General features: G+C 43.5%; 1 protein-coding gene across 1 annotated transcript; it reads left to right on the top strand.

Moving 5' to 3' along the window:
* Positions 1–41,654: 41,654 nt before the first annotated feature.
* Positions 41,655–132,548, top strand: LOC149336137 (glycine receptor subunit alpha-2-like). The gene is made up of 9 exons (XM_089554666.1): positions 41,655–42,030; positions 103,633–103,795; positions 107,273–107,358; positions 108,613–108,680; positions 118,886–119,112; positions 120,116–120,198; positions 123,683–123,817; positions 127,003–127,355; positions 129,472–132,548. Exons 4-9 carry the CDS (start codon positions 108,648–108,650, stop codon positions 129,616–129,618), a joined length of 978 nt encoding a protein of 325 aa, XP_089410792.1. The 5' UTR covers positions 41,655–42,030; positions 103,633–103,795; positions 107,273–107,358; positions 108,613–108,647; the 3' UTR covers positions 129,619–132,548.
* The last annotated feature ends 11,631 nt before the right edge of the window (positions 132,549–144,179 follow it).

The following is a 144,179-nucleotide window of genomic DNA, read 5'->3' as shown; positions in this document are numbered from 1 at the left end:
ATGGTTGGTTGGTTGGCCTCAAGTAGAATGGCACATACCCACTAGGGGGGAGTGGCCAAGACACAAGCGGTGAACATATACGGTCACGAGGAAGACGAAGCTGGCGCTGGATGGAGCACTGTATGTGCCATGTTTACCGAGGAGAAGAAGAAGACTGAGCACTCGCACTAGGCCGGCGCCCATTAATTCATCTCGTTGCCAACGTTCATCGCGTTCAATTCTGAACAAAATACTTTCTGGAAGGGAAAGAGTTTATGACGCAGTTTTTTCATATATTATAAGAGTTCACCATAACAACCAATATCTCCGCGGATCTCCCTTCAGTAGGCTTGCATTTGTTTGCCGTTGACGTTTCTGCTATTGTCAATAGCTTTCCCCATTGGTTTGTTATGACAATCTTGGAAAAGCGATGGAAGCGACGCAAAAGTTTCAATGAAATATTTTGCTACGCATCCGTAGAATATATCATTATTTTATTATTTCTGTAACAGTACCATAAGATTCGCCAATATTCAAAATTTGCGTCAAAGAGCGTTGGATACGATATTATCAAAGAAGGATATTTGTTAGTGATTTTGGGATCAGACTCAATTTGTTTTAAGAAATCCTACGAAACATCTGGAACAAAAACTTGATTGCAAAACCCCTGGTGTTTTATTTGGTTGTTATAAGAGCCATACATTGTGCGGTCTCTGAGTGGCCTGCGTTGGGTTCGTAGTAGTGCTTATTGGACCGTGTTCTTTTTTTCTTGTGAGTTACTTGTGTGGGAAGAAGAAAATTCTATGACATCGACGCTTTGAATAGGACAGGCACGGCTTGTTTGGCCCTAGCAATACTTTTACAAGTGCTACCCGAATTTTTATGCTGAAAAAACAGTAGTAGAACGCAGTGAATGACGTTTCAAATATTGCAAACATCAAGCAAATCACGCTCAAAATGCTGTGTTTGCAGTACTTGTGTGCGTGTAGTATTCCACGAGTTTTTCGGAAAGGTGACTATAAATTCAATGACTGGTGTTCTCCATGCGACTTGAAAATTCTTCGGCCAAACTACCTGTATGGCAGCTACAGACAAGAAATACTCACTACAGTATACATATACCATAAATAAACAAGAAATCAAGCATTCTGAGCTTCTTAAATATTTTGCTGTCACAATTACAGATAATTTATGGTGGGAAGAAAAGATAAGGAACATTTGTGCGTCTGTCCAGCGTAAGCTTGGTTTCCTAAAAAGGAGAGAGCGGAATGCCTCTCCCAATGTCACACTCGCGGCATATCAAAATGCAGTTCAGGAGAGCAAGCTGCCGGGCTAGTTGGTGAAGCATGTTAAATAGAATTCAGCGCAAAAAAAACAGACAAGGGACGAAGAAAGAGACACAGAGAGAGACACAGAGACGAAATATCAAAACGCAGTATGACCAACACTTGAATACGCAGAAGAAAGATGGATAGCTAGGCGAGTTTGTAATAATTCATCCTGGGAGGCCCAGCGCGAACCACCCGAGGGATGAACCAAGAGGACTACACAGACGAGCGCTGACTCGTCACTCTTTTCTACTCGAGACTCCTTTCAATAAAAAAAAAATTCAGTTTCGAGTCAGCGCTCGTCTGTGTAGTCCTCTTGGTTCATCCTTCGTCTTGTTCGCGCTGTACCCCCCCCCCCCCCCCCCCGATGTTAAATATGCAGCTATTGTTTGCGAACCTCAGAGTCAAACCGAAATGAACAAATTAAAAAAAAGGATTCAGAAATTAGCAGATCGGTTCATTTTTTCGAGCTACGACAGGAGCAATCGGTGGCCACGCTTACTAACAGGGCCGGTCTACCACCCTTGTCCCTACGAATAAAAATAGTTCGGATGAAGTCCCTTTTCCAGGTTTATAGTAAGAACTAAAAGTTAGATCTTGATTTGTAGTTACGAAGTCCACTCCGGTTATCTGCCCGTACAAATCACCCCCATTCCATTCAGGTGACCATAAATTCGATGACTGGGTTTTTTTTTCATGACTGCTATACGCCATGTGGTAATATATTAAAAATTTTATATCTTGTTCGAACCATTGATTTGCTGGAACAGACTCGAAACCAGTGTGTTCACAGGGTGCGACTCAGCTATCTATTTCCGCATAGGCTGTAAATGCTTTTGCATAAACGTATTTAAAAATGTCGTTTCTTTTCTCCCTCTCTCTAACAGCCCGTAAGGCCTCGACAGTGCTGTAAATAAATAAAAATAAATAAATAATTCTGAAGTGATCTTTCATCTGTATGCGGGAAGGATGTAGCTTACACAACCCAAGAGTACATGTGAAATAATAGTAATTGAAAGGCACCCGTACGCCCGAAAAATTAGGATGCCAGGTGGAAGTCTGTCCTTGAAACACGAAAAATATGCCGGAATTTAGGAAAAAAATGAGGGTAATAACTTTCGTGTACGTAATTGATTTCAGCCGTGATTTCTGTGATACACTTGCACAAGTTTAGTCTCAAATACATGTAAGAGTATTTCTGCAGGCTTCTGATGCTGCGGCGAAATTTCAAGTAAATAACTTGCGTCTAACCAAAACGAAGTTCGATTAAATGCCTCCTGTTGGTTTCTTGTCAGCTTCTTCCTTTTGCAATTATAATATCGCGGAGGTAGAGAGATATGTGCTGACCGCATAGTTGAACGCAACAGAGACGAAAGTTAGGCGCATTTTTAGAGCCAAGACGAGCAAGAAATTTGAAATCAGTCTCTATTGCTAATCCCGCCTTAATGAAGCAATCAAAGGTTTAAAATCTGTGTACAACATAGTAGGGGATATTTTGAATGGAAACCGGTTATAAAAGTTCCTAGGTCAAGTCAAAGCTTCTGATATCAAAGAAGGTGTACTGTAGGTGGTAGAGAATAAATATTTTGCATGAATACTGCTGACGTCAATTTTCCGACACAGTTCATAAGCTATATTACGGAACTCCTTCTTGGCAGTTTGGCAGTTTCAGGAAGTTGCCGGATATGAGAAAACATGCACAGCACCGTTGTTTGGCGGGTAGGTGTATCTTCCGTTCGAGCCTGCGAGGAACACAAAGCAGCACAACTGTAACAATCAGTAGATAGTCCTGCCTTGCTGCATAGATGGTTCAGGCAGGCAACATCAGTTAAGAAAACCTTTTCAGCGTTTCTGTCTGTACTCTGTTTATTAAGCATAGCAAATTGCTTCAGCTTCACAAACAGGAAAGAAGTTGTCATTGCAGCGTCAATAGAAGTCTTATTGTGGCGGGCCTTCTGTCAAATTTACTGAGCAACTTAGCAAGCAAATCATACAGTATTTCAACTCTTCCTTGCAACAGAATAAATATTTCAGAGTTTCTTTAAATCTGAGTTTTATATGTTCGTGCATAGTTTCTGTATTCTTTGTTGCTTTGAAATCGCCGTAAGAAATTAGAACAACCGTTCGCTTTTTTTGCAACAGCATTTGTCGCCCTGACAGAATACTAAGAAACTCAGGCGTTCAATATTTTATTTCACCATTGATAGCCTTATATGAATATGAATTAAGTTCGCTGCCAATGTATCGACCCATAGAAGTGGTTGTGCAAGGGACATATTTGCTACCGCTGTCGCTATTCAATATTTAATGATGGCGCTTTATGTCGCTCTTTTATTGTTTCCTATGTTCAGGGGAATATCCAGTCCCTTGTACGTAAAGGCACGGGCGGAATACAAGTGAGCCTCCTGGGTACTGCGCGTGGCGGCGGCAAAGACTGCCAATACTTTTTTCACGGTGCAGCATTTCTGCGTGTGTACTTTCTTTCCCTTTAACCGCTATCCATTTCTGGCTACTTCCGGAGACTTCGTCCTGACCACATTTTATGTCTAGTAGGGGCTCGCGGCGAACAGTGAGACTCTGCGTGAATAGCGCCATTAACAGCTTGAGCTGTATATGTAGCAACAAATTTATGCCTACGTTTCGACCTATGAGCTGCATTCGAATTTTCCTTCCTGCGGTTTTAGTAAAAATACAGACAGACGCAGAACCTTCAAGAATTATAGATGCGGGTGATTTACAATGAACGCTTTAACTTTAAAAACGGCAGCTATCCAGGATGAAAGCAAAAACGAAAATCTGCGAAAAAAGTATATTCATTACACAGTGATAAGCATGAAGGCTAAACACAACTATGTTATGTAATCTTAAACTGTGCATTTTTCGTATGATATGACTGAACCTGAGAAAGAGTACATAGAAGTACGCCAGAAGATTACGCACTCATAAAGCTAAAATCGGCATTTGAATGACCTCTTCTTGAACTGTCCTGTTCAACCGATTATTCAGCATTTAGTCTAGCACTACCGATATAAGGTGACTGTTAAGAGCACAGTATATTTATCCTGGTTTTTCAAAGAGCACAGTTATAGCTACACTGCGCAAAATTAAAATGCAGATGGTTGTAACGGCACTCATCAGTTTCATTGTGCCGCCATGCGATCATCGTCTCGGTGAATCTTGATACAGTACATATTTTCTTATTTATTTATTGGGGTTTTAGCGTCCCGAAGCAACCTGGGGTTCTTTAACGTGCACTGACATCGCACAGTACACGGGCCTCTAGAATTTTTCCTCCATCAAAAATTCAGCCGCAGCGGCCGGGATCGAACCCGCGTCTTTCGGGTCAGCAGCCGAGCGCCGTAACCAGTGAGCCACCGCGGCGGCGCGCATATTTGTTCCATAAACGTTTAGCTTGTGTTACTTTGAATGGTACTCATTGCTCATGGTAATTTTTGCTTTTGCTTCTCGCAAAAAAAGAAGTTATTATAAGAAAGAACTTACGGTTTGACGCTATACACCTTTTCAATGGGCAAAAACACATCGCCGAACATTCGGACTGCCTCAGACATCAATAGAAATTGGCCGTCACCACCACTGTCCTACTGACACACGCACACAACATTTATAGTTTGAAGGGTTTATATTTAAAGTCTGTAGGCTGCCACGTCGACCCAAATATCCGAATCTTGACAGAACAGTTGTTCCTTCTATGTCAAATTTTGACTGAGGCTAAATTAACATGCTTCAACTCAGACGAGGTGTGGAGCTAGAAAGTATGGTACCCTCTGCGATGACTCTTACTTAAGCTTTCGGTTCCGGAGTACAAGTTAACGAGCTTGATCCCGGCACGATGGCTTGAAATAGAACTGTGCTGAATGTAATGAAATCAATAAATCGAGATTTACGTGCGTGTAGGGAAACTATGCGAACTGGGATAAAGCTGACAACTCCATGCCAGTACTTCGCAGCGAATAATCCTGCTACAAATATGGAACCTGGAGGAAGTTTCCACTGCCCAGGATGGCAGTAGCCGAACAGTGTTTTTGCTCAGGAACACCCTCCCACGTGGGAACGAATTCGGACAGCACACTCATTAGCGTCAGATACGCAGAAGCCCTGCCAGAGCCGCATTGGAGTTTGCAGGGAGGATTAAACGAGGGCGCCCGGCATTGGTTCCGACGGCAGGAAGATTGAATTCGTTGGAGCCCCTTTGAGCGTGATAATTATCGCCCAGCATTCTACCTTTGAGGATTTCCGGCGCCGTCGATAAATTGTTGTGACGCGTTCTAGCGTAACCAATCGAGGAAGTTGTTTACGTAATTACGCAGTCCGTCGCATTCAGGCTCTGCAGTGCTGAGGGCGTGGGCGTAAGACGACCTGGAGTTGTACAGTTTAACTCCTTCCTCTGCATACGTTTCGTTTCTGATTAGGTGCTCCAAGATAAATTTCCCGGTAAGACAGAAAAAGGTTTGATTGCGGCATTTACGAAGAGGGATAATTTTTAACTATTCTTATAAGTTTGCTTTTATATATGTGATTATCTTTGCATAGGGACCCACAATTTTGTGGCATTGTTGTTTAAGTTTTACAGATTTGCACAATGTTAACAATCTGCTCGTTAGGAAATCCAGTTAGGTCGGCTCCAAATGCTCAGCGAAGACATACAGTGGGGACATATTGAAGCAGAGGGCAGGTAACGCTATGTTAATAAATCTAGATGGGCAATCACGCTAACAAGGTTAACAGGAGTTGGTGTAATTGTACTTTACTCATACGTCTGGTGGCTTTACGTTGAGAATAACTGAACCCAGAATAAAAACAGACGACAGAGCAATTAAAAGAAAAGTAACGTGAAGGGAGTAAGGCACAGATAATGAAAGAAGCTTTACTGGAACACTGATGTGAGCAATCTTTATGTTTTTGCTGCTTCATATACTCTTTTTTTCATCTGCGGCGCTTTTTTTGATGTGATAGCATTCGGAGAACCATGAAAGAGAAAACTCTGCGGCGCTGGCGTCTATGTGAAGCCACCACCTGTGAACCGTCGCATGTGGCCCTATAGTGTTTAACGTTTACATGGCGTTTAGATAGTGTTTGGGATGCACATGAGACCGAAAACTACCCGGCGGCGGCGTCTCCATTTAGTTAATGGTGCATGAGTTGACCACCGCATGTGTAAACTTGTACAACGAGAACCTTTCTTTCAGTACCATTAACTTGAGCATGCCAACTGTATTTTGTTATTACTTTTTATTCGCTGAGTCATATCTGAGTCATACCTTCAAAGACCGAATACTTTCTGCATTCGCTTGGTGGCACCTCCTAAATGCCAAATGTGTCGCTACGAAAGACATCCCCCTATGCTCGTATTTACGTTCATATTATGTGATGGTGCGGGTCACAGTACCTTGCACAGGACATGTATTTAAGATGCAAGCATACGATGGTTTTCGCATTTCCTGACGATAGATATCTTTATGAGCAGTTAGTTGGAGCTCATTCAGAGGAAAGAACACAGGAAAAAATGTTTGTATCTTTTTACGTTTTCTCAATTACAAATATCTTTCTGGAGGAATAGCTTTTACTTTTGTTGGGAGACAACGTTTGAAGGAAGTAAAGCACAAGAAGAAGCCACCCCCGGGATCCTTGCGAACGACATTTATATGTCGCGTTGGCGCATGCACATATACTTCTATATGTCTACATAGCCAATTAGGCTCATCGGCGAAATTGCGAAACTTAACTGTAGCAAAAAAAGGCACTCCGAACACAAACTCAGGCTGCCATCTTTGTCGTGCTTGCCTTTCGAATAAAAGAAGCATGGCCAAAGAGCGCTATTACGTAAGTACGCTTGCTCACAAACTTAGACTTTTTGCTGCTAGTTGCTTCGCGCTTCGCAAGAAACTCATATCTGCACGGATGTAGTCTGTGCTTCCAATTTGCCCTTCTTACCATATTCTGCCATCCTGCTTAGCTCTCCTGCGGCTTCAGTCTGCGAGAAGGAAAAAAAAACCTCATTATTCTGATCCGAAGTGCATAGAGCATGGATGATTCTTAGTAGCACTGCCTCCACTTATTCGTAGTCTTTCTTTCTGTGTGTTCTTCAAAAACACTATTTTATGGACTTTTTTACTATATTCCTTTTTCACTCTTCGAATAAGGGCATCTTTCGCGGTGTATTCAATAAAGGGGGAGGGAGAGGCATGATCCATGCCGTCATTTCGAAAATATAGGCCGAAGAGACGATGCACAGCGTCTTTTTAGAAGTACGCTTCGCAACCAATGCTGTGTACAAATGCTTGTTTCTCTACCTTGAATGCAAGAGCTCTTAGAATGGATTTCGCAATATTGATTTTGCGGCTCGCGGCACAAGCTAACAATTTCCTCATATAGTTTGAGCAGTGTCTCAATGCTGTGCGCAGTGACGTAGGCTTGGGATGAAAACTTACATTATTCGATATGCGTGCTCTGTGAACAGAGGGCTTTCAGTGTCAGCCAGAGCCGGGTGAGTACGCAAAAGACCACTTAGCAATTTAATATATTTTCACAATAAATCCAGGTGCCCGAGTCTAGTCACAGCGTTGCAGGACTGGAAGAAAGATCCCTTCAACGCAGTGACATTCGTTTCTAGGAGTTGCGGAGGTTTCGTCTTCTTTCAGGCTGCCAACATTTTTACTGCAACTATACGGGCATGGGGACTATGGCTGTTGAAATTTATGTTCTTAAAATTCTAACCACTGTGATGTCGACATTCAATGCAGCTCCATTTATTCAAATTCCAGAAGCACACCTGAGCGGAACAGCAACGACATTTGTTAGCAACATCGCGCACTAGACATTCAGAGAGAGAAAGAGAATGATGAACGGAATGATCGTTAGGTCAACTGAATTAATTAATCTTTAACTACTAATTTAATTTTTAACTACTGTGAACAAAAAAATTATTGTTACTCGACGGCTAGCCCGATGAAGACAGGGCTACATGACATATGGCGATGGAATGAGTTATGGCGGCGGGCTTAGCGCGAGCGCTCCGTACCGCGCCACTGCCCACTTTGTCGCCTTTTAGCCCGTGATAATGTACTTTTTCCCTCACTTCTTCATTTTACAAATCCCGTTCCTAGCATCGAGTCCGCACTGCATTGCTCTACGCGTGCAATTTTTATAAGCGGAGCAGAGAACAAAGGATGTCCGGCATTGTATTTAGAGGCAGCACAGATTACAAAGCCAAACCAAATCCAAGACTGCTAGCGCGTGTAGCTACTGCAAGAAAGCCATTATGTGGTGCTAGTGCATTTAGCAGGACAGCCAGGGCCACGATCTAATAATGCCTAAGTTTTCCGGCCATGGCTGAGTTAGTAAAATACCCTCTTCTTCGCAATTTTGTGGTGGAAGTTCAGTTCCTGCAAATTGTAAAATGGCGCGAATGAAAGCCTATATTGAGCGATAGCGTTAAAGGTCCCGTTATATAGAAAATACGGCAACAACGTTTGCGGCGTTGCGAGTGAATTATAGGGTGGATTAGGGTGGCAGAGGTGGCCACCCCAGGACTAGCAACCTATGTGGGCAACTCGCAGGCAACACGACTTTGTGGCGTTGTCATGTGGCGTCTTCACAACCTGCCCACCGTATAGTCAGACAAATGGCCACCGTGGCAGGTGGCGGCTAAATTAATGATTCATTACGGTAGCTTGCTCGGGAAGAGCAAAATTGGTGGCACAAGAACTAGCGGTGGCAGCGCCTGCCTTCGCTGGATAGTGCCGCATAGGTTGACCGCTGCGCAGTTGAGCAAAGTTTGTTTATTTATTGTGCTTAACAGAAGTAGTACCAAGGGGCACAAACAGCACACGCATAGGAATGACTGCAAATAAAGCAAACTTACACATGACCTGAGGCAATCTGTCCATTACAAAGGAAATTAAAAAGAGCAGGATAGAAGCCAGCACTAAGTAGTCAAATTATACAATTGTGTAACCTAAGCACAAAATAAATTGACCGAATGAGTTGAATAATAAAATACAGAACCAATCAGTGGGCATAAACTCACGCAGTTGAAAATAATAAAATCACAGGCCAACACTGGATTATGATAAGCTATTCGCAAGCAGCGTCATTGACCAAATCCTGTAGATATGCTTACAAATTATACAGAAAGTAAATTTTCCCTTTTTTTTCTGAAGGAAATCAGGAAAGTAAATTTTCCCTTTTTTTCTGAAGGAAATCAGGGAAGAACAACAATTAATGATTTCGATTAAAGGCAGGAAAAGATTCAAGCACTTAGGAATTCGCCAGTTGAGCAGTTGCATACCATAATTCGTTCTAATGAAAGGTTCAAAAAGGAGTGGTGTCTGAACGTGCAATAAGGTAAATTCTTAGTGTAAGTAGATTTTATCTCATAGTCGTTCGATTCTTGCTTTTTCGCCTTCATCACGCGTTTCATAATTTGTTAGTGTGGACTTGTCATGCCCCAGTGCCTTGTTTCTTTTTTCTTTTTGTCTTGGTTGATGTTGTTATTGTTTCTTCTGGCCAGAAAAGAAGTTGGCTTCCCAAGCTCTGTTTAGATTAGATTCTGTAGTGATCAGCGTTACTTTGTTGCCAGTGTTCGCATGAATTGCCGTTTGATATGTACAACGTTTACGCATTTGTTGATATGGCTTGGTTGTGGTACAAAAGGCAGGCTTGGTGCAATAAACCCCAGTTGCAAGTTGGCGTCAGTCCTGTCTTTTGTGTGCCTTATGTGTCCCCGTTTCTTGCGCCATACCAGTTTTTCTTTCAGAAAAGAAAAGTTCGCTTTTTGCTTTCACCTCTAGATCGATAGCGGCGGAAAGCCGCTGGTAATACAAGGCTTCAAGTTTCAATATATCATGTTTTACAAAAACTTTAGTCACGTGTTCATGAGACGATAGGCCATGAATAAATCTTAAACCTTTGTTTTGCATCAGATATAATTTATTACGGTTAGATTTTGAAGTTACACCCCATACAAGTAGATAGTAACTAAACCGGGAATGAATTAAAGCGAAATATAGCTGGCGTTTTAAATTCTTTGGAAGGTAAGCTTGTATTCTGTTTAGCATCCCCAGCATTTGAGCAATACTGCTTTTTACTGAATTCGCATGGTCGGACCAGTGAAGGTTTTCATAAAATTGGACTCCTGAGAATTTATGCACGTTAAATTTCACTGTATAGTCAAGATTAGACCGCTGATTTTTAGGATCGAATAAAATGCGTTTTGTTGTTTTCACGTTTAAATTAAGTTGATTAGCCAGGAGCCTCTGAGACAAATTCTGAAGCCACAAATTTGCGGTTACGCAGAGAGATGTTATATCATCAGAAGAAAAGAAAACATTCGTATCATCCGCATAGAGGATAATATCTTGGGATTTGGGAACTGAGACAATGTCATTTACATACAAGAGAAAAATTACCGGACCAAGAATGGAGCCTTGCAGGACACCGAATTTTATTGCTCCGGTGTATGAGACGATACTGTTTATTGTGACATATTGTTTACGATTTGTTAGGTAACTGCGGATCATTTGAGCGGAATGCCTCTTATGCCATAATGAGGTAATTTGGTATACAGAATGTCATGTTTTATGCAATCAAATGCTTTCCTAAAGTCTAAAAATTTACCTATGGTGTACAGCTGTTGCTCAATATTATTGACAATTTTATCTCGGATTTTTAGCAGTGCTGACTCAGTGGATTTTCCTTTCTGGAATCCATATTGACACTGAGATAGTAAGCTGTGTGTATTTAGATGATTAATCAATTTAATGTTAATGGCTTTCTCTACTACCTTTGAGATCAGTGGCAAAATTAACATAGGCTATAATATACCTATATCGTTCAGAGCTCCTTCTTTGTGTACAACAGAGACTTGCGATTTTCATTTTTTCAGGAAAAACACTTGTCGCAAACACCAGATTAATCAATCGACACAGCACATCGCATATCAGATCTGCCACAGCCTTAATTGGCAACACACTGATCCCGTCGAAACCAGACGCGGAGCTGTTCTTAATATCATTGATTATGCTGAAAATTTCCACGGGAGTAACAGGTTTTAAAAACATGGTGTTCTGGAAAGTATGTTTAATATATGTGGTAGCTTGTAGAGAGGATGTTAAGTTCGTGGCACCAAAATCTAGGAATTGTCGATTGAATTCATTTGCAAGGCTTACGCCACTGAAAAATTGCTCACCTAACTTCATTTCATTAGGCATACCGTTAGCGGGTTGTCTCAACAAGCTCTTTATTGTGCGCCATGTTTTTTGCGGATCGAAGTGAATAGTGGCAAATTTATCATTATAGTAGCGCATACGGGACTTCTTTAAATCGGCCTCTAACTTATTTCTCAATTTCCTAAACTTTTTTAATATCTCTATGTCTCTCGATGATACGAACCTTTCAAAGAGTTCATTACGGGCTTTTATTCTGCGCAGCAGGTCTTCAGATATCCACGGCTTTTGTCCTTTCTTGCTCTTTTTGTGTATTACCAAAGGAAAAGCAGTGTCATAATGTTTAATCATTCGTTCAAGAAACTGGTTATAAAACGAATTCGGATCTTCCAAACATATAACTGCGCTCCAGTCTACTGATGCTACTAACTGGTGGAAATAAGCAATGTTGTTTTTCGTAATATTCCGCCTCAAAATAACTGGATCGGTTTTCCGGTTTCGGCATGAGTAAAAATTCGGGAGAAAGCAAAACTGCGCCATATGTTCACTGATATCACTCATTAAAACGCCCGCTTCTATTTGATTTTTTTCATATGAAAGTTCACATAAGTCAATCAACGTTTCAGTAGAATCTGTAATTCTAGTGTGGGCCTCAATAATGTTAACAAAACCACAAGATGCTTAAAGATCCGTGAATTCCCGGGCACGATCAGACACTTGAAAAAGATTGATATTAAAGTCTCCCATGATTACAACAGGCATGTTCAGCATTGCCATCTGATCCAACATAAGTTCAAAAAGACGACAGAAATCATCAAACTGACCAGATGGGCGGCGATAGATTACACCAAATATGAAAGAATGGCACTTGATGAAAAGGGATTCAAAGCAAGGGTGTATAAAGCAGTGTTCCGACATGACCTTATAAGATAAGTTATGCTTAACGAAAAGGGCAACACCTCCTCATTTTTTGTTTGTTCTGCAAACTGCTTCACAGGAATACCCGTTAAAATCTACTGTGTGGCGACTGATGCAAGAACTCCCAAGTATCTGCGAATGTAACGATTAGAATGACCAATTGCGCATATACGGCCATCAACTATTTAAAGCTATCACGTAATAGCCTTGAGACTGAGCTTAGGTTTCCCCTCCAATTTTTTGCGACTTTTTCACGTGCTGTTAGACAAGAGCTTAATGACGGGCACAACTCTTTACTCGCAAGCAAAATCGCTCGATGCACACTGGTCTGTGCTCGCTAGCTGAATGTTTCAGAAAGCTGCAACAGCCGCCTGCGTACCGGCGAGTCAGCGACCACTGGCCGCGGTAGCACGACTGGGCCACAGTGCACCGTTCATAACAAGTAAGCTTTTTTTCTTTATGGTCAGCTGTATGAGAGTTGTGATAACTACGCTCTTGGGGCAAATTTCCAAGCAGCGTTCACACAATATTTGCAATGAAAGAAGAGAAGTGGTTTAATTACATCGTCTGAGGACATTGGAAAAGCGATCTTGGTAGGATGCAAGCCCTGGTTAGTTTGAGCATTAGTGGTAAGGTGCATCGCTCAGTAATCACAACCGAAAGCCTAGACGACCTCATTAGAAACTCTAACTCTCCTGTCTTATTGCAGTGAGAAATGTGCACATTTTTATGCGGTCTAAAGAAAAACAGAATTCAGTAGCCTAAAAGAATTAGAAAAGAGAACGGTCGTCGCAAGCCCTAGCGTTCGAAACCTGCATTTGGATTGGAAAACTTTTATTATCGGCTTAGAGTAACAAGTTTAATTAGTTTATCTTGCTAAATGGCCGGCAGTGGAGACTGGTGGCGACCTCTTGGGCTCTTGTCACGACTTGTGCTTGTGTTTTCAGGTCGAAGCTGAGCAGTAAGGTCTCCCAAGGGCGCGGATGCGCGAGACTATGAAGCAATATTGGTTGGAGATCAGTCTTACGGTCCCAGCAGATGTGGTCTACGGTGGCCTCGCCGGCGGATTGGCTGCACTCTCTTTTTATATCTATCCGGTTACACGTGGCTTAAGCTACAGCATGGTTAGGGAGAGTTTCAGTTAGGAGTTATCTCCACAGTCCCTCCTGCTCTTTGGTTCGGTTTTTATGCGGAAGTGGGAAGATTAGCCTTTCTAGCATGTAATGCTGAGTGATCTCGCAATAGGTATTAAGGCCGTTTCTTATCATTCCGACGTCCCAGTTAGCATCCACAGCTCGGCCGATAAATCCTCGAGCTTTGTCGAGGGTTGCCCCAATTACCGGTTTTGATTAGTGACCTGGTATTGAAACTTATTCCATGTCTTTCCTGTCTTTCGGGTAATTCTTGAGAATTCCCAAGGAGATGGGAGATTTTCTGCCGTTTGAAAAATTTTCAATAGCTGCTTTTGAATCACTGACAATCACTTCCGCTCGCGGGTTTGTCAGCGCCAAGGCAATTGCCGCTTCTTCGGCTACTTCTGAATAGTTTGTTTGAGTCGCGTCTGCTACGAGTTGGCCTTCCTCGGTCACCGCGGCTATCGCGTACGCTTTCTTGGGTGTTGGTTAAGCGGCGGCCGCGTCTACGTAGATTACGTCCGGTCGGCGCTCGAATTTATTGGCTAGAGTATGTGCTCTGACCTTGCGTCTTCCTTCATGGTGAACGGGGTGCACGCTTTTCGGTAATGGTTTTACCGTGATTACATTTTCGATGATGGACGGGATTTCGCGGGAGTCCGCGTTGAGAGTTTCCGCTTTTATTCCAAGCCTTCCTTGGATCGCTCTACCCGCACAGGTGCGAATGAGCCTGAGCTCTTACATTGTCAAACGGGCCTCAGTCAACTTGTCTAGCGTGTTGTGTACGCCACGTTGCAGTAGCTTGTCGGTGGAGGAGTTGATGGGTAGACCTACGGCTGCCTTGTAGGCCTGCCTGGTGGGTCAATCTCGGATACCATTCATATGCGGTGTCGGGGGACTCCGCAAGGCTCGGTACTCCCGCCGTTCCTATTTAGCTTGCTACTCGTAGAATTACCGAAATAACTCGAGGCCATCCCAGGTCTCAGACACACTTTCTATGCCAAGGATTTAACCCTCTCGAAAATGACGTTAAAAAATGATGATAAAAAAGAAAATGATGGGAAGATAGAAGAAAGCATGCAAAAGGCAGTCGATACCATAGAAGGCTATGTCGAAACGTTAGGACCTGAATGTTCTCATTCAAAATCTAAGCTTATATTCAAAGAGAAATTCCGAGGAGACAGAGATCCAACCTCCAGGCAACCAGCATAAACGTACAAGCCCAAGGCAAAGTCATCAGAGAGTCAATTTTATTTGGATCCTTGGCCTGATCATCCAGGGGCACCGCAAAAACACCGAAACCATCGAAAAGCTAAAGGTCTCCGTACACCAGACCATTAGACTGATCCGACGCATAGCAAGCAGGAGAAGAGGGGTTAAGAAAAATTATCTATTCTAAATGGTGCTAGCCTTTGTCACCAGTAGGATGGCCTACACCCTTTAGGTACCATTCAATGGGAGCTCGTTGAGAAACACAGGATGAGCCAAGAGAAGTTTTGCATTGATTGCTCATATTTCGAATTGACATTGTGTCTGGAGACTGGAGGCTAGCAGCTCCCAGTCAGTGAAAAATGGCCATGGGAACGGCATGATACGGAAACATTGAAGGAAAGGACAGCCAGCCAACTCCGACTGCAGGACTGGCGAAGCAGTTTTTGGAATTACAGCACTTAATGGCTGCCGTCCGAGTGCTTTTCAGAGCATGAGCACTAAAAAGAAAACTCATGAGCACGACAGTAGCTTTAATCGCAGTCTCTACGCTTTCTATTGTCCCACTCGTCAAGGTCGTAAAAGCGAAGACCGGAAAATACGCATTTCACTGTTGTGCAGATTGTCTCAAAGAGAAACGTAATAACACTGAATATTTTTGCTTTTCGTTTTGCGCTCTAAAATCGATATTGCTCCCATTTATGAGAGTGCACTCATTTTTTTCTAGACGTAATAATTTCCCATCCTATCATTTTACAATAAAGAAGTATGGTCGTGCTGAAGTTTAGTCTTCAGCGTTCTCTGTGGTCAAGAGCCATCTGCAAAATACATGATTTTTTTTACTTCGAAGTTCAAGGCAAAAGATCGGAGGATGTGCAAAATTGCCATGCTTATTACACGACGACCCGCGTTTCGATATTTCTTTGAAAAAAAAAGTTGAAAATTTAGTTAGTGCTTTTTCTTTCGTGCATGTCTCACCATTTCGTCATCATCTGTTCTGTCCTTCCTTACCTCCAATCTAAGGCCAACTTTGACCATTAGAACCTTAATGACTATAAGAATAAAAACAATCATATTCTGAATAAGATCTGCATGTGCGATAAAGTTGAAACAGATGTGACACGGAAGAACGCTATCTCATTATGCCGCTCATTAAAGCAGCTGCATCGTCATCTTTCTTGCACTCCATAAGCAAGAAAGAGATGATGATGCATAAGCTCTTCATAAGGCGCCACTGTGCTTGTTCTGCATCTTGGTTGATTCGTTAAGCTCAGCCGACACCAGTCTACCGCTTCCTGATTTCCCCTCGTGCTTTCGCAGCACTCAAGTCCTTGTTTTCCAGCTTTCATATTTACATAATTAATGAAATACGGCATCCCACTCCGTATCGGGGTTTAGGATAACTGCGACGGAGAGGCAACTGAGTCAGAGGCTTAACTACGCTAATAATGCTAATACATTAACTCGCAACCCCCCCCCCCCCCCCAAAGGTGCTGGCTTTCCTGAAATCACAGTATCAAATGACAGGACTGCATTTTTTGATTACATACATCGACCACTGGCTGCTATTTTTTATAGCTGCAGTAATTGGGCCAAATATTCTCAAATCGTCGCAACTAATCCCCACCTACTCCCCAAATCTCCTCGTAAGCTGGACTCGGACCTTTGCAGCGTTTGCCTAATTTCAACATATTTCACTAATCTCATCTATAGCTTTTCTTCCCATTTTTGTCTCTGATTTACATTCGTCGATTGCCTAACGCGTCTAGTTGCGCTGTAAATCATTATCAGTTGTCTTCTAACATTGCTGCCCTGTATAATCGGTGCGAGTTTAGTAAACGGTTTTGTCTGCCTAAAAGAATGTTCATATCAATGTCTACTCATTAAGAAAATAATGTGTTGGTTAAAATAAGGTAACACCTCTATTAAATGAAGAAAAGGTATTCAATGAACGGTATGTTTCATATGGGATCTCGAGCCTTCTTTCTGAATATTTTTACCAGAAAAACAATTAAACCCACAACTATCACATATTATCAAAAATAAAATAGTAGTTGTGCGTGTGCGGCTTTCTATATATAAAAAAACATCGCTTGATTCCTAAAAGAAGCGTTGGAGAAACGTAATAAATCCTCCGGGTACATCCACGTAAGCCTTTCAACCTTCGCTTAGCTGGTTGTTTTCTTATAACGAGGCAGTGAAATATATGTAATTCCCAAAATGATAAATAGTAAGACATGTGCTCGATGTACGCGGCGTCGTACATGCACGCTATCTCTACATACGCTTTCTTTGGCGACTTTCTTCTATTCTGACATGTCTTTATGCATACGCGTAAACATTTCTTTTTTTTCATTTTTGTTGAAGATACACTCGCCTTGAAAGCTCTTTCGCGCGTCTGGGTTCACAGTCTCCAGAAGCAAAGCAGATGGCGTTAAGAAATGCGGAAACCCGCCTCCCTATATGTTCCCGATGGGACTAACTGGAACTTGCGCTAATGCTGATTGGAGTTAACCCTTTTTTTTCCTTTCTTAAAGAAGCGTCTTTGTCTCGTTTCTTTCTCCTTCCTGCGCCCATAAAGCGCTCGAAACATGGTAGGGACATTGTTAACCGAATTAGTTAGCGCATCCGCAAGTAATACTGTATCATGTTCCAATTAACGACTGACTTCCGTACTGGTAACTGCGTCAGTGCCTTCGTTGATACGGCTGCTAATTGGCGTTACGGCGGTCGGTTCTGCAAGCTCACTGTTTTGCTCACAGGCGGTAGAGATCATTGCAAAGAAAGAAATAAAGGCGCAAGGTGGAGCGTCCATTTATTCTCACCTTTCCATTGCTCCGGTTGCAGCTCGCTTATATACGCAGTGCAAACTCCAGGCTCGATCCCAACATTCACCTTCTAAGATGGCCAAAATTATGGTTTTCAGCAAAACCACAACTTTTGCGACGTTCAGATATTGTAAAACGACTTTTAGTTTCTGGTTAAATAACCGATCGTCCACATGCAGGAAACAAGCAAGTCAGTCAATATGAAGAAAGAAGCTCGAAATCGCCTTGCGAAATGTGCATGACTAGGATAAAAAGAACAGTACTGCTTCATCACGTACAGGTGCCGTCAAAAGTAAATGGAAGGTAATATTAACGAAAAAATTTAATCATTGCCCGCTCAATGCATGCATCCTTGAATACATATGTGCAGACTAATTGTGATTGTGCGAATTGCACTCTGCACTAACAAGCATTAACCATTATGCTTTAGATTTAAAGAAATTATTTTTGTTGACAAAGTCGCCTTCCGTTTACTTTTGATGGCGATTGTATCTCTAATACACAACAGTATCTTCATATACCACCAGCTTTGAAATGCTTTACATTTCGGCGTCACTAAAATGATATGTGCAGTTAATGGTCAAACTGCCCAAGCTTGGTCTTTAAATTTTCAAAGGCCAATGTGAAAAAAAGCTGTAAATGGCACTGTCACTTGCTGCGAAGAAGGCAGGCAGATACTGTCACCATGTTCCTTGAGGGGGAAGCGTGGGAAATACGTCATTTCTGCGATGCTCCAAAATGAAGGAAGTGGATCGGGACAAATTGATAATGAGCTATGTTGCTAACGTTAGCTTAATGATACGCTGTAAACAACAATAACATGTTGTCTTTCCTACGACACTGTAAAAGCTCTAGAGGGGAAGGGAAAGAAATACGTAACACCTTCCTTTGGCGCCCAAACACAATCCCGAAGAATTACAGCCGCAAATTTCCAAAAGACGGGAGTCGTGATGCAATTATTCTGGAAGTGAATACGCAGATATTACCACGCAAACTCTCTCTGACAGTAAACTATAAAGGCAAGTGCTCTTTTTACCTTGATCTAGAGTCATGCATGCATCTATGGAGATAGGAATCATGCAGGCTCCTACAAAGCTGGAAGGGTTGCTTGGGCTGACGCGGGACTCTTTTGCTCACGTACTGACGCTTTCTTTTGCACTAACTTCTGGCAGGAGTATCGCTGATCTTGCCGAATACACCCATTGACTTCAGCTATGTGAGCCTCTCTGGAAGAACTGACGCTCACGGCTGCTGTGAATTTGCCCCAAGAATACGTTTTTATACGCCGTCAATAACTTCAAGAAAACTCGCGCGAAAAATCCTCGCAATTAGAAATTCTCAGAAGCACTTTCCCGCCAAAATTCACGCCAGTGGTTGTTTGTTCTTCTGCTTTTCTAATCAATTAGCTTTAAACGATAACATATTCAGTAATATTATAAACTGATCACCACAAAATAAATAAATAAATTAAAATTCCCCTAGGCCCCTTGGTTTCTGTGGCTGTTGGCTTCTCTCATATTTATAACGAGCCCCTCATTCCCCTTTCCCTGTCTGCTTAATTGCTTAACTAGGGCCTCGGTTCTGGCAGCCTTGATGCCTTAGGAAGCATAAGAGGGTTCTCACACAGCTTCCACCCTCGCCGTTCGATGACGTTCTACGTCACATCAGCGGTAACTCAGGACGTGCTACGTCCGCCGCTTAAGAACGTGGGTGGCGCTGGTGAGCACTCCCAAGGTTCGGTTGTTTGTAAACATAAATACCCTCGAAAGCAGATGATTTGGCAGCCGTGGCCGTAGCTCAGAGGTGGAGCACCGGACGCGTAATTCGGAGGTCGTGGGTTCGGATCCCACCGGCGGCATGTGGTTGTTTTTTCTTCTGCTTTTCTAGTCAATTAGCTCTAAGCGATAACATATTCAGTAATATTATAAATTGATCACCACAAAATAAATAAATTGAAATTCCCCTGTGCTCCTTGGTTTCTGTGGCTGTTGGCTTCTCTCATATTTAAAACGAGCCCCTCATTCCCCTTTCCCTGTCTGCTTAAAAACTTAAAAGGTCCTTTTCACTCATATACCCATCCGAAGAGAAGATGTGAGTACAAGATGTAAAATACCAAACAGAGGGGAGTTGCGCAAAGGACAAAATTCGATAATTATGAACACCCGCATTGCTTTTTTTCTTTCGTGCATATAAATCTCCGAATGCGTGCCTAGGCTGTCGTCGGCCCTGTCTCGGACTAACATGCAGTCAGTGTCTGGGCCACCAACTAATAATTTTTTATTTCGCGTTCAAATAAATTATTCATGCCTTATTAACTTGTGCATCGCTCGGGTGTATGCGTCATCGACACATCGGGTGTATGCGTCAGGTAGCGCGTTGTTTGTTTTAGAGTGCATCTAGTCCATACGCATAATTATGCGATGTATTTCGACTGAATTTTTTTCAAAACCATTCAGCAGACAAAAAAGCTCTACCATCTAGATGCATGGCTGCTAAAGTGCAGCATAGGCTCCAAATATAGAGAATAGGATGAGGAATAAGACCAATTTTTTTATATATATATATATATATAAAAAATTCTGCGCGGCTTTCTGTGTGCTCTCGCATATGAGAGCACACAGAAAGCCGCGCTCATATTTGGGCGCTGCTTTCCTTGACGCACTTTTCTTGGTTTTCGGAATCCTGATACGAAAGCTGCATTTCAAAGGGAGCCTGAAAGTTTCCTTCAGGGGTCCAACTGGGCTTATATGAAAATTCTGTTCGAATATTAGTGCCGCATCGATAGATGGCATCCGTTAGAACGAACGACTCCCCTGAACACTTCGAGTGAAACTAAAAGCCTATTATTTCCCACTTGCACATGGCACGGCGCCAAGTGCGTCATTTGCGGTAGCGTTTGGCTGCTGCGCCAAAGGTTGTAGTTGCCAGCTTACTGAGGCTCCCCTGCGGCTCTCGCTGACTTTGGTTTTTGTTTTAAAGAATGTCATTTTCATGTGTTCTGGCTAGGGTGCTGAAAATGGGGAATCCGAGCACGATAGCAGATTTATCTTGACAGATTGCACGAGTGACTGTGCAATAGTTAGTTTATTGGGTGCGTACGAACCTGAGGTAGTGATAACAACTCATGAAACAAACTGCAACATGCCTGAAAATCCACATCACCGCCCAAGTAATTGAAGAGGCATACGTGATAGATTATGTTTAATCACCCTCACTCCTTCACTGCAGTATTTAGCGGATACAAAACTTTAGCTAAAAGAACCTGCGCCTCTGGTGGATATCAATTCGGACAACACTCCCGTTTTCGTCAAACTCGTGCCAGATTTTTCAGTGCCCGGTGTTTAATTTTCGAGGAAGCTGAGCACGAAGGAGTCGGATATCGATCGCGACCGCCGGACACTCAATTAAACGGAGATGCTTTGAGCAAACTAATTAGCGACGCTGCGCTTCTTGGTCATTAATAGCACGCACTTTAAATTAATTGCTCCGAGGCTCTTCTGCGAGAATTAGCTTGGAAGCGGTAGAAGAAATTTTAAAAAGGGTGTTCACCTAAGACTTTACACGTGTTTTTTAAAATGGGCTTTTTGATTTAGATGAGCGCTTTTTTCGGCATAGCGCTGTGCTCGGTGTAGTACATCATAATACATCTAAGGCGTGCTAAGTAGTAGGCTGGTTAACTAGTATTTAATAGTTAACTTCTTTACTATTGCAGTTACGCTGCTTAATTACCGTGAGGAGTGCAACACAACGTAAGTGATATCCATATCTGTCTTTAGAATTTCAAAAACGCGGTTACCCTCGGCGCTGTGGCCCAAAAAATTAGGCTACAGTGCGCCAAAATACATGCTCTTTCGAGACGCTTGCAGGCAAAGCAGCCTCTCTAGTGCACGTAATTCGTCGAACTAGCCAAACTTTGTTAGGCCAGAGCGCCAAAGGTAACCGCATTTCGAAAATCTAAAGACTGATATGGATGTTACCAACGGGGGGCTACACTCCTTTCAAGAATAAGGAGCCTAGCAGTAATAGCTGTCTTAGGTGAAACACTGTTTGCACTGTCACCCTAAATGAATACCGTATTGAGGACGCTGCCGTATATTATTCAGGGACTTCGTTCACGAATCTATTTGCACGAACGATTCCTTTATTATCAAGTAGTGCCTCATTGACTATCACATACAGGATTTAAACAGAAACATTACGGCAAACAGCTCCAGAGGATTCCGAACACTTTTTATTCCTTCCACTGTGTTTGTATGTCGGTTCTGGGTGAATGGGCACCAGGTCTTGCTTTGAGAAAGCGGCGAAGGTTGGATGAGTTGCTATATCGGTAGACGCACTTTACGCCTCAAGGAATCACCTTAATCTAATTAATGAACTTTGATGAAGCAATAGCAGAGAGCGCAACGCGTAGAATGTTGTCTCTCCCTAACGTGTCCCACCCTATATATAGCGTTCATTGATTACGAGAAAGAATTTGACTCAGTCGAAACCTCAGCTGTCATGCAGGCATTGCGGAATCAGGGTGTGGAAGAATGTTACGTGAAAATATTGGAAGATATTTATAACGATTGCACAGCTACTATAGTTCTCCATAAAGTCAGCAATAAAATTCCAATACGGAGAGGTGTCAGGCAGGGAGTCACGATCTCGCCAATGCTCTTCACTGCCTGCTTACAGGAGGTATTCCGGGGCGTGAAATGGGAAGAGTTGGGGATCAGAGTTAATGGAGAATGCCTGAGTAATTTGCGATTCGCAGATCACATTGCCTTGTTAAGCCACTGAGGACAAGAACTGCTAAGCATGATCAATCAGTTAGACTGGAATGCTAATCAAAAACTGGAATGCTAGCGGACTTTCTCAACCATCTAAGGTACTAGTATGAAGTGTTCAGCGCCTTTCTACTTATCATAATGTCTGAGAAGTAAATATTGCAGGAGCCTCCAATGCTGCAGCGTGCGGCAGAGTTTTTCTTCGCCGGTTCTTAAGCGGGGCTTCACACGGGGAAGTTTTCTTTATTTCGAGCCAATAAACATTCGTCCCGTCTGCTTGGCTGCACGGAAAAATAAGAGAACACTGAATATGATGTCCTGTGAACCGTCTGCTAGTGTACCGTAATGGTGTTCCTTCGTAGCACTGAGGAACGCAGACCACCTATTAAGCGGCACTTACTTTTTTACTCCTTCTTTATTATCACATTTAATGCTTTAAATCCTGCCGAAAGGCTTCCTACTTAGACTTAATGATGCCATCGCTAAGAGCGATTAGCTATAAAATTTTACCTGTGATAATCAGTGAGAGAAAGCTGGTAGCAAGGTTTACGTCTCTCAAGACTCCATGGTAGTCTTAAAACCCTTAGTCTTAAAAGCACATTTATTGCTTTATTCCTCTAGAAGAGGAGCGAGAGCAAGCCTATGTAACAACTTCACTGCGACGGTAATGCTGTTCGAAACATCTGCGCCTCAGTTTTTCACCTTAGTTAAGTCCGTCAACAAGCCTCCTCCCTCCTCACCACCACCCCACCCGGCCCATGTTTCGAAACCTTCTTTCTTTTCCATTAAACCTTAGGCAAACAATAGATGCCTCGCTCGACAACTATAAAGTAAATTGTGAGCCAACTCCGTCTGTACAGCGCCGACATAAAGACAGCTGAAATGAACACCTCCTTGCTCGAGGCTCATGCGTTGCTGATCGATAGAAAACGAAACGCATGAATGGTTCTGTAAAGAATGCACGATGAGATTTATTCTAGGACTCCTGAAACAGGAGCCTCCTTCTCAAATGTATTGCCCTCTTGCAACAAAACTCTCTTTCCATCAGTTGCACCGGATATATTTTCTTTTCTGCAGGAAACATCGAAGCGCTCCAAAGGATCGCTATCGAGGTGATGTGTGAACAATTCCGCCACATTACACGGCTTCGTACCGCCAAATGTAATGTCGATAGAATTTTTCTTTTGGTGGATGTCACTAGGTGCGTGCTTACCGACGGAGTGAGAAATCGAAGAGAAAAGTATAGATACGAGGTTTGAAGCCCCGTAGCAACAGTGCCGATCATGTCGGTGGCTGCTGAGAACGACATTGTTGTTACTTGTGTTATTTCTGACTCTGCTAACGAAGTCTTGAGGAAGGCGCACCAAAAAGCAAATTGAGCAAGACGGGGTCGGGGAATGTGCTGAATATAAGCTGTATTTTTTATTCAAAATAAGGCTTAAATAACCACCCAGCAGCGCTTGCGCTCATGAGCACTTGCCCAAGAAGGAAATCGCAATAGCGAGTCCGTAAAATTGGGTTAGGTAAAGAAAGTTCGGTCGATTTATGTGCATGTTAAACGGATGGATGCTGCTGGCAAAAAACGGAGTCTTTCCGGATGCTATAGTCATTCGCTTTATTTGGCATGCTGCATGCATATATCGAAGCTTTATCGAGTCATAAACATACTGTATCCAGTATCGCCAGTAAAGTTGCAGTTGGTAGGCATTACAGAGACCATGTCTTGATGCTTCTACCCCCCTCCCCCCCCCCCTTCCTTTGGCTGTCACGTGCGATGTGAAGCAGGGCTGGAAATAAACAAGAAAATGCGCACTATCGCCGCTGCTGCCAAAGGCAAGGCTGCTCAGAAGTGGAGACGCAGAGGTATGAATTGAGCGAAAGCTCTATGAAAATATTGACCCCTCGGACTTCGTGGAATAGTTTGCTCTCGACTTTTCGCTGAGCCTCCGACGCGAGTTAGTGTTATGAGAATGCACAGGGGATGTCAGTTTTTCAGTTATCGCATATAGCTATGTATGGAATGTTTCCATTCAACATGCGAACATATTGAATGGTAATCCATTTATAGAGGGGTAGCTATACTCAGCACAAAAGTCGGTCACCATTCCGTGCTTGGTTTGGCCTTGGTTTAGCCTTGAGAAATACTGGATAGCAACAGACTGACTTTGACACATTGACCTTGGCCGATTTGGGCCTTAAATCGCCATCCAACAATAATTGGGCATGTCCGACAAGATGGTGGCCTCCGAATTTAACCCTAGCAATTGCCAAAATGCTATCGCTGACCTTTGGGTATAGCAGTGGTTAAACCATGCCCAACTTTTTTTTACTACATATCCTGCTTAAATTTTCACAGTTTAGTCCTTGTTTTTAATCGGTTTATATAGCAAGAAATTTTGAACAATGCGAGTTTTTTATCACATTGAAGGCCTTACTACGTTCTTGTTGCATGTGTTGATCATCGGCTTAACAGCAGTTCTTTATGTAAAGTCTATCGCAGGAAGTGTCGCTAATATCCTGGCTCGATTCCTTGTTGATAACCATGTCATTGATGTTGATAAACCTGTGATGTTAGCTTTCGCTTTAGGCAGCGTTTTCGGTCATCTCAAATTAGAATCGCTTGTTTTCTTTCCCAAATCCAACCGACAAAGAAGAAAACGGCTTTCTGTATTTATAAAATATTATCTTAGATTTTTTCGCCGTTCGTCACAAACGCATTTAAGAAATTACCTAAGGACCAATCAAATATTGCCAGAACGGTCAATGTGGGAGCTTAAATCCTGCGCTGATGTAGTATGGGGGACAAAATTTTGAGGAGCATTGGTTTTTGGAGGAACATTTATTGCAGCTCCACCTAGCTACCCACTCGCGTGATATTGTATGAAGGTGTTAAAAGTCCTAAACTCTCCTCCCTCTGGGAACAATATCAGACAACTGGGTAGCGACGTGCAGCTACAGTAGACGCTTTTCCAAGAACTTACGTCCCGCTAACTTTTGTCCCCGATAATAACCCGAACCAGAGGGTAAATATTTACATATGAGATAGAACAGCTTAATGAGTATTAATCTTTAATATCCGGAGGATAGAGAGAGAATTTTAAGCCTAGGTACCTTTAGAATTAACTTTTTGAAAATTAGTGCTCAAAAACAATTTTCTTCTGACAAAGGAATAGATCTTCATTCATCGCAAGGAAAGTTTTGAAAATTACAGCCCAATTTTCTTGTTTGCTTAGCTTCCTTGCCCTGCTGGAATAGGATATGTATCGTTTTCATGACCGACCCAGGCTGAATCCTACCACCAAAATTTTGTGGTTCGGTAATGGCCGCAATCCGTCCAGTTGGGCTGGAGCAAAAAAGAAGGAAGAGGAGGAGGTAGAAGAGGAAAAGTAGGGAAAAAATGAACGAAAGATCTTAAGCTACCATACTGATGATTACTTCTTGCTCTTACTTTGCGACCCATCGGCGAGAAAATTAACTAGAGAAGTGCTTGTTCTTTTTGTGGTTGTAGCGGTTACTGATCTGCGGTTTTCGAATCAATTGTGCGCCGTCATCGTCGTAGTGTCGTTCTTTTCTTTTGTAAGTATTCCTTTTGTTCCATTTGTTGTTCTGAACTTAATGCTTCATTTCTGTTAAAGAAACACAAACGCTTACTACAATGAAAATGCTCAAGGAAGTTTGTTTTTGCGTTCCTCTGCTAATCGCAGCGCCTCGTGATTGATCCCGGCCACAGCTGCCGTCTTTCAATGCAGACAAAATACCAAAAAAGGTTCACGTTTCCTGTGATGCCATAGTACTTTCGAGAACCCCTTGCGGTCTTAATTAATCTGCATCTCTCCAGTACACCGCCCATTATAAGAGAGAAACGTTGGAATTTTCAGGATAACTGCTTTCTATTTGTATTTGTTCACTAAGCATGTGTGAATGTTTTTACAAGAACCCTTTGTTATAAAGGGGTCGACGGCGGCCTGCCCGTTGAATCTCCTTTCGCCTTCCTTTTTGCCAAGTCATACACAGTAATGTACGGAATTCCAAAACTAGCACAAATAATAAAAATACAGATAATATATTTTTTTATGCGCCGCAACCTCCATGAGCAGAAAGGGAAGCTTCCTACACTACAATTAAAGATATAATTCTGCTCTAGAAGATGAATTATGACCATGTGCTCACGTTCCGCCAAGGTAGTCGGACAATGTTGGTACCACCTGCCGGTCACTTCAGGCGTCCCACAGGGAAGCGTCCTCGGACCTCTCCTCTTTTTGATATATATCAATGACATTATTAACGTTATAACTACCCCTGTTCAAATTAGATTATTTGCAGATGACTGCGTTTTATTTCACCAAATTACTTGCCAAGATGATCAAGTTTTACTAAACTCCAATCTTCAGAACATACATACATGGTGTAATAAATGGGACATGAAGCTAAATTTAGAGAAAACAGTATACATGACGATAACTAACAAAAAGGCTTCCTTCTCATTTCCTTACAATATTTCATCTCACCTTCTGACCGAAGTCAGCGAGTACAAGTATCTAGGAGTTACAATAACGAAAAACCTTAGCTGGAATAAACATGTATCAAACGTATGCTCCTCAGCCTTTCGTAAACTCTGCTTTCTTAGACATAAACTAAAACTTGCCCCACCTGAACTTAAAAAATTAACCTACTTTTCGATAATAAGACCATCACTAGAATATGCGTGCACCATCTGGGATCCCTACACTAAACGTAACATCGAGGCCCTTGAAATGATTCAACGCAAAGCCGTCCGTTTTATTTTTTTAAAGTATCGTGTAACTGACTCACCAACGACCCTCATGCAAACTCACGGTATTGAAACATTACAGCTGCGGCGGAAAATTCAAAGACTGAAACTACTTTTCTTACTAAAAAACCATAAACTGTCTATGAATGCAGACCCCTTCCTCAATCCTAACACTACGCGCCAAACACGAAATCATCATACACAATCATTAACCCTTTACAGTGCTAGGATTAACGCCTTCAAATACTCATTTTTTCCACGCGCCATTGAGGAGTGGAACAGGTGTCCGCCAGATCACTTAACCAGAGCTGATTCTTTTGACTCTATGTTTTCTTCACAGCATTTAATTTGAGAGCCATTTATTTCTACGTTTACTTTTTGTATTTTGCATCTGAGCCTTGTATTTATTGCTGTATTTTGTGTTACAACTTGTATTTAACATTTTTCAATTTTGCTAAACCTGTTCTTTTTTGCATATATTATGTATTCGCCCCTCCTGCTTGGGCCTACTGTAGGCCTGCAGTATGTTCTAAATAAATAAAATAAATAAATTACATAACAGCTCACTACCCATCGGCTGTCACGTTAAAGACCAAGGAAAGAAGTTTAGATCAACGCGTAAGTAAATATCAGCAAATTCCGTAGACAAAAGCGGAAGAAACAAAAAATTTGTGCTCAGGAAAATGCCAGGCTCTTTTCCGGGCCATAGTTACAATAATCCGCACATATTTTCTTCAACTCCTCTGGCATAACGAGTGAATTGAATGTTATTACACTCGGCACTTCCATTATGGTGTTTAATTGTTCTTTTCATGACGAAAAATATCTTCCTGTTTTTGATTTTATAATAATTTTTCTTTTAGTTGAAAATTCTTTAAAAAATTCCGCATGAAGAAAAGAGCCCTCTGTCTGTGAAGCGGCAAAGAAAATACATAGAGTGAAGGGCAGCGCTCTCTGTATATATGCGCACAGTATATTATATCTGCCAGTATTCTTTCCCTTCATCAATTCCATTGGTTTTTCGTTCCTGTTTATGCACTTTGAAACGGAGAAGTTAAAGCGGCCCACTGATTGCCAAAGTTACTTTATGATTCAGCAAGGACGCAGTTTATACCTAGATTTAAGCCATGTGTAAATTCAGAGATCAAGCAGGTAATTAGCATGCATGAAGACCTCTTCATTATCTTGGGAGTTGCTAAGCCTGGATTACCCAGCAGTGCCGATAGCTCCAAACGTTTCCAATGATTTTACAACCACAGCGTGAAACCAGCATGCCTCCACACGAATCCTGCGTGGCTTTTTGAAATCCTGTACACCAAGCTCGTTGAATATGCAATTAGCAGGAAAGGAAGGGCATCTCGCTAGTCTCACCCCTCTGTCGAAGCGTTTTATGGTCTCGCCGAGATCGGATGCGAACGCAGCGTTAGAACGAAGCACTTTTATCGCTTACATTTAAAAAAAAATTGCTGTTGTGCTCTAATTTATGGAAATACTTGAGAAAGTTGACGGCATCCCTAGCCTGCCTGTACTGCGCAAAAAATGTATTTCCCAAGCGTATACAGATGCACGCTTCACCCTCTACGCAGTTTGTTCGCAGTGGCGAAAAAAGGATTTTATTTGTGCTTAAGAGCATGAGGGAGTTTTGTCTAATCCAACTGATTATAGAGCTTTTGTCAATTCGCCCTCCTCCCCAAATATGAGATGTAGATAGGAAAGTCTAGCAATATGTGCTGTGGGGCTAGTTGCTTCGTGCTCAGAATTCTTTTTTTTTTTGCACACACAAAGACGACAAAATAAGAAAAGGGAGACAAGACAGAGAGCAAACTTTCAACTGTCTTTCCACTGTGTTTCAACAGTTCAAAGTTTGCCCTCTGTCCTGTCTCCCTTGTCTTAATGTGTCGTCTTTGTGTGCTCAACAAATATTTCTGAGGAAAATTTAGATTCAGTATAAAACTAAATATCAGCCCGACGACATAGTAACGTGGAATATTCGCAGAGATACTCAGAGGCACACATACGGGCATAACACTCAAGCACGCTTTGCAAGGCGGACAAGAGAATCGCGAAGAGATGAAAAAATGAGCCTCCAGAGCGTCAGATGTCCAGCCACCCACGGACGATAGTATATTAAACAATTCGATGTTGGCTCCGGTATGCTCCAGGGCAGATCGGTTGCTAGGCAACTGTTTGCGATAGTTCGATCGAAATCCCGGAGCCATGCCAACAGCCACGCTTTCTTGAAATATCCAGCCTGAACCGTGAGAGGCGGCCTGGAGCAGGTAAGAGGGATGGACTGCGTGCAGTAGAAGATCGAAACACTAAGAACAGAAAGACAGACGTGCTGTTACAGGGAAAACATAGATCTTCTGACAGAGTCACGAAAAATTAGGGTGCTATCGTATACGAATCACAGAAACATTGGAGAAAGAAATCATTCAGTGCATGCTTTTCCTCATCTATTAGTTTTGTGATTGTATTTCTGTTATCATGTGTACTTTCGGCCAAATGAGCAGAGGTTATTGTGTTTCCCCCCTTCAATAATGCCATCGGGCGCTGCAGGTATCTGTAATAAATAAATAAATAAATAAATAAATAAATAAATAAATAAATAAATAAATAAATAAATAAATAAAAATGCTTTGGTTTATGGTTTATGAAAGTTTAACGCCCCGAAGCGACTCAGACTATGAGGGACGCTGTATTGAAGTTCTTCAAAAATTTCGACTACCTGGGCTTCTTGAACGTGCACTGGCATTCGACCGCCGCGGCCGGGGTTGAACCCAAAACGATTCCCAAAAGAAATTCTTGGTGACCGCAGTGGCGGTTTAGTGATTAGAGCTTCCGCCTCGCATGCGGGAGGAGTGAGGTTCGATCCCACCTGTGATGCCCACCTGTGATACAATGGTTACAAGCTTTCCCCTGCCTGGAGCTCGCCCTCTTTAGGCTGAAATTATTGGGAAATCGGTCTCCGACTCCACCTTGAGTAGAGGAAAATGCCTTGTGCCACGGCACTCTTTGGTCACAGACACCCTTTCGCCATAAAAATTCCTTCTCATCATCAATTTTTGGTAGATTTTGGAGCGCATATCGAAGTAGCGTAATAAAAGCCTTGTAATGCACTACCCAAATTTTCACACGTTTGAAGATTGGGGGTAGCTCTTACGCCATCTATTCAGCATTTTGTTGCACCTGTGGAAGTCGCAAGTTTTAAAAGGTCTATGACGGTAGTTTCTCTCATTATGCAATCGATATTGAACGATGGCGATGCGCAACCACTCGAGAAGCTTGACTCAGAATGAAACCCTCTGGGGTGACTGGTTTTAACAATGATTGCACGTTTCACACCGTGGGCGTTTTCGAGATGCAAACTGAACGACAGCAGTCGGCAACTAAAAGCACAGAGTTATAGTCTAGACAGTTATTTACCGCTGCAGAGTAACATGACTTTGACGAAGTGATGAGCTCCCACCATCGTGCAGCTTAGTGTAATAGGAAAGTTTTAATTCTCTTCTCACAGAAAGAGTTCGCTTCCATGGGCCCTAAAAATGCAGGCCAAGTACCGAAGGTGTTGCGGCTCCGCCTGTTTCAAGCTGGCTATTTATGCTAATGATGTATCTTGTTTGCTGTACTTCATATACCAGTAGAAAGCAGGTAATGGTGGTCCAAATAAGCTGTAAGTCGAGTCCTCTATCGGCGGCAATATTGTCCCGCAGCCAGATATTTCTCTCATAAGGAACGCTACTCGCTCAGTGTTGCTTCCTTTCTTTGGAGGCTTGGTGAAAACTAAGAAAAAAGATTTACAGACAATTACGATAGTCGGCAATTCCAAATCTGAGCGCAGCTCTGTACAAGCTACCTGCCTTCGCTGGCGGGTGAGGTATTACGTGGTTCTGGGTCCTCCCGTGGCAGCTACTTTCCTATACACACTGTGGCTGTCTAGAAAGTCAATATTTCTTTTGTGACAACTTTCATAAACACATATGTAGTACAACAATATAGCAGAGGAAATGAAAAAAAAATTTCTCGTAAATAAAAAGACGACAGAGGAAATGGGGCTCAAGATGCCAGCCGTTTATACAATGGTAGGTGTAGTAGTCAGCTTTAGTTAGTTCGCTAAATATTGGCAAAAATTATGACGCAATGCATACAGGGCATGGTCATGCTTACTGCTGTGCTGGTATCATAGTTATCAATGAAATGACGCAAATGTGTATCACTGCATGCGGTCCTTGTGTTTGTTGCCTTCTTGTGTTTTCCGCTCCTTTCAGGCTAATTAAACGAATGCGTTACTGGGACGAAAATGCATGCTTCTCAGCATACTCACGTGTGCACTGAGCGGCCGGGTGAACTAACAAATCGCTGTTTGTTTTTCATGGTGTTCTCCACTCCACTGGAAAATTTCGAGAGGTCCCTTGAAGAAACGGTGTGACCGAATTGCTTTCGCTTGATGACATCGACGTTAAAATCAGGATAAAAGAAGATTGCTTAATAGCGATGAGAACATGTGAGGGTGAACATTAATTTCAGCATGCTTTCAGGAGACGCGCGTTGACGTGCTTGACGGCGCCTTGTTGCGAGCGCGCGTGCTCTGTCTGATGGCGACGACGGCGGCTCAAGGAGCGAGGTGAACACGACGACAGCGACGACCACGCAACACTAAGCGAACGCAGCTGAGACCGCTAGCGCTGTTATATTAGGGTGGAAAATTGGAGTGGGATCTCTGCACACTGCCGTTAATAACTCTAGTGACTTTAAATTTATGCCATTCATGTCTTGCCGACCTTTAGAACACATAGTATCACGTTTGGCTTTTTGTGTCTCTGAATTGGTTTGTGCGTTCGAACAATTCATGTGCATCGCGTGCTACTAGTCTCGGAGTGCAATAAATTTCCTTCGCCTTTTAAATGGTTGCCTTGGAAAGACAATTAAATATACATTGCAAAGCACCGAGCCTTTTCAGATATATCCAAAATGTTTCTAAGTGATATACGGCGCTCAATACAAGAGTAAGATCATTGGATAAGCAGCTGCTCCTATGAACTAAGCACCAAGTGGAGAATAAGAAGTCATAAGAACGGTCACGCAATAGCTGAACTATAACGTAATTGCTGACGGCCACACGTTTGGGGGCTTGATTACAGTTCTTAAGCACTAAAATTTATCCAATCTTCGCAAAAAACGTTGCATGTGACGCATTCAAACTCAACGCAGTTTTCACAACGTACAACGTAATCAGATTGCAACATGTAAATCTGCTCAGTGAGAGCACATGTAAGCGTTAAGCAGATCCAACAGTGTACCTGCAACCACAAAAATTCACAACGAATTTAGGTGCAGGCTCAGAGCCAGAATTACCACTGCTTCTGAAGAAGAGGACAAAATAACTCAGCGGCATGAGATAAGCACTTGTGAGCGCCCAGAATCGAGCAAAATCAGATTGCAACATGTAAATCTGCTCAGTGAGAGCACATGTAAGCGTTAAGCAGATCCAACAGTCTACCTGCAACCACAAAAATTCACAACGAATTTAGGTGCAGGCTCAGAGCCAGAATTACCACTGCTTCTGAAGAAGAGGACAAAATAACTCAGCGGCATGAGATAAGCACTCGTGAGCGCCCAGAATCGAGCAACTAACACAGCTCAGAGAATAAGGAACGTTAATGGCTCCTACGTGCACATGGCCACGCACATCTCTTTCGGTAGTAAAGTAGGAAAAACACAGGTCATCTCCGCCAGGGTTGCTGTCTACGAACAAATCCAATATGCAATAAAGAGAAGAGAACAAAGATCATTGCAGTCCCCGAAAATAAGTAGCACGACTGTTCCGGCGGCAGTGTGCTGTATGTTGTCTCCTGCTCAATATTTAGAACGAAACACAAACGACATTATCACCAGATGTGCATTCTCTTCGCGTCTACAAAGCGAAACCTATTACAGTAATGCCTTTGTTGCGCCGACGCTGCGCTGCGGAATCTCCGTAGCGCCCATAACCTCCATAAGGGAAGAGATAAAAGCCAAGGCAGCTGTCACAGATCGCAAAAGAAAAGTGAGCCATAACAGGGTTTCGCTGATTTGTAGGAGCCCCTGTCTTAATGGTGCTGGAGAAAACAGTGGGCGAAAAATGTAGCTCCAGCGAAACGAAGACTAGCAAAAAAAAATAAGCAGCTCCTGCTTGTGGTCCTTTCCTGCTTATTTTTCCCTTTACGCGCGATTACCATCAGACGCCTCACCGGGTCTCCTTTTATCTACTTCAACTTTCTTCTTTTCAGGTTCAGCTCCTTTGTTCCTAGAGTGGCCTGTTGGTTGTATAGAGCCTTTCTCGGTAGCTCTTTTTTATCTTATTTTAATGGATTAATGATGAAAGGGGATTTAAGGCAGGACCTGTGTGCCTTTCTGACTTTTATAAAAAAAATGGCAGGGGGTAAGAACTAAGCAGTGAACGAAAATTCAAACACATTTAATAACATTCTTCTGCTTCCATGTCACAATATTCCTGCAATCTGCGATTTCTTTCTTACACAGTTCCGTAAAAAAAAAAACTACACGACAACATACAATACAAGATTTCTTGCACATAGAGGAAAAGTACAGTACCTTCTCAGCTTTTTATACAGATGGTTCAAAAATAGATCTTTATGTTTGAAGCGCAATGTTACAAGAGAATTGCGATCAAATAGTAAGGCTGCCGCAGTGTGCGTCCATCTTCATTGCCGATTGTCACGCCATCTCTGTAGCCGTACAAAAAATAGTAAACGAGAACCTCGCAGACCATATTATATTCAAAGACTCTACACATCTACTTCCAGCCCTTCACTCTGGAAATGCAATCACTCCGCTACTTGGTGACGTCATACACAAAATAACAACAGCCATAGCTCACGGACAAACATAAATCTCTGCTGGGTACCAAGTCATGTAGGAATTAAAGGCAAGGAGACAGCAGACATGTGTGCTGCTCAAGCCCGTTGCAAGCAAATAAACAAATTAAACATACCCTTTATTGATTGCATGCACTTAGTACACCGTAAATTAAGGAAAAATTGGCAGTTAGCTTGGAAAAATGAAGTAAGTACTGTGGGTTTCTACGTGGACACAGGCCACCACCCACCGCGGGTTCGAGCTTCGCGCGAGCCAAGGGCCCCGATCAGCCGTCACCACACACACACTGGGACACCGATGCGGTGCACTCAACCTCCGCTGGGAGGAGAGCGATTCGCCGCACAGAAATAGACCTCAAAGTTCACCAAGGAGACGTTTATTCACGTCGTCCTTCAGCAGTGCACACACACTCAATCGTCACCCTGTCCCGGGGGCGCGCGAGGTGCAAGGCACTGCTGCGCGCACGAAGCGACTCGAGCAATGCGCGCCGCTAGCACGCCGCTGCAGGAGAATGTCCCCGCGGCAGTGCTGTGATCTCTCTCTCGTGTCGACCGTTGGGCCGGTTGCGAGAGAGAGTGGGCAATCAACGCAAGGTACGCCTGTCTGAGGTCGCTGGACCCCGATGGACAGGCTCGAGCCGCTGCAGGTTAGAGGACACGTGCGGGCGAGCTCGAGTAAGCACTGGTCCGAACGGCAAAGGCCGGCACGGACAAACAGTAGCGTACGCACCTTACGCTGTCTCGGAGGGATCTCTCTCTGGGCCCCGCTCGGACGGTCGCGCGGTGCGCGTCCGCCAAAGCGGGTCCCGACATCCCGCCAAAAGGCACCAATGGCAAAGGCCGTTTGGGAGCCGGGGCGGAGCTATGGCCAAATGACAGTGATTAGTCACCTAGCCGCCTCTCCACCGCCTGAGGCGGGAGCAAGGGAAAGAGGAGAAACAACGCGGGAAGCCGGCACAGCCGCGCAAAGGCAACGGCGGAAAGCCGGATTCCCACAGTACTAACTACACTTGATCAAGCCAGTTTTAAATGAATGGAAGTCTTGCACCCACCAGGAACGTTTCAAGGAAGTTATTCTCTGCCGTCTTCGCATAGTACATACACACTTCACTCATAACTTTCTATTGGCAAAACAATAAAATCCTTTTTGTGCAACGTGTGCAGAATAGTTAACAGTAAATCCCATTTTCCTGTCATGCACGGATGTCGAAAAACTAAGGAAAACGTATTTTACGCAGTTTTATAAAGACTGCATTCCTTCGCACGTGATGTTATCGTTCGGAGATAGAAATGCTGACATGCCTTTTGTGTTTGGCTTTTTAACGGAAGCAGGTTTGCTCGACAAACTCTTAATTTTTGGCCACTGCCTCGCTTTGTTCTTAGATGCACTGCATCGACCTTCTCATTCCTGAGAAAAGGACTGATGTTTTATTTGGTTCATTGGGAGGCTCAGCATCCTTGCCCAGCCAAGGATCGCCGCTCTGGCCATTTATATATTTTTTTCCTCTGTCATCACTAGGCAACACATTCCAAGTAGTCTCTCTACACCGACGATGATTTTAATATTTTTATAAAACTCTCCACACGACGACTTTCTTAAACCACGAACCTGGCGCATGATGGCCTTAGTTGCCTATGTGCCATAAAGCTCAACAAACAAACAAACAAAAATAATAACGTTCTTTCAGCGACTAACCCTAGTAATGTTTGTGACATCCATTTGATCAAAATAACATGGGTTCTTGTAGGAAGTACGCGCTTTCGCATTTTCCTGCACTTTATGGTACCCACACGATGAATGTGACAAAAATCAACTTTGCTGACTGGGTCACGTGAGCTGGGTTCATGATATTCAGCTAGGATTTAAACTGTGGGATGTTAAAACAGTTACCTGCTCTAAAGACAAAACTTGGGTCATTTACTTTTTCTTTTCTCGTGTCTTATTCTGCTGTGTTCTTTGTTGAGCTGCTTTAAAGTAAGGGTGTTCTGGGCTCTAACCGTTTCCTTGACGAAGCAAAAAGACGAACATTGTTTTCTTCCTAATTCATACAGATAGAAAAGTGGTGCTTTCGAGTCCGAAGAGCGAGAAATATTTTTCGATTCTTAAGTGCTCTCTACTTTATTTCACACACGAGTGGAAGGTAATGAATTAATTCAAAACTCCCTGCTCCTTTCAGGAACGCATAGGAGCTGAACTGCATCAGTGCTAGCTACAGTGTGCACAGCACCACCTGGAAGGTAAATAAAACGCCTACGACGCGGCTAAAGTTCTCTACTTCGCTTTACTGGCTCACGCACGGCATGTAAATCGAGTGAGAGTGCGCAGTCTACCTCGTAGTACAGAAGAGGTGTAAGCATGAAATTCATTGCTGAAAAAGAATAGCACATTTTAGGACACCTAATAGACGATGGCTGCCCCAGTGAATTTGCGACCAGGTCTTTCAGCTACTAGACCAGCTGCCATTCTTTCGCGCTTCTGTTCTTTGGGCAGGGCCGCGCCGCGCCATTGCGGTATTCTGGGCTTGAGCAGCCGCCGTTATCAAAACTTTTTCTTTTAGTTTAAAAGCGCGCTCAACCTATCTCTCCTCTTTTGCTGCTTCATGAGCCATAGCTATACAAAGCTCCTTTTGAGTATTAGTGGGGCGTTCAGACAATTTGGCGCCTTTTCGCAACGTAGATCAGCCTTTCCGCCTATTGACACATCTGGCGCTACGGCACGGTCGAGACTGCAGAGCTGAATCCACCGAGTGCTAGGAAGCGAAGAATGAAGTGATGAGTAATAACGACGACGGTTGAGCCCCTAGACGGCTTCTAGCTAGCTTTCTGAGGCACCACTTTTAGTCGGGAAGCAACTGTGCAATATTATACGCCATAGTTATGAGCATACTGATTTGAATCGTCTAGCCTTGCGATGTGTAGCAAAATCTTAGTTTTAAACGTAGTCCAGCGCTCGCACCGAAGGGTTAAGACTGGCATAGTAAAGCAACGGGGCGCATATTAGGCACTAAAGAGAAGAAAGCCATAAACAGCGCGAGAAAGGTTCCAGCGGATATATTGATTGTTATCATGGAACTACCGCATGCAAAAACGTTTCTTTCATAACCAGCTTACTGTTAGAAAAGCACGGTGGTCCGAAATTTCTGGGTCTGTAATTCTAAACAGAAGTCATAGCGCTAGGCGTGTCTCGTAAGTTTGCAGTTCCTTGTTGACGTGTGCAGCTTGTGTTAATGGTGACACCAAGTCTGTGATACTTGAGGTATTCACAAGGCCAGTGCCATGCCCGGTGGTAATAGCCGGTAGTGATTTGTTTATTATACAATTAGCCCTACACAGCACGGGAGAACACACTGCTCTTACTCAGAGTCTTGTTATTATCTTTGCCTTAAGCAGTTTAGATCATAACCAATCAAAAGAACCAATCAAAAGCAAGGCGCCCAGTCTTTCAGTCTGCCGCCCTAGAAAACTGAAGACACCGATGATCAAACCTCAACCCACCTGATTAGGTGCACTCGCTTTGAACGGAGTGGCAGAGGCTTTGAAAGCGGTTCGTGCATAAAAGAATAGCGCCACTTGCGCCGTGGTAGCATGGCCCTTTACATCCAGGTTGGTTCCATGGCGGCGCAGATATTCGAACGCATTACATGTCAGTTATGAGAGTGATTGTGTAGCAGTGAAGTATAAGTTGTTTTCTTTTTCATTTTAGTCTTTACTAGGCCATCGTTTCTGTGCCGATACTGAGAGACGTTATTGAAGGTGGTGAAGGCGCATTTGGTTCGAGGTGGCCAGTGGGAAATAGCTCTATAGCAATAATTCTATTTGTAAAATGGGCCAACATTTCACTATCGTCCTGACGCAAGCTGCATGCAAAATGTGAAGATGAAAAAAAAATGTTTTTTTTTTAATATGCTTTCATAATACATATTAGGGTTGCGAAAAGCACTGCATTCAAATCAAGGAACTCTCAGCTTAAGGTCGGTTACAGAAGGGTAATCTAAGTGAAAAATGATCACTTACGGTTCCGTCATTATTTTTATTGTAGTTGTAAGAGGCCCTAAGGATTTTCGAGTAAGACTTCTTGAAGATTGCGATAGTTATGGAAATCACTCCGCGGTGTCGTGTTCTACCCGGCTGCTTGAGAGACGGCACCAAAATCCGCAGTGCTTTCGTATATTTTCCCACTTCCAGATTCACATCTGCTCTCGCTGCTCATAGCGCACTATAAGAACGTTATCGTACTCTCGGAAGTTCCCTTGCAGAGCCCACCTTTATTAGGCCGCTCTGACCTCAATATACATTTTCCTTAGCTTTTCCTACTCTGCTCCGTCTAGCTTCTTTCTGAAGGAGGAAGCCGCGCCCGAAAGGGTGGTCGATTATTGAGGCTGTCACCTCATCCCAAATAGGAAGCCACGATGCCCGCAGGCAACAGTGGGCTTGCACAGCCAGCAAACTGACCTTACCCGCTTCTGTGTGTTTGGCCTCCTGGTAATGGTTTTCCGCGACCCGTGCTTGTACAGGCTCAATAGGTCACACAAAATAGGAAAATAGGGCGATAGGTCCGAGAAAATAGGGCTTTGCTTGCTTGCTCACCGAACAAAACGAGCATGTTTTCGTGTTAGGAAGCATTCACGTGGGGTCCTTGGTGCAATATTGGCTTTTGGTTTTATTCTTTATTCATTCGCACAATACCTACAAGACGATTCGATCGACTGCCACAATGGCCAGGAAAGTGTCTTACCGCGAAAAACTATAATTCATGGTCAACATAGTAGCAAGATTAGTGAGCTAATTAAGTGATAAACTGGGTAATCAAGCAATATGACATGCGCTAAGCGAAGTAAACATTATCGTTTTATTCCAAGAGCAAGCGCACACAAATTTTAACAAAGTATGCCTTCTTGAACGTCTTTTGTTAAACTCAGGAAATAGAAGACTGTCTGCAGCGTCGTATAAAAGAAGAAGTGCTTCCCGTACACGCTTATTGAATATTTATTACTAATGCCAAATAATGGCATAGGTGGGCGTGAAAGAAACACGAAACCAAGTATTTTTACTTTATACCGACTAGACTCGTTAATATCGACTCCCACATCTGCATACGTGGGAGTTTCGAGAACTGCTCGAGCAGCATCGAAAGTAAAAATAATGAGTAATTGTTGCCAAGAAAGAAAAGAAAAAAATACTTTTTCCTTCAAGAAGGTTTCTTGCGCTACGTTAGGGACCTCTTGACAGTGCTGCCGAGTAAGCCGCTCTAAGTGCATTTTGCTGATCTTAGGATTTTACGAAACGTTAAAGCTGGCCTTTGTACTACTGCTTTGTTGACCGAACAACTGCGGCGCGTTCAATAGATGGATGTACATATCAATTACAAAACTAACAATTCTGGACAAAAGAAATTTTGAGCAGGAGACCGTTTATGAACGCAATTTTTTCATATGATGTAGGATTTCGCTATAGCAATCAATATGTCATCAGTTCACCTGACGCTAGTCTTGTATATTTTTCTAAATTAATGTTTTTGCTACCACGGAAAGCGTTCACCATTAGTTTCCTATGGCAGTCTTAACTGTTAGATGCGGTCGACGGAAATACTTTAAAAATATATTTTGCTACATGTCAGAAGAATGGACCATTACCTTCGTTATTTCTATAACAGTGTGCTACAATTTTCCAATCTTCAAAATGTTTGCCCTAGAATTTTGGACATGAGCACTGATAGGAGGGGGCTTATCGCTTATCTCTGTCATGTAGCACATGTCCCTGTGCGTAGGTCACCGATGGCAGGCTTGATTGCTTTTCTATAGGGCACTAGCGAACAAAACTGCAAAACTTGTGTGTAAACCATGGGTGGAATTTGTGAGGTAACAAGTTATTTCGACAATATAATTTTATTTACGCGCATCATCCTTGACTATGCTAAGTTAACGTTTCTTGATGATAATAGAATAATGGCGGTCTTCAGTGACATCTCAATATCCATTGGCTACGCCAAGGAGCCATCTGGAATGATGCTGGCTTATTACCCTCTTTTCGGAAATGGCGCCCCTTGTAGTAGCTGGTCCGGCGCATACAAGAAATTTGCCGTGATTACGTGACTAAGGCAAAAAAAAAAACAAGGATCCTAGGTTAATTTTACTTTTCAGTTCAGCCACACATTTCTCTTTTCTACTTGCATAATCAATATCACTGCTCCATCTTACGGCCGTCAAATTGCTCCTGGTTTATTAAATTTCTCTTCACGATAGAGGAATCGTAAGTAGTATAGAAAGCGCTAAAGCGCACTGGGAAAACAAGCACAATAGCATAAAAAAGGCAAGAGACGTGCGCTTGTTGCAAGGCCTTCTTCTGCGTACCTTATAATGCACTACACTTTACTACACTACACTACACTACACTACACTACACTGCACTACACTACACTACACTACACTACACTACACTACACTACACTAAACTACACTGCACTACACTACACCACAGTGACAGGATTTTGCGACAGAGCCGTGGGAGACATTGAGAATAAGATAGTTTTTGTGTGCGTCGCACCTCACAGCAAGGAAGTATTCTCGCTGTGACTGCCGTGCCGTAATTTTTGTCTTCTAATTAAGCTATCTTTTGCTTTTTGTTTCTTCTAACTAGACCAACGCCGGTGCCACGTGTGCATCCTACTCCCACCAAGTTAGACGTCTGTGCACATTTTCAGGTTAATAATTTGTTAACTTCAAACATACCTCCTGAGTTCACTTTTCGGAAATGCTTCGGTAAAGTGCTCTCGTTTTAGAATTACTGCCACAGCTTCTCCGGGCGTGTGAATCTCAAAAGGAAATGTCTCGTTCCGGAGAGTTCGTACTTCTTTGCCTCACCATCGGTTTTGAAGTTGGCTCCTTCCAACTACACAAATCCAGAGCGCAAAGCCTGCTTTACAAAAAGCTCCAGGTGAGTAGCTTTTCTTTCTCTTTTTATTTTTCAGTGCTGTCATGAGCGTGTAGCGTGCCTCCTCCCCTCTGTCATTTTTGTCCATGATTGCTTTCCGTCACGACTGCTTTTTTTTTACCGACTGGAAAAAAAATGTAATTAGGTGGTCTTGTTTTCCTGCGAAACATTGGAACTTGTGCAATTGGAATTACTTATTCAACCAGGTGTACGTTCTCCACTATAGCTCATTTTTCAGAGAAGGCCGACCGAAGATATGAAACGAGCTGTCTTTTCGTTTCTCTGACGTTCAGTGGCACTTTTATTGCATAACATACGATAACGAATTAGAAATTAAAGTTGGCTCTTTCCCACTACAGAGGAGCGGAGCTCAAAATCTTCCTGAGAGAAAACTCCGGAGGTGTAAAAATTTACAGGTCGTGTTCGGCTACGGCAAAAAGAGATCACTGTCTTGTTATTTGACTCGATATCTCGAAATTTATACTCCCGCATACATACAGGTTGCAGTTCTAGTAAGCATATTGTGCGCTCAGAACTTACACACAAGCGGCGCTGCTCCCAAACTCAGCGGCGATGCTGGCGGGCGAGCGGCCCCGCGGTACCCAACTGCTTCCCTCGAGTTCCGCATGGCGGCGGTGGAGTCTCACGCGCATGCATTGGTGCGCATCGCGAGACAGTGGGGAGGGCGGGCTCCCTTCATCCTTTCGTTCCCTCAGTCAGTGCTGCTCTCAGCAGGAGCAGCCGATAACCTCCGAGGAGAAAGCATAGAGCTGACAGACCGCTCTCCGCTCGCTCTGGATGTCACGCGAACGACGTGCTCCGCAGCCGTCAGCTGGGAAGTGAGGCGCCGCCTCTGCGTCAGCGGATAACACAGTTGGCGGGCTGCCGCTTTCGACGCTGGCATAACACGCGGCTGCTAAGGAAGCTGTATAGTAACGCCCGCTGCGCGTCTTCTGCAAGGAACTTGGAATATTACCGCTGTGGTCGGCAGCAACATCAGGAAGGCGACGAAAGATCCTGGTGTCAGCCTTGCGGCTGTTTTTTGCAGACCTCTTGCGCCGACGTTCACAGGAGGATCATCTCTTAAAGCATTAGCAAAAACGGTAAGACACCGTTTTCTTTCCCATATACTCAAGAAACGTATTGTGGAAGAAAATAAGCTGTTGTGCTTTTTTCCAGGATGGTTTCTGAGAAGTACTTTTATGCATTCGTAACTGGCTTGTTTAGCCGTCACGCGTTGACCTGGTGTTCATGGTTTGTTTTGAATACGAGATTTGTGTACGGTATGTGCGTACGTCTCGTGATCGTAAATTCGCGTTCTTCTAGTATAAATATCTCGGAAAAACGCTACTTGTGTAATATTTTCGAGGTCTGGCTGAAGTTTTTTGTTCTGAAAGTATGACGAGCAATCAGCAGTGTTTTTTTAAGATATTTAAAATCGAAATAGCGCTTTTAAATATGTTCCCAGGAAAGTTAAAGGAAGAAAAAGAAATTATAATATCGACAGAGAAAAGAGGAGTTTTTGGGGCTCTGAATTTTAGCACTTACTTGTATGGTTCCTAAGGAAATAATCTTATTTGCATTAGAACTGGAAAATATGACAGTTATCTTTCACCTAGAACTGCACTTGGGAGATATTATTTTGAGTTTTTAGGCGCTTTCATCTAAAGAACCCAGCCTTCTATTTTATACAAATGTAATGTGTGTATTTGCTTGTACATGAAGGGATAAAAAGATGGCATAGAGCTGCGTAATAAAATTCTTCCGTAACACACCATATCAGTGCGGAGAATGCTCTCAAACAATAAAAGATTTTGGTACGCTCGTAACAGCCCGAAGCCTGTCGCCGAAAAAGGCTGCAAACCTGAATGGTTTCTGACGACTCAGAAAACAAAATGGGAAAAGCTATTTCCTCTTTGAAAAGGATTTGAATACCTGACCTTGTAGGTTGAAACGCGCCTATGCAGAAATGTTTCTGTGTTCGAACGCTGAATGCATGGAGCCATGTTACACCTCTGTGATACACTTTTTATAGCTTTTTAAAGGAAGGGCTTTCAAGCACAAAAAATGAAACTACCAACAAGTTCTCATGAAATGCTAAGCTTTGAAAGAAAATACTGAAGTGGACTGCGAAAGTTTCGTAACGACGACACCTACTGCTCTTGTGTTCAAAAGCCCTCGGTAACAGCGGTGGGGAGACTAGATAGCATTGCATGCATAAAAAGATGACTTCGTTGCGAAAGGGCTGAGAAATCGAAATCGCACGCGGAGCTGTCTTCTCAATAAAATAAATAAATAGTGCGAAATAAATCATTCTGCGTAAAAGGGCTCGGTTATTTACGGTACCGTGCTGTTCAGATTCATTCGCGGTACTCCTTCCAACCAGTTATCTCGCTGAAAAAAAAAGCAAAGAACGTTCCGTCGGCTGAGATGAAGCCACCTTTCTCCGATCTTTAGCGGCTGAATTTTGGCATGCAATCATGCATTTAACAAGCTTTTTTTAAATTGTTGTTAGCCTGTTGTGAAAAAGAGGGTCAGAAGACAAATACAGAGTACGCATTACGGTGAATACTTTTTGACGCTATCCTTATAACAAAGCTGGACAGTGCGTACGGAAAATATATGTGAAGTTTGCGCAAGAACTACCGCCACTGAATGAAAAGCAAATAATTCCTGCACCCAGGTCTGACGCCTCTTGGGAATTCCTATATTTGCATTGGTGAAATCTGTAACAAAAAGAAAAAGTGATTTTCTTGTGGGCCTTGTTCTCGTAAGAAAATGCATGCCAGATCAAAATTAATTCTTCGATGCTCATTTTGTGAAGAAGCACTGCTCTCTCCGAAGAACGACACCAAAAATTCTCGCTTACACTCAACGTTCCTGAAGTTAGGTATATTTGTGCATTGTTTCTGAATGGTGCTCAGTTTCAAACGCTTGTCAGTCCTTAAAAATATGTACATATAAAGGCATAAATTAAATACGCATGAAGTAATTACCTTTAGGGGCATAACAGTGAGATATTTTTCGCACAATAAACTGCAAACGTTGGCGCATATTTCCCTTCAGAGCGAGGTTCTAATGTTGGCCTTAGTGCAGGACGCCAATGAAACAATTAAAAGACACTTTGTTTCTTTACCCTGTCATGTGTTTTTAAGCAGCAAACCGTATTTTATGCTTTGAAACGTTGTGAGCCCATATGCACCATCCCCTTCTGAATCCTTTGGTCACTTGTAAGATACCATTCTTTCTTGTCAGTTGCACCCTTTCTTATCACAAGCCACCTTTCGAATAGATACAACCACCTAGAAAACGTAAGTAGCTTTCTTTCAGTTTTCGGAAAACTTGCAGTCTCTAGATTGAAGCGGCACCAGTGATTATTGGCTGGTTGCATGGCCTATGCTTCGAGCGACTTGCGGAAAACTTTTCAGAGTAGCCCTCAAGATAATTTAGATTTTAGCGTAGAGGGCTGGCAGAGAATTGCGCTTTCTGTCGGATGTGTCCCTACATACGTAAAGTCGGGCAAAAATATAGGTGACCCCCCTCTAAGTTCCCAAACCTGCCACGGTGCATCTGCCCTCCACCCGATGATATAGACCTGGTGTTGGAACTGGCGCACTGCGCCAATCTCTATACCAGGAATCCATCGTCGTCAGGTGGGGCCAGCATGCCGTGAGGCATTGTTTGGAACTTGGAGGAGGCGGTGGAGGAAGGGGGGGGGGGGGGGGCGGGTGCGGGTTCAGTTAATTTTTCTCTTGCAGTAACAGTGAGTCATGGTGCCTTAAAATTACAAGGGGGCCTAATTATCTACGTGCAATGACAATGCGTTAGCACGAGGTCTTCTCATTGCTTTAAGAGATAAGGTAACCGGCTTAGCGGATTAATCAGCGGAAGCTCAGTGGTCTTGCCGAACTGACCTCCTATCTTCCACAACAGCCACTCGCTGGCTAGCTTCCGTGGCAACCTCCTTGAGCTCGTGAATTCCTCCGCTCATTTCAGAACGTACTTCGACCGCGATAGCCACCCTCTCTATTTTCCCGTGGCCGCCACCATCCCTCCCCTCTCTTTTTTTGCGTAAATTTCTATAGGGTAGAGATTTTTGTCCCTCCGCAGGAAATTTTTGTGCAATGCTTCCCAGTCGTTTTCATTTTTACTGAGTCATTCTCAGTCATGTTCATTTCTGCTGAGCCATTCATGGTTGTTTTAAATTTTTGCTCGGTCAGTCTTAGCCGCTTTCGGTTTTGGGCTCTTACCACGGCAACCACATTCCGGCTTTTCCATATTCTTTCTTGAAGTAGAGAGAGGGTTGTCTCCCTTACTTTCTCACCATCTAGCCGTGGCAGGTAGCAGGCGCTGTACAAAACATTACGCCAGACGACACCGGCCACTCTTTCCGCCCTGCAATGCTTCTAACGCTAAATCGTTCAAAATCGCGGTGTTATGAAAGCAATATGCCAATGGTGGCCATTTTTGTGCGCTGTGCGGTTTGTTCGAAGGAGCAAACAACAATAAGACAGGTAGTTTTCATGAATTTTTTGCCATTCGCGGTGTTCCTGACAAACTCATATTGGTTCCCGATGTAGGAGTATGGACCTACATCCGAACTCCAGTAAAACGGCGAGTTGAGCAAGTTGGTACATCTTGAGGAAAACAGCGCCTGTCCCGTCGTCTTCTTTTTTCTTGTTCCTGTTCCTGCGCTGTTTTCCTCAAGACTTACATCCGAGGATGCCAGTGAGTACACTTTCTTGCTGAAAAGGAACTCCATATTGGGGGATTCAGGTGAACACATTGAACGAACGATTAAAAAAAATTTTAGAATGACACGGAGTCCATCGAAATGTGCACGCCAGCACAATCACCAGCTCATTAGCCCCTTTGATAAGAGATTACAAAGATAAGGCGAATGTATTGGGGGGAGAGTCGCTGAAATGTTTACAGGGCAAGACTGCTTGTATTTGAGCTACGTGCTACCATGAGCGCTTTCAGCGAAATTACGTCCCTAAATCCGCCTGAATGTAACGAGGATATCGGCGAGGAGCTCGTGACTGCGCTGGAGAGCTTGAAATGAGCTGTAATAGGGTCTATTTTGAATTAGCGTGGATGTAGGCCTTAAAGGTCTCACTTTTGATTACGGCCGTAACATGGGAAGCCCACTTACTGCGAACCTCGGCTATTTTCAATCCTCACCTAAACTATTGTAATCTTGTATGGGGAACTACATCACTAACGAACATCAACAAAGTCCTTCTTTTACAAAAAAGAGCTCTCCGTCACATAGCAGATGTTCCATACGACGCTCACACAAGTGACCTGTTCCCCTTACTTGGTGTTGTTCCTGTGACACATATGTACGAGCTGAATGCCCTATTAAAATACAAATATTCCCTGAAATTTAATCGGATGCCTTTTCTACGATTATGCAATTTAACAAAACCACCCGAGGTGCCGTACAATATAAGAACAAGAGAAGTATGGTTGGTGCCGTTTTTCCGCACGAATCATGGTCACAACAGACTACAATACATTATGCCTACTTAACAACTATCATAATTCAAACACGGACATCCACACACTATCGAAACAACACCTTAAGTGTTTGTTCACTCACAATTTAGGGAGGTAACGTCAATGTTTTGAAATCTTGTTTTATTATTGCAGCCTTTTGTGCACGTATTTTTAATGGTGGCTGCATTACACTGTGTGTGGTAAAACTGTGGTCTGTGCTTCTATGCCTGCAAATGTAGCAGGAAATGTTTTTAGTCCTGTATAGCCATATATCAATTTCGCCGTTAGATGTTCTTCAGTGTGCAAAATATTGGTGATTAAGTATTAGTATTCGTCTTATTGAATCCATGTCTATCAGTTACATTGAACCGGTATTATTACTTTTTCCTAATATGCAGCATTTTGTGTTTGGAATTACTATGTATATTATGTATTTTGTGTTTACTATATATTTTGTGTTTACAGTTTCTATGTATACTGCATGCTCTTATCTTCGTACAATTTTAATCGCAGCTTTGTATTATTTCTGCTGTTATCCGTTGCCAAGAGAAAACAAAGGGTAAGAACCGTTGTCAAGCTGCTCGAGAAGCAGCTTTTTGTTCTTATCCTTGCATTTATTTCTGTATTGAAAGAAATGCTAAATAAAATTGATTTGATTGATTTGATTTGAGTTGAAAACGAACGCAATTCACGTGACCGTTAGGTTCGTTTTATGTGGCCTCGACTGTATTAGCCCTTTTAGTGAACAGCTTTTAGAGATAATATTTGTATATTTGCTTACAAGGCTTTCATTCACTTCGCTATGGCTAATATGTATGTGTTATGATCAGCTGCAGTATCTCGTAGCTTCGATGTTCCAGGATGTGACGCAGGTTTGCACGCAATTCACGGTTATCTTCAGCTCTACCAACCAAAGAGGTTTTTCCAAATCACAAAACTACAATAGTGAACAACTAGCGATCATTTTTCACTATTTTCAGCCTTGTGTAACCCTAATATTCGGCACTTAAATTCACAGGATGAGATTGTCTGTCCTGAATTTCCTTCTGTGAATTTAGAAAAACGCCTCGAACAAGACACAGAACGAAAAAAAAAAAGAAACGAAATTAACAGTTTTGTTGGGCATACCTTCTCAAGCTGAGAAGTACTTTACAGGGATTTCCTGGGCACCAAAGGTCCCCCTTTTAAAATGTCCACCTCTCAAAGCAATAAATGCCTTTTATATGGACATAGTCGGTTGCCATGGGTCCGAGTAGAATAAAAAGTGGCCGCCAAATACTCAGAGACAGACTGCAGCTACTGAACCAATAAATTCTGGCTGCTTTTCTCCAACTCTTGGCATCCTGTCACCGTAAACATATCGTAAACATACCTGTCACCGTTAACATATCGTAGCGTGTTCTGTCTAATGCTCCTTTTTATTATGTTTTCAATACACCGGGGAGCCTGTTTTTACCTACGTTTGAGCAAACTGCACCTTTGATCAAACGTCTCTACTATATAGGGCGTAAGATAGATTAAAAAAAAAAACACGACAGGATGATTTCTAGGTTCTTAGTTTTTATCGAAAATGTGGGGCGTTTTGACGCTTACTAAGGAAAACTAGAGTTCCGCTCTGTCGCATGCGGCGACAGACTTTGATCTAACAAGTTAAGCGCACAAGGAAGAAGAAACTAAGAAACTGTCAGCGCTGAAGTCCGCGAAAGAGAACTAAGGTTATGTCTTCTTTGCGACGGCTTTCTTTTCTGCCTCTAGATCAAAAGCACTGAGCGCAAACGTATCGGACACTGGCGTGAGAAAGAACCAGGCGAATGAGCCATATAGAAACACAAATACAATTGCCTTGATCTGAACATCAGCTGATGTTAGGAGGTGCACCCTAAAAGCCTGACATTGGCTTGACAGTTAAGTGCACCCCCTTTCTTCCGAAAACAGCGATAGCAACAATGCACGGATAGCAGCAACAAAAGGTAACAATGCCTATGGCAGAATTGGCTTTGAAAACAGTCATAAGCATTGGGAAGACACAAAAGATACATAAAATAGAACTCCTTCAACATAAATTTTGTTCTGAGGAGTAGGAACATACAATAGATATAAAGAGGTTCTGAACAAATCAAATTGAATGCCAGGTTTTAAAGCTCGCTGTAAACAATTAGAAGGTTGCGGATGTGAAAACGAAGCATTTGACGGCCTTAATTTGTCCTAAATTGTTACATACACCAGGCGTCGTTGCTTCGTGTTATGTAGTATTTAATTTTTTGTTTATGGTAAGCTACCTGATCAAAAAAGGACTCGTGTATTTTTTGGCTTCTTTCATATCGGTGACTGAGGAATGCATTGTAGAGTTTTTCAACTGCTGTTAATTGTCAACGATCAAAAAGAAGAGTTCAATATGAGCATAAAGCGAGAAATTCGCAGTATGAGTGATGAACACCGCAGCTGCTGCTATCTCCACACTGTTGGTGCGAAATCTCCAGGTTCGTGTCATGAAGAGCCAAGCATATCGCCTATAATCGCAATTTCTCATGCGTTCTGGCGAAAATGTATTTCATCCTTGTGAAACGAAGAAATATTGCCGACCAATTGATAAAGTAAACAGTACAAGCAGTTCCCTGTAATATTGGTGACAACCTTCTCTCCAGAGAGATTACTAAAGTCGTACATCTAACTGCTGCCAACCGTTCGTAGCGCTATGTATCAGTGCATGTTGAAGATCTCAAGACGGTCCAAATTATTTCGCACACCTCCACAACGTCACCTCTTTCTCTCTCTCCCTTCTATCGCTACCTCCTGCTCCGCTTCGCCAATGGCGCGACTGAGGTCTCTGTCGAAAAATAGGAGAATAACTGCGTTATTTCAGTTCCTGGAAGCACTATTTATTCAGCCAAAAGCCGCTGCCTCATCGTTGCTCTCATAGTCACACACAGAAAGAAAGCTTCTTTCCGCCAAACTGGCCGGTCGTCGGGCTTAAGATTTCAAACTTTAGCCCGTGTTTCGTAAATGCGCAAGGTTTCTTTTTCTCGAATATCTATTTCGTCGCCTAAGTATTCTTTCTTGTTCTGCCCTTTCTCGCACTTTTTGATCATTTCGTGCTTCCTTTTAAGTTTACTCTGTTCTCTTTTTAACCACATCCGTTCCGTTCTGCATCGTCGAATCATCTCCTTCTTTTCTGAGTGGTTTGGAAGTCCTACTTTAGTCTTTCCTCTTGATTTCATTCCTCTTTCCATCTGCCATTACTCCTACCCCTGTGCTGCCTCACTTCCCTGCTGCCAGCTTCTAATGGTACGCCAACTTTTCTCTTGCTCAGTGGTCCCCTTTTAAGCGAGAGCTGTACGGCTCCCGTTCAACAAAACAGCAGTCGTCGGCGTTGTCGGCAGAAACATACGTCACGTGTGTCAAGAAGCCCACTTCACGCTTGCTGAAAAATTCACGCCATACGTTGATGTCAGGAATGAAAGAATCTCAAAATAGGACTTGAAATGTGAATTATAGGCAGTAGACATCTCGAAAGACTCAACTTTATAAACTAATTACTTTGACGCAAAGAAAAGAACTGTATAAATTTCCGTGAGGATATTAGCTCTTGAGCATTGGCTTGCCAGGAAGGCACGCTATCGACTTTACCACGCTGGCAAGGTTGTACGCCATAGGTACAAGCATGGTTTGGCATTTATGTGATGTGTTCTTTTACGTAGAGTGGTATATCACGAGTCTCTGCCAATGGGTACGTGAACAATTAGAAGATTGAAATATGGAAATAGTAACTAAGCGACCAGCTGAGTGCATGTATGCGTTTCGTACCCTCTTCGCAGTCGTGCCTACATGCGGCGGACACCCGAAAAACCCCTCGTTATAATCTACGCGGCTGCCCCAACAGTTCGCGAGTAAGCAACTAAAGTTTTCAGCGCAGAAACTGCTTCCGGGCGGAGCACTCTTTTGTGGCCATGTGATTGTGCGTGCATTGCAGTAAACACCATTAAACGTGCGTGTATATAGAAGCAACATTATGTGCGTAAAGTGCAGTGCGGAAGAGTTCAAGGACAATAATGAGCAAACTTTATTGTGACAAATGTACGAAAGTGAACAAAGAACAGTGACACCTTTGGCCTGTTTTTGACGTATATCTAAAGTAAAAAAGTGATAAAGAAAAGCTATATAGATAAGGGAAGAAGTTTCCTTGCTCGATATGCTTAGCTTCCTTCGAAGTATTTGGACAGAGAAGCGCGGGGCGCTCCTTCTATCGCACTTATTAAATATGCAGTTGGGCCGACTTTAAAGGGCCTAAATCTACGAATGTTGATTCGCCTGGAATATGTATGTCCTTCCAGAACTGTTCGCTGGAAGCCTGCCTCTCATAGAGGCTAATATTGCTTAATTACGCCTCCGGAACACTAAGGCGGAAACCTAGTCAAGGGTCTTGATTCGCTTTAATTACCCATGCAGTTTGCCGTGTTTGTTGGCTGCCTGACACCTTCCGACTTATTAATCGAGCCTCATTGCTCCATTCGCTTGAAGGAAGTGAGGAAGCCCCTTGGAGCGCGAGGGGCGAGAAGTTATAGATGCTTTTTTATTCACTGAAGAAAATTCCCGTAGTTTCAAAAATGAAGATTCCAAGAGTCAACAGGATTGCTCGAGAGGTAAGGGTAAGATGTGAAGGTGCAGTCCACTAAACTTTCACGTCACCTAGCGTGCTAATACCGTGGTACTCATCGTTTCTTTCTACAGGTTTGTACAATTTATTACATAAACGGCTGATATATTAACAAAATGAAATCTTTAAATGAATCGTTCAGAGGTTAAGTGCTTTGAATATATTATTTTCGTATGGAATTCAAATGCTTCTTTGCGTGACGGCAAGCAATTCCCATATCTACATTTATGCGTTAGAAAACACCTGGATACAATAAAGAAAGTCTGAGTTCCATGAGCCTGAGCCATACGATTTCAAACTTAACATGTTTACATCAGACCTTGAATTCAATATATGGCAGAACCTTGGAATTATATGTAAGTGACCAAGACAGCAAGAGATGAATTTGAACAACCGTAAAACATTTGAAAAAAAAAACAATCTCTTTATAATATCATCAACTTTTAGCTTTTGAACAAAATACTTTTCAACACAAAGTTTGGATTTTTAAGCACCGTGCCTAAAGAAAAATGCTCATTTTTAGAAACTTCAATGAATTCTTAGCGAATATTTTTTAAACATCCATATTTGGATGCTTGCTCACCCATTAAAAAAACCAGAAAAATTATCGTCAGTTCCAAGTGCGGAATAACGAACACGTTGTTACCGCTATGTTAACATTAAGTTTACTTCGCCTTGAGATGTAACAGGTGCTAAATATGGTTCAAGAACGGTAAAAAAGTGAAAAAGAGACAGCAAAAATAAACGCAGCCTTCATTTCGCATTACTGTCTTAAATAAACCGTTTGGCATATATATCGACGGAAAAAGTAAGCGCGAATTGCATTGAAACTTATTATACGTATAACACAATTTTCCTTATGAAATATGCCTCTTATGCGGTAAAGAGGCATTGCTGGGCACGTGATGGCACGAAATTCAAGGGACAGCTGATGAAGGAAGGCATGTTCCAGCTAGCAAGATTACTAGCAGTTGAGAGAGAGAATGACGAAGAAAATGTAGTTCTGTGGGGCAATGGTCGTGATATTCCATGCTGATAACGGGTATGGAGAGAAGTGCTTGGTGTGGGTGCGCAAATGTAATTTTTTGGGGGCAGCTCAAAAGAAATTAATTTATGAAGCGAACAAAAACAGAAACATGGGTGGGAGCTTCAAATATTGCCAGGCTGGACTGGGATTTTAAAAGTGGAATAGTTGAGGATTAGACGGAAACCTGTCCAGTGAGAGAAATCCAGCATATTGAAGAAAACAGCACTCGCCGAGGTCACAGATGAAAAGAAAAACATAAAAAACATAAAAACATTCACGTTTCGGCACTGCTACGGGTGCTTTGTTCACAATGTAAATGAAACGAGATGGGCCTTTTCCTTATGAAGTTAAGGTGTTGCGTACAAAGTGCATGACCGTCGGTCAAAAGTAACCAGGCTGCACGTTTTTCTTCTCAGTCGTATATTAAAGCTATTATGCCAGCCCTAAAGCTCGCAATCTTTGTATGGTAAGAAGAACCCCTGTTCTCAGCTTCAAAGAACTTTTTGATCCTTAGGGAAGCCGTGAGGGCTCTTTTATACGAATAAGAAGCAAGCCATGGAGCCAGGTTACTTTTGACAAAGACTGTACATCTCGAGTAGATTTCTCCGCGTCCTGTTTACCGCTTCGCTTGTCATTTGTATGTGGAATGATCGCTTCAGCAGGCGGGTAGATAACAGTTTTCCCCTTTCAAGGAATCCCAGTCAATCAGGTGGCCCTGGTTTTGATCGTGCTCTGCTAGAGCGTTAGAAGTCACTTTTTTGTTGTTTACGTCACGTTGGTGTTCCTTCATTCGTCTTCTGAAATCGCCAGTTTCGCCTATGCAGGAAGCGCTGCAATCATTGCAAGAAAATTTGTAGACGACGCCAGGATAGCTTGTCTTCTCCAAAGGGTCTTTCACCGGTAGCAGATGATTTCGGAGCTTGCTGGATTGTACTATCGCGCTCAATATGAGTTGCAACGCGCGGTCATCGACCGGAGCTCGTTCCTTGGTGTGCCTCCTCCAAACAGTCGCTCGGAATTCTGGGAGAAACTGCTGTTCCAGGAAACAACAGCACCCCCGCTCAGGAAAAAGTTTCTCCCACAATTCCGAGCGACTGTTTGGAGGAGGCACACCAAGGAACGAGCCCCGGTCGATGACCCCGCGTTGCAACTCATATTGAGCGCGATAGTACATGGGACACTTGGACGTCGTAGGCAGCGAATATCCTGCATAAGGTTTCACTGACACCATGGGCATAAGGAATGACAGCACGCTTTTTCTTTTCTCTTCTTTCTCCTGTTGGAGGGGGAGCTACAGAGCGTAGTTCTTTCGAACAGAGGACTTGGTATGGGTATCCGTTTTCTTGATGTCCTTCCGTATGTGGCTCAGTTCACGACCTGCTTTTCTTGGGCTTGAGCAAATCCTGAAGGCCCGATTAAAAAGCGCCGAGGCAACCGATCGTTTATGTCCTACTGGGTACGCTGAATTAAAATTCAGATATATACCCGTGTGGATAGGCTTCCCGTATACACTCGTCGCGAAGCCGTTTCTTGTTATTTCAACAAGGACGTCAAGGAAGGGGGAAGGCGCCCGTTGACTTCTTCTTTTATAGTGAACTGGACGCTTTCTGGAAGCGAGTTAAGGTGTCGCAGGTATCCTTCGGCATCCTGTTGACGGAAAATTCCTTGCAAAGATTGCAGCGCTTCCTACATAGGCGAAACAGGCGATTTCAGAAGACGATTAAACGAACACCAACGTGACGTAAGGAACAAAAAAGTGACTTCTAACGCTCTAGCAGAGCACGATCAGACACGGGCCACCTGACTAATTGGGATTCACATGGATACTTGAAAGGGAAAAACGGTTATTTACCCACCTACTGAAGGAATCATTGCACATCCAAATGACAAGGATAAACAGGACGCGGGGAAATCAACCCGAGATTTACATGCGCTTAGTACGAAACACCTTAACTTCATAAGCAACGGCCCGTCTCGTTTCATTTCCATTGTGAACAAGGCACCCGTGGCGGTGCCGAAACGTCAATGTGCTTATGTTTTGTATGTTTTTCTTTTCGTCTGTGACCTCGGCGAGTGCTGTTTTCTTCAATATGTTAAAAGCGGAATGCTCACATGAAATAAATACGACTAAATGAATCCAGTTGCTCTGTTTTGAACTGTTTTAATACATTTAGCGAGATATCCTTGTTACGAAGATCTCATGGGAGATTCGTATTGCCTAACTAGTGTTTGTTATCTGTATAGGTTCCCGTGTTGTGGTGCAGAGTAGAGATTACGTTTTAAAAAACCCAGATTTTTGTTGGCAGTGCTGTTATGCTGGAAATATGCGTATTCCTCGAACACTACAAAAAATAAGCCCAAGATTTTTATATGTTTGGACCGTGTCTGTAGGAACGTTTAAGATGGTGTAGTGGAACAGGAAAGTGTCGCGGCCGCAATGGAAGGACGTCGAAGGAAAACTTTGGTTCGTCCAGAACTGGAATATGCAGCTTCTGTCTGGGAGTCCCAGGCGTTGCTTTACTCATTACTAAGCTAGAAAGTGTGCAGAATTGCGCTTCGCGCTTTATTTGGTCCAATTATCATCGCACTTCCAGCCTGACTGCCAGGAAAGCTGCCTTGTCTTTGCATCTTCTAACGGAACGCAGAAAGTATTTCGGCTATGTTTGTTTCAATAGATTTTTCACTATAATAAATATCTCAGACAGATACTTTTACAGCCATGCTACACTTCATCACGCATTGATCACCGTCACAAGGTAGGAATTCCATTATGTCGCACCAAATACTGCCATGACTCCTTCATTCCAAGAACTTCTGAGAATTGGAATCGCCTTCCTCGTGCCATTGCTGAGATTACAGATGTCATTGCTGTACGTACAGCTGTTACTAACCTTTTTAGCTCCAAAGTTTAATGTACTTTTACTGCCATTTTTTAGTGCTTTTGGTTTTTGACAACTATTGCTTCGTTGTGTTGCTGGTGATTTTGATCTTGTATTTTATATCTTGTTGCGCAGTCGTTAACATTTATTGTATAATGACCATTTACGTTCGCGTTATCTTTTTGCTTTATTGTGTTTTACTTTCTTTGGTTTCATCCCCACTCCCCTCTGTAATGCCCTTGGGCCGAGAGGGTAAATAAATAAATAAATAAATAAATATATTGCGTTTGTTTATAATAGGTGTCAATAGCAATTCGCAATAGTCGCAATAGTCGTCAAGAAACATCTCAATTCTGAAATATAATTTTTTTATGTAGGTTGTTATTGTAAACTAACACAAAATACGATGCCTGTGCCAGTTAGGGCCTTCCTAAACCGATTTCTAAGAAACTGACCCGCTCTTTTCTTTTAAAAAAGTAAAGAATATGCATAAAAGGAGCATTGATACGAAGCAGAACAAACTGATTTTCTATAGTTTCACTGGAGAGCTTTATAGCGAACTGACCTTTACGCTAGCAAGATGTGATGTGGTATTCAAGGCGAAAGGAAGCGCAAAATCTTTACTAGTAGAATAACAAATGTTCCTGTTTTTATAGAGAGTTAAAACCACCCTAACTATGCAGCACCGGCGAGTGAGTTCCACTACAAAGTACAAAAATGTTTTTATAGGTAACATGTGTTCAAGTATTAAGTATAACCGAACGCTTATGTTCATTAAAGTATGTGTTCCTGAGGTGAAGAAAGTGAATGAAATATTTCTGCTCATTTCTTCTAATATTATTGGCTTATTCAAAATGCACTGATTGGCTCCATTTTTTTTTGGTATCGTAAGTCATTCCAGCAAACAGTAATATCTTCATATGGGCTTTCGCCTCTATGGTTAACGTCTTTCTGTTTTTGATACTAGTCTATGCCTTCCTAACACATTTACAAATTTGATTTTGGCCCTTTTGAAAGAGGATCTTTGCTTTTGCTCTGGAAGTGCTGAACATTGCGAAATAAATGAAGTTCTAGATTTGTTTACAAGGCCTTCTTCCGCTACACAATGTGTATCACTTGCTATGATCCTTTACAATACCGTGCTTTGGCAGGATTTTGCACACAATTCACAATTGTGTTCAGTTGTGCCAAACAAACTGCCTGCCTTCAATCAGAAATGAAAGGTGGCCAACTAGGTATCACTGTTCACTATTTATGCCGCTGTAGGGCTCTGAGCTTCGGCGCTTCTGTTCAGAGGATCTGATTATCTGTTGTAGTTTTTCTGGCAAGAAAGAGATAAACGCCTAGAACAACAGGCAAAACAAAAGAACAATAGAAGTTTTATGGGGATAACTTTTCCTTCTCAAAATAATTTTTCAGGTACCTCCTTGGCTCCAACAAGTTCCTTGGCGAAACGATCACCAATTAAACTATTAAACGTTATTTAGATGGGCATGCTCGGTTGCCATGGATACGACCACACTAGCTGCCATGCAGTCACAGACCGGTGCTGCTTCTGTACCAATGCTTTGTGGCTGCTTTCTCCAACTCCACCTACGCTTTCACTCTCGCCGCTGTTAACATATCCCAGCGTGCCTTGTCTAATTTTTCTTTTTATCACATTTTCGATATACCAGACAGACTGTTGTTACCTACCTATAAGGAAACTAAACCTTCGACCGAGTGTCTTTAGCAAATAGGGCGTCAGATGAATGAAAGAACACATGACAGGATGATTGCTAGCTTTTCCGACGGAAGCGAGAATGTGGGGCATTTCGATGCTTACTAAGGCAAACAAGGGTTCTGTGCTGCAGCATGTGGCGACAAACTTCGATCTTACAAGTTGAGCGCACAAGGTAAAGAAACTGCTACCACTGGAGTTCGCGAAAGAGGACTTAAGTAATGCCTTCTTTACGACGTGTTTCTTTTGTACCTGTGGATCGATAACACACCGAGCAGAAATTATGGGCTACTGGCAAGTGAAAAAACAGAATCTGGGACACATGGTTGACGAATACGACAGCTGCTGCTATCAGCCCAACCTTCGGCGAGTTCGGCGAAAACTCGTCTGGTCGGGGACAAATATGTTGACGATGAAGAAGGAACGCCGACCAAAGAAAAAAGAAAAAACAAAAACAGACGTTTCGGCTCCCGTACGGGAGCCTTGTTCACATTGAAAATCTGAACAATGTGAACAAGGCTCCCGTACGGGAGCCGAAACGTCTGTTTTTGTTTTTTGTTTTTTCTTTGGCCGCCGTTCCTTCTTCATCGTCAACATGTGAAAGGAGTTTGCTCAGAGCAGAACACTTTTAGGCAAGCGTTTTATGTACGTTTTCTCTGTCCCTTAAAATGTCAGCACGTAGTTGACGTGGGCGTTTTATACTGGATGCTGGTTAGTCATAAAGAACGTCAGTACCAGTGTCTGGTGGCGAGCATCAACACAGTGCAAGGCAGACAAATATGAATTCAAGAAAATAAATCAGCGGAGGTGATAGAAATCGCATGTCACCATTGTTCTCATGCAGGCCAAAGTTTTTTTCAGGGAAGCATGCTACTGTGCTCTCAGATACGCCCATTTTTTTCCTTAACAAGAGTTAAATGACAGATTTGGTATTCAGCCATTATATATTTATCTCAATCAGCGCAAAACTCACGCCAGAGAAAAGAAAGCATCGCAAAAGACTAAATACGGGCGCTTTTAGTCTTGAGCTTAAGTTTCCTCTTGTGTGTTCCTTTCCTTTTTTTTTTGTCATGTGTGTGTTTTGAGCTAAATGAGATAAATATCAACACTACAGCCAAACGGGCGAGTTGGTTGTACATATTGAATGCCAACAGCGCAAACGACGCAGACAAAGTAGAAGAAAACACAGGACAAGCGCTGTCCTGTGTAATATAATGGCCATTTTTTTGTCGCCGGACTTCCATGGGCTGCAAGGAGCGTGGTATTGTCCGAATGCTTTGGAGGATTCGCCCTCACTACTTGTCACAGTGCCAGCTGGCAAAGCGGCGTCCAAATTTAGCACGGAGCAGTATAATATCTTTAGGCCCAGCGCCTGCATTCATGAACTTGATTTTGTCACTCGCAAATATCCCATATTGAGTTAGCGATGTACTTTAATGTGTACGCAATAAAATTTTCTAAGCCTCAACAAATAATGCATAGAAATACGCAACGCCTAGCATGCAAAAGTAACGCAAAATATAGTTTTTAGAATAGACTTCTTGGTGTTTTATGAATGGTGTGATGCGCCTCCAAAGAGCGTGTGGTTTTGTTCACTTATTCTCTAGTCATGAATGCTTTAAAATACCTAATATGTCTTTCGTTGTTTACATAACAAATACATATGACGCGAATCAGTCGAGGAAGCAAAACCAAGAGTTAAAAAGCATTTCATAGTCATTACGTGCAGCAACGTAGACCTCATTGAATTTGCATGTTTATTTAGCATCGCGGCTGTTCAGATTTATTTATCTGCACTGTAGGCGGAATTATATTCAGGTTTTGAGGATTTAAACAAATTGCCACATTAGATTAAATTCCTGGCTGAAGGATTAACCACAAAATGCAGACAAGACAGAAAAACGTAACCTTCTTTCTGAAGAGGGAGTAAATGGAACATACTTTTGCAGTATGAAGAGACTAATTCATCTCTCTCGTAAGAGACAGAGATATGTATGAGTACGGAATTCTTAACGGCACATTCTTTAGTGGATTTTGATGCACTCACTGGTCGTTTCAAGGTTGGTATCAATTTAGATAGGATATGACCTAATGGTTTTAAAAAAAGCGAGCAGTACACTGCCTCCTTGCCGTTGCGAGCGGTCCCAATAGAAAAAAAAATCAATGTGATACGTAATTTACCCCTTCGCTGTCATGAATATTAAATGAAACCATGCTTTGGAGAGCGCGATGATTTCCTATTCAGTTTTACTTATTTATCTGCCCTGATTAGAAAAGGTAATTCGGCTAATTGGGTGAATAAGCAATTAACTAAACTCATTCCCACTTACTTGGAGCATCAGTATACCATCCCCTTAATTGGTTGCATGGTTACTAGCCAAAGTACAATTCGCCCCGTTTGAAATTCGCGCACTGTGACGTCATGACCGTTTCGACCAACTGAAGAGCGTGACATTTCTGTCGACAACTCCTGCTTACAACGATGAGGCATTAAAATCTTCCGCCTTAAAAGAGCGGAAACATTTCTGCCAAGGCATTCAGGCTTTTTTGCTCCACCTTGGGTCATGCTATGACGCTCGTCGCTGTAAACATCTCGCAGCGTGTCATATAAACTTCTCTTTTTATTTCGTTTTGAATGCACCGGCCGAACGGGTATTATAATCCTTTCTGCGAAGTGAATCTTCGATCGAGCGTCTGTACTATGTAGGGCGTCCAAGAGAATGAAAGAACATATTGAAAGAATGCTTCTTAGTTTCTCCGGCGGAAGCGAGGTTATGGTGCATTTTGACGCTAACTAAGGTTAACAAAGGTTCTGCGCTGTCGCATTGGCGACAGATATCGATCGAACAGGTTAGCCGAAAAGGAAAAGAAGCTGTCATTTCTGGAGTTAGTGAGAGAAAACTAAACAGACGCCTTCTTTTGGACGCGTTTCTTTTCTTGTCCGCCTGGAGATCGAAAATTCTCAGATCACAAAGTATGGTCTGCTGTCCTGCCAAATAACCAAGCTGCCGGGCCATCGCAGTAAAGAATGCAGCAGTTGGTGCTATAAGCATGGTGTTAGTGAGAAGCCTTTGTTCTCTTGTAGGCTGTTAGCTGAGGGACAGTGGAAAGAGTATGCTCGGAACACAACATTTTGATGCAGGCAATTTAGGTGCGTTTGCTTTGTCCCTTGATATGCCAGCGTGAATATGATATTGACACCTTAATCTGGACGCTGTTTTTTGATGGAGAACGTCAAAACTAGTGTCTGGCGGCGAGCATCAACACAGTGCAAAGCAGAAAAATGCGAATACAAGGAAATAAATACGCAGCGGCGATAGAAATGACAAGTCACCTTTGTTATTATGCAATGTAGAGATTTATTGAGTGGTGCCCGCTACTGTAGGCTCCGATGCGGCAATTTTTTTTCTCTGGCCTGCCAAGAGTTTTAAGAAGTATTGTAATGTGCGCGTAACTTGGAGGATTCGACAATACTACTCATAACACTACAAGCTTGTAAAGCGCTGAGGAATTTTACCACAAATTTAATCCCATCAGGTACATGGCCCGCATTGGGGGACGTGACTTGAACACCCTGTAATTTATTGAATAGAATGTGCGATTTATTTTATCGGGAAATATATAAAGCTTGACGTAACCTCAGAATTCATGTGTAGGAATACATAAAGTCAGGCATGCGAAGTTAACGCAGAAAATTGTTTTATCAGTGGTCATTTTTGTGTTTTCGTTGCTCTGCCTGCAGCGAGTGTGTGATTTTGTTCGCTTGTTTTCTATGCATGCGTGCTTTAAACTGCCAAACATATGCGGGGTTGTCTACGTTACAGCTTCAAATGACGCCGCCGCGGTGGATCAGTCGTTACAGCGCTCGGCTGCTGACCCGAAAGAAGCGGGTTCGGTCCCGGCCGCGGTGGTCGAATTTCAATGGAGGTGAAACTCTAGAGTCACGTGTACTGTGCGATGTCAGTGCCGGTTAAAGAACCCCAGGTGGTCGAAATTTCCGTAGCCCTTCACTGCGGTGTCCCTCATGGCCTGAGTTGCCTTGGGACGTTAAACACCTATAAACCAAACCGACCAAATGACACGAATCAATAAAAGAAGCAAAATAAGGGCCTCCAAAGCAGTTGGGAGTAACGATGTACACTTATGTGGACATCGTAGAGTTTGCACTTTTAATGAGTATTGCAGTGAGCCAATTTTACTCTGCATTTTGGTATGATCCTAACCAAAATTCTGAACATTTAAAAAGTTTTCCCTTTTATATATTTTAACTGGCACAAAGAGACCAAGGAAAGACTAGGGAAAGACCAACCAAACAATGCTTTCGTTCTCTACACTGAGGAAAGGGACCGTTTCATTTTGTTTGAGTGAAAGAGCCAGCTCTTCCTACCCAGAAGACACGGCGATAAGCCTGAGTGTGGAATTCTCGACGGCGTTTCCTTTGCCTGGCGCAGTAGGACGCTGGCTACTCCGAGGAATATTGAAACCAATTTTTTTATAACTTTAATAAAAAATGGGTGACACAAAAAGTATTTGACACTGAAAAAGTAAAAATGATTTACTATTTCGTTTTTTCCTCCCCTAGAGTCAAACCATTCGAGAAATTTAAAAGTGAAGAGATGCACTGCCTGCATTCTTTACTGTTGCGAGAACGAAACCCTGACAGACCAACGTAATCTTTATTATTGTTATGACCCCCCCCCCCCCCCCGCCTTTTTCAATTCGCCTGCCACCTTTTTGTTTGTGTGAAAGAGCCAGCTCTTCCTACCCAGAAGACGCGGCTATAAGCCTGAGTGTGGAATTCTCGACGGCGTTTTCTTTGTCTGGCGCAGTAGGACGCTGGCTACTCCGAGGAATATTGAAAGCAATTTTTTTATAACTTTAATAAAAAATGGATGACACAAAAGGTATTTGACACTGAAAAAGTAAAAATGATTTACTATTTCGTTTTTTTCCTCCACTAGAGTGAAACCCTTTGAGAAATTTAAAAGCGAAATGACGCCCTGTCTGCATTCTTTACTGTCGCGAGAACGAAACTCTGACAGAACAACGTATTCTTTATTATTGTTATGCCCTACAACCTTTTTCAATTCGCCTGCCACCTTCGAATGATTTATGAGTACGGTCCTGCGCAGCTCATGTTGAGACGATTGTGTGTGCGGTCTTGACGACGTTTCTATTTTGGAGAAGACCTTCCTTTGGCAGATCCAACGCTTAGCTCGTGTTTTGAACTGTTTCATCACCATGGCCTATTTTTCACTGAGGAGAAGTGCCGCTTTTGCGGGCGTCAGACATTGGCGCTAGGACATACCGTCGACGAACAGCGCCTGCGGCCTGATCCGTACAAAACTGCGGCTGTTGAGTGATATAAACCACTACAGAACGTGAAAGAACTCCGCAGTTTCCCAGGGCTATGCTCTTAATTCTGCTGTTGTATACACCGCTTCCTGATATAGCCGGCCCGTTTACGCGCCTTCTACACAAAAGCGCCCCTTTTTACTGGAACCCCGATGCGGTGCCTCCTTTCGTGTGTGAAAGTTCCTGATGATGTCGCATCCTGTACTCCAGCACTTTGACTTGGACCTTGAAACGACCTTGAAATGACCTTGAAACGACCTTGAGATAAGTCAAGGCTGGTGTTGCTATGCACATATACCTAACCACGTGTGGTCCAGTTAATAGACCACCTTTGACCTTGAGCGTTGACCTTGGCCTTTTACCTTTTATCTTGAGCTTTAACATTGAATTTTGACCTTGCAAGTTCTCGGCAGCGAAGTAAGAAAGCCACGTGGTAATCACGGTGTGTCACGTGATTCGATTCACAGTTGTGACGTCAGTTATGGGGTGTATATAACTAGAGCTGTGCGCTTGACTTAGATCCTATGCAGGCAGAAGAGCGTGCTGTGGAGCGCACCTATAGTGAGCTACAGCTTCGAGCATTGCGTCAAACCGCTGCTGACTACCTGGCGGACATCGATCGCCATGAGCGGGCTCGTGCTTATTTAGCTTTTGTTCCATAAAACTTGGTTCGGCGGAGTTGAACCGCTGCCTAACTTTTCCGGCTCCAGTCGAAGCTCATATTAATGCAAGTGGTGTCGCCATTGGTGCTTTTCTGCCGCGACGCTGCGACGAGCAAGAGCACGTTACTGCACAAGCAAGCCGTTTCCTAAGCAAGCCAGAGCGCTACTTTGCACTCATCGAACAGGAGTGCCCAGCCGTTATCTTCGCCGTGCAGCGGCTTCGGATGTCCATTCACCATCTTTACTGACCATAACTCTTCCTTCTTGCTGGACAATCTTCGCAATCCCTGCGATCGTTTCTCGCGCTGGGCTTCCATCGCACTCCCAGCTGGCAGGGGGCTTCTGACTCAACCCCGTCTTCCGTGAAGGCTTGAGCTCATAACAATATTTATATTTCCGCACCGTGTGATACGGTGCACTGGATAAATCTAGACGGGGAAATTAACTTTTGAATTTGTTAGTTGCTTTTGTATTCCTTCTTATAAAACTGGGTAAATTCGTACGCAGCCCTTTAATGCGTGTTGTTTGGGCTACGGTTGAATTTGAAACGTTTCGTTGTCAGTTCTTTTTGAGCAGTTTCTGACTAGTGGCGGCATGGCTGCTCATTCTTTCCCTGTCGAGTTTAGCTAGAGTATTCGACCCAGCATGTCGTAACGCAGCACGTCAAATGAATACGCATCAATGTAAAGCCGTCGTATGGCGCCCGTAGCACCGCTTAGAATTCATCGCAAACGCAAGCAGCGTCACTAAAGGCAATGGTGCGTCGTTCAATTAATATTCTACCTGGCTCGACTGTACTAAATTTGCCTCCGGTGGAGTGCCGTTTTGTGGATCGGTATTTTCGTTTGTTTTCTTGAATTCATCGAAATACCACGTGATATATACAATTAGGTTTTAATTAATGCGACTTTTCAACGTGTACCTGGCGAATACACACGTGAAATTACAGCGCAGATTGCAAAGGCGATTTTCCTTCGGAGGGGAAAAGAGCGAGAAACGAGCATTCGTTGTTTTCATCTTTTCTCAAGCTTTCCTGGCTATGTAGATCTGAACCCTTAAGAAAAAATCTAATGACTTTCTTAAGAAAGTCTAGTGACTTTTGACATTAGGATCTTATGCCTTTCTCATGACTTTCTGGTGATTTTCCTAATGAATTCCTAATGGCTTTCTAAAACAAATTGGCCACCGTGGTTCTAGTGTGTTCTTAATGTATGCTTTTCTGATGATTTTTTCTTGACTCTCTCGTGTCCTACCTGCCGTTGCAAAACCTGACCAAATATGGGGATCACTAATGCAAAATAAGAGCCAAAATAAATAAAGTGGAGCAAAAGCAAAAAAAAACAAAAAAGTTAAATAAAACTGCCGACCTTCACGAGGATTCGAACCGCTGACCTCAGACTCCCCATCTTACCACGCTAACCACTACACCACGCCACCTTTTTTTTTTTTATTTATTGCCTGACTTCGGCAAGAACCACAGTACACAAATACACTTACAGAGCGCAATGAGCAATAATTAACAACACTATCCGCCCGGGGGTGCGTGGCTTCATAATATTAAAACTCCTTAAGCGTCACCAAAGGCTCGACTCTTTCGAGCCACTCGGGAGCTTCAGGAGCAAGTTTCTGAACTTCAATATACTTATGCATGCACTCCCGAAAATAGATCCTTGCTGGCCGTGCATCAGGATCGCAATGATATCCTGCCATTCTGGAGCGCCAAATACAATGGAGGCCCATTAGCATAATGAGGTCGAATGGTGAGGATGCTACACCACGCCACCAGACGTTAGCTAATCAGCTTATGTGGCGTGATATGCGCAGCCACAGTTGTTTCTTGTTCTTTCCATGGCGAGCATCTACATGCTCGCACGGGACAACAACGTTGTTCAGAAGGACCTTTCAGGACTGTTGGAAGTGCCAACGTATTCTGAGCCTTGACATACAGCGCATTGGCCGTATCAAACCGCTTGGGAAACTACAAGTCTCAGAGCGACAGCTGTCCGTTTTACTGTCTTAGCGCTCCTAATCCTTGGTACACCCCACAGCGTTGTGCAAAACTGCACTCCGGGGCACAAATTACTCGAATATGCGCTAGGTAGCTTCAAAACCTGCGAGCAAGTTAGCGACTCACATCTTTCTAATCCAGCTAAACGTTTGAATGTTGTAAACACACATGAGGAGGTGACTGAAGATCGAGAGACTGCGCTGTCTTCTTTTTTTATCTTGTACACTGGTACATCGCATGCTTGTCACTTGTTTTTTTTTTCTTGTTGCGTTCCTTTCTGCACAGCTCGGAGTTATATTGAAAACAGCGCGCGCTTACGCTTTCGACGTGACGCACTATATGGAGCCTGCGACTGAGCCAGCCTTTGATATTAAGTTGTTCGTTGCTGTATCAGTGTCTTCAAGCCTATATTTTTCACTTTGCAGACAAAAAGAAAAGTTCTTCCTTTCACCCTTGCGGGTAGCACGTTTTTTGGTCACTCGTATTAACGCCACCGCGCGGTACGTTCATCGCATTGAATAATGATCACAGGTAACGACCACTAATCTGGACACTAAAGAGCAAAAAGAATCGAATTTTCCGTGTAATGTTTCAATAGCTGTCGACAAGCATGTTTTTTTTTTGTCAAAAAAACCTTCACTGACCAGTAAACAACCTCTCTCTTTCTAGAGCGCCGACACAGTCATAAAAGCGTAAATTATAGCACCCCCCCCCCCACGCACCCCTTCCCTCTTAGTGCCTCCGGCGCTTGCTGCATTTATTTCATGCATGACTTTGTGCGTACCACAAAGGCAATGGCATGAGAGAAATTCGTGTGAAATAACATCTGAATCTGTTGTGGTATATTTCTGCATGGCGGTTAACGGCGAGAAAAGTCACTTGAGTGTCTGATGGCCGATGACATCAGGAAATCTTCTGTTTTAACGCCAAAGAGTCTCTGCTGAGTTTTTATTGTCGAAAGACATGAATACCTGACTTCGTGGTGACTTTCTAATGTGTCACAAGGAATGCATGAACATGACACCAGAAACTCAACGCACATTTTTGTAAGGGAAGGAGAAGCGTTTTTTGTTAATTTATTTGCAGAAAACATCCCATGAAAGGTGCGTATACTTTCAGTGCCGGATTGTGATAAGTGTCAAAAGCAGGACAGGCGCGTAAAAAGGGTTCTTTCTGTTCGGAAGCTGAGATAAAATAAAAATAAATTAAAACAGAGAAAACGTCAGTGATTCTCATCGAAGAGCGCTGAGAAAAGGACAGCAGCATCGGGCCAGTGTTGGGAGGACCGCCGGCTTCGCGGTCCGAAGGTTCCCCCCATCTGCGCCAGAACTCATTGTCCCAGGGTAAATTCACTCTAGACAAATACAATAACCCGCGATGAATGCTGCCCGCAGGACACAACCGTTTCCAGGACCGCTCACCTCCAGGCAGCGGTTAAGTGCACGTGATCGTTGTTGCTGCCGGAAGCACACATGCGCACCGTTCCGTGTGAGTGCAGGATCTAAGAGGTCGTTTCGCGGCATTTTGTGCTTCGTACAGTGTATGCTCGTCATCTATGCGCCGCCGTCTTTCATCCATTTCCAATCTATTCGCTCTTTTAACTCTCTTCCCCAGTTGTGGCTGACCAACTCCACAAAGTTGCAGCTGACCTCGCAGGCTTGCAATATACCTGCTTCTCAGTAGCTTTTAGCGAATAAGTGTTTACATATATATCAGAGTTGCTTATATTCTTTGCGGCGGAAAAACCAGAGCCGCCGCGGTGTCTCAGTGGTTTGGATGCGGTTCGGGTCCTGTCGTTTCCGCCCTTGTATTTTTGTCGCTTTTGCTCTTCCTCACTCCTGACTAAAGGAATTATTTCAGCTCTCGGCAGACATTCCTAGCTCATGTCTAGGTCTTTCTGCACTGTTTAACCGTTAGTAATGACAGTTTATAAAATATTTTCAGTCAGCTATAACGGTTTCGTCGGACGTTATCATAATGCTTATTTCCTTTATCTACCGAAGGTCAAGAAAACAATAAATAGGTAAAGATGAGCAACGAAGTAGTAAAAGTAGCTATTTAAGTTTAATATTAAGAGTGTGTTGTCTGTTTCAGTCCCAGTAGCAGTTTTTTTTTCATATTTATTACATAATAGAATCAACTAGTACCCACAAAAGCTTCAGAGTTGCAGACTATTATGGCAACCTAGATTAGGTGTCCTCGAGTGAAATAAAGCAACTTGTTAAGTTAAACTTTAGGGAATTGAAGAGTGCATTCTCGCCCTGTTTAAAGATATGCTATAGCTTATGGTCAACTTATTCTCTTTGGACAAGGTGTTGTGCGTATGCATGGAATAAAAGCAACACCGACGCAAGTAGAACGCGCTTTATCGATTTAAAGCGTATGCCAAATAAAGCGTCAAGAAGAAATGTACTCTAAGCTACAAAGCCAAGCTTACATGCGGAAGCATACGACAGGAAATTGAAGGCTTCAAACCTCTTCATTTTTTGAAAAGCCAGATCCTCTGTCGGCATGATACACAGCCGGCAGTTCTACTATCTGAAGCCGAGTAAGGTATATTTATAACAATTCAAAGAGCCCACCGCGTAATGTCTCGAAGAGAAGCAGTGGTGAAGGAGTACATGTGGGTGTTCGAAAGAAAAAGAAAACATTTAAAAAACCGGTTTAAAGTGAGAGTGGTTTCTATTGTAGAACAGTGCATCTACCATCATCTAAGTTGTCTAGAACTGGGGCCCACCGTGGACCGAAGCAGCATTGCTTCTGGAGGACACCTTGGTGAACTGGTCCCAACTCTCAGATAGTACAAATCCCAACTTCTGTAGCAATGCTTCTTTAAAAGAAACGGATTGAAAACTCTAGAATGCATAACATTAAAAAAGAAACATCCTCGTTAACAATAGCTAAAAAAAGCAGTATTTGCGCGTGAACGCAGACGCTATTTCTTCTCAGCCCGAAGAAACAAGGACATTCATGCTTGAGCAATTCTTTGAGTTGCTTCTTTCGCCTGACTACCTGCGAACCCATGTGCGTTGCTAGATTTTTGGATGGGTTTCGTTTACTTTGGCAAAAAGAATGGAAACTAAGACTCCCTGAGGTGAAAACAATCGAATGCAAAGGATAGGTAGTTACCCGCTGCAAAATTATTTTGCATGATAGAGGAAAACTTTTTGAAACAACGACGAAAATCCGCCCTGCCGGTATTTTCTTCCTTCTACATGAACAATGGTGCATCTCTCAGGCACACTTCTTGTTCTTGTTTTTTCGATTGTTCTAAGTTTTATGGCACTCAGAAAAAGCAGACACTTTAAATGCCGTGCAGGTTTAAACATGCCATAAATACCTAGAGCGAAGAAATCGTTCTCGTTCTCTTAAGGAAACACTTACTGTCGGGGTATTGGGTTATTTTCCATGTGTACAGGAAGCAGAGCTTGCGTTCCTTCACATTTCATTACAAGCGAAAAACGTTTGCAGCTTCTCAACCGTCGGCTGCTTTCCTCAGAGGGAAGAATTTGCGAAGCGTGCTGATTTGCTTTTCATTACTTTAGAATTCTTAGTGGGCGATTCGCGGCTATCCTGCTCTCGTTTTGGTTTTGACGTTTAGAGAAAGAGTGGTGGGAACTCCGTGAAATGTTGTTAGCAGTAGAATTTTATTCTCGTCCTCTTTTCGGCTATGCTTGCGTTTTTCAGGGGAGAAAAGAAACGCATATATCTACGAGAAAATCAGATTTAAACACGTCCCCGCCTGCCGATTGAAAGTTGTCACACTGTTACCAAAAAGGAAGGACTGCCTCCTTTTTGAAGCGAATACCATTGTAGCGCAGACTCTGAGACCAGGTTTTGATTTTCTTCCAGGGACGCATTTGACATTCGAAAACAATGGGTGATGGGGCATCTAGGGCCGTATTGCATACCATGTTCTTTTGCCACTGTCCATTTCATGTCCATTTGGTCATGTGCCATTCGTTTTGAAGCGTCTGGGGGAAACGAACCGGCATGCGATGTTTGGCGATTGGACTTCACCATTGGCCGCATATCGCATCGAATGGCAGACAGTGGTCATATCCGGTAACCTGCTGTTGAGAGAGCGCTGCGATGCACTCTAATGGCAGGCAATGGTGAAGTCCAGTGGAAAGACGGCTAGGGCGATTCGGGCAAGCAGACATTAGATAGAGCGCCTTTTCAGGTTTGTTAATCTTCACAATGCTCGTTTAGCTTGGCGTTTTACGAAGAGTGCTTCAAAATGACGTAGTATACTTTGTCACACTTCTTCAAAGCTCTCTCCAACTGCTGACAAACAGCCGCCTCCATGAGTACTCAGTGAAAACTTAAATTTTTTCTCTAAGTTTTGCTTGCTTGTGTTTATAAGGGCAGCGATCCCATTCCCTACCCTCAGCCGGGAATCACCCCGACCCACGCGTAACGCCATGTTTTAAAAATGCGTTGTCTTTGAAAAGAACCTTCATACTTTTGGAATCGGTTCTAGGATGAACTTGGTTGTTCCTAACCAAATGACGGTATAATAGGTGCACTGTGTAATCAGATCACTGCTTTGAAAACTTTGCCTTCTCTGTATTCCTAAGGGAGTTAAGTGCACTTTTCACCCAAAGCCGGAACCACGTGTCGCAAATCCTTCACTTTGTTTGTAAACACGGTCTTGCTCTATACATCACGATGGAGCAAGCTGCTCTCGGAGCGACGTACTATCGCGATTAAAAGTTAAAGGACGTGAGGGTGGGAAAAGAACATTTACTTCTACGCAGTCACGTAATTTATTCGCCTGAAATCTGTCTAGGTATGGGCGAGCGCGCACCCTCTTTGGGCTGGTAGCAATACCAGCCGACTGTGTGGAGAGGCAGAGCTGCATTAAAGTTTTTCCCGAAAACACGCGTCTCGTAATATTTTGATCGTGACAGTACAGTTACGCTCAAAATTATGTGTTCATGCACTGCGATTCGAATGATGCCCCACATCAATTCGACAAGTACGAAGCGCAAGAGTAATAACTCTGATATTGAAATAAGAAAAATCTGAAGCAAGTTCTTCTGGTGTAACGCAGGGAAGTGTATTGGCTCCTTTATTGTTTCTCCTGTACATAAATTATTTGCCTGGTGTTGTTCCAAATTCAGTATCCATGCGATTATTTGCTGATGATTGCGTATTGTTCAAAGAGATAAGGGAATCCTCAGATCATGGTGTTCTTCAAAATTCCCTGGCAGCTATTAATCGATGGTGTGTGCATTGTAGCATGGCTCTTAACATTAAGAAAACTGTACTGCTACGTGTAACAAGAAAAAACCATATTGGCACTTTCACTTATTCTCTTCAAGGATCCAACATTGAAGAAGCTGCCATCCATAGGTATTTAGGACTGATACTTACCAATCAATTAAACTGGCCAGCGCACATATCCCAAATTTGCTCTTCAGCATTCTCAGCATTGTGTTTCCTAAAACGAAAACTGAGTTCCGCTCCCTCTAATATTAGGCTTTTGGCATATAACACTTTTCTTCGGACGAAGCTCGAATAGGCATCTATCATTTGGGATCCCCATACGAAAAAGAACATTAACTCTCTTGAAATCATTCAAAGAAAGCAGTCAGGTTTATTTTCCGCAAATACAGCAGATTTGATTCTCCCACAAAGCTAATGGCTGAAAATAATATCCAACTTCTTTCAGACCACCGCAAAATAAACCGAATTTTGTTCCTCCGTAAGATTCTTTCACGCCAGGTAAACATTCCAATACCTATGTTCAAACTTCTACCACCAGACGTACACGACACATTAAGGAAGACACACTGCTGCCTATCTTTGCACGAACAAATTCATTCAAGTATAGCTTCTTCCCCCGAACCATCTCCGATTGGAACATGCTCCCAGAATCCCTTTTTCAAAATAGCAATTTTAGCAACGCATTCGAAGAACATTTCCTTGGATAAGTTGTCGCATTTTGTATTTTTTAATGCTGTTGTTTTCATCTTCCCTTTGTTATCGCCGAATGATGCTGTGTTGTTGTTTCGTTTCTTTTGTGTGTTGTTAGCTTGTTTGCCCCTCCTGCTTGGGCCACATAGGCCTGCAGTATTTTGAAATAAATAAATAAATAAATAAATAAATAAATAAATAAATAAATAAATAAATAAATAAATAAATAAATAAATAAATAAATAAATAAATAAATAAATAAATAAATAAATAAAATTACGACATATCCCTTACTCACGCTGTACGCGAAGTTTGGTTGTAGAACCGTCAAGATGACAAGCGGTAAGTGAAAAAAATAGCCCATAGTTCTGTCTGAATACTGTGTTTCTCATGCGAACAACCATGTGAAAGTCATGTTAGTGGTCATAGAGTCAAAACCGTGCGCATTAATTTCAAGACTGAGTAATGCGTTCATGTTGGCATAGCGAAAAATATCCAATATTTACGGGTTTGCGCTTCAGCTGACCTTTTCATATTCACAGAGCGTGACGCCAAAGAATCGTGCCGTCTTTTTCTGCTGATATTAGAGATAAATACAAAAATACAACGCTCAGTCCTATTGATACGCCAGAGCATGCGTTAGCATAGGTGTTACCCGCGGACGCAGAAGCCGCTGCCGGGTTCAGGCCGTGTGTCCGAGTGGCAGGATACAGTCCGCAAATCAGCGTTTGACATGCTCTACACCCTGTCCGTACTTCTCCCTTGGCATCTGTCGCCTCTCACCCTACATTCAGCTTGACTCTTCCTTTCTTTCGTATCCCCTCAACGAGGAGCAGAGAATTTCCCTCTCTCCCATTTGCTACCTGCCAACGGAGGTTTCAGACGGCCGAACAGAAAATTGGTTGGTTTTTGAGGAAAGGAATTGGCGCAGTAATTGTCTGACATATCTCGGCGGACACCCCAACCTTGCCGTAAGGGAAGGGAGGAATGTGGGAGTGAAAGAACAAAGAGATAAAGAGGTGCCGTAGTGGTGGTGAAAACGTTATTTGAAACTGGGGAGTTTGGGACACGTAGGTCCTTGGGCCCCCACACGGCCCCACTGAACTAAAACGTTCATGTCCCGGAGGCTCATGACGCCGGCAGCCCGGCCTAAGGCGATGGCTTGCTTGGCCGGGTCCTCTGAGCGCAGTAGGGTCTCCCATGCCTCCCAAGTGGTAAGGTGCTCCAGGCCCCGCGGGGGAGGGACCGCCGGGCAGAGGAAAAGGATATGGTCTAGAGTGGCTTTCGGGTGGTGGCAGAGGGTACAGGAGGGGTTTGTGTGGACTTGATGATAGCGCGAGCGTATATAAGGGGAGGGTAAAGTGCGTGTTTGGAGTCGCCTCCAAAGTGTCCGATGGTAATTGTCGAGGGAGGGATGGGGTGGGGGGTAGAGTCGACGCTCGGCTTTGCAGGCCGGCGTCATTTCACTGAATGAGTGCATGCGCTCCCGCGAAAACCCCAGATCTGCGGCCGCCGGTGCCCAGTTGAGAGAACCTCGGGCTAAAGCGTTGGTGGCCTCGTTCCCGGGATTTTCGGAGTGGGCACGCACCCATATCAGCTCCACGTGGCGGCGCGGGTGTGCGGCGAGGGAGTTCAGTATGCGAAATGCAGAGACGTGAACTCTCCCGCGAGCAAAATTTAGTATGGCATTTTAGAATTAGATAGTATAAATCGGGCCTCCGTGCGTGTGATGGCCAGGGCAATGGCGGCCTCTTCAGCCTCCTCCGTAGTGGCAGCGGGGGATATGTGAAGGGTGGCAATCGGTTTGAGGGAAGGGTTTGTGATGGCCACCGCGGGGGCCTTTACAGGTTGTGATTACTGCAATCATTATACTAATAGTAGTAGAGGTACTTCGATGCCTGGCTTTAATGATTGCGTAGTCACGCCTCACATGCGCCTAGCTCTGTTTACAGTCCTGTAAGAAAACGACCAGCGAAATAAAGATCATTATTCACTTATCGCATATATCTGTGCCGTGCTCAGTGAGAAAAGAACTGGCGCCAAGGAGTGTCACGACCTAATTTGGAGCTTCATTTTTGTAGATGTCTGCTGTACGACTGCGCCTTCGAAGTGGTTCCTCAGGCAGCCTGCGATACATCATACTTGCGTGCGAGAGAACTTCCTGAGCTTGGCTGCCGATGAGCTCAAGGGGACTCGGGCTTCTAGCATATCGAATGGTCCTAGCGGCACTGCGAAGAAATAATGAAAAAAAGAAATTCCTGCCCAAGCTGCAATGACGATAAGCATGAATATTCAATAGGCCTCCGCCTCCGAACGAGAATCAAGTGAAGGCTGATGCCTCCCGAGCATAGCAGTCTGGCTTTGTGCCGAGCGGTCGATAACTGCTCGGCTACTCTATTTGGCAAATGGCCTCTTTGAAGGCATGTCTGCCTCTCTGAACTGACTCGATGGTGCTCTTGACATCATCGTCCAAATACGCTCTCCAACGAAGGGCGACTTGCAAGGGTGTACTTATTTTGTTTTATTTTCTTGTCTTTCCCTTGTGCTTTTTCTGTTTTAATATAAATTCCATAGCTACATCGCAACAAACACATTTTGAAAATTCCGCTCGACATCATGCCACTTCGCTCTTGGGAAGTCAGTGGACGCATGACAAAAAAAGAATTAACCTAATTCGAAAGGCGCTTTCAAGAGCGAAGAAAGCTACATCGTTGAGCGTCGAAAACATCCGCTTTACTTCACCGCAGAGGGTGTATTTACTAACGCTGTTGATCCGAATAGAGGTTCGTGTCATTCTGGCCACAAATTTCAATTAGCGCTACCAATTTCGAGTTTTTTGCGCAAATTGGTCCGAAAAAAAACAGACTGTCACGTTTAGGGCGTTTCAGTATATAGGTTAAACAAAATTAAGCAAATATCTTGAGGTGCCTCTACTCATACAAGCGAAATCAAACCGTGAGTCGACGAAACGCGTGAATGTTAGAGTTGAAGCTCATGCCAGGATTGAACTACAAATGAAAAGCTAAATGAAGAAGCATTGCAATTCTATTCAAATACAATACGAATTATATTACAAGTCTATCACAATTATATTTCACTTTTTCTCAATTTTATTCAGTTTCAAATCTAATTTCATTCCAATTCTATACAAACTGTATTCTAACTCTATTGCATTCTTTATTTGTTGGTGCTGTCGCAAGTACTTCATTAGGAAACAGCTATGTAGGGAACGGCAAATGTCCCTCAAAGGACTCCCTGTAGCCAGTGCGCTGGACCGATGTTCATAACCTCGGGATTATTACGTGATTCCGAGGTTAATCTCGTTGCACTTAAAATACCCCCCACCCCCTCCCCCTCGATATAAAGCTACCAGATTCAAGCGTCATAACGTTCATGACGTCATGAGCACTAGTCGACGCCATTGTCTGGAAAGTCTTCTTTGAGATCCATTTGCAGCTTCTTTCTGGAGCTTTATCCTACTGTATAACTGGCTATTATACTGGTTAACATGTGACATTTTCGGGCCTTTGATGACTTGACACGGTTTCGGCCGATCGCGATTTTTTGGAACCCACCACTCTTTTGGCGACTCCGGGTTCTCGTGTCGACGAGCCATACAATGCTTTCGAGTTAATTACAAGAAAGCAATCCGTATTCCCACGCGCGTATTCCCAGCTTGATTCAACAAAAGCTGTGGGAATGTTAGCGGGCGGCCATGTTCTCTCGGAGACATCTTTTAGCGTCAGTTTCACCTTTTCTCTATATTAGGAGATTCGATAGTTGAGAGGTCAGGTTTACACAGGAGTTCAACGGTGATCATGGCCAGTCGACAAAACTTCTATTGCTGGACGCCTCAAAGATGCCCTGCCTTCCTTTGCAGCTTCGCTCGAACCTAGCGCAGAAAAGGGCCAATAGCTTCCCATTGAACTCTCTCGGAAAGAAACAACGTTTAATCTTCCTTACAATATATTTCTGTCCGTAACAACGCTAGCATACTGGATCAGCACACTGGTGTGGAGCAGGTCCGCATCAAGCGCCAGAGCGTTTCAGGAAGCCTGCATTGCTTGTAAGACAGGCAGTGACAACTAAGAGAGAACAGACAATCTGCAATAGCTGGAATCTTCAGTATCATATCAAAGATGGATTGCAGCTGCGAGAGAAATTTATATTGTAGTACGTTTGTGCGTGTCTGCGCTTGGGTTTATTATTCGCCACACTTCTGGCAATGGAAAACACTCTCGAAGGGTATGCATATGCGTGTTTGTGTGTATTCGAGATCTTTCAGTTTATTTAGCTGTTACTTGCTATATTTTTCTGGGAGATAGGATAAAGGTTTGCCTCAAACTAGCGTCGAACGGGATATCTTACGTGATTCGCTCCTAACCACTGGTGATTAGCGCTACACCAATTGTGATGCGCGTACGGCACCTCAATGTATTTGCGATTTCCAGAAACAAATGCTAGCCGCTTTTGGCGTGGCCTCGAGGTCAGTCGTCAGCAACTTTTCTCGGCAGAATAGAGGAACTTTACCAGGTGCTCCCTCAATACACCAGGCCGACACCCAGCTGTTCTAAGGCTCACATTATGAAAGTACTTGGTGTCGGATGGGGTTACGACACAAACCCTCACCGCATTCTCTATGCACATTAACATGCAAGAACCCCCCGGCATCCCTCCGGATGCATCGCTGTGAGCATTCCCACTACTAGTGCGTTCTTTGGCTGCTCTCACGTCCGAAGGATGATCTGCACTAATCCCCACGCTGGATCTCCTACGAAGCCTTCCCGTCCTCTCTATCCCCTCTAGAGAAGCGCCTAACTTACTATTTCTAATCCCTCTTCAGTGTGAATAGAATGATCTCCCGTACGGGAGTTCCACCAGCCGAAAAGCGGACAAACTAAGCATTGAACGGGACCCAGATTAGCGTGAAGAAAGTAGTTTGTCGCTCATTTTGCTCCGAGGCTTAGCCCATGTAGGCAAGCTCCTGCACGTATTATAGGCATATTGTAGGCCGGTAGCACAGCAGCCTACAGCTTTGCTGAGAGACGATTGGGATGGAGATTTCTGTACCCTAACAAGCGGTTTGCTCAGACCGCAAGATATTCCTGTTTCATCATTATCGGCCTGACTACACCCACTGCAGGGCAAAGGCCTCTCCCATGTCTCTCCAATTAACCCTGTCCTTTGCCAGTTGCCGTCACTGTATCCCCGCAAACTTCTTAATCTAATCCGCCCACCTAACTTTCTGCCGTCCCCTGCTACGTTTGCTTTCTCTTGGAATCCACTCCGTTACCCTTAAGGACTAGCGGTTATCTTGCGTTCGCATTACATGCCCTGCCCAAGCCAATTTCTTCCTCTTGATTACAACTAAGATGTCATTAACCCGCGTTTGTTCCCTCACCCACTCCACCCTCTTCCGATCTCTTAACGTTACACCTATCATTTTCCTTTCCATAGCTCGCTGCGTTGTTCTTAACTTAAGCTGAACCCTCTTTGTTAGCCTCCACGTTTCTGTCCTATAGGTGAGTACCGGTAGGATGCAGCTGTTGTATATTTTTCTCTTCAGGGATATTGGTAAGCTACCATTCATGATCTGAGAGAACCTGCCATATGCGCCCCACCCCATTCTTATTCTTCTAGTTATTTCCCTCTCATGATCCGGACCTGCGGTCACTACCTGCCCTAAGTAGACGTATTCTCTTACTACTTCCAGCACATCGCTACCAATTGCGAACTGCTGTTCCCTTGCTAGGCTGTTGAACATTATTTTGGTTTTCTGCATGTTAATTCTTAGCCCCACCGTTCTGCTCTGCCTGTCTAACTGATCTATCATGCTTTGCAGTTCTTGTCCTGAGTGGCTTAGCAAGGCAATGTCATCAGCGAATTGCAAATTACTCAGCTATTCTCCATTAACTCTTATCCCCAACTGTTCCCATTCCAGTCCCCGGAATACCTCCTGTAAGCAGGCAGTGAAGAGCATTGGTGAGATCGTGTCTCCCGGCCTGACATCTTTCCGTATTGGAATTTTATTGCTGACTTTATGGAGAACTACAGTAGCTGTGCAATCGTTATAAATATCTTCCAATATTTTCACATAACACTCTTCTACACCCTGATTCCGCAATGCCTGCATGACAGCTGAGGTTTCCACTGAGTCAAATGCTTTCTCGTAATCAATGAAGGCTATACATAGGGGTTGGTTATATTCTGCGCATTTCTCTATCACCTGATTGATAGTGTGAATGTGGTCGATTGTCGAGTATCTTTTATGAAAGCCTGCCTGATCATTTGGTTGACTAAAGTCCAAGGTTGTCCTGACTCTATTAGCGATTACCTTAGTATATACCTTTTAGGCAACGGACAATAAGCTGATTGGTCTGTAATTCTTTAAGTCCTTGACGTCTCCTTTCTTATGAATTAGATAATGTTCGCGTTCTTCCAAGCTTCTGGTACTCTCGAGGTCACAAGGCGTTGCGTATACAGGGTGGCTAGTTTTTGTAGCACAATCTCTCCTCCGTCCTTCAAAAAATCTGCTGTTACCTGATCCTCACCAGCTGCTTTCCCTCTTTGCACTGCTCCTAAGGCTTTCTTTACTTCCTCCTTCGTTACTGGCAGGATGTCCCAGTGCTGTGTTCGACTGCCTCCCTGAGTAACTTGATGATTACATTCGCTACTGTATAGATTTTGGTAGAACTCTTCGGCTAATTCAACTATCTTATCCATATTGCTGATGACATTGCCCTGTTTGTCTTTTAGCGCATACATCAGGTTGTTAGCTATGCCCAGTTTTCTCCTCACTGATTTTAGGCTACCTCCGTTCCTTAGAGCATGCTCGATTTTCTCCACGTTAAACTTTCTTATGTCGGCTACCTTGCGCTTATTTATTAACTTCGATAGCTCTGCTAGTTCTATCCTGTCTGTGGAGTAAGACGTCCTCATGCTTTGACGTTTCTTAATCAGATCTTTAGTTTCCTGAGATAGCTTGCTGATATCCTGTCGAACCGTCCTACCACCTACTTCTGCGGCGCACTCTGTAATAATAGCTGTAAGATTATCATTCATTGTTTCAACACTACGGTCGTCTTCTTCAGTTAAAGCGGAAAATCTGTTTTTCAGCGACATTCTTAATTCCTCTACCTTCCCTCGTAATGCTAACTCGTTAATAGCCTTTCTCTTCACCAGTTTCCTCCATTCCCTCTTCAAATCTAAGCTAACACGAGACCTTACCATTCTGTGGTCACTACAACGGACCTTACCGAGGACCTCCACATCCTCTACGATGCCAGGGTGTGCACACAGTATGAAGTCTATTTCATTTTTAGTCTCACCATTGGGGCTCTTCCACTTCCTGTTTGCTCGTTCGCGGAAGAAGGTATTCATAATCCGTAAATTATTTCTATCTGCGAACTCTACTAATAACTCTCCCCTACTGTTCCTAGAACCTATGCCATAGTCACCTACCACCTTGTCTCTAGCCTGCTTTTTTTCCTGTTTAGTGAAAAAAAAACATTTCTTATATTATTTCGGGGTTATGAGATACACAAGGCCCAGCGTTATCATTCTGTTACTTTCACCTTGGTGTAGCCGTAGATTTCGTTTCAAGTGTTTCACACTGAAATGAGCTGGTATACCAAAGTTTTAGCAGAGCCAGCCACGCTGCTCCGAGCACAGGAATAATTTTTTTCTTCTAGGCATTTAAAATTTCCTTTCCATCTTTCGAGTCATTGCCATCCCATTCGATTTTGTTTACTGAAGATTTTCTTCGAGTAATTCGTTTTGGCTTTGGCTGATAGGTTGACAGTGCATGATGGGGAAGGCAAAATGATGAAAAACACAACTCGTCCCTGGGGCCCGGTAATACGGTGCGACCACAAGGGTAAGAAGCTTTGATAGACATCGTTGTCAAGCTAATCAAGATGTCAGCGCCAATTCGCCCCTTAGCGGCCGGAGGAAGTCTAATTGGAACGTCGTGCTGTTGTCATGGCAAAGGTATCCAGCAGAAAAAAAAAAAACTTCATGCACGAGTGGGAGTAACTTCGTTTTCAAAGGCCTCAGACAATTCGGCCACTTCTGCTGTCTCTGGCGCTGCTTGCATGCACAGAAGTTGATCTACTTTAGTCAACAGGGTGTGCTGAAGTATTTCAAACCAAACTTAGCCGAAGTTTCCTACCACTGGCGACCATTTTGCTTATTTCGGCGTAGTTGCAAATTTTCTACTTGGTCTTCATTACGAGCAGACACAAAGATTGTCACCACTATGGAAGGCCCCCCGATTCTTTCATAGAAGATTAAGAAGCAATGGTCTTATTGCATCAAGTCATCATTACTATGCATTGCGTAAAAGAAGAAAAAGCCTGCAGCAAAGAATTATGCAGCATTTTCCCTAACTTAATCTCACCTGAATCGGAATTGCGTAAGACCATAAACGTTTCCTTCCAGCCTTACTGCATTGTGAACCATTTCCAATATAATTCTCCTCATCACCAACCCTGCTTACGCCAACTTCACGACAAATGCTTCAGCCGATCTCAAATTGGACTTCTCTTGTACCGGCAGCAGCCGTACTATGCCACCGGAATCACCACATCTGATTTATTCTCTCAACATTTTGTTGTTCTTACCAGTTACCACTCCCAAGTTATCCACTTTCTAATACTAGGAGATTGTTGATGATCTATTTCGCACACTGTATGAGCTGGAAAAGTGCACTTCGCAATTAGAGTTCATAAAGGTCGCAGGTGGGGCTTTTTTGTAGAAATAGCTATTTGGCTATTTGGTGGTTGGGGCTATTTGATAGATAAATTGCACGTTGGTCACGCCAACTTGCCTGAGCTCGGCGCTACTCAGCTCACCAGTTGCACCTACAGTAGGCCAGTGGTACAGGGTTAGAAATTTTACCCCGCTCGAAAGTGAACTCTTTTTTGGAGAGAAGCACGCGTTCTCCGCCAGGTAAGGGATGCTTGAAGGTGGTACCACCCTGCGTTCTACCCCACTGTTGGTTAAGTTTAAGTGTCTGAGAGGATTAATGTTGGTTTGTAGCTGTGACTATCGATACCAAGTTAACGTTGTGGTCTAATACAACTTGCAGTTGGCAGCTCAGTTCCGGAATGAATGATGAATTTTTTTTTAGCACTCAGGTGAGTATGAACAGTTCGGGGTAACATTCATTGTTGTTTTGGACCTTGTTTTCATAATACGCGCACGCCACGGTTCTTGTGAGAACTACTTCCTCATGCAGAGTGTTGCGACTTTCTACTGTACTTTTTAAATGCTATTTTCGGCAGAACCACAAGGTCCCTAAACGTTAAGATTTTACAAAGAAGTTGTATTTAGTGATGGATGATTCTTTATACCATACTTTGAAGCAAGGTTGTTCTTAGTAGAGCATCGCCCAGGGCAGTGACGGGCCAGCAAAGAACTTTCTTACGCAGGCAACGATGGAGGTATCTGCAACTGGAAAATCAAACCGTTCTAATCTTACTGATGCTTTTTTTTCCACCTCCAGAAGCAGATAGCACCAGGCTGGAAGAAGATACCTTATTTATACAGAGTACACAAAACATAGAAAACGATCCAAATTAAAAGTAGTTGGGAGTATTCCACTGCCTTATCCTACCTAAGTGTCAATTTTAGCATAACAAATGCGGTGACCAACGTGAAGAAATTGTGCAGTTTCTCCAATCGGCCAAAGTTTGCGGTACTTTTTGCCCGTAGCGGGAAACCATATAGGTTTAAAAATGCGATAAAAATCTCAGTTTGAACACGCCATAACTTACTTTTCATTAGCCTTTCTCGTTTTTGTTTTAAACTGCAGTTGACATGGTGCTTCAGTTGCAGTTCGTCGAGACGGAAAGATTTTTGGACGCGCCCACGTCAGATAGTTATGGGTAATGGATACGGGAAACACGTCAATGGGAGCTCGATAAACTACAGAGTATCGCTGCTCTCAGATTTTCCTCGGATTTTTCTGAGCGCTGTTGCTGGTGTGAATAACCGTAATGAACTCTGAGGTGACTAATATTTACCCACTAGCGGACCCTTAAAGGGCAACTGCAGCACTTTTTTGAGAATTTCCCGATATTCAAGGATTCAAATCTATGTAGGCTGTAGGTAAAGCATGCCAAGTGTTTTTGCACTAGCATTTAAAATAGTGACGTAATCGACGATTGAATTTTGCGCTTGTCCTCAGTGCACAGGAGGAGTGCAGGAAAACTCAGCATGACGTCACGGAAGGTATGATTTCAATTTACCGCTCTCCCCAGCCACACCCTGCCCTGATGCGTTAGACGCTGCCAAACAACTCTCAGAAGGGTTCACCCTCGGTGCCATTGGTTTTGTTGCTTCAAAGTAGGCGTTTGTGCGTTGGAAATGTACCGATACCTTCGATGACGTCATCTTGCGCCCCCCACTTGGCGTTGTGCGCTGCGGAGAAGCTTGAAGGGCGTCCGGTTTTTAATCGGCGATTACTTCACTATTTCAAGTGCTAGCCCAAAAAGAGTTCGCATGCTTTACCTGCAGGTTTCACACATTCGACCCTCTTAAGCTCGTTGATTTCTAAAACCTATGCAGTTTCCCTTTAACGTAGCGCTGAGCTCAGCGCCCAACTCTAAGCTTACTGATAGCCAGCGAAGTAGGCAAGGCTACTGCGTAAGCTTGCCGCATATTTAAGTGGAAATCATTGTACTTTACTCTAGCGCAATTATTCATTTACCACACGCTTGCTGAAGCAATGAGCCGGACCTAAAAGCGCGGCCGCTAGGAAGATGAAAGCTAGTCTCTTGTCGACAAGTCGGTTAAGCTCCCCGAGATTCGCTCCTCATTTGCTCACATTGTGTTGTTAAAAAATGGATCTTTCTTCCCTGTCTCGGTCATAGCCTGTTTCCACCGTTATAATGCGGCAGGATCGCTGTCCGTCGTTTTACAGTAATAGTAATTGTTTTCCGAGCGAACTCTACGTAGAGAAGCTGTCCGAAGGGCTAAAAAAATCATTTGAAAGCGAAGTTCCAGAGGTGCAATTTAATGAACGAGAACTACCAGGCATTCCAAGAAAATAGCCTGCGGCCCAATCACTTATGTGGAATTTTCTATCCATGAAAACGAGACCGTTCCGTCTGTCGGGATCAGTGCCTCGTGTGCTGCCCAATACTGAAAGGGCTCTTCTGATGTGGGGTGGGTTCCACAAGCGTATGGAGACTGTCGATCAGTTCCAATTAAAAAAGCTGTGGTGAACCAGACGTTTGGGGCTGTCAAAATATTTATCGACATGAGCCGAACGTATTTCACTGCAAAGGAAAAGCCCGCCTAGTTTCTTCTTTTTTGGAGCTGTGTTGGTCTTGCCCATTTTTTCGCAAAAAAATTAATAACCTTTCCCTCCATCTATTTCCATGCCCAAAATGAAAGAGCGCTTAAGGCCCACACGCCTGTCATGATCGGGTTCCTGCGAAAATTTTGCTCGCACTGCGCGTCCCGCCCCGTATGTAACCTAATTTTACTATATGATATTGATATATATCTACTTCCTTTGGTTTTCTAACCCGCACTAAGATCTTTCTGAAGCCTGAAGGAACACCGAGAACTTGTTAAAGTTAGCCTATCTGGATAGATTACCGGACTCTGATGACATAGAACCTACTTTACAAAATACAAAGCTTCAAGGGTTAGGAACAGACGCAAAATGACGTATGTGAACCTCCGGCACCGGTATTTTCGCAAGTAAAATGGAATGACATGAATAGATTTTTACTTCGATGTGTAAACTAGGCTGCGACAAAGTCCACCTGAGCCAGTTGTCCCGCTGCCCACAATGGTCTCGTTGTAATCTTCAAAATCATGAGTTTGAACTATGTACTGGGGAAAGAAATACTCTTTTTTTAGACTACCAATATGCCATCCGTAAATACGTCTTCTGGTACCGAACCAACGTCCGCAAAGCCAAACAGTGGAATTAAGCTGATAATATAAACTGGATAGATGTGTGCTTAGGGTCGGTTTCAGGTAACGGCAGTTGTTTTCCGGTGAGTGTCCTAATATTGACAGCTTCATTTAAGGTTTCGCTTCTTTCCTGAAGGTTTTGTTTTGACAAGATTGCGCTTGCTAGATGCATTAGGCATTTTCATTACTTTGTTTGCTAAGTAGGTCCAAATTACCTAGTATTTTGCCTAGTCTCGGAATCCTGTGCATTGCTACAGGTATCCTTCATTCCTAGACACTTTTACTGGTTGTATTATCCAGATGGTCCAGTCAATGAACAGTCGAATAGACGCGTTGGATTATGATGGGCTACATGCTCAAATACAAAATGTGATTCGTTGTCACGCAGAGGGCAGCTTACGCGGATTTATTTTGTTGCTTTTCGTCTGCCGTGGTAAGTGCCTGTTTTGGACAGTTGTGGTAGCCATTGCTACGTCAACTTTGTTTGCGTGTCTGCATGTTAGAGCTTTAAGACCAGGTTAGTCTTTTCTTGTCTATGATCCTCTCTTAAAGTCGTACGGCCCCGGGAAGAGAAATAGCTTTTCACGGCAATAGATCACCCTGAAGGAAGGAGGCTTACTGATGAAATTATCCTCAAGTCAGCTGAAAAGCTTAAACCACGCGTTGAAAACCAAGGAATCGCTGGAAAGCAAGACCCGAAGAATAGTCGTTACTAAGTGATTGTAATCTGTCTTGTTCACGCAAAACACTGCCGCCGCGGTGGCTCAGTGGTTATGGTGCTCGGCTGCTGACCCGAAAGACGCGGGTTCGATCCCGGCCGCGGCGGTTGAATTTCTTTGGAGGAGAAATTCTAGAGGCCCGTGTACTGTGTGATGTCAGTGCACGCTAAAGAACCCCAGGTGGTCGAAATTTCCGGAGCCCCCCACTACGGCGTCTCTCATAGCCTTAGTCGCTTTGGGACGTTAAACCCCATAAACCATAAACCATGTTTACGCAAAACACTACAGAGCGAATTGCGTCGGTTCAAAACAATGTTATTACGTGAATATAAAGATGGCAAATGGTGAGGAATACACAAGAAAGCTAGCCAGAAAAAGTAAGTAATAAAAAGGAAGCCGACAGTGCTGAATCAGGAGTATAAAGTTGAACTGATGAATGTGTCACAACGTGTGTTTGCGAGATGCCCACAGCATTCACTGCTGAATATGCAGGTCAAATTAGGAGATTCGGCTAAGAACAGGAACTGTCATGTTTGGAACAAACGTAGCAGTCTGCCCATCCGCAAGAAGAAATAAAATCTCGCTTGCTTGCTTAAAAAAAAATATTGGTACCCCATCATGCGGAACAACGGATGCGTGTGGTGTAAGAAATCTACAAGAAGTCTTAGAGAGAAAAAGAAATCGAAAACAATACGGCACTCATCGACCTTTGGTGCTTTCAGAAAAATAAATTTCCTTTCTTGATAAATTCGCTTACAGTTAGCGTTTGCTGTGAAGAAATATTTGACTTCGCTTACCTGCCGTGCATCTGCGAAATTTGTCATTTACTAATTCATTTACTTGCTTTTTAATAATTGCATATTAGCTGTTTGTTGCAGCTTTTTGTGTATCTTTGATGCGCGTTTCGCGTGTTTTACATTGCTTTCTAGTTTCAAATATATCAATACAAGCCAGTTCAACTCACCATCCCGTAAACAATCTTAAGTTGGAAATAACTTCGCTTCTGGAGTGGCACACAATCCGGTCGATATCTGGCGCGAATTTCGTGACACTTACCGGAAGACACAGTAGCAGTACCGGTGGCACTTGAAAAAGGTGCCGGAGTTGTTTGTGTGAAGCCCTGGTGAGCAAATCCTACACCCTCCTCGAGAAACTGCACCTACCAGCCACCTGCTCACGAGATTTTCCTAGCTAGGCGTCTGCAACCTACTCATCACGACTCTCAATTCTGTCCATCTTCCCAACCCACCTGCACCCACCTTAATGCTCCGTAAGCGCCACTGAGGACCTACCGAGCCGCCCAACTCTATACCCTCCGGAAGCGCAACCCGCCACCAGCCCACATTCCATCCTCCTGGGCAATGCCTCCACCCATTAGAAGCCCATTCACTAGCTGAAGGAGTGAGCGAAATCAATTTCTGAGACGCTGTGGAAAAGAGGGTGGCCTCCAGGAAGCTCCACACACCTTCCCCACTCAACTTCGACCCTCCCGAAAAATTCTGTTGCCCATGCGAAGACATGGCGTACAGTTACAGCAGTCATCATTTGAAAGGAATTTGACTAAGAACTCAGGGCCAATCGAACCACTATCGCAGGTTTATACAAACAGGCTTCAAGATGGTCCTGCGATTTTTAAAATTTTTTTGGCCTTTTGGTGCAGAAATTTGGCCGGTAAATCTGTGTGAAAACACTGCAAAACTAGAGTTTTTCCAAGGAGCGTGTAAACGGTACAAATCTTCACAGAAATCTGTTGTGAAACTGGTAAATCAGGTCAAGGATCTTGGTTTGTGCCCCTATTAGGTGGGCTGCTGCTGATAGTTCACGGATTGTGGCCTAACGTTTTAAGACATCTTTATAAACATTTTAAGCTTGGAAACTGTTTTTCACTTCAATACTGTGTGATGATTTTTGGTCTGTTCTGAACGGCAGCTTCTTAACTGGAACCGCCTGCTACAGTTACCCTTAACCAATACATTGTCACGGACCGCAAAAAGATATGTTTCCTGCTTTCCTAACGACCACGAAATTGTGGATATTTACAGGCTGTTGCTTTGCACCATCGCAAGGAGGCCGTAAATGGAAGCATTCGTGTTCGCTATTTTACGGCGAGCAGTTACATCCACTATAAAATGGCCAGTAAGGGGCTGTAAGTCTCAGCCACCAGGAATTTTTTTTTTGTTTTTGATACTGCGCGGCCGTTTGTTCTTTCGGTTAGTCGTTTCAGGCTTCTAATGCGGGAGGCAGGTGCGTTTGTCACAATAATATCAACTGCCTCAATATATATTTGAACGCAGGTACTGTCCCCAATGTGCCCAGAAAAATTAGCATGGAAAGGAGCAACTGCGCTGTGTGACCGAGATCAATGACCGAATCAACCATGAATGAATGAATTAATCAACAAGTGAATGAATGAGTGTATGCGTTGCCTTACTTCTCTATGCAAATAAGTAGGTGTGCCATTAGTTTCAGTAAAACTTCCTGTTCGGTGAGTTGGTAGTTTCTCTTGATGTACGAGGGGGTACCCAAAAGAAACCGGACTTATTTTTGTTTGAACTTATTTTTTCACATTTTCAGCACAGACCTTCAATATCCTTCAAAGTACTCTCCACTTACAATGATACGTTTGTCGAATCTTTCATTTCATTTTTCAAAACATTGTTTAAATGCATCTTTTGTGATGCTTGACAGTCCCTCCGTCGTTTTTTTCTCCACCTCAGCAACATCAGCGAAACGCTTTCCATTCACCTGTCATTTCTTTCTACGAAATAAAGAAAGTAGCGCGTGGCAAGGTCGGGTGAGTATGAGAGTTGAGGAACAGATGTCATGCCATTTTTGGCCCGAATTTGTCATAGAGACAGGGCTGTGTGAGCAGGGGCATTGCCATGGTGGAAAAACCAGTCACCCGTCTGCCACAAATCAGGCCGCTTCCACCAAACACTGTTGCCCAATCTTTTCAAAACATCCAAGCAGAAAGCCTGGTTAACTGTCTGACCCTGCGGAACAAATTCTGAATGGACGACTCCTCTCACGTCGAAAAAACAAATCAGCATTGTTTTCAGGTTTGGTTTCACCTGACGAGTTTTCTTGAGGCGAGATGAATTTGGAGTTTTCCATTGACATAACTGTTGCTTTGATTCAGGATTCAATTCATGAACACTTGAGTTGTCCCCATAGCATCGTCCTTGAACGTCTTTCTGAATATTTCAAGAGTTTCGTTCCACTTTTCCCGAGAAAAAATCAGAATTTCACCGGAGCACGCTGTTCACGAAAATCAGCCATTGCAAAAACGACACTCACACAAAACAGTCGTCACTCTAAAACTCTTCCTAAACTAGTCTGACCTCCTTCAGCGACGGCACTCGGCTTACTTACTCTGAAATGTTCGTTATATGCGCTCCTAGCGGCAAAACGCGGTACCACAGAAGCTGTGCCGATTCAAAAAATTAGTCCGGCTTCTTTTGGGTACCCCCTCGTAGAAGGGTTTTTAGCGCAAACAAAGACACGGACAAGAGAGACGAAACACACACAAAAGCGCTAACTGGCAACTGGATTTATTCGTCGAAAGACACATCTTTTATAGGCCGAAGAATCGGGACGGAAAAGATGACCCAAAAAAAAAACAAGGATTGTGACACAGGCATCAAATCGCGAGCGCATGCGGTAACTGCATTAGCTGCATTGAAATCCCTCGGCCTTAATCCTTCGGCTTAAGGTCTTTCAGCCTATAAAAGGTGTGGCTTCCGACGAATAAATCCAGTTGAGAGTTAGCGCTTGTGGGTGTGTTTCGTCTCTCTTGTCCATGTCTTTGTTTGCGCTATAAGCCCTTCTACATCAAGATGTGTCATTAGAAAGAGAGAAAACTTATGAATTAAAAAAAATTATTTTAACCTTCAGCGCAAATAAGCTGTTTTAAGTGGCCTCCGTATTTTTCTCCGCGCGCACTTACCGGTGCAATGTGCACCTCTTGTTGTCAATACAACTTAATGAAATTACCTTGAGGCTTCTCCTGGCATTTAATTTTTTTCGAAGTTTCTCAATATTGTCGGATGTAAACTCCGAGGTCACATGCAAAATACAACGGAGTCTGAAACACAGTACTGCCTTCTATTGAATATGCAAACGTCAGGAGGGAACACTACGATAACACTGCCAGGGAAACAAAATTATTCTCTACGCTAGCCTTGTCCATGGAACCAGTTTCGTATTTTCTGTTAAGCGATAACAAAACCGGAGGAAAACAATATACTCCAGAGGCTGCCTTCCCGTTTTTATGGAGAACACAGAATTATCAACTTCAGATTAGTTAGCGTATTGAGTCATTGCTTTCTATCATCGCAAGAGATTCTCACCAATTCGTTTTGCATCACTCTTAAGGTTCAGAGGGTGATGAATGTTGTATTTTTTGAGAATTTCGAGCCATCAATTTGCCAAGAAGTTTCATTTTATTTAATACCAGAGTTCTCATGGTATTTCTGTCCTATCAGCCTATCTGGTTGCAAGGTGCTACAGAAGAGCAAAGCAGCGCGATATATCACTCAGAAGATATAAATTCAGTTGAAGCGACATGAAAAAAAGGGCACATGTTGAGGTGCTTTAAAAGACCGCACGTTTACTTTTTGGTGCGAGAATTATCCCTTCTTCGCGAGGAGAACATCTCCACTTCTGATGCAATTGTGGGCGTAAAGAATTTCCTTATCTAAGTCAGGCCAGTGCAAGGGGAGACAATATATTGCCTTGAGATTTAGCGGTGGCTGTATATTTCCAGGAATTCAGCGAATTCCAGCCTCTCTGGAGCGTCGTGCGCAAAAGGCAGCGTCGTTTCCTTTTTTTAGAGGTGTACACACTGCTATTCCAAAGAACGGAAATCACCTCCTAACTTTGGTTGAAATGAAGCCTGCGTGCCTTTCGAACAACCTTTTTCTGGTCTCCTCGGGACTAATAACTTTCGTTCTATCAACTTGAAGCCTATCACATGCAGCGGACTGGAACCATTTGTTACGGCGCGATCCATTTACACGTCGGTAAGGAATCAATCCGAGTCTCCATTCTTCGGTGCAAAGCCCACAGTCTACCGCGAGCCATGTTCCAGTTCCGAACTGCTGGTGCTCGTCTGGTTGTACTTCACGCGTTAAAACACAACCAACAGGCACGAAAGAAATGAGAGTCCAGAAATTTGAGGTTATTTTACTGTCTTTACGTTTCATTAGGCAGCTCATAAAAGTTACCGATGACCAAAATATATTTTCGACTAAAGTGGAGAAATTACCAGGCCTTTTTTATTTATTTTCTGTCGGCTGTAGCAGATTTCAAAGCTTATTTTGTTGCAGTTGATTGCGTTTACTCAAAAAGTACACATGGAAGGTGATCGAGAAATCTCGTCAGAGCTCTTTGATCTCGCCAGCACTCTGATTGCAGATATGTGCCCACAGGGTAGCGTTGGCAACGAAAAGAAAACCAAAATATTTCACGTTACTCAAGCCCCACTCCGATGCAAGTATGTAAGTATGCAACTTTGCAAGTCCCACTCCGATGCAAAAGAAGTGCACATTTGCAAAAATATACAGCCCAACGTGTTTGCTGCAGATCCATGAAGTGTGGCTCATCTTATTGGACTCCACGCATTCCTAAGCTGACGATCTAAGAGGCAATCATTCCCTTGAATCCTGCGCTTTCTGGAGTGCTGGCAACGGAGTGCAAATCGCACTACACGTCCTAGAGGCAAGCCTAATATTTCATAAAAGCAGTGCAACGATAGAACAACCAGTAAATATGGCATAATCGAAACACCAGAGCAACTCAAATGAACAAGTAGAGCCTTAACAGCCAGCTGTAGCGAAGACACAAAATAGCAGTACGCTCACTAAAGCCGAAAATGTACAAAGTACGGCTAAAAACCATTACTAAACAGCCATCTTCAGCAGTATCGTCAATGGAGCGTTATTTCGCAGTTTTCTCGGTAGATAGTTAAAAGCACAGTATTGTATTTTCCACAACGGTGAAGGTCACAGATGCCTCGAAAAAGTTGTGCGCTCCATACCTCGTACGTACGAACAGGAGGCCCAAAAGTAAAACGCCGAATGCGTGTGTGAAAAGATTGCGCTGCTCCGCTCAGGTTGCTGATAAAGTGTAGTACTGGTCAGCCGGACTTTCCGCGTTCCACCACCGTGCATACACACGCATCCACTGCTAGAGATCAATGCGATTCGATTCGTTCCTCTCTCAAGTGCTCCATTTAATTTGGGAGCATCTGTACAAACCGTGCAAAGAAACTAACGTAAGTGATCAGTATTCTTTCTGTTTTCTTGCTTTCTAGCTCTCAGTTACGTTTACGCTTTAAACTTTAAAAATTTGGACCATGCTATTAAGTCAATCAACACGGGCGCGCTTTTTCTGAGGAAAATATAGAAAACACACCGCAGTACGTGTTTCTCCGAAGCCTTTTTTTTTCATAACCTTCACAGTTGCTCTGATGTATGTTAAGAATAAAGGCATATACAGGAGTAACCTACTTTCGATTGAAGTCATATATTCTTTTGTGCCTATAAATTGTTCAGTTTTAAAAGGTTCCAGTCACATCTGGTTTATGACTTAGTAGGAATTTGTGATAATAAAAGAAATTTCAAGGACCGTTCTATGTTTCCCAATTATCAGTGTTCACACAACCAAGCTGAAAAAGTTATCGGTCCAACCTATTTACCTGTCTTATGTTGATCAAGCCCTACCGTCACCTCCATGTCCGGTTGAAGGGAGTAAATTATGATACTTTTTTGTGTGTCTTGTTATCTGAGCGCAGCTAGTAACCTTTAGTTTTTTTTGTCGCTTCATGCTCACAAGGTTCTTAATTTGCGAGTGCCTTTCGATGGGCAGCCCGAGAAGCCGATTTAAATATTAGCTTTTTTTTTACAGTCAAACGAGCATGACGTTGATTCTATATGTAGGTTGCATGTATTTGTTCGGTTGCGATACTGAGCTCTTGGTATCTTCAGAGATGTGTGCTGGAAAGTACTTCGATTTGCACAATCAGGCGCAAGGCTACCATAAAGCTGGTATTTCCATTCCACTCGTTCATACACAGCCATTCTGATCAACACCATTTTTGAAGGGGAAACCACTGACGAACGCAATTTTTTCATATAATGCAACATTTCACTATAACAATCAATATAGCCGCAGATCACGCACGCCAGTCTTGTAATTTTTCTAATAATGCTTTCGCTATCGCCAAAAGCATACCCCTTTAGTTTTCTTTGGCCATCTTAACAGTTAGACCCGATCGATGAAAACACTTTAAAAGAAAGACTTTGCTACATATCAGCAGAATGGACCATTGCAATCAATATTTCTAAAGCTTGTCTTACACTTTTCTAATTTTGAAAATTAGACGTGAACTTAAAAAAGACAGAGCCAAAGAAAAGCGGCTTAAATACTTATATGCTTATAGGTGATCGTGTGACATGTACGACACACAAAATTGTCCGTATCACCGTGCAATCAGTGTGGAGGTGTGAGTTTTTTGGAGATATCTTTGTTAAACACTTCTTCGGGGTCCTAGCTCTTACCGTGTATCCCTATCGTTAGGAACACTGCCGTCGCTATCTGTAGCGCCATTGCCATGAATAAAACTGTCATCCCCACAAACACTAGATATTCTACTTTCGCAACCAACGCAGCCCAAGCATTAAACATATTACTACTTTAATATAGCATCTTTTGGTTGCTGCAAATAACTTTACATCGAGGGAACAAACAACTCTCCCTAAGGACTGGCATAAAGTTAAGGAAGTTCCGTCATATATACATGTGTCCGTAGTAATGAGAAAGAAGAAAGGAAGAAACGGAAAATTGTCATGACAGACTCACACCGAGTAATCTTCGCTTCCAATGCTATGAGCAGGGGTAGAATATATTTAATTGCAAAAACATCTTTTCTGGATCATTGTCATAATTTATTTATACTGTTCGCGTCTGAGAGACTGTTTTCTTTACTCTAAACTGAGAGAAAAAAAAAGCATCTCCCGAAGGTTTATTTGGCCACTGATGCCGTGGCCAACAGTATTGTCGTGCATTTTTGTTACATTTACTGCTCCGGGCACTTCCCAGAAAAATACGGTTAGAAAAATTGTTTTCCGGGAAAAGATTACTGACGACAGCGTTTCCTAAAGGAACTGCGCCAAAAAAAGCAAGCAACACGAAACAACTACGCATACTCGCAGCACTGCCTGTGCGTCAAATTTTCCGGGTGTGGCACTTTTACCGCTTATACAGCCGCCAAACTTCCCTCTGATTAATTAGAGCTGCCTTAATTAACGGGCAAAACAAATTAACAAAAACACCGCAAGCTTGTCCTGCGATCCGTCACCTGAAGCAATATTTTCTTTACCTGCACCATATCGAATTTGTTTGCATAAAGAAGATAGAAAACACGAGAAAAAGTAAAAAAGCGCTTTGCTGTGTCCTAATTGCTTCTCCCACAAAGTAGCACAAATTTACCCTTGGGTTCTGTGCAAACACAGGTATGATTGATTATGACTGGGATTTAAAATACGAAAAATGCTGCAAAAGTTAGGAGAATCAGCTACGGAGCACTTCCCAGAGATTTATTTTCGGTCGCAATACAAGCGAAACAAAAAAAAACTGTCGCTGCCGCATAAAAACTGGTCGTGGTCTTTTAGTTTACCAATTATAACACAAGAATCCATAAACCTGTCAATGATGATCCCGCTATTGAAAAAATTTTGATTGTACCTAAAGTCGCCCAATATTCTCGGACGAAAGTTTTTAATATTCTTATATTGTAAGGTACTGTTATGAAACCATTGAACGTAGTAGTACATTTTTCCGATGCGTAGAAAAATCTTTCCATTAAAGATTTTGCATGGCTCGCATCGATCAGTGAAGACTGTCGCAAGAACCACTAGGGAAAGATTTTGACTATAGGAAAAAAGTTAATACCAAAAAAATGCAAGCCTGGCGACGGGAGATGTGTGATTTATTAATTGTTTTACTTAAATTTTACAATATGCGAAAAAATTACACTATAAATTCTTCCCCGTTAGAAAATGCTTTTGTACAGAATTGTTGGGTATGATTGCTGCTCAGTCCCCCGCTCCGGGAGTCTACTCGATGTTGGCGCTACTCTAGCCCTCATAATCTCCTCCTGCTGAACATTCGGTACTGAGCTTGACAGACCTCCCTCCCACCGTTCAATCGTCGGTTCTTTCATCCGTTCAGTTTATTTTTTTTTTGGCAGCCCCATACCATGTGGTATAGGTCTGCCTTATTCCACAGTGTGCGCATTGTGGGTCATGGTCTGCTGGGTAGATTGCGTTGTGTTAAGGCTTTAGTATGTGTTTGTTTGTAGTATTTCAGTGTTATTTCCAACCAGGGGCGCGTATTCCCTTCGGCTTAACTTGTAATAATGTAGGATTTCTGGATATGTGACCACCATGTCCGACTAGTTGTGTTCGTTCGTTTGGTGGGGTGCCCGTGGTACGATTGCTCAGGCTGGGGGGGGGGGGGGGGGTGCCTTCATTCCCTTCTGCCGATTGATGCGCAGTTGTCCACATGAGCTTTGCACGCTTCTCGGCTGCCTTTATCTTCCTCGATCCCACCCGCTTCTTTCGAATCCGTGATTCGAATCCTGCCTCCTCTGCTTAGTTTGGGTCTGCGCACCTGATTGATGAGCTATTTCTCAGGTTGACATCCGTGTCAGTGACTATTATTGTCATGATGCCTCCAAACGGCTCCACCGCGTCTGTGTATAGTGTGTTTCTGTTGTCCTTCCATAGCCTCTTTTCTTGCAGCGTGGTGTACCGGATGCTCAATCCTTGGCATGGGCTTTCTTGCATGAGCGTTTCTGGGGCTTCATGTTCTTCTAGCGTTGTGCTTATGTATAGCCGTCTGAGTCTGGTTGTTAATGTTGTGCCTATGTTATTGTAGACGTGTTTAGAAATCTCTTGTTTATGCTGATTAAGTTGCTTACTTGAAGGAGAAAGTAAACCTCAAACGGTGCTTTCTTCTAGAATTTGTGATTTTCTTACTGATAGATTTGCCTACTTTGGCTACAAGCCAGATTAGAAAACAGCACATGCATATTACAGTCTTGGTAGCGAGGAGGCCGACGGTCTACTGTGGATACGACTGCCTAATAATATGACTGTACATAAGCTAAACAGAACTGCATTGCCCAAACGAAGGCGCTACCTAGACTTGGTTCAAATGAAGAAACCTACAATCTGAAGTAAACTGGCACCCCCGCTTCTTGTAGCTGTAACTTCATGGCAGAAATATTCTATATGCCTGCCAAGTACTGTGCCCATCTTAATTATAATGTCCAATTGGTAAGCCGCCGATGGTTAGGAAGTGGCGTGAGGATCGATGTTAAACCAAATCATTCTACTCTCTAAACTGGCTGAGGCCTTTGTTGGTGGACCATGCTCTCTAGACTGATTGAGATCGCATCACCGTAGTAACCAGGAAACGGGGGCGGGATCCCAAGCACGGGCAGCGTAACAATTCTAACAGTAACGATGGTGGGCCCTTTCGGAACAGTTTCCCAGTTGCACTTCATGTTAGTTTTTGTAAAACTTTCGAATGGGTGAAGCAACATTTTCTACCTTCAGTGCTAATGCTCAACAACTCGCATTTGTCTCTGATATAGTTGACTTTCTCCATGCAGATACATTCAACGCCTACAGCTTAGTACCGCTGAAAACTAATCAACGGCGCACGGACTTTTACCTCTTCAGCGTCCACTGAACGAAGCCTGCTAAATTACTATATATCTGGTCTTCTTTTCGTATTTGCTCTTCACCCAGTCCACAACTACACACCCCTTCTCGCTAACTGTGCTATTAAATTTAGTGTCCCTAAATAGGAACATTAATTGTTGCATCGGTATGTTTATTACCGATGCAACAAAGCGAACATGGGACTTCTACTGTACGGTATTTTCGTGGCTACGAAAATTTTTCGCTGATTGCACAGATATGGGGGTACGAACACGTTGGCAAGGAAGAGGGCATCATTGAGCAATTGCTTTTATTAATTCATTTATTTATTTATTTTGAGCATACTGCAGCCTGAGCGCCCAAGCAGGAGTGGTATATATTTACATAAAATTAAAAAAAAAGCATGACAGCACAAGCTGCAAAACACATCAACATATTGCGTAGACCAGCTGAAACAGTTATTACGGCACGTAAAATATAAGCACAAAAAAACTGACAAAGTCAAAACCGACACCAAAGAACTGACAGGAGGCAAGATTTCATAGTCATTAAATACTTAATTCCAGCATATCTAAAGATTGGAGGGATATCTGTCAATAAAGATAATTAAGAAATAGTTAGGAAAGAAAAAGTAATAAAAGAGTGCACTACAAAACGCTGAAAAATAAACGGAAAAATCAAAAATGTATAAAGGACGAATGAGAAGAAAAGGAAGAAAGAAGGAGAGAAACAAAAGATAGAACCGAAAGACGGCTTGCGGAGCGAGTTGCTCAGTGACTGAAAATACTGTGGTGCAACGAAGACAACACATGTGGAGATAGAAAAAATAAAAACCGAACACAAGGGTAGAGAAGGAAAGAAAGCTATAAACTTGGCTGTACCATTGTTCTAGGGCTTAGAAAGTTTGCGCTCTTCATTCTGTGCATGGTAACTTCAAGGAACGAGTCTTTTGGCCGCCTGGAAGAGAAATAGAACTACTCTTTTTTTTTCTGGTATTTGTGCAGCTGAGCGCTCCACCATCTTATAAAAAAAGGCTTCAAAAACGCCTCAAGAAAGAAAAAAGTGAGATCAAATAACCAAGTTTCTCGGTAGTAAGGTTGTTCACTGAGCGTCGTTAGCCATGACACATGAGTGTGCAGTTGGATTGCGAAATTGTCATCTTCCAAGCGCTCCTCTTGCGCAACCTGCAGGAGACAGGTGGTAAGCGCCGCGCTACGCTAGTCGAGCACGTCTATAAAATAAATACAAGCAATCACCCTCCGCTTGAGGTAGAGGAAAGGCGTTGTACTACTGCTGAGTAGGTAGGGAGTAGTATGCAGTGGCCAGCGTTGTGGGTCGCAATATTGTCACGTAGTGGTGACTGCAGTCCGGCGAACAGGAACACAGCGAGAATGTCTTCGAAACGAAACTCTTTATTCGGGCTCACTTGCGCCGGCAAAGAACTGAATCACTCGGCGGCGGCGTAGCAACAAGCGTGCTCGGCGGTCGTCGAACAGTATCCCCGCCGCTGTCGGCCGTGCTATTTTTAGAGCTGATAGCGAACATTCGAGATAAAGCTTGGGAAGTTACTAGAACAATTCGGCACAAAGTAGAATCGGCTCCGCCTAGATGCGATCAATCTAGATAATTCTAGGCGCGTCTTGCGTCACAAACGAAGCGATAAAGCGCCGTGCCGGCAGCCTTGAAGCATGAACAAATAAACACAACAAACAAACGCTACAAAAATTCGCGGCAATATGTCTCATCACTGCGAGTTCTTACCTGCCCGGTAAGCTCAGGAAATTATTTCCTGAAATGTGCGTTTGAAAAAAAACTTAATCCAAAAAAACCTCATGCATCGACCCTTAAAATGGCCCATTAAATTCTAATTGTCTGATCAAACTCTTTCCTTAGTGTTTTTAAAGAGTGCAATGGATTTCGTATTTATTGGCGTGTCAGCTCTTAGAAATCGTTTTTCAACTCCCGGTCGCGAAATGCGCCGCGAAACAGAGAAAGACGCCATAAATAAGCGAGGTGGCGAGAAAAATAATAATATCGTCATAACGGGCGTGGGATAGAAAAGGCGTGAATGTTTCCTAATTGCCCAAGCCAGTCAAAGGAGGTAGCATGCGCCCACATTTGTGGCCGAGGTAGCGAGCTGTTTTTCAGAGGTACGAGACTAGAACGTGGATCATGTAGCGTTGTCGTTAAATTTATGTCTTTAAATTTTGTCTATAAATTTAACATTCTGCATTACTTAGGCATATTTCTTACGAATGCATGTCACGACGACCAGGATAATACGGCCCGATATTCTCGAGAAATGCGCAGGCACCTAGAAGGCTTTATTTTATAAAGAGAATTGGTAACGTCGAATTTTGCCACTCTTTTCACGTCCGGTGTTTACCTTCAATAAAATGCATTGTTATCAAGGCCTGCCTCTTTTTACAATAAGAGGTTGACTGAGAACAAAGTTATTCAGCTCTCCGTGAAAAGGGAGGGAGATTCAGAGAAAAAAGTTCGAGACGAAGACGCATAAGACGACATGAATACCCGGGCTGAAATAGGAGCTCCCGCTCTGTAACACGGGCACATCCTTGATTCGCGGAAGCAAGGTTTACTGAGCGCTTAGTTTGTGCTCGTTATAATCATCCTTCTTCTTTCGATCCTTTCACCATGTTTGCTGCCATTAATTTCCCTTACCTTATCAGGCCTCACGGCCTGATAATATATGCAACGACCAGGAGTGTTCTTTTGTCTTCGGCGACCATGTGCGCAAAGTTTTCAAGAATGAAGACGTAATATTTTAACATTGTGACAAGTTCGATCCTCTTACATTCTCGTATTCCTCCCCTAATTTGTCTCGTCATAGGCTCCTATGAGTAACCTGTTCTGTGAGTATGAGCAATGCCATGACGACAGCATCGTGGCAGCAATACGATAGAGATAATGGCGATAATATAGTAATCCCGCCAAAGTGGCAATTTTTCTCCGCTCTTTCTTGGTCTCAGACAGCGCACCAAGATGCTTAAAGTTCTCCTGGTTCAAGATAATATACGGGAGGCTGTGATGTGCGCTTGCATTAGTAGCTGCGAACACACAAAAACAAAAAACTGTAGGAGAAAAGGCAAAGAAAAAGCAAGGAAAATCCAGTGCACCAAATTCAATGCGTAAATGCGCGTCCATCCAAACTTTACCTTTATTTCTGAGCCCACTTCTAAGGCATGCACTTCATAACGAGCATGAAGCATATGAATTTCTTACAAACAATAATTTTCAGGTATATTGTGTATACCTGCTTCACGTTGGGTTTCCTTGGTGCGTTCGTAGAGTGTGACTCTGCTATAAACGGTGTAATGCGGAGGAATAAACTGTTGCAAAACTTGCAATTTTAGGATAAACCTTAGCGTATAAAAGGTTACCTTTAGAGCGGTGCATCCTACATTCACTGGCAACACAAAGTGGCACTTTGAAAGATCTCTACACTGAAACCCCACGCTTTCATTCTTAAATTTGTAAGGCGACTGTATAATCAGGGTAAACGTGAAAACACTTGTTAAAGCTTTTTGACACTTTGTTTCCTTCACGGCGTTGTGAAAAACTCTGATACGTGGCGCTGCTTACGGTTGCCAGTGCGTTCTGAGGTGCGGCTCCAGCAATTTATCTTCACAAAATGCTTTAATTGACGTCTAGAGAGAATCATGAATGGAAAGGCAGGGAGGTGAACTATCCGAAATTGGGATATAAATATTCGGAATAGTCATTTAGTGACCATTATTACTAAAGGAATCGAGGATTCGGTGTATATGAATTCCAAACATTCAACTCCACCGGCTCATTAAGGTGTTCTAAATGCCTGCAAATAAGCAGACACACGTGAGTTAGTGTGCAACATTGTGCAGAAGAGATGTACTCACTGTTCTGCTGTGGTATTACTAAAGCTTCAGCCAGGTGGGCCCCCGGATTCAGTAGGCTCTTCTCAATGCCGTACCAAATGAAAGTAAGCTTCCACTCGTGAAGGTGAAGCTTAAGCACCTTCCAAATTTTCTAAGATGCCTGAACAGAAGTTGAAAAATTGCTATATATGCAGCGCAGCAAAGAAGAAATTTCTTTGCTGTGATCCGCTCCAATTCTTCATTAAATACCAACTAGGACGCACAACCGCATTATTGCCTTGAGAGCTATGGGCTAAGAGAAATCCCTTAGTAAGGAACTGTGGATTTATTTCGACCGAGTGGATTTTTGTAACGACAACCAATTTTTAGACTACGTACTGCTATTGTGTTTGGCCGCCATTTAAATGCTGGCTCGACTTACGGTCTGAATCCTAGTGTTACTATACATTTCTTGGATAGAAAACAGGCACCGCCGTCTACGCGATGTTTTTACAGACCACTTGATCCATCGCGTCAACGCCGTGAAGACGGGATTTCGTAACTTACTTGGCCAGGGTTACGTCATAAACGTGTATTCTGACACCGAATCAAAACTGCGCCGCGAAGCCGTCCGCTGTGTTCCGAAAAAATTCTTTTAACAGAGCGGTTCTTTTTTTTATTATTTGGAATTGGAACAGTTTGAATAATTGGTTTCTCTGCATTTGTCGCCTTTCCTCACATCTTTCACCTCTCACCAGGTTCCCGAAATGAAGCACCTGCCAGTCAACAATTTATATCTTTCTTGATGCCTGTGAGTTCTGTATGTGTAATGGACGGCACTCAGCCGAACTCAGTCGCACTCATACTCCGTGGCATCTGCTTTTCCTCCCCCATGATGCCTCACTGCGCGTCTATGTAGGCTCTAGGCTTGCGTGCCAAGACGAGTAACGCAATAGTTATCGCTAGCTACGCTGTACCGGTCTGAAGAAGTGTCCCGCTCCACTTTTGCGTGGCGCCTCTCGGGTCTGTCTGCTTCGGACTCGGGGCATATATTAGCGTGGCGACTTCTAGGAAGACACATCCATTCACAAATTGTGCGCCTGCTGGGTCTGACAAGCGTGTCCCTTGGAGAATGCTGCGAAAGGTATACATCCAAGAGTGCAGTGTTTGCGGACGGTGGTGCTGAAGACTAACAGCCCGACTTGAAATACCTTCTCTTTTTCTTTGCTGCGTTCACTATGCGTTCTTCTCTCTGACATCCTTTGAGCCATTCTGCTAAGGACGCCTCTTATGCAAACGTAAATTGTCGCACGCAGGGGAAGCAATATTCCTCTGTACAGCAACTACACGGATGCGAGCGCACAAACGCCAGAATTACCAACTGCTTTGGGAGGCATCAGCCAAGGGATTTCTTGGGCTCTGTATAAAAGGGGATGAGGAAATTTGCGTGGCTCTCATTATTTTATATCTTCAGCTGCTGTTTGCAATCGCCAAGAATAAGTAGGGTGCTGGAGTAATACTTCGAGTCTCAAGCCCGCTAGTTTACCAGTGACTATTACGTCGTAGCTATATATGACGCCTACTGGACACGTGGCTTCAAATAAAGAAACAAAACTGTCTCTACTACAAATAATGCGTCATTTGATCATCGTGATGATCATTATTAAGTCCTTTTTGGCATTAACTGTGATATTTCGTATTAAAGGGATAGAATGTTTTGCGAGATCGAAAGTAACAGTGGTTGTGTGAAACCACTATTCACTCACTATAGCTATCATTTAAAGGAAAATGTACGAACGCACAAAGGAATATGCGTAGGACCTTAAAAAATTACGACATATGTGCAAGCAAAATGGTGATGGCCGCTATGTGAAGCATCTAGATGCATAAAAAGCAAAATTTTAAAATTCGCGCTCCAGTGGATTGCTTAATGTACACTGCTAAAAATCGACGAGGCTCTACTTGTGTCGTATATAACAGTCGCATTTAGAAGTATGTAACCGGAGTGTCTACGGGGATGAAACATGGCGGGTAACGAAAAGGGGGGAAGTTAAGTTCAGGGCAACGCAGCGAGTTATGTAAAGGAAAACGATAGCTGTAACATTTAGAGACAGGAAGTGGGCAGAGTTGGAAGAGACCAAACTCAGGTTAGTGACATCCCAGTCGAAATCAAGTGGAAGAAATGGGCTTGGGCAGGGCATGTAATTGAAAGGCAAGATAACCGCTGGTCCTTAAAGGCAACGGACTGGATTCCAAGAGACGGCAAGCGTAGCAGGGGACGGCAGAAAGTTAGGTGGGCGGATGAGATTAAGAAGTTTGCTGGGACTGGGTGGCAGCGGCTGGCGGAAGAGAAATATGGAAGAGTCTCTTTCCCTGCAGTGCGCGTAGTCAAGCTTCTCATGATGATCACTTTTGTCGTTGAAGCAGGAGGGCAGTCACAAAAAATTGATGAATGATTTAGCGTGTTTATGCCAAATGCAAATTATGTGCACCATCTCTACATTTTTCACCTCATTTTAGGTTTGTTTCGAGGCTCAGTTTTCTAGGTCAAGCTGACGTCCGACAAAGATTGGTGAAATCGGACTTCAGGCGCGGTCACACTGGCGGGTAGTGGAGGTAACGCGACTTAATTAAGCCGATTTATCATGGAGGTGGTGCTCAAACATGTCGCCAGCGACCGTTGTGAGGTGGCCGCTTGCTGGCCGATTTCTTGAGCCGACATCATGTCGTAGAGCTTCACAACTAGCGGTGGACGTCGCGGGGTCGTTAATATCTCTAACGTGTCTTTAAGCCACGGCGCCACCCGCGCTAGAGTCCGTTCTAGGTATTCGTGTTCAAACATAGCCGCTCCGGTTGCCGCATTGCTCATTCCGCTGTATACACTTTTCTTTCCTGCGTCTGACGAGATGTAGATGTCTCCGTCATGAAATTATCCGCGAAGGCAATCAACGCCGTCGTAAAATATTTTTTTTTCATTCCTATGATTAAGCAGAACTTCAATTTCGTGTGTAGCCGGCGCGGTGGCTCAGTTGCTCGGCATGTAACCCGTAAGACTCGTGTTCGGTTCTGTCCGTGGCAATCTCATTTCGACGGAGTACAAATGCTACAGGCCCGTCTACTGTGCGATGTCAGAGCCCGTTTAAGAGCTCCAGGAGGTCGAAATTACCCGCAGCACTCCACTACGTCGTCTCTCATAGCCTCAGTTGCTTTGAGACGTTAAACCCCCCAAAACCAACGATTTCATTTTCCCCAAACAAAAAAGAAAACCTGAAACATGGAAACAGATATCGGAGTTGTTTTGAGCATTTATACAGACAGCTGGTTATGCGTGTATATACACGCAGGCTGCATTTGGAATATTACGGTGATTACTGCGAATAATTTTCCCTGATTGACAATTAATGGTTCTCTTTTTCTTGATTAGGTCGCTATCACTACGCGTCGTTAGCGGACGCGTACGTGACATTCGCATTTTCCTTGTATATAGTAGTAAAGAAACCGTACCTTACACGGTGAGACGAACACGTCGCTGGAGCCGGAAGGAGGAAATCGTCTTTCGGCAGAGCCATTCGTCACTGGGTGACGCAACAAGATATAAACCTTATGTTATACAGAATTTTATATCGGCAAGTAAGGAAACGTCAACATTTAAATATAACTATACGATTATCCAAGAACAAATCAAGTGCTCCAGACTGAAATATCACTGCCTAATAAGCACACGTAATGAAAAGAAGGAAAAGCATTTTGAAAAATAAGTCGATTCACTCACTAAAGCATGGCTGCTTGAGGATGAAGGTAAGAAACACTAGGTATACTGGGAAACTTACACCCCATTAACCAATTATTAAGCCTTTGTTGGACTGCGCAAGTATTGTCTTGGATCCTCGCAGTTAAACTCTGATTAATAAATTAGAAGGGGTCGAGAGGCTAGCAGCCAGGTTTATTTGTTCATGTCATGAATTAACGGAATCGGTGATAGAGCTGCTCGATAAGGCTGCTCTACTACCTTTGTGCCTAAGAAGACTAATCACGTATCTAAAATTTCTTTATGAGCAATGTAGAAAACCTAAAGTTGTAATATTGCGTTGTGGTCGAGTATCAGCGGGCACAAATTACCCTTATTCCATTCAACCTGAACAACCTATTGAAGATATATCATTTTCAAGTGTCAATAAAGTGACATATTAAAATTTAAAATTGTAATTCGAAGTAGTGTTGAACAGAGGAGTCTTTATACCCCGGTGTTTACAGGTGTCCAAGCAACTAAAGCATTTCTGCAAAATTGGGGAATGGTTTTTTAATATCTGTGAAGCGTTCATTACCAGCCACAAGGGTTAAACGTTTTTGTAAAAGAAATAAATGAGAATGGACTGTGTTGCGTCTGAACAAATATGAAATGCTACCTTACGCAGGGGGAAAAAAGCGCTTTCACAATTTCACGCAGAGAAAAGTACACATATAAGACGCAATGCAATCGGTTCAGTTTCAGTCTGGCCGAGAAAATCGAAGTTTACTTGTCCTGATATTCGTCACGGCGACTGTAACTCAGATCGTACAGCGAAACCAGCAAAGACGGTGTAAATCTACTTTGGATGAGAGCACGTCAACAGTAAAGTTCAAATATGATGTTGGGAGCTCGCGATATTTATATATGCGTGAGCTCAGAATATCTGTAGAGGGGTAAAAATCTGGATAAAATGCGGGCGTCTATCCGCGCACGTAGTGGGCGCACACATATGTGATATCAAAAGTGCATGTAAATAAAAGCCCGCATGTGAAATATTTAACAGGTGAAGGCACAGACGGCTCTTCTAGTGTCACATTGCTGAAGCTTGAGAACGCTCCTTTCTTCTCCACTATGTGCAATATCTCTTGCGTGTCTGCTACGTGTTTCTTTCCATTTCGCTCGTTGTGTTAATGCATGCTTACTGTGCTCTGCAGGAATACTAACAGTTTGAAGTTGGGTTCTACCCTTACGTTTCAGAAAAGAACCCGCAGGATACAAAGCACGAAACCCACTGTCGCAACACAAAACAAACACAGCAGAGACATGTTGCAGATGCGATGCCAGTGCGCAGTTTCTTGAGAACTCGTCATCTGACAGGCCAGCAAACTATGCAGTTATCACTAATGGCTTTCCACAGCATTTAGTGAGGTCATTAAGTTTAAGGCAAAAACAAGCACTCTACGGCGCATATTGCTGGAGAATTCAGTACGTCAGTTTTTACGTGTAGGGTTGCAAAAATCGCTTCACACTATACTCCGGTGTCATCGTTCACAAGTATATAGGGCAGATTTTGTTATTATACCGATGTTTATTTTATTGATAACATTGAAATGATTATTTTTTCGCAAGACAACGCGGAGAAAACGCAAGCGCCCATGTGTAAAACAGTCAAACAAGTGCCAAACCTAAGAGTCCCGCTTGCCCGCATATTTGATCACGTACACAAAACCGCATCGGCCGTCTCAAACCGGGCCTAGAAATAAAACGTGACCTGCAAGATAACGCAGCTCATATGTCTACAAAACTAAAAAAAAGCGGGAGCGAGACTACGCTCAGAACTTGTGTTTCGTGGAAACAAGTTTCGTCCCTGAGTGAACGGTTCCCAAAAGACAACCCACTTGTCTTCACCTTTTTTTTTCTGTATATGAATGATTCTCCATTCTGGAATTCCTTCCTATTCCCTCGGGTGGCCTGGATGAAACAAAATGTTGCGGTTTGTGTTTCTGGCGCAGATGGAAACGTCTGGTGCTCGAGGTTGTGGAAATCCTTGAGGCAACCACATAGTGCGGTCGGCGCTGCGAATTTCACCAGCGACTGCACAGCAACCCTGGACCCATCAACATTGTGGCGCAATGCAGTGGGCGTTCTCATCCTGGGACTGGCAGTCTCTATACGGTGAGTTATGGCTGTATCGTCAGTGCAAAGCTGAAACCAAGCACTCAACACACAAAGAGACGCCAATCTTTTAAAAGCTTCTTTTATGTTTTCATTTCGTCAGTTTTGCTCAGGAACTTACGTGCAGAACTTTTCCTAAATGTGGTAATTTCTCAATCTTCGTTTTTGGCTAGACTCCCCTTGTAAAAATAAAGGTGCACTCTACGCACTGCGGCAGCTATTTATTGGACTCGAGATTTGACTTGAGGTGTGCTTTTGGGGCTGCCCTTCGGCGCGAACGAAAAAAAAAAGAGAAGCATGTCTATCATGAAAAAAGGAAAAAAAAAGATGAAAGGAAAAGGAAATAGCGCTGTCCGTTACAAATCGATGACATGAACGTCCAAACACTTCATGAAGGCAGAGTTCTTCCGTTAGTATCGAGGAAGAGTTTCGCCCTATGTCTAAGATCAAGTCTCCATGCAAGGAATTGATATGAATGGTGAATTTCACTCGGCCGGAGCTACGTTGCCAGTCGTGGCTTCAGCCTTTGCTTAAGACATGCTAAAAGAAACTGTTTTGGGTGGAGAACAGGGGGGGGGGGGGGAAGGGTCTAAAGATTTGGACTTGTCGGCCACCCACATTCCAATGAGTCAAGTACTGACCTAAGCATCTTTTCAGGTAGGCGGCGCCCTATGTACGAATGACCGCAGCTGTGTGAAGAGCTCCTGAGCTGTGTTTTGAACCGTGATCGGATATATTGCTAAACTAAGCGGCGATGTGCCCATAAAAGGATGTCCTCATAGCTATGACGTGGACCGACTCTCGCGACAATAGGGGGCCATAAATCAATAACCACCTGACCTGGAAGGACGTGCGGGAATCTATGAGTGAAAACTGTGCTTTGCGTAGCGGGAGCCCCTGCGCGCTAAGCCACCGTTGCTATTTCAAACAAAAGTGCATTATCTCCTCCTTTCTGATAAAAAAAAACAACTTAGCAAAGTGGTGGTCGTGGATTAACACAGAAGGAAAGCCACGCAATAATATAATAAATTTTATTAAATTGTTATTTTGTTTAATGGGACCGCAGATACAAATCTGGCAAGTGGCTGGAGATACCTTTGAAATTACGGAAATAAATCCTGGGGTTTGACATCCAGAAGCGGTACATTGGCTAAGAGGGCCGCGGTAGTGGAAGGCTCCGGAATTTTTTTCCAGCTGTGGTTTTTTATCGTCTGCTGACATCGCACAGCACTCGGGCCCCTTTTGCATATGCCCTCTATCTATCGCATTTGCATATGCCTCTATGCCCTCTATCGCGGTGTGGATTAAGTCTGGGTACTCCGTCTCAGTAGCCGAACGCATTAATCAGTGAGCCACCGCGGAGTGTTAAGGCCCATTCACACTTGCGAGTCGCAAAGAGCACGCGACCAGCAGTCGCTTGCGACCAAGTAGCAGCTCGACAACACCGTTGTTCACACTTGCAAGCGCGACCAGCGGATCGCTTTCTCGTTAGATTCTCGTTTGAAGCGAAAACTCTCGGGAATGACGTTGTTCGCGTGCTTTCGAGAGTTTCGTCTGTTTTGGCCGCGCCTCCTGTACATCGCGCTCGGTCGTCTAAACTGCTATTCGCAATGCACAACAACTACTCGAGCGAAGATTAGGTTGTCGTGACGGTTTTGATGTGCACCGTGGTCGTACAAGCGTCATGATGACAGAGGCGCGCTTCTCTGCAGGGCCGGCCGCCGCGGAGCCACAAAAATGCGCAAATATTGCTTGTTCGCGTTCATACCAAGCCCTTGGGTACAGGAATGTAAAAAATGAATCATTTTTGAAGATCGCTGGCCAGTACCGAGTTGCTGGTAGAAGGGATAACAGCGGCAAAAGCAAATTTCTTCCCAGAGCCGCTTTGCTGCTGCTGCTCCGTGCGGCTCGACTGTTGTCTGCTAGCCCCGCTGCTGAAGGCGTCGCGGAAGTCGAGCATGTCTTGATATTATTATGATACAAGGTCCACAATAAAGCGGTGATGAAAGCAGCATCTTAATTACTAGCGCTGGCCAGGATCCGAAGCGCCCTCAGTTGCGACATCGATATGAAACCGGCTAGGCTTAGCGACGACTACGGCAGCCCGCTGGGAGCAGAGCAGGTCGTCGCCCGGCGCGCCCGCGAGCGGTGTCGTTGCCGGAAGCTTGGCTCGCTCGCTGATTGGTTCAGAGGTTTGCGACTAGCAGTCGCGAGGCTGAAAAATCGAGCAGCGAGCGACTGGCCCGCGACTGTCGCTTTTCGACCAGGGCGACCGTTTGCGACTGTCGCTTTTCGACCAAAACAGTCGCGCGACCTCTGCGACTCGCAAGTGTGAACGGGCCTTTAGTGATTATAGAGGCCAACCAAATAACAAGCAGAAAAAAACTTTGTGACCACGAAATCAGCTCTATTTAAAAGAATAAAAGAATGTGTGTGCTTGCGTGGTGTTGACGCAAGAGCTCCGTGTGCGTCAGGAAGTGTGTTGCCCATTCTGACTTGTTTAAACGAGGCAACTTTTTCTACTTTTTTTCTATCTCTCGGCTACTCGCATTTTGTCGAAGAACGAATTTTTTATTTCGTTAGGATTTCATTTACCGGTTGCTTGCTGGTTCGAGAAATAAAGGCTCTGCTCAAATGCACTAAATAACCAGGTGATATTGTTATCGCCGGGCAAAAATAAAGCTTCGAACGAGAACTTCGAAGCATCAAACAGAGAGACACGGGCATGAATTATTAGGCATATAATGTCACATTGGGTACTCTACTCGCAAGAAATTTTTCAAGACAGCTTAATAAAGAGATGCATTTGCTCTGCTAGTCTGGGTATAAGTAAAATTTTGCTGGTTTTTGGGCGCCAATGCGACGATACTTGCTTCTATATATCGGAGTTCTGATTTGTATGTTGGTTACCTTGAGCAGATATCAATAACAGTTTTCATACTATATACCTAAACACAGCTCTGAGCACAGGTGAAGCAGTAATACAGAAAATACGAGGCACACACGATCGCTGAAAAGAGCCCGATGAAAAGGAAATGAAGCTTTCTTTCCTGTTCATCATGATCTGCTCAGCTGCTCTTGGCTGTATCTCGAATTTCTTGTGTCGTTCAGTATTATGTGCCTAGCCCTTTATTTTGAAAATGCAGTACAAACTAGGCCATTATATCGCATTACTGTTTTTACGCCAAAATTACTTTTTGGCTCAAACCTACCACGTGCCTCTAGCCAAGAGTGTGAATAAAAAATTAGTTTACGTATGTTTGAATATTTTCCGAAATTCTGAAGTGTATTTTATTGTGAAGCCTTTCTACTCACTTCATATTTATGTTAATTCCTAAGTGTATTTTAATGTGAAGCCTTTCTGCTTACTTCATATTTATGTTAATTTGAGCAATGGTGGCATCTGAAAGAAGTTTTATGCTTGTTCGAGTTTTTACACGTGCCTTTACTTTGACTTTGCCCCCTTCAATTTCACAGGAGCTGCTGGTGTAACCTGACACTGCGGGACATCCTACCTGACGACCCCGGCCAGTACGATAAGTCATCTCCGCCAAAAAAGGAAGGTACGCGTTAAAACGCCATTGCCTAAGATTGCATGCTAAAGCCATGCAGAGGATATAAATGAAGCGCTGCAGTAATAGTGATACTACTATTTCTCATGTTTCAATATATCTAAAGTGCCTATGACGCGCTTTCTAAAACGTCTTGCAGAACCTGATAGCGTTCCTTCTGAACGAACTTTCTTTTGTGTTTTGGAATATAAAAGAATGTATTCAAGCAGCCAATTACTCATCCGCATCCACACGAGCAAGGACATAGGGGTACAGGAGAGACATGTGCGGCGTTCTTATATGGACCTCGGATGTCAACCAAATACGTCGTGGCGCGGGGCCTACTTTGTAGAACGTAATGCGTAGGCCAATGCTGCCCAACTTTGTAGGTAGCAGTGTGTAGGCCGATGTAGCGTAGGTTGGTAAATTTTACAGACCGAAATGTGTAGGCCTATGTGTAGACAGCAAGGAAAGTTTTACCAGTGCATTTTTTTTTTCGAAGTGTTGTGTGATGGCTCTAAATGTGGGCCGGACTTCAAAAGAAAACTGGGGGCTTCGTTATGCTGTTGAATATTCGAGGCTTGGCAGGACCTTAACGAGGGTTCGATTCTCGCAGTCTTGATGCCATAGGTAGCGTAAGGCGGTTCTCGCAAAGTTTCCGTCATTATAGTTCCATCACGTTCCACATGGCCCTAGCGATAATACAAGAAGTTCTATGCCTGCCGCTGCGGAGGAGGATCGACCAGGTGAACACTTTCAAGGTTAGGCTACTCTCAATACGAATACTGCCTCAAGGGGACGATTGTACAGCTGCCGCTTTGTTGATAGAGCACCGCAGGCCAGAAACGGAGGTCGTGGGTTCGAATTCAACTGCGGCATGTAGTTATTTTTCTCCTTTCTGATCAATTATCTTTCTTCGATACAATTGCACTACTAATTCGACATTGACGAAGACAAGGAACAAAAAACAGCATTTCACTCTGTTTTCCATGGATTTGGTGTCCGTTGGCGTCCTTAGTATGTAGGTTACAACACGCCCTCGTTGCCCTACCCTTGTCTACCGAACGCTTGAAAGAGGACAGGAGAGAAGGATAGCTATCGGGCTGAAACTTATATTAACATTCCAGAAAACTGAAAAAAAATATGTTGCACATTCCAAATCGAATGTTCATTGATTTCGCCTTTGGGAAACGTACGCTGAAAGGACCACACGCTGCACTGCGGCAGATGTTAAAATTTGCTTTAATTTTTCATTTTCTGCCGCAGGTCGTCCTACAGTGGTGCTTTTTCATGTGACTGTCATGAGCTTGGATTCCATCGATGAAGAATCAATGGTGAGTAGGCGTGTACGTCACAAACTAGGTGCTGACCTGCGGCTCAAATTTTTTTTGTATATATCCACTGTTATTTTCACACGCATAAGAGGTAATAAAACTGAAAAGAAAATAACTTGGCGAAATCGCTCAGCCTGTAAATATCAGGACCTTAAAAATTTTCCGTTTTGGTTGGCAGCACAGTGCCAGTCATAAATTAATGCCTTGAAATTTTAATGCAAAATCTCAGTCTGCCATAGATTGCTGTCTCAGGGCAATACAGTTTTTCAATGTATTTTCTGACCTCGAACGATTGTACCTTTATGTTTTCATTCACTCAATGGCCAAGTCGTGTCCTTCGCTGTAGCCAACCTCGTCACATTTGTAGGCAGCGCTAGATACCATTGTGCAGTCATTGCGTCGTAATTTTCTCTCAGTCTTTCGACATAGAACTTGAGGCCGGTATTCTTAGAGTACGCATTATGAATTATGTGACAGTGACACATTCAAGCGACTATACTTAGGAGCATGGAATATAAAAAGCGCCTATAAAATCCTAAGTAGAGAAAATAGAGAAATACAAAAAAGGTGCAGTGGACTTGAGTCGGGCATTCTTAGAGTACGCATTACGAATTATGTGACAGTGTAACATTCCAGCGACTATACTTAAGAGCATGGAAAATAAAAAGCGCCTATAGAATCCTAAGTAGAGCATATCGACAAATACAAAAAAGATGCAGTATCATGAATAGCTTCATGGCATGGGAACTGGTGCCGACGAGAATCATGAGCACGCTTGTACTTTCGTCCACCGCCACGGAATGTGCGTTGCCCTAGTCTATTCCGCTGTTCCCTATCGGAGCGGAAGTCGCATTAGTGCAGTACCGTGTTCAGAGGACCATACCTTAATCGATCTTTCTTGTTCAAAGACGGGGTGCAGGGCACTGAAGGGGGCTAAGAACGCTCTCTCTCAGCAGTCAGCGGCAGTTTGCTTGTTCACCACCTTGATACATCGATCGCTCCTTCTCTGCATTCTTAGTTGGTTTTCTTTGGCCCACTAACTAAACGAAGCCCAAGTAAATGACAGCTACCGAGGCGCACACCAACCATGCGTGGGTCTACATAAGGCTGACTCTGATTTGCATAGATTCAGGAATCGAGGGAAATGCTAACGTTTCTCAACTATGCAAGGAAACAAATTCTAACATTTTCGTTGCTGAAATTCGTGCCCCAGATTGGTGCCTTCCCTCCTCACTGGTCTTTACTGGCAGACAGGTTTACCTCTTCTTCGCTCAATATCCTGCATGTATTCTCAAGACGGAGGGGGACGTGAAGCACTCGCTGTGAATTTCTCCGCCGATCCAACTAAGCATTTTGTGGCGTCTACGCAGCTTCGTAGGTAGCTTCGCTAATTCCCCTGATATTCAGTTATATTAGCCAAATATGTTCCTTTTTCCTTGGGAAAAGTGCAAGCTTTTCGTGAGCTAAGGCATTACTTAACTTCATAAGAAAACTGAGCCAGCAAGGCACAACATTATAGCTCGAAATGGAGATGGCTAACGGAGTTCGTTAGTGGAGTGTTCTTTATGATGCGGTGTGATGTAAAGCGGGTTTTAACCTCCAGGTGCAGAATGTTCCTTAAAGGAACGCAATTCATATGCATTGCTATTGTCACATACATTTCGGGAAGGCAGAGACAAATGCCTCTTAAAGGAGGTCCTCTAGGAAATGGCGCCTACTAAAAAAAAATAATGTTTTGGTCAGTCCCCTTGCCCGTTGTAAGATGACATCGCTTGCGACTGGATGGTGCAAGGCAGCTAACCATGACATCATGACAGTTGGTCGGCACCTCTAATTACCTGGTGGGCTTCTTTGATGGACATGTGCAGCATTGATTTTTTAATTGTATCCGACTATAAACATTAAGCTCGTCTGTGTGCGCGCTCTCTCTTATCTCGCTATGGACCTGCTGCCACGACTAACTTACCGGTAGTTTTTCTTCCTTTGCTACCCGAACTCCATATCGGTTTTTCTTTGTTTCAACACCCTCACACCCTCATAAGCGTAAAACACTGTGAACTCGAAATAGATTCCGTGTTTCTGTTTCTCTCGCCTGTCTCGCCTGTGATAGCCGATCTACCTAATTAGACGGGTCCTTGCTGTTCAACGAGGCTGCAGGGCCATTAGAGGTCAAAGAAGAAAAACAAATTATGCTTGACCTTAATGAGTAAGCAGAAGTCTTCGAAGAACAGCAAGCTGCAAAGATGGCGAGAGAGATAAAGATAAAACATTCATGAATGAGTAGAGATCTTACTGGTGCGGTGAAAGCGAAGCTCACTAACACGGTACCGAGGATCTGTAAGTGGATGACGCTGTTATGACCAAAACAAAAACATTCAGGCCAGAGATGTGTTTTTGTGTACGGTTCTGCCTTGTCGTTGTGCTGTGGCTGGTATTGGGTCGATGTGTTCGTTCAGTGCTCATTCCTTTCAGCGCATGAGAGAGGTGTAAATTGCATGCAGCATTGCCGTGGCCTATATACTGCGCTAAGCAGACAGAAGAAAAAGAACCAAAATGTTTAGGGCAGAAGAGGAGTGATTTTGTGTTTGTTTGTGTTTTTGACGTCAGTCGTAAACCCTATGGAGTCAAAAATCTCATCTGTGGCGCTTGTAGGAGGCCATGTACGCGTTCTATGGTTAACAAAAGGAGTTCGCATAAAAAGTGGAAATTAAGAGAAGTTGGAATAATCGCGCAGCGCCTGTGGGCGATGTTAGAGCAAGAAGCATATGTCTGGGTGTAACAGCGTCGGCCAGCGTAAAGTCGCTAAATATTTAATGCCGAGCCAGAGCGTACCTTGTGAGCGCGCACGGGAAGAAAAAAATTTACGAGAGCACCTGATTACATTATGTGTTCGAAAAGCGATAGCAAGAGAACTTTCTCATGAACTGGCATCGAGTTTTGCATCATTCTTTAAAGGTTGCATCTGCTTGCTTCTATAGCTACATGCATGTCTTCACACAATCAGAAATAGCGTCAGGACATCAAGCTGATGCTTCTAAGTTTCCTAGAATAGGTCTAGAGGTGGCGATACAAATGCAATGAAGATACAAGGAAACGTATAGTCGTAACTTCCGGTGTGGTGGCATCACTTCGTTCCAGCCAATGGGAATTATCTGATTTAGTGATAACAGTTTATTGCAGGTAATGACATCAATGGCAATGAAAATCGACATCACAATTTTTTTTTCCTTATAATATGCTGCTGCGTTGAAAAAAAACTTTGTACTTTGGCAGAACGTCTCTGCAGCTGATGTTTGCAGGTTCGTGTAAATAATCGTTGTGCCTCGTACTCTCGGCGGGAGGCTTTAGGAAGTTAGCGCCCAAGATAGAGCAGGCGTTGCCAGGTTTCTACAGAATATTTATTTGAGGGCAGTAAAGATTCTCATCTTCTTTGTTCGTTACTTCAAGGAAGGTTCCCAAATCCTTCCTCTAGTTAATTCGGCGTGGAGGAAGACCAGGAGGCATTCTTGTAGATGATAACAGATTGAGGAGCATATATTTACAATAAACACATGTACAGAGTAAAACTGGAAACAGCAGAAATGAATTTACAAGTAAAACAAACTTTGCGCTACTTTACTCTTCGACCTAGCAGGTTAGAGCCTAAGTAGCAGAATGTTACATGATAAGCATGGAGCCCCAGCTCAGGCTGGACGCCATTCGTTCGGTTCGGTTTTTATAACCGTAACAAACAAAGAAATAGGGGCGGTCATTTCAGTGGCACGCCCCAAGCATCAATTCTCTAATCAAACAGAGACCTACCCCATGGATTGGGATCAGCCTCAAAGCCAGGGTCTCACTAAGAAAACAAAATAAAAAACAAACACACCACCACTCTCTCTTCGGTAAGAGCATGCACATCCTCTCCCGTCGGGGCTCTCCTTCCACCTGTCCCAAGCACACCGCCGCCCCCCTCTCCACTCGCACTGCAAGTCAAGTTTTTGGCACAGATGCATACCCCCTGTCATCAGTGCGTGTCATATGCAAACAATAGATGAGAGAGGAGCCGGTACGGCACGAACGGTGGGACGCTCGGACAAGAGTGATCGATGAGCAGGCGGATAAGAGTGAGCAACGGATGTGGTTCTACGCATCGCCAAAAAAACGCTCTGATCTTCTTTTCCTGGCAGCTCTTTCTCGGCTCGGCCAGGCAGCTTTGCGACCTTGGGTGTCTGTCCGAGAATATCCTACGGCGGGAGGGGGCCCCGTGAAGATAGCAGTGCGTCGAAAAACCAACTCCCTACTGCACTGTGCTTGGAGGGGCTTTCGTTCTTAAAGGGCCACTGACCAGGGTCCGGACATTTTTGAAAAACAAGCCCACTGCATAGATGAGGCATCGAAGATAACCTCTGCAAAATACTAGAGCCATGCGCGCCCCGAAAAGCTGCGAAAATTCAAATCAAAGCCCGTTCGTTCTTTCCTTCCTTCAAAAACGGGCCCGGCCCACTACTCTGCACCCCGCTGACGTCAGGGGGGGCTACTTTCGCTAAAGGCACTCCATTGGTGCATCGTTCTGACTGACGGGAGAAGGTTGGGCGTAGCCTTGGCGTCGCGTCGTCTGCACAACGCTTTCCGCAGCGCCTTCTGTTCTGGCTCATGCCTACAAACCCGCATGAAGGAACAAAAAAAAAAAAAAACTGCGGAGGGAGCGTGCGGCGACAGCCTTGAACCCTAGCCATAAAAAGTAAAAAAACAGTAAAACTGAGGGAGTTGGCTCGCCCCCCCCCCCCCCCCCCCCCCCCGCTGTGATCCCGTCTCGAGACGCTCTGCGTGCGCGCTCCCTTCTCAGTTTCTTTTCTTCTATGCGAGCCCTCCAAAACAAGGTTTTAATTAGTAGTGCAGCAGAGCCTTTCCCTCGCTCGCCCACTTTACCGCTCCGCACACATACCGCTTATCTTTCGTGCATCTTGCGTACGCCTTGACTCCAATGAATGACATATGCTTTGGAGCGGAGAAAAGACACAAACACACAGAACACAAACACGCATGGAGAAAAGCAAACGGGCGGTTGCCGGGTCCGCGCTTCGCCGTGTGTTTCGAACACAACCGACTTCCGCCCCTCCGCTCGTGAAACGGTGGGGAGGCCTAAAAGAAAATGAAAAGGTGGCTCGTTAACTGGGAATGACAAACAGATGTATGAAAGGATGCGCTCGCTAACAAGTCTAGGTGGTCGAGCCGATCGCGCCTCTCGATCGTTCAGTGTGCGGAGAAAATGCAAAAACCAAGAAAAGAATTCTATTGAAGGCGGGGCCATGACGTCGCCCTGTGACGCACTCCACAGACACCACGCCTCCGGCTTACACCGGAGAAAGAAGGGGTGATTTTGCCTTGCCGAGCCTACTCGACGAGGAGCGGGAGAGAAAAATTTCGAGGAGGGAGTGGAAGGAGAGGAGGCTCGCTGAAAGAGAGGTAGAGAGTGTCTGCTGAGCTGGGGTGGTCCGTGGCCCTTTAATGGAAAGCCTCTGCGGGTGCAGAGGTCTTGCAAAGAATTGCAGCCGGAAATGAGCGGCGACCTTGCAAGGTCGCTGTGGGCCATCGGGCGCCTTTCAGACGTTAGCGTATGCGTAAGGGGGAATGGGCGGGGGGCGGGGGGGGGGGGGGGGGGGGCGCCCTGAAGGTAGCGGTGGTGCGGTCGTTCACAATGGACAGCCACTTCCGCGGGGGCAGCGCCCTGCACAATGGTTGCAGCTGGAAATGAGCGGCGGCCTTAGAAGGGCGTTACCCCCTCAAACTGTTTGCTAGTTGGTTGATTTCACTTCCACTGAGTCGAATGCTTTCTCGTAATCAATGAAGGCTATATATAGGGGTTGGTTATATTCTGCGCATTTCTCTATCACCTGATTGATAGTGTGAATGTGGTCTATTGTCGAGTATCCTTTACGAAAGCCTGCCTGATCATTTGGTTGACTAAAGTCCAAGGTTGTCCTGATTCTATTAGCGATTACCTTAGTAAATACCTTGTATGCAACGAACAATAAGCTGATCGGTCTGTAATTCTTCATGTCCTTGACGTCTCCTTTCTTATGAATTAAGATAATGTTAGCGTTCTACCAAGCTTCTGGTACTCTCGAGGTCACAAGGCATTGCGTATACAGGGTGGCTAGTTTTTGTAGCACAATCTCTCCTCCGTCCTTCAGCAAATCTGCTGTTACCTGATCTCCACCAGCTGCTTTCCCTCTTTGCATTGCTCCTAAGGCTTTCTTTACTTCCTCCTTCGTTACTGTCGGGATGTCCCATTGCTGTGCTCGACTGCCTCCCTCAGTAACTTGATGATTACATTCCCTACTGTATAGATTTGTGCAGAACTCTTCGGCTTATTCAACTATCTTATCCATATTGCTGATGACATTGCCCTGTTTGTCTTTTAGCGCATACATCTGGTTTTTACCTATGCCCAGTTTTCTCCTCAGTGATTTTAGGCTACCTCCATTCCTTAGAGCATGCTCGATTTTCTCCATGTTAAACTTTCTTATGTCGGCTACCTTGCGCTTATTTATTAACTTAGATAGCTCTGCTAGTTCTATCCTGTCTGTGGAGTTAGACGTCCTCATGCTTTGACGTTTCTTAATCAGATCTTTAGTCTCCTGAGATAGCTTGTTGGTATCCTGTCGAACCATCGTACCACCTACATCTGCGGCGCACTCTGTAACGATAGCTGTAAGATTATCATTCATTGTTTCAACACTACGGTCGTCTTCTTCAGTTAAAGCGGAAAATCTGTTTTGCAGCGACATTCTGAATTCCTCTACCTTCCCTCTTAATGCTAACTCGTTAATAGCCTTTCGATTCACCAGTTTCCTCCGTTCCCTATTCAAATCTAAGCTAATACGAGACCTTACCATTCTGTGGTCGCTGCAACGGACCTTACCGCGGACATCCACATCCTCTACGATGCCAGGGTGTGCACACAGTATGAAGTCTATTTCATTTTTAGTCTCACCATTGGGGCTCTTCCACGTCCACTTCCTGTTTGCTCGTTTGCAGGAAGTGGACGTGGAAGAGCCCCAATGGTGAGACTAAAAGCTGTCATGCAGGCATTGCGGAATCAGGGTGTGGAAGAGTGCTATGTGAAAATATTGGAAGATATTTATAACGATTGCACAGCTACTATAGTTCTCCATAAAGTCAGCAATAAAATTCCAATATGGAAAGGTGTCAGGCAGGGAGACACGATCTCGCCAATGCTCTTCACTGCCTGCTTACAGGAGGTATTCCGGGGACTGGAATGGGAAGAGTTGGGGATAAGAGTTAATGGGGAATACCTGAGTAATTTGCGATTCGCTGATGACATTGCCTTGCTAAGCCACTCAGGACAAGAACTGCAAAGCATGATCAATCAGCTAGACAGGCAGAGTAGAACGGTGGGGCTAAGAATTAACATTCAGAAAACCAAAGTAATGTTCAATAGCCTTGCAAGGGAACAGCAGTTCGCAATTGGTAGCGAGGTGCTAGAAGTAGTAAGAGAATATGTCTACTTAGGGCAGGTAGTGACCGCAGATCCGGATCATGAGAGGGAAATAACTAGAAGAATAAGAATGGGGTGGAGCGCGTATGGCAGGTTCTCTCAGGTCATGAATGGTAGCTTACCAATATCCATGAAGAGAAAAGTATATAACAGCTGTATCCTACCGGTACTCACCTATGGGGCAGAAACGTGGAGGCTAATAAAGAAGGTTCAGCTTAAGTTAATAACAACGCAACGAGCTATGGAAAGGAAAATGATAGGTGTAACGTTAAGAGATCGGAAGAGGGCGGAGTGGGTGAGGGAACAAACGCGGGTTAATGACATCCTAGTTGAAATCAAGAGGAAGAAGTGGGCTTGGGCAGGGCATGTAATGCGAAGGCAAGATAACCGCTGGTCCTTAAGGGTAACGGAGTGGATTCCAAGAGAAAGCAAACGTAGCAGGGGACGGCAGAAAGTTAGGTGGGCGGATGAGATTAAGAAGTTTGCGGGGATACAGTGGCGGCAACTAGCAAAGGACAGGGTTAATTGGAGAGACATGGGAGAGGCCTTTGCCCTGCAGTGGGTGTAGTCAGGCTGATGATGATGATGATGATGATGATGATTTCACTTGTGCCACATTTTCCGAGAACAAAATAGAAGCTAGCCCACAACGTAGTGCGGCTAAGGGGAATTATTGCTAGTGTTATTGAATAGTGTGATTAAAAGGGGGATTATTGCCTCGCATGAAGCGCACCGGGAAGAGAGAAGTGAGAACGGAATCTAGGTTTAAGACCGCAGTCTTAACAAGCGAATAAGACGTGAGTAGCTTCCTGTAGCTGCTTCACGCGCACCCAGGCCTTTATATCCTTGTATGAACGTGTCTCAGTACGGACATACGCGTATTTCGTAGTCCATGGATATGTTGATGCAATAAAACTGATACCGATTTTGAATAACGCCTTGAAATAAAGGACATGTCTTTGCGTAGTCAATACACTGTGTGTGTAAACGATATGCAGAGTAAATGTGAATACCGACAGTAAATAAAGGCGGCCGTCTAGTATCGAAGTTTCCACCTCGGTGTAATAGCCTTCGTCAGCCAGGAATCATATTGAAATTTGTCCGTACTAGAGTAGAGACGGTTCGCATCTAGAATGTAGAGTTTAAGGAATATAAGCCTGTAATAGTTAATATTAAAATAAGCGCTATAAATCGAAAAGAAACAGATTGGAATTGGAGGAGTAAGCGAAAATTTAATGTTTTACGGTTGTCAATGTGCTTCAGTATCCGCGAGATGAGGAATGGCACAAAGTGCAAGGCACTTATTCCATTGTCTAGTAAATAAATGGAATAGCGCTGACGTGGGTACCTCGAACCTTGTCTTTTGCGCTGTCGTTGTGAAAGACTCACGCGCCCATGCCTCTCACACACTGCAAAGCCGAAGTTTCGCAATACTTTCCTCTGAAAGACTTCTCTGCCTGCCAGTATAATACGACGTAAGCCTGGCGGCTTTTTCAGTTTTTTTTTTCAAGGTGTCTCGTTCGCCTATCTAAGCACGCAGGTTTCTTTTAAAGAGCGATGCGCTTTATCATGGAAGCTTTTTCATCATGCGCGCCCTATCTTAAACGTTAAAAGACGGAAAAACTTATGGATATTCATTCAAAAAAGGTTTGCGAAACGTGCAACGTGAGTACCGAAATCATTTACTTTCTTTTATTTGAGCGCATTTAACAATGAAAGAAAAAATCAGACTAGCTTAAGTAATGCACGGCAAAAAAAAAAAGCATTGCACACAGTAACTGCGAATTCCATGCGTGGCAAAACAGTTACTGCCGGGTATATAATTTTGCCCAGAAATCCAGGATTATCTCAGTATGAAAGCTTCTGGCAAGCTATCGAATTGTGCAGCTACCTGAAGAGTGGAAAGAGAGAAAATGTGTCTTTTCAAGAAGCTCTCCAAATTTCCGGTTCCTTTTTTTTTTGTCTCACTATCTCTCCTTTTCTCTGGCGCAGGAATCTTTTTCTTTCACTGTATGAGATCGACTTAACAAAGGCTGGCCTTTTCATCAGAATTCTTGCGTGATGAATTACTCCGGTACAAATTCGCAGACCTTGTAAGCAGCAAGAATCCTCCTTTCATGCGGTAGACAATGAAGAAGAATAACACACAGTGGGGAGCCTTTGTTCATGTCCCAGCTTCCCAAACCCATGCCATTTTGGAGCCTTTTTTTTTCTTCCTGTCTCCCTTCGAACGAGCCAACGTTACTTTCATGCGTGATCTGTGACGGAGCGCTGACGAATAAAACGCTGTCATGCTGTAAATTGGTAAATTGGTTTTTGAGGAAAGGAAATGGCGCAGTATCTGTTTCACATATATCGGCAGACACCTGAACCGCGCCTTAAGGGAAGGGAGGAAGGTAGGAGTGAAAGAAGAAAGAGAGAAGGAGGTGCCGTAGTGGAGGTCTCCGGAATAATTTCGACCACCTGGGGATCTTTAACGTGCACTGTCATCGCACAGCACACGGGCGCCTCTTGCGTTTCGCCTCCATCGAAACGCGGCTGCCGCGGTAGGGTTCGAACCTGGGTATTCCGGCTCGGTAGACGAGCGCCTTACCACTGAGCCACCGCGTCAATTTTACTTTTTGTCTTCTATTTTCATGAATAGGCTTCAAATCAGTCACGTGACGCTCACTCTTGATTTTCTTTCTCCTCCGTGCCGCAGACGTACGCTGCGGACATCTTTTTCTCGCAGTCGTGGAAGGATCACCGACTTCGGCTGCCGGAGAACATGACGGCAGACTACCGGGTGCTGCAAACGGACTGGCTGGAGCGTGTGTGGCGGCCGGACTGCGTGTTCAAAAACGCCAAGCAGGTCACTTTTCAGACCATGACAGTGCCCAACCACTACATATGGCTGTACAGGGACAAGACCATCCTCTACATGGTCAAGTGAGCAGTTGTTTTTCCTTCTTCACCCGAAACTACGTCGGCCACCAGCTGCTGGAAATAGTACGAAAGCACACCTTCCCCAGTTGCGAATCGTTATATATTTTAAAACTTTCAAATTTTTTTCTTCGTTTTCCCTTGTGAGCAAAAAAAAATGAGTTTTAAAATATATGTGAATATCAGAACGAGCCCTGTAAGGGAACGAAGTGTTTGCCTCCGGACTGTGTCCCGTCCTTGCGCTGTTTCAGTCATGATCGAAGATTTCTGTCTACGAGTGCAATTTTTACTATTTCTTTGTTTTGTGAGCAGAAAAGGCAAAAATTTCTGGACAGAGTTCCTTTTGTGCAATATGGAGATTATAGTAGGTATATTTACCGGTTTTATCAAGTTTTAGCGCTGTAGTTATTAAGTTCCGAAGACGCAATTTTCATTGCATCAAGGTTCAAGAACATTTGCCAATTAGAAAAAGGAACACGCACCTAAAATAAAATGAACTTTTACTACTAAAAATGTGAATTTTTGCTTTAAAAGAAAACAAATGAGTGCAATTAAGTCCAGGCGTCGTCTAATTCTTGCATGTCGGCGCTTCAATTGTATTTTAGGGCGCATGTCAGAGCTAAACATCCGCGTTGTCGTCTTGCAATAAGCGGCTAAATCAGGCTCACCTACAGGTTAATTCGAGTGGCTTATAAACCGGAGCTTAAAAAATTTAGGATCAAAAACGCTTCGAAGCTATAACCAACCGATACCGTATCAGAAAAAAAGTTTTTAAGTCCCACTTTTTTCCTTTCTAAGAACAAGCAGAGAAAAAAAAGCGCATGCCACAAACCTAAAGACTTGCCAACATCGGGCGGAGCCTAGTCCCAAACCTCACGATCTCAGAGCAAATCGCTCTGTCATTAATAATGCGCTACGAGGAAGCCATTAGATATGAGCAAAAATGAAAACGTTTTGGAAGCCATTTTTCGCTTTCGCTGAGCCTAATTGGGCCTTATTTTTACCGCAGGCTCACCCTGACACTGTCGTGTGCGATGAACTTTGCATCGTACCCTCATGACACCCAGATTTGTTCGATGCAGATGGAGAGCTGTAAGTAACGGTTTCCCACTAATAGAAATTATTCTTTTAATTTATTTTACCTAAATGAATGCTTGTTTAGTTTCTTTGCTTTCAGTATGTTTTGATGAAGTGAAGTGGAAGTGGCAAGGTTTGCTGAGGTAGTCATCAAATATGCCCCATGTAAGAGTTGCTATATTGTCTAATCATACAAATATACTACGTCATAGCCTAACACAATCCCTCGCATGTGTGACTCCAATGGTTGATGTGTGCCGTATTTGTTTCGTAGCTATTTAGTGTCCTGGCAGTTAGCCTTTGCAGACAACTCACTAATACAACGACGTTTTGCAAGTTATTTTGCAGTTTAAAGTGTATTGCTTTCTTTATAATCAGCCTTATTATTTGTTTAATTGCACTTAGTGCATGCAAAAAAAATTATATTCTTTTGTTTTGACACTGATGATTCTGGTTCACCCTGGTTGCCTCTGATTATTGGAAAATGTGCATGTACGCTGCCGCTATATCAATGCTAGAAAACAGCACGCAGCTTAGCACCACTGTCTTCACTGCACTTCGAGGAATTATAGAAAGCAAAATAAAAAACAAGCGCAATTCATTTTTAAATATGTTCTCGATTACACTCAGCTTTGATAAAAGCCAAAATTAGCTTGGACACGGGATTGAACGGCTTGGTGCTGCTTGCATGCGAGCGCACGTGTGTGTGTGAAAATAATTAGCGCCAAGAATTCTATCCCATTTTTCGGTCCCGCATTGTCATCTTGATTCTTCTATCGGCTGAACCTTAATCTGTATTAAAAAAAATGTCACAAAGGTAAGAAAAGGTCTACTTTTTGTGTCAAAGATGTGGGCTAAAGCGCAATAGTCTATGTTTTTCTGCCATAGGACTTGCACATGTTGTGATAAACAGGAGTGTCTTGTCATCTCGAGCATCACATCGGTCGCGGTCCTGCGTTGTTTGGTAGGCACGCTCAGCTCAAGCGATGCCGATGATAAAAGTTCTTTGGTGATAATGACATCCTTCTTGAGATAGACAAGTTATTGAGCGCAAAGAGTGAATACTAATTCGTTTTTCGTATTGGGGATCATTTCTTTTTATTAATTAATGGAATCCGCGGCTACGACGAGACCAAGCGCGCACGAAATGTTTCGGCTTAAAATTACAGGACAGGCTACCGGAAGTCTGCATGCATTTGATGGCATATGAGAGTCCGAAACCGCGCATTCATTCACACTGAGAAGATGGGAGTGCAAGAATTGATTCGGCCACAGACAAGGGAGAGTTAACGTGGCACTGATAATACTGGTTTACTTTAAAGAACACGGCCGTTGAAGTACAACAGTAGCACAAGGTCGCTTGTTTTAAGTGTTCATTCAAAATGGGGATTTTTTTTAATTTTCCGGCCTTGCGGATGCCAGGAACCAATAGAGTTATAGAAAGATGGCCAGGGAGAAAGTGCCACGACAAAAGGGGGAGACAGGAAATCGATTTGCGCAGTGGCTTAACATTATTGGCTAGAGGGAGCAGCACCAGCAGCACCAGAGGAAGCGAGAAAATCTGTTCTCCTTGAGGATCTTGAGGAAAAACATAGCGCACTCCTAAGACACGGACAAAGAAAGGCAAGACGACACTCTTGCCTTTCTTTGTCCATGTCTTAGGAGTGCGCTGTGTTTTTCCTCAAGATGAACTACCAACTAGCCCGCTCTTCCACCCTTGCAAGCTCCTTGAGGAGGCGCGTAAAAGTGTCTTCCACTATTACACTGCTGATCTAGCGCAAAAAAATTAAATCCACTATTTATTCACTAAAGCAAGTATCCTGATCTGATTTCAATACCTTTATAACAATTTGTTCTTTAGTGTCAATTAAGATGTCTCCGCCTGACTTATCCTATACTCCTCAAAGATAGGTGTTGGTGAGACCGAAATATCACTCAGCAGGCTGCGGCGTTTAAATTTTTTTTCACCCACTCCGTATAGAGGACATGGTGGTTTATTGGGTTCACACGCGACTGCAACAGTGACGTGTGACGATATATGCATGAAGGATACAACTGCAGGGAAATGAGGGGCGCGGTAAGACTTTTAAGATGTAGGCCTACCGTCACCGAAACCAAGAAGCAGAGCGCTGTATATTTTTTTTTACTTTGTAGTTTTCATCAATGGAATATTATTCCGGAGCGAAATTCGGAGGCCGAAACTTCGGATCCCATCGGCGGCATGTGGTTGTTTTTTTCTTTTGACTTTTAGTTATCTCCAATTCAAGAGAACTACAACTAAAGAAAAGAAAAGACATGCCTCATGCTCTTCGGTTTCGGTCTATTGGCTTTCGTCATGAGCATATGCATGAAGTTATTGCTAATTTTCTCTATGTACGGCTTAAGGGTGTGATCACCGATGCGTGCTCCGTGTTATAGTGACCAGGACTGTATGTGCCAGCTTCAATTTGAATGCTGCGGTAAGTAGCTCAACTGCAACCTAATCAGCAACAAATACAGCGCAAGGTAAAAACTGCGCGCCGTTGACACAGAAACAGAGCAAAGCAATGAGAAGGGAACAAGGAATTCCATTTTCATAGATTCCCGCTTTACGTAGTAGACTCCGGCAGTACAAAGGTTTGTACCATTCCTTCGGCGTTTTAAACTGGCTGCGGCTGAGTGCCGACAGGAATTTTATGAAAAATCCAAAACTTGGCACATCACAAGCACTGTCCCAAAAAGTTATGACAGTGGAGAAAAAGATACAGCGGTAAAATAAAACCCTGACAGCTTTTCTGCGCTTCAGGTTCAGTGCCAATTTTCTGACGACGCATCGTAAAACAGGCCTGCCTCATATATTTTATCAGGCCACACTGGTGAAGAATTAAATGAAAGTTTGTAATTAGCTCGACACTCGTTTAGGCTATATTAAGGTTAGGCCTGTTCAGATATGCAGCTAGAAAAATGAAGTGGTTAAGATGAAGATGAAGTGGGGGGTGAGGACAGTAAGAGATATAAAATCGAAAATGCCAAATTGAGGACAATATTGTCCCCAAAATAGTGCAAATTTTTCTTTCGTCGTGACCCAGTCATTTCCGCCTTCACGAAAGGTGGCTGTGCAATCATACAGAAGACGTGCTAGTTAAGCTAACCATTTCTGTTTTTACGGCAAGCTCAGGGCCCATAGAGACCGCATAAAATTTGTGTTGAGGCTTTCAGGGGTGGAGGGGATGGCACCAAAAAGTACTGAAAAGAAACTGTTAGTCCTAGCCTTTTTCCACAGAAAAACAAACAAACATTGTTGTGCCATTAATGATATATTTCTGGAAACAATTCCATTAGCTCGTTTACTGCAGCAAGACTATTGCTTTTGTAATAGCACGCAGTGTTGCAATCTCCACTTGTTTTTCCAAGGGGATGCCATGCTTTGCGGTTTAACCATGCAGCCCGGGCTACGTATCAGTTTTCAGGTCGTTTGTCTAAAAAGAAGCCATTAAGAGATCAGATGTTTTAATTTCAGTGTCACACACAACCGACGACTTGGTCTTCGAGTGGAATGACCGGGATCCTCCCGTAGTGCACACGGATTTCGAGCTGCCCCAGCTGGACCTGGAGCAAACAGACCCGCAGGACTGCACCGAATCGTACTCAACAGGTGAGACAAGCGAAACAAACTGAACGAGAGCTTGTTCAAGTTTTCACTAAGACGGGCAAGTTTTTTTGGTGCCTTAGTAAACAAAACTCGGTCGACCTCTCTACTGGTCAATACATTGTACTAAAACAAAAGGACGCTCAGAACTACTCTAGCTTTTTGTAGTAAAGTTCAGTTTCGTGCCTTTGCTGACATGTTCTCTGTAGAAAAATATTCAGTGCTGAGAAATTTAATTTTGAAGGTACAGGGTGTTTCACAAATTGATTCAAATTAGTTATGTTGTCTATGACTTCTAGATAAGTGTGATCGCATGTTGGAAGAGGATGGCGGTGTGGTCTAGCTCTAATCATCTGTACTCACACACAAAAAAATGCTGCCGCCATGGCACTTCGCTTGTCAAGATAAGAATTTCCAGTGGTTCTATTATTTTAATTATTGGGTTCTTTTCATACTGTAGCTTTTAAAAGCTTAGGTTTTACAGAAAAGAACGTTGTTTCCGTTAGAAAACATCAATAAGCTTGTTTTGGCCAATCTCAATTGATGGGGGCAGTGCATGTATACTTTTTTACTTTGAACGATATATTCTGTAGCTTGTTAACCAGTGCCTTACTTGCGCTGTCTCTATTTTTGTCCCTGTCCTTTTTTCTGCACTCTGTGTGCTCTTGGGATCATTTATGTCATGAAAAACAGCATGCGCCAGTACAGCACATGAAGAGCGACAACACAGCGCAGGGAAAACAGCTTGGCGATGAAACAATAAGGGAAAGCTGAAAATGTGTCAGAACAGTACGCAGGAAAAAACGAGGCAGAGACAAAACAGCACGCAGAAAAAAACACCGCTTCAACTGAAGAGCACAAAGAAAAAAACAGAGCGACGACAAAATTGCCCAGCACCGAACGATGCTGCGTTGCTCCAGTGTGCGTATGGCACGACTAGTGGTTATGCAGTTCTCGTTTTCATCGCTTGAACGGTGTAACTTTTTATGTTTAATGCAAGCAGAATATGGCAATTAAGAGATGAGATAGGTCCAAACATCTGCCTGCTTTTAGATTTGCTCTCTCGCATCCACTCTACAACCCACCTCGGCGGGTAAATTTTGGCGAACTGATTTTCTTTTGAGACGGCCAGGAACCCGCTCACTTAATTATCGCGAAGGATAGGAATAGTAGTGCTTTGCTTCAGACGTATTAACCGTGCGACTCGAGCGAGTACGTGATACCTAAATGTGAGGTTGCGCTGCCATAGTTTACATAACAAGTTCATAAAGCGTACAAAACTAAAGGCCATTTGAAGAAAATGATCGACATGACAAACAGAAAAAGTGTCTGCCCAAGTACTCCGCCATACAAATAACCTACATTAACGTAACCTAATCTAGCCTAACGTGCTGTCTTTTCGTGTGCCCCAATAAGGACCCCATTCGCGAGATGAAATGAGCTCTCGTTTTATTTGCGAGACGCTTTAATTTTAGATGTAATGATGCAGCATATTTTATATGTAGCGTGCAGAGTTGCATGCAAATTTTAGTGATGTAGTGCTTCCACTCTTTTAGAGCTTCGGAAACGCGCCTCCTGTTTGGAACGTTTTCACATTAAAGGACTAAAATTCTTAGCGAATTTTGCTCTAAATGCCTTCTGTAAATGCCTTCTGTAAAATGCCTTCTGTAAAATGAAGGCATTTAGAGCTACAATTCCCTATTCACAATTCGATACTCTGATCTTGTATTCTAAAACCGCTAGCCATACTGCGTTTTCTTTTTCTATGAAGAGGGGTAGAACTAGGTATACCGTTATAGTGTGATTAAAGTGGCTGTAAGTGCTCCCAAGTAACTTTTCCCGAGAAATCGAACTTACCTTCCTGCATAATCACACTGCGTCCAACCCAAAGCAAAATCCCAGAAATGACAAGGAAGAACAATTTCTTTAGTCTCGCATTTAAATAACATGTTATTTGATAGGCAAGAAAAGGGGAATGAGGGGCTCGTTATAAATATCAGAGAAGCAAACAGCCACAGAAACCAAGGGGCACAGGGGATTTTTTTATAGTTTATTTATTTATTTTGCTGTGTTGATCAATTTATAATATTGCTGAATATGTTATCGCTTAAAGCTAAATATCTCTGATATTTATAACGAGCCGCTTATTCCCCTTTCCTCGTCTGCTTAATTGCTTAACGAGGGCCTGAGTCCTGGCAGCCTTGATGCCTTAGGAAGCATAAGAGGGTTCTCACACAGCTTCCACCCTCGCCGTTCGATGACGTTCTACGTCACACCAGCGGTAACTCAGGACGTGCTACGTCCGCCGCTTAAGAACGTGGGTGGCGCTGGTGAACACTCCCAAGTTCAGGTTATTTGTAAACATAAATACCCCGGAAAGCAGAAGATTTGACAGCCGTCGCCGTAGCTCAGCGGTAGAGCACCGGACGCGTAATTCGGAGGTCGTGGGTTCGGATCCCACCGGCGGCATGTGGTTGTTTTCTTCTGCTTTTCTAAACAATTAGCTTTAAGCGATAACATATTCAGTAATATTATTAATTGATCAACACCACAAAATAATTAAATAAACTATAAAAATATCCCCTGTGCCCCTTGGTTTCTGTGGCTGTTGGCTACTCTGATGTTATTTGATAGTTAGCTTACACACAGGTTTGTATTCCTCGCCTAGACGCAACTGCCAGCGAACGATGGCACCACGGAAACACCGGTTATCGCATGTGCACAGCCGCAGGAGTACTAGTGCCATTCCTGAATTGTTATCTCTGCGCTGTGGTGCGAGTTATCACTTGACACGATGAAGATTTAGCCCCAAGTGTTACTTTTTGTGAGCGCATCACTGACGGTTACTTGCATTGCCTTTTGCTTGGCGAAATCTGTTTGGCCAGAATCCTTTCTTCTTCATTTTAAATTATTGCAGGAAGAGATCAAAGAGTACTCGTTGACGCTATAAACTGCCCAAATTCTCGGCGGGCAGAACACACATAGAAATCAAAGGTTGCGTATGGCGTGAGTTTAAAGCAAGGTTAAGCTTTAATATGATGCTAGAAAACGTAATGTTTACGACGGAGGGTACTTGATCGCGTAAGCGTGCATTTATCGGCAATGCTTACGGCGCAAACAATATACTATATATATATATTGTAATACAATATTTACGATATTTTGATTCGATCGCGCTACTTCCGATGCAGGTAACTTCACCTGCCTCCAGCTCACGTTCAGGTTGAAGCGGCGACTCGGCTACTACATGTTCCACACGTACATCCCCACCTGCCTGATTGTTATCATGTCCTGGATCTCATTCTGGATCAAGCCGGAAGCCGTGCCGGCCAGGGTGACTCTGGGCGTGACCAGTCTCCTCACGCTGTGCACGCAGCACGCGAAGAGCCAGGCAGACCTGCCTCCCGTGTCCTACATCAAGGCCATCGACATCTTCATGTCCTCGTGCACCGTGTTCGTGTTCGCCTCACTGATGGAGTACGCTGTGGTGAACATCATCCTCGAAGACGGCTACAAGCAGCTCGACGTAGTGCGTGCACAGCTGGTGGGTATCAATGCCTCGTGTAGAATTCTCCCTCGAAGTGTACCCGTAAACGCGAGCCAAAAATCCCGCAGTCACCGCCGCCTGTGCGGAGATAGGCACAGGTCAGAGTAGTGGTGCCCAAATTTTGTTTCGCATGGGGGAAGCCGAAAGACTCAAGAGAGGAGATAGTGACACCCATAGCTCATTGATTATGCGGATGCGAAGCTTCTTACAGGAGATGTATTTCAGAATCTAGCGCCCTGATTCGGACAAAATACAGAAATTAGCATAGTGTCAACCCGCAGGTGCCGTTGCGATTGAACGCTAAGCTTTCCTCGATAAAAGCACTAATATAGCGCATAATTGAATAACTGAAGAAGCCGCCGATGGCTAAATGCAACACTCAAGAATGGTGGCACTATAAGTTAACGTCGGGAAACTAGGTTTCCGTCTTGGACGAAATTCTAGTCAGGTTTATGTAGTTAGAGTTGGTTAGACAGCGGCCCATTTAGAAATTCATCAGGCTCTAGACCAGTGGCGATCAGTCACTAAGAGCGGTGTATAGATATTTTAACGCGATAACGTTAAAGTTCGCTTTCTGCAAAAGATTCGACTTCGTCGTCGGTGTTGTGAGCAAAAATTTCAGGAGAAGCAAAGATGTTAGCTACCTAGGTCACATGTCCTTATTGCGTCATCGCAACCTGCTCTTCGGATAGTGAGCAAACGGACCGCAGTAGCAGGTGGCACTTAAATTAATTATTGGTCGCTCGGGAGGAGCAACCCGTGTCGCAAAAGGCCCACCGGTGGCAGCACCTGTCTTCGCAGGGCAGTGGCGCATCGCTTAACAGCTGCACCACTGCGCCAGGAATGGTATGATTCCTCCCAGGGATCTTTTAAAGTAAAGTTCAGAATGGCCAATTCCGCATATATGGGCACTCATTAACCCACTAACGCTGTTTCTTCACACCCTTCAGACGGAGCTTAAGTTTCCCCTCCAATGTTGGGGGGCATAGATTTGAAATGTAGGTGAATTCCAATATCTTCTTACTGAGCCTTCAAAATCGTCTGACTTTCACTCCATAAATGCCTTGAAAGGAAAAAAACAGCGCATAGGAAGGATTATTAAATTGTAGCTAGCCTTTTTAAGCAATCTCCGTTGAAAATATTTCATTTTCTTTTCATTCTTTCCAGCTCTCAAACGTCTCCAAAATGTTCACTACGGTTAGCTGGAACGTTTCTCGATATTGGTATAGTCTTATGCCCAATAGTACCCTGAGGCAGTCCCCATTTTTGCCGCGTGCCAGCTAATGAACTTGTTTTCTATTAAGTCGTCGAAATTCCTTAGTGATCCTTGCTCCAGCTTTCTTACTCTATGATCGTAGTTTATAAAAGACTGAGTTTACTCCTTGCGCACACTCTAAGATTATCTTTCACCTTACCATCATACTATTATTACCAAAATATAGTCAAGGAAATCATGCCTGGCAAAAACGAGTCAACTGTATTAACAATTTAACCTGTTCATTAACACCACAGAGAATTGTTTGCAGCAATACGGCTCTAACTCTTACTGAAGGATGGTGCGCTATACTTAATGCTTGATTTCCTGAAAGATTCTTATCAGATTCATTTACCGCTTCCGTAGTAGATTTTTTTAAACACATTCCGGCCACACATTCTCGCTGCGTTTGGTAATTTGGAGGCCGAAGAAAATACTGGATTATTTCGCACCTCCAAAACTTTTGTTTTTTTTTGCGGCTTGCAGTTCTCTTGTTTTCGAGCTTCCGCCGTCATACGCACGCAAGAGTTTCACTGTTACGAGCTCTCAATTTTTTAGCGACGATTTCTATAGATTATTTTCTTTTCTTTATTGAACTCAGAAGAAAGCCTCGTTATTAATAAATCTATACTAATTGGATTCACAAAAAAAGCGCGGCCAAGAAGCAGCGAACGGCAGTACAGGTCGACTTTTGAAAATTGAATCCAGGAATTCAAGTGAGTGCTATGATAAGTTCTAATACGCTATGGACACCTTGTTTCCTTCTGGCGCTGTTAGTCATCTCATGACAAGTTTTGCAAGTTACATCATTGACTAACGCCGCAATGAAAGCGCTCGTGATTTGTCACCTTTGCCCAGGAACCCGGGAGCCCGTCCCAGCCCAACGGAAGAGACCATGGTCGGCTGCGGGCGCTCCTAATCGACAAGGTGTCCCGTGTCGTTTTTCCCACAAGCTTTGTGCTACTGAACGCCTTCTACTGGATCTTCTACGTACTTTGCGCGTGACCGACAAGTAGACGGAATGGTGCAGCACGGACGCAACATATTGCACGCCACTGCTTAGTGCACAGGAACGAACTCACGGACACACAACGTTTCCCCTGGCATGCTCACGGAATTCACCAGAACTCCATCTGGTTCACGCGATATTGTGACCAAGACTCTGCACGATGTCAAGACCAGTATTTATGCTGTGTTTCAATATTCGTGGCGAGCGAGGCTTACTCAAACCAGCAAGCTGAAACGAACACATTCCGTCTTTCAGAGCTGCGTTGCACTTAGGTAAAAATAGTATTTTAGTCTTGTAATAAAATGTATTAAAGTCTCGTCGAGAGCAAAAAGATTTCCTCCACGCACAATATTATTAGAGAATGTGTGTCTAATTCCATTTGTTTTTCCCTGTTTTCTTGTTCCTGGGAACACGTTGTCACTCGAACCACGGGATTATACCATCACAATGGTCCATGTCCCTAGTCTGTAACCGCTACACGCTAAAGGGCACGAGTGAACTTTACTTTTTTTATGGGAAGTCGGATGTTTGGTTGGGACGGACTCGGGCAGGAATCCATCAGGCTGCCACATTGACTTAAATCTGTAAGGCAAGGAAAGAAATGGTTCGGGACGTAGCTTGGCAAGCAAAAATATCAGTAGCTTGGTAACGAAAGTCATTGGGATTAGAACTGACGCTGTTTAAATACGGTGGAGTATTTGACCACTGAAATGCTGAAATCGTAGTTACGGTACGGCTAGTAAGAGTTTTTGGAAGCGTAAACAAAGCGAGAAAATAAAAGATAAAAATAAAAGATAAATATGAAAGAAAATAAGAAAAACTGATAAAAAATAGCAAGCATTAACATTTAACAGCAGTACTGCCTCCCAAAGTTAGCGTGAAAGATGACGAGCTCAGAAGAGGAAAATGATACTTTTAGTGGCTGCGCAAGAGCAGCTGATAAAAACAGCGTCATCATTAAAGGAAGGTGACTGTAATGCCATTAATACACTGTGCACATTCACATCGTTTCAAACCAGGAACAGTTTTCAATCAGACTGGAAAAAAGGCACGCATATATTGCTCTCCAAGCGCAGAGACAAGGACAAGCGGTGCTTCAGGTTAGCATTAGTTACCCGGCCAGTTGAGTCCAACAATCAGGCTGACGCATTACAACCTACAAAAGCCCTAGGAGCCTTCAGTGCCTACTAGAGGAAAAGTTTCTAACCGGTGAGGCTATGGTCCGTTACGGGCCGCGTGTGCCGTTGAACGGGCGGCTTTTCAGTACAGGACCGGTGGCAGTTGCAGATGCTTGATCAACACTTTAAACTACTAGAATTTTCCTTGCTTGGGCTATTATTCCAGTGCAAATTGAGTGGTTTCGAAAAAAAAAAAAACTCAAGCTCATCAAGTGAAAAGAGGTTCTTCCACGAATATTTTCTTTCCGTACAGGCAATAAAAGAGGCATGTTGTTACCTTACCAGCCTCCTGGTCTGAAGGTTCATTCGGGCATGTCGAACGAATGCATTAATGAAAAACCTGGTTAAGCCGAGTAAATTTCCACGGTAAGATCTAGCGCTTTTGTGTTGCCGTCGCGTTTCGGCTGCAATCAAGAAGAGTGTCGACAGCGCAAATCATACGAACTGCCGCGAGCCCTCACAGCAGTTTCGGCAAGCATCGGAGCGATGTAAATTGGAAACGTTGACCTGCGGTGTGGTGTTGAACATCTGTGGTTGACTTCAGGTCTCACATGCTCACATGCTGACGTACAACAATGCATGGCGGCGGGTGTGGGGCTCAGCTGATCCTCCTGTCTAGTTCCTGCCACTAGACACCGAGACATGGCAATTAGAGACCAGATATGTTGAGGCGTACAAAGAAGAAATGAAGTTGCTGTGAAGCACGCATGAAACGAGCGCTCTCTCATTGGCTGTTCGGCCTGTGACCTCAAGTATGGCGAGCGCCTCTGATTGGCTCGTCCGCACCGCAGCTGTGCTCCTCCTCCTCTCCCATGTGGGCTTGCGCAAAGGAACAAGATGTTTCAGGGGCGTACATACGAATGTCTGAAATTCAATAAGAGCGGCTAGTAATGATACTGCACTAAAACGAGTGATGCTTTCCGCGGCACCTTGCTTGCACGAATTTGTAGTTCAGCTCGGTGCTTGGGATTTCATTCGAGTGCAAGAAGCTAAGCCGCGTTCTGCCTTTAGATCCGTCAGTATAACTTGCCCAAGTGATTGTGGATGTGGTACAAAACTTCCAGAAGGAAACCACTCCTTTGTTTACTTGTCTTTTTAAATGCTGAGTAACGCCTACTGATTGGAGCTTATTTAATAGCCGCAAAAATGAGGAGGAAATGAATTGCGCACCTCCGCCAGGTGATGCCTTGCTGGCTTCATTACAATCGCTGAAGAGTATGAAAGGTGTATAACTGTGGCACAGAGAAAAAAAATCTCTCCTGCAGCAGTGAAACGAAACAATGAAGGCTAAAAAGCCAACAGGAGCTGTGGGCTGTGAGTATTTTTCATTAGCAGGGTGGTTTGCAGTGCTCATAGCCGATCGAAGTGAAATGTCAGTGCAAGACGTAACTCGCACAATAATATTTTTGTGCTCTCATTCTCTCATAAATAGCTCAGGTATTTTATTACTTATCATACATCTTACTCTAGACTACTCTTAGCTTGCACACTCCGCGCCTCGCACTTTTCGAGCAACCACATGCTTCGCACTCCACGGAGGAAGTTGCAAAACTTGTGCATTTTAATTTCCTCCTTTCTACTGCTTGCCTGTTAAGAACGCCACCACATAACCACTGGCCAGTTTAGCTAGAGACGCTTCAGTTGCCTATTAGGGCGGTGGCTTTCGGAACCTCAAAAAGATTTAAGTCCTTCCCTCTATTAACCAAAGTAACTACATTGTTCGCTAAACAATAGCGCACGGCTCTTCATTATTCTGGCATCAAAGTGCGCGTGTCTTCGCTCTCTACAGACATGTAATATGAACTTCATTTGGGGCAACTCAGGCCTCTCCAATGCCTTTTGTGGTGGTTGTGATGCACAAATAAAATGCCAACTGTGCAGGATATCTCAACCTCCGTTTGTCTCTTGTTCTCTGATTTATATTATACATCGAAACTGGCGGCGTACTGCATTTCGTGCTCGGAGACAACACTGTTGTGTGTGCAGGCGTTGAAAACCACTTCGCCCTATGTGAAGGAAGTGTATGAAAGCATGCATTACAGTGTTCACTTTAATCTTCCTAACTGGCTTTTGCTTATGTGCGACAGAAAAAGAACATACGAAATCGGCATTTCGTTTACGCCATCCTTCTATTTCAGCCCGGTAGCGAAACTAAAAACAGAAAGTAAAAAAAAATAATAAGCGCCTTGTACTTTCGTACTCGGCTGTGCTGAATTGCAAACGCCGTTTATCGGGTGCCCCCTCCAACTGTGCACTTGCTTTTAGTAGCTGTGTAACTGTGTTGCACCATCGACAAGCGAGAAGGAAATTTCTGGGACCGCTGCTGACAATCATCGCGAGCTGCGCCTGGGTAGTGGAAGTCGTTTGAAATGGTACAAGAGACGCGTCCTTCCTGCTCTGCTGACTCGATATTCAATTCAGCGCACGTAACGCGAAGAAATCGAAAGGTGCGTGTTTTTTTTTATTGGGGTTGTATTGACTGTCCGTTTGTGGAGCGCCGGCGTAGTTCCAGAAAGAAGCTAGAAGAGTTCGTGCTTTATGTATAACTCAAGCAGCGTGAGCATGCAGAGAAGTAAACAAAATAACACGCTTACAGCCGTGATTTCCAGCGGCTGTCAGTGAAAAATTATTTTTTTTATCTCAACTTCGGGAGAGTCCTAAAGGCCGCACGGGACATGGGCTGAACAAAAATTCACTAAAAAAAATTACAAATGTAATTACGACCACTCTTTCCTTCCGGCCACGCAGGAAGTTCCGTACTAAGTTTTTTTTTTCTCTTTTTTTCTTCTCTGCGTATAGCGCATATACCGTTTACATAACTGCGAGATGTATACGAAATCGGCGGTTTCAAAATAACAAATCTGAATGTTGGCGCCTAGCGTTTTTGTGCCTTTTCCATTGGTCAGCCGTGATTTTGAAATGTTTTAAAATATTGTTCCTTCTATAAGAATTACACAGCTTGCCTGGAATTTCTATAGTATGAGTGCGTTGTTTACACGGCTGAGAATTAGGACATCCGTTCTATAATTTCAGACAATGCAGCAATCTTTTCTGATTCAGTGGTTTCGTTTCAATGAGTCACAGGTTATTCATTGGTTAAGGAAACAAAATCTGGTGAAAATGACTCGCACACCGTGAGCAGCTTGAAAGTGCCGTACACGGAAGAACAACCATACGACAAGATTTAAAAGCCCAATTTAACTAGCAGCGTGCAAACGGAAAATATTCCTCAACTTTTGCCAACTATTGAATGATGTTGATTGCAGCATCGTTTCCTTGAATTCAGTGCCAGCCAGACCGGCCGATCGCGTCAAATTAAGTCCTCCCCCTTTGCCGTATAAAGTGCTTTCCTGTTGGCTTGCTTCAGTGTGCGAATATCACGTTCAGTATGAGGTGCAACGCAGGAGTTGTTGCTGCAGGTAAGTTCCTGAAGGACTGCCAACCCAACGCTGCTGTAGATTTGTTCACTCGCTCTTCGGTGCAAAGAGAAATGTACACCTAATGTATGTGCAACTTGGGTGCCCTGTATGAGGAACCAATATTTTGCTATTAAGGAGAATCCTCAGCGAGTTGAATCACGGCGTTTTTCAAGGCATATTAAGAGAAATAGTACGATTAAAAAAAGAGATTTCTGCACCACCAGCAACATACCGCGGGGATGAACAAAACAGTTAGTATCCTTTTTTTATATTTACCAGGCGGTGTTTTGTCGCAAAGTACTGTACAGTGACGGTAACATGAAAATTACCGCGATCAGCGGACAGTGCATGGGAAACATAGGGGTGTTGTTGCCACAGATCGGCCAGAGCGGCGAGCGCGACAAAATATGCCGACATAGCATTGAACAGCTCTCACCAAATGCCGTATTGTTCATTTCCGTGCACTAATTGACAAATTAGGGCACTTGGTATGAAAGATTAGAGCTTTTTCAAGTATTGTAGTAGGAAAAGCCTCCTGAGAGTGGTACAAGTACTACGTGTCGTGCTGCGCTTTCTTGCCAGCCTAATGTTGCATGACAGAGACATCATAAAACTTTGTTGAAAATACATAAGATGCGTTAGCATAGTTCGGAGAATGATTGATTCAAAAGCGAAATTTTCTACTAATAGCGTTCTCTCACCTTTGCGCACAAATGGGGTGCAACTGATTCATGAATGTATAGAGGAGTAGTGGCAACAAATTTCGCTAACCAGTTTCCGTGACCTCATTGCACGCATAGTTTGAGTCATGAGTCAAAGCATGCTAGCTATGAGAGAAAAAAAAAGATGACAGCGCCTGAACTTTTCCTTCGTGTATATTACGTTCACGTGGCTAATTGTTCTTTAGTTGATAAACAGCAGCAAGTGGGATGCCTTCTTTAACACTACAAAAGACAATTGCTTCGAGTCAAAGGAATTTTTTTAGCCAGCTTGTGTCAAAGGCCTTTAGCTATGGTGGTAGTGATTAGACAAACTACAAATATAAGAACTCTTCATGTCTATCAGGACTAAGGTGGTACTTCAAAGCAGCACGCTATTACCAGCAATGAACCACGAAACAAGAAGACAAAATCATTCTCAGTGTTGCCAGTGCGTACCCTTTATTTGCAGCAAGTGGACTGAAGAATACATTCGGCTTGGAGGTCAGTGGCGAACTTTTGCCTCAGCGGCTTCGAGAAGATGGCAGGACCCACGAAACTCCAGGGCAAAAGGCAAATCTGAGACCATCTAATAAACAAAAAAAGCTGTTGTTAACAACGAGTTGCGCATACATTAAAGACGAACACTGGAAAACGATGAAGATGGTAAGAGTGAGAACTATCAGCTGGTTTTATACGCATGAATGCTCCTTATACAGGCAGTGTACACATGTGCCTAAAATAGAGGGGGATGGAAGCGAGAGAGAGGGCAAATCAAGCCCGTGGGCAAATAAAAAAAATCAACAAATTTACGCGCAGAGTTCTTGAGCACTCAACAGGGTAACTGATGTGTCACTAATACATTCCTCGACATTTACCTTAATATCGTATGCTTCTAGAAGCTGACGGCCAAATTAGTCTTCACTCCTGCCCAGAATCTTGATGCTCTTGAGCCGTAGCTCGCAACTTTTTCATTCAATGCAATGAGCCAGAAAATTTGCTCCTTCACTGTTCCGAGTTGATCGCGCATTCTCCCCTGCACGTTCATTCACACAGCGGCCTGCCTGGCCTACATGCACGAAATCACACTTCACCGGGATTTCACATCTCACGCCCGTGGCACATTTCATGAAAGTTTGGGCAAGTTTTAATCTGCATCAGCTTCGTCGGGATCATTCGTTGCAGGTCATCGGGCATAACCTGGCAAGCTTTCGTAACGCTGAAAGAAACACGGGCACCATGCCTGTTTGCCACTTTTTTCAAGTTGTCGGCGACATTGTGCATATACGGCACAACCATGACCTTCTTTCTGAGCGTGTATTCCTTACTGCTGCCATGTTCTTCATTCTTCAATTTGAGCAGAAGGATCTTTGTCACAGCTAAGACGACCTCACAGGGGAAGCCGCTGAAAGCAGACTGTTAATCTGCTTGTGAAAGCTGGCGTGCGTTGCATGCGGTTGGGTCTTTGCAAGGTAAGATTCCAGGCGCCAGCTAGCTGTATCTCTCATAACTATCTTTCAATGCGCAGAATTATATGGAAGAAGCTTTTTCTGTACTTGTGTAGCACAGTGTCAACCGATGTGATGAAAACTGAACTGCATATTAAGGTATAAAAACTGGAACGAATCTGTATTTGGAACTTTCTGCGCCCTCACATATCACTCCCATATTGTCTAAAAAGGTTTAAAACAGTATTCACCTAATCAGTGTGGGCCGTGGTTTTGTGTTTAGATAAAATTAATAATAAATCGTCCGCATATCTAAAAGCCTTAAGATCACCCTGGTTATTAAATTCCTGGTTCAGTAGCTCGGCCAAGGTCTGCCTCTCCCTGCAATATTGGTGAAGTGGCAAGGACGGACAGATGGTTTGAGTTGTTTCGAGCGTCGTCCAGAAGGCAGGGGGAGGGATACACCACACAATGCGTGCTGTGGGGGCAACTCTCTTTCACAGCGCCGTAGCCCGCTTCTATAGATTTGGGGGCTTCTACTCAACAGCGCTTAACATGTTGCTCGGCGGTTCTTTGTCAGGCGTCTCGCAGCGAAGTCGGCAGGCATCGACTTTCGTCAAGCCATGTACTGCGAACAGTTAGCTGGAGTGTATAACTTACAGCTCCAGCTTAGATAACGGGTGTCCCAAAAATGGCTGATGGATTTTGAAAATCAATAAAAAAAGACATAATGAGATAGAATTGTATTGTTTGTGGCCTTACGCTTAGGAAATCAGGAAATTTTATCCCTTCAAAATTAAAATTTAGTTTATATTTCCACCAACATTGAATAGGTTGGGGCAACCGAAAAGGAAATAAAAATAATAGGCCCCTGCCTGCACCGTTTACACACAACAGGTGGCGGGTATTTTCTTTGGAAACTGCGCCTCGTTTCAACAAAACTGTGTTCCAGGCGGTGTAACTCTAAAACAATAAACACCCGCTGTTCAACGAAATAAATCATTTTGGTACAGCGAAATTGCAATCTCAATAGCACACGCTATCAGCTTGACGGCGAACTACGGAATGACGAGCTGAAATATGCTCCGTTTTAGCTATACCTGTTCCAGAACGCCTGCAGCACCACCTGTTGGTGGAAATGCAAACAAAATTTGAATTTTGAAGGGATAAAATTCTATGATTTCCTAAGCGTAAGGCCGCAAACAATACAATTCTATCTCATTCCGTCTTTTTTTTATTGATTTTCAAAATCCATCAGTCATTTTTGGGACACCTAGTAGCTAAGCATTGCGTTTTTTTGTCAGCTTTATTAGCTAAGTGACATTCCTGTTTCTTCTATGCTTATGCACTGTGCATTATTTTTAAGCATCACAAAGCCCAGTTCCTCTGTTCGTGTGTGTCTCATCATGTTTCCATGGTTTGGCTGTCTGCTTTACGCTGAGCAGCAAATAAACGCGCACCTCGAAGAGGACGAATGGAAGAGAAAGCACGGACGTGCTAGTTTCTTTGTTTGAAGATAACGCTGGCAGGTAATTCTACAATTCAGTCTAGAATACAGTCCATTAGAACATCGGTCATCTCACAGAGATCAAACTGTGACCTAAAAAAAAATTATAAATCTGCATTTTGAGGATTTGCATTTTTTCCAGTTTGCTGCCTACTTTTTTAACCTTATGCTCCGTTCCTGACGCGCTTTGGACCAGGCTCATGACTTGAACAGATAATTTTCCTAATGCATCCCGACCTTGTATGCAGAAAGTGCTCTGCTCCTTCTTTAAAGAAACAGTGTTACATCGAATAAAAAAAAAAAAAGAGTCCGCTGCCGTACCTTACTAAGTAGTAAATGTTCTTAATAGAGTATGGCGTTCTTTGATGCTGTTTTACTATAATTTCCAGTACATAAACATAAGCCTTCAAAGAGCGCCGACGATTCAAAACTAACCCTTATGTTCTTTTCCATGGCATTTTTTCGTTGCCCTGAGGCAGAATAAATTATCTGGACACATTGGTAATTTATCTTATTATCCTCGAAAAATACAGGGACAGAGTACACAGGAAAAAATTCCTTTGTAAAATATCTTCTCAGCTTTTTCAAATATTAATATGCAGCGATAGCCAGAAAACCCTGTCGTGAAAAAAAAATGTTTCCTCGGCCACTCCAACAAATTTCACCTCGAAAAGTATAAAGCTTTTGTTATAAGGTAAAAGCGCTGCAAATGCCCGAGTTTCAAATGCTTAGAAGCAAAATAAAAGTTTGAAGCAAACCGATCACAGAGAGATGAAACGGCTGTGGAGTTTAAAATATTTTTCCTCCGAACGAATTTCTTTTTTATCGAATTCTTGTTGTTTTTGTAGGAAAAGTTCTTCGAATTTCTTACGAACTTTCGCTTCAGTGCACACCAAATGTTTGCGTAATGATGGACTATAGAAGAAAACATTTGCTGAATGATCAATATTTATTTTGGGCGCGCTCAATGTTTGGTTACCTGCTACAAATGGGTTGGCAAAAACCTCATGTCCCGCCGGTAAAACGGCAGCATTGTTTACATTGGCAATGTAATATGAGTGATAATCTATATGACTATCTACTTCAGCGCGCGAGGTCAGTTTTTCAAGCAAGAACGAAATGTCATCTGCAATTTTAGCGGACACATCTCTCAGATCACACGTGAATGCCAATTTTCCGGTCTTTATGATATTTTTACAAAGCAGGGAAACACTGCCTTCCCCCAACTAATCAAATACTGCTGAAAACAAAGTAATATGGGTATCACAAACAAATATTCAGATGGCTTCAGTCCGCAATGATAACCGAAATTGACAATACCTGAAAAAACCATATGACGAAACGAGTATAGCTTCAAAGCAGGAAAACACTTCTCAGAATATTCTAGAACTTTGCAGAGAGTCTTGCACTGCCACATAGCCTATGCATTTCTTGCGCACCATAAAAATACCCGGTAAATAGTGGAGAAAACTAGCTACATAAATTTTCAAACGCTAAAGTATCTTCCTCTTCTTATACTCAACCGATGTGACCATTCGCATCCCTCAATATGGCTCAGCATGTTCTCGTTTCAGAAAAGTAGCACTTTCGACCAGCGCAACGCACGGACACCTAGTAAGTTGTGTAAACCTGGAAAAGGGTGCTTGTCTCTGTGGACATATGGAAAAATGAATGCAGAGAAACGCCCGAAAAGGACCGGAGTGCAGAGGGGGGGGGGGGGGGGGGGGTGCAGAAAGCGAATGTCTTCGTACTCTTATGAAGGATTTCATTTGAGTAATACGTCGTCTAATGTGTATGCGTGACTGTTCCAGCCTGACAAAACGTCTTTAATCTTCGCATCAAGGTTGACGCTCAGATAGTGGACTTTTGCGAGTGCTTTATTCGGTGCTGTCTGTCGTCTTGACAACGACGCCTACCTGTCGCCAAGAATAGAAACTCTGTGACCGAATGAAGCAAGACTGCCGTGTCACGCGGTAACCGTCAACGCGAGAAAGAGAACGCGTGTGTCTCCTGTGCCAACTATTATCAACCTGACAGTTGGCTATATTGCACCGTGAGGAAAAAAGATACCACTCCGCAACACAAAGCAGGGGACGTAAAACAGTCTATCTAGTTGAGGACAAATGGCATGTAAAATGACAGCTCCTTTTCAGGAAAAGAATAAGTCCGAAATTTGGAAATTTTATTTGAACTTTAAAAGCAGCATTACTCCTGTCTCAACTGGAGTTCACAATAAAACTTCGGGGACAAAAAAAAAACATACTGCTACTTTGATCTCACTAGTGAAGTGAAGCGCCTCTACGTCTTAACCTCTCAGCCTGTTTTCTTTTTCGTTTTGGAGTTAGGGCTCTACGCCTCAAGTATGACGCAAATATGATTGTGACAGTTTGCGCGACTTCAAAGTGGGAGGCCAATGTACGAGACAAGAGTTACCCGCACTACAAAAAATATGCAGAGAGATCTCTCGTAACATCTCTCGAAATCTTTGAAGGCGTCAGTTCCCGGAACGGCGAGTATCTCTGTGATTTCGGTGGAAAAAGCTTTCGCTTACTTTCTAGTCCTTCTTCCTACCAGATAGAGATGTGTCAAAATTGTTTACGGTCCTGTCTCGTAGGCGTGCGCTGAACTGAAAAGGACAGCCATTGGTTTTGGCGGACCTTTTTTTGTACGCTCTTTTTCACGCAGACCATTCTCTTGAAGCTTCCATAGTCGATCTTCTCGCGTCGCACACCGCTTATATTTTTCTAAATGGCAAGGGCATACTTTGCACAAAACTTTTATGTTTAGAAATTTCTGTTGTTATTTTATAGTCCCGCTGCACAGGAAAGGGTAGAAAGGGGCTGGCACAATTTATGTCTTCGTATAATTTAGGAAGTCACTCTTTCGCTGAGTAGCTTCTCTGAATAATATTCCTGAGGATTCCTGCTTGAGAAAAACTTTATATTCAATGAGCGCTTTCGATAGCTTCGGGGTGTCAACGACGTCACAGTAAGCTTGCTGCAGGAACTGCAGTCAATAAAGCCTTGGATGCTTCGAGTACCTGACACTAATCAGTGAACTTGGGAGGCGCCAATGATTATTGCTCAAGCTCTATGTTCTAGTTCATCGGCTAGTTGAAAGCTATTGGTACCACACTTATTGATTTGATAATGGAATCTAACGAACTTAGAAGAAATGATGATTCTCAGACGGCTCGGAAAGGGAAATTGAAGCCTTAAGAAAAATAAAAGTTTTTTATCATAAAATCGAACGCAATATCTGACACAGATTTAATCGAGTGCTGCACCACACTATTTTAGAGGTTCTTAGACTTTCAATTATTACACAATCAAGGCTCATTGCGTTTCCTTAGATAACAAGGCTTAGCTCGGTTTAACGGGCAGGGTAAAAAATGCTAAAGTCCCCGATCGTTAGCAAGACGCATCCATTCACCCGAAAACTCGGCTCTTTCGTGTAAAAACTACGGGAGCATTTGTCCCCCCAGTAATTGTTTAAAACTTAAGGAATATATCGTTTACTCTCGCATCTTCGAAATTCTTTTAGTGTGTTACCAGTACACTTGCTGTTCCCACTGATCATGTAATGCCCCTTATAGCTAGAGTCCATGCGGAAAAAAAATACATAGGAGCTATACTGTACAAGAAGCCTTAGCCGAGAAGGAGTGCTCTGAGTAGAAATTTAGCGGCCTCCAAATTTGTACCCAGAGCTTTATGGTTTTTTGTGTCGTGTTGTGGCATCTCATGAGGCCATTCAAATACTCGGTCGTCAAGGCATTAGTGTGCTTTTTCGGGGATGTGGAATGAGGGGTGGGTGGCTACCAGGACTGCCAAACCTCGAATTATTGTGTCTATCTCGGCCATGTGTGGTTACTTCCCGCTGCATTGACTCCGTGACTATTGGAATCCCTTTTTAATACTATCTGGCACAATTTAGAAGCCTTTTTCATGCAACTGCATATGAGCTTCTAGCGCATAAATTTGGGAAATAAAATGGTGCAAGTGGTTCACCACATTGGTGGCCGACACAATATTTTTTTTCGCATAGATCGACGCTTTGTCTCAAAGATTTATTGCCATTGTGGGCAAGTTTCCATGACGATATTTGATCAATCACTACATATTCAGCTGAATGCTGGGGCACTCACAAGAAACTGAACTTCTTTTTTAAAGGCTAGCAGTAAAGCAGCCGATTTCACCTCTGGCGGTGGAAAGCTGCAGTTGTATCAAAATCTTTATTGTTTCACGCGCACAGAGCAGATGGTACGTTTCACTTCCATTCAATTCCAGGCAGCTGTTATAAAGTTAACTTCGCTCATGGCATCATGAGCCTGAATCGAGTAGCGAAACACAACATTTATCATTGCAAACCTAATTTGCACTAAAATAAATACGTTGTTTGGTGCTCCTATCTTCGTCAACATCAGCATAGCCAGAAATATTCATACGATCAGTTTGTACAAACAACAAAAGCTTGATCAAATCTTTCTTAGTTTCATTAATAAACACTTCGTCATTCGTCCATCTGTTTAGGCTTTATTGATGGCCCATATTTTTCAGTTGGAAGGACGGCTCATGAAAAAGCACATTCCTGCAGATGGCTCTCTTTCGAGTGCTTGAACTAAAAAGAAATTATTTCCGGCCGCCGTCAGTTTACCCACGGCAGCACATGAGAAAACTTCGGCGGGGCACTGCACTCTAAAATTAAAAATAGATCACATAATAGAGAGTGGCCAATCAGTGCTATGCTCTTCATTTTGACTGAAAATATTGATAATACTCTCCTTATCCGGCACTATCAAATAAGGGGCAAATTAATGAATACACAAACAAAATATAATACATCATAAGTTGTTTCACTCACTACAAGATCTTGGACACCAACGATAAAGGCATGTGAACATGAAATCACTGATTTAGTCCGCAGGCAGACACTTAACCTTAATTCTGCAGCTGCGGGTGTTTACTTCGGTTGCCAGCTAAGTGTAAACTCCCAAGCCTTTGAGTCACCGAGACGGCATGAGAATCACATGAAGGATTTTGTATGCGGAAAAATACACGGAAAAGAAATCAACCTTATATCAGGTTGGTAGAGGTGTCTTTTTTTGCCGTTTGCAATCGACATGTCCGTGTTTATTGTGTTAACTTTGCCGAAAGAAATTGTTTCTGTTGTTAATGGCGAGCCAGAATAGACGAACCACTCGCTTCCATTTGCGGTATTAGCAGCTGTCGGTGCCCGTGCCAGCGAGGATGAGAAAAATTCTTGCCAATAAGGGTAATTGTTGAGAGTTTGCTCCAGCGTCGCGCTCGTCAGTTTTTTCAGAAACTCGGACACATCGGTAATCATGGCTGTCAAGAGTCTCAGTAAATGGAAGAAAGAAGCCCGCGGGACTGTAAGTGTCCGTAATCAGTGGGGGTGGCTGAGCGGGCAAGCTTTCCGCCGCAGATTACTAAGGACGGATATCGTTAATTAGCTAAAGTCGTAGCTACTCAAGAATAAAGACCCAAACACCTCTCACGGGAGGGCCTCCAGCCAAAGGCGTCCACTGATTGCCATGATGCCACTCGTCAATTTCTCTTGCAGCCGCCGTGACATAGGAGCTAAGGCTGCGCAGGATAGAAGAGACGGCGCTTTCTCCACGTACAGAGTAACTGCGTCCAGGAGAGCAGCCAGTACACCACAAGTGCCTAGAGCTGACGAAGCTGAGGTGCACGAAGTGCATGTTCAAAATTATCAGCTGTGCAATAAGATGTTACTCAACTTCTCGCGACAGGGACAACATTCATGGCATTTTAAATTAGCTAGAGGAAGGTCGGGTCACTTTTTTGCCCCCATACTGCGCTACTGGGTGAAAAGCCCTGCATAAGCAGCTAGCGACCTTGAAATAAACAGGCGATGAAGCCCGGCAGCCGAGCACACTTTCAAGGCTGTCTAATTTCATTAAATGCTGCTGACAAAACAAAAACAAAACAAATGCCCTCGAAAGGAGGTTTATTAAGGATTAGGCTTACAGTTACCTCCGCAAGCTTCCTTTTGTGCCCGATCGTTAGAGGTGCTGCCAACTGTTTTGAAAGCGTTTGAACACAGTTGCCTCGAATAACTGCAACTGGCAACTTCCCACTGGTCGTTTTTTGCCTAGAGACATTCCGAAAGAAATTGAGCTGTGTCTTTATGAATAATAGCCTACAGAAAGCTAGCGCTAGGATGTGTATATTATTCCCCACTGGTTTGTGCAACGAATTCTTTAATGGCTTAAAGTTATCTTCATTTAGTCGCGCTGGCGGCAAGAAAAGCTATCACAAGAACTACT

This window comes from Amblyomma mixtum, chromosome 7 (assembly GCF_055824585.1).
Source record: "Amblyomma mixtum isolate Tamu chromosome 7, ASM5582458v1, whole genome shotgun sequence".
Classification (NCBI taxonomy): Eukaryota; Metazoa; Arthropoda; class Arachnida; order Ixodida; family Ixodidae; genus Amblyomma; species Amblyomma mixtum.
This window is presented reverse-complemented; position numbering and strand designations above follow the sequence as displayed.

Excerpts from the sequence above, each read along its gene's own strand:
- LOC149336137 (XM_089554666.1), top strand. The coding sequence starts at position 108,648 with ATGAGCTTGGATTCCATCGATGAAGAATCAATG. Across the intron at positions 108,681-118,885 it reads CCATCGATGAAGAATCAATG|ACGTACGCTGCGGACATCTT; the intron begins GTGAGTAGGCGT and ends TCCGTGCCGCAG. Across the intron at positions 127,356-129,471 it reads ACGTAGTGCGTGCACAGCTG|GAACCCGGGAGCCCGTCCCA; the intron begins GTGGGTATCAAT and ends ACCTTTGCCCAG.